This window comes from Oreochromis aureus, linkage group 1 (genome assembly GCF_013358895.1).
Source record: "Oreochromis aureus strain Israel breed Guangdong linkage group 1, ZZ_aureus, whole genome shotgun sequence".
Lineage (NCBI taxonomy): Eukaryota > Metazoa > Chordata > Actinopteri > Cichliformes > Cichlidae > Oreochromis > Oreochromis aureus.
In genome coordinates, this window is record NC_052942.1 from 37,357,502 (window position 1) to 37,501,680 (window position 144,179).

General features: G+C 39.7%; 5 protein-coding genes across 5 annotated transcripts; all 5 read right to left on the minus strand.

Annotated features, from left to right (window-relative positions):
* Positions 1 to 21,634: 21,634 nt before the first annotated feature.
* Positions 21,635 to 31,429, minus strand: LOC116325067 (adhesion G-protein coupled receptor G2-like). The gene is made up of 14 exons (XM_031745879.2): positions 31,310 to 31,429; positions 31,047 to 31,120; positions 29,652 to 29,727; positions 29,303 to 29,444; positions 28,918 to 29,034; positions 27,705 to 27,830; positions 27,362 to 27,407; positions 27,152 to 27,246; positions 24,431 to 24,561; positions 23,842 to 24,110; positions 23,663 to 23,759; positions 23,310 to 23,439; positions 22,732 to 22,888; positions 21,635 to 22,265 (listed from the first exon to the last, which is right to left on the minus strand). Exons 1-14 carry the CDS (start codon positions 31,345 to 31,347, stop codon positions 22,156 to 22,158), a joined length of 1,608 nt encoding a protein of 535 aa, XP_031601739.2. The 5' UTR covers positions 31,348 to 31,429; the 3' UTR covers positions 21,635 to 22,155.
* Positions 31,430 to 35,788: 4,359 nt separating this feature from the next.
* LOC116325068 (adhesion G-protein coupled receptor G2-like) lies at positions 35,789 to 51,990 on the minus strand. Its single transcript, XM_031745880.2, has 15 exons — positions 51,934 to 51,990; positions 48,282 to 48,321; positions 47,118 to 47,239; positions 42,051 to 42,114; positions 41,654 to 41,795; positions 41,119 to 41,235; positions 40,157 to 40,279; positions 39,935 to 39,980; positions 39,659 to 39,753; positions 38,856 to 38,977; positions 38,392 to 38,660; positions 38,213 to 38,309; positions 37,865 to 37,994; positions 37,274 to 37,430; positions 35,789 to 36,237 (listed from the first exon to the last, which is right to left on the minus strand). The coding sequence occupies exons 1-15, from the start codon at positions 51,947 to 51,949 to the stop codon at positions 36,131 to 36,133; spliced, it is 1,647 nt and encodes a 548-aa protein (XP_031601740.2). The 5' UTR covers positions 51,950 to 51,990; the 3' UTR covers positions 35,789 to 36,130.
* A 2,971-nt stretch (positions 51,991 to 54,961) lies between these two features.
* On the minus strand, positions 54,962 to 66,291 carry LOC120441031 (adhesion G-protein coupled receptor G5-like). The gene is made up of 14 exons (XM_039614661.1): positions 66,283 to 66,291; positions 65,593 to 65,735; positions 63,464 to 63,521; positions 63,096 to 63,234; positions 62,457 to 62,573; positions 60,889 to 61,014; positions 60,697 to 60,742; positions 60,427 to 60,524; positions 58,854 to 58,969; positions 58,259 to 58,527; positions 58,088 to 58,178; positions 57,697 to 57,826; positions 56,170 to 56,326; positions 54,962 to 56,045 (listed from the first exon to the last, which is right to left on the minus strand). The coding sequence occupies exons 1-14, from the start codon at positions 66,288 to 66,290 to the stop codon at positions 55,951 to 55,953; spliced, it is 1,593 nt and encodes a 530-aa protein (XP_039470595.1). The 5' UTR covers position 66,291; the 3' UTR covers positions 54,962 to 55,950.
* A 9,263-nt stretch (positions 66,292 to 75,554) lies between these two features.
* On the minus strand, positions 75,555 to 86,426 carry LOC120440636 (adhesion G-protein coupled receptor G2-like). The gene is made up of 6 exons (XM_039613495.1): positions 86,311 to 86,426; positions 86,172 to 86,208; positions 80,575 to 80,843; positions 80,431 to 80,494; positions 80,098 to 80,227; positions 75,555 to 76,017 (listed from the first exon to the last, which is right to left on the minus strand). Exons 3-6 carry the CDS (start codon positions 80,786 to 80,788, stop codon positions 75,820 to 75,822), a joined length of 606 nt encoding a protein of 201 aa, XP_039469429.1. The 5' UTR covers positions 80,789 to 80,843; positions 86,172 to 86,208; positions 86,311 to 86,426; the 3' UTR covers positions 75,555 to 75,819.
* A 12,852-nt stretch (positions 86,427 to 99,278) lies between these two features.
* On the minus strand, positions 99,279 to 123,789 carry LOC116325069 (adhesion G-protein coupled receptor G1-like). The gene is made up of 14 exons (XM_039613491.1): positions 123,755 to 123,789; positions 118,468 to 118,587; positions 114,637 to 114,712; positions 114,354 to 114,495; positions 113,986 to 114,105; positions 113,149 to 113,274; positions 112,987 to 113,032; positions 112,576 to 112,670; positions 109,036 to 109,154; positions 108,439 to 108,707; positions 108,212 to 108,308; positions 107,741 to 107,870; positions 107,420 to 107,576; positions 99,279 to 99,921 (listed from the first exon to the last, which is right to left on the minus strand). The coding sequence occupies exons 2-14, from the start codon at positions 118,541 to 118,543 to the stop codon at positions 99,827 to 99,829; spliced, it is 1,548 nt and encodes a 515-aa protein (XP_039469425.1). The 5' UTR covers positions 118,544 to 118,587; positions 123,755 to 123,789; the 3' UTR covers positions 99,279 to 99,826.
* Positions 123,790 to 144,179: the final 20,390 nt, after the last annotated feature.

A 144,179-nucleotide genomic window follows, 5' to 3' on the forward strand; every position in this document is an offset into this window, starting at 1 on the left:
GACAGGAAAATACACTCTGTGCCGAAATGAGACAGGAAGTTATAGGCTTTTGAAGTTGCAGGTTTTGCAGAAGTGAAACCGAAAGCAGAGTGAGTGCAAGCCAAAGAGTAGGGTGTTTATTATGCATTTATTGCGGATTAAGCCTTAAGTAGTTGTGGTAGATTGAAACAGTTGTTTATATATTTTACATATAAGTCAAGATCATTACACACAGGATGGCCTTAGCCTGGTTGGTTGCTTAAGTTGAGGTCAACTAAGGTTCAGAAAGCAGATGCAAACTCTGCACGTACAGACAGACAAATAGTGAGAGAGGTCATGACACGACGCAGTACACACAGCACGCGCGCCCCCGCACGTGTAACGCACACACACATACACACCATAGTAGATCTATTTTGGTAGGGCAGAAGTGAAGATGTATTTTTGCTGCAAATGCAGAATTGTGCCGAATAACGCATTACTTAGAGGAAGTGCAACAGATGTCCTAGGAGATAAGCGACAGCTAAGACGAGCTGAGGGGAAGCACCGACCAAGACAATGTTCTTTAAAACTATGTTAAAGGTTGTTGACAGAACATTTGTGGTTTTGAGTTGACGATGCTTTGTTTAAATCTGCCTAGCAACAGAAAAGGGGGCTGTACTATCTTAACCCTATAAAACTGTTGTCTGAATATGGTAAAGACAGTTCAACACTGATTGGGTTGTTGGACTCACACATGTGTTCATTAAATGTCGCTAATTGCACACTGGACCGGATCTGTGGTTATTTATGGATTCCTCTCTCAACATTGAACCCTAACAATGCCATGTACTTATATTTACATATACATGTTTACCTTGAGCAATATTATTGGAAGGCATGGCATGTGTGTCAGATGATACCGAGCTCTATCTGTCAGTGAAGCCAGACACCAGCAATGTCTTTAAGAAAGAAAGGTATGAATGACCTCCAATTTCCTGCTTTTAAATTCGGATAAAACTGTTATTGTATCTGGCCCTAAACATCTTAGAAACAAAGTGCCAGAGCAGATACTTACTCTAAAAGTTATTATATTGGCTTCCAGTAACACTGGGAGAAATCTTGGTGGTATTTTGATGAGGATGTCCTTTAATGTGCATATTAAACAAATTTTTAGGGCTCTTTCCTGTATTTGCTCAATACCTTTAACATCAGAAACATCCTGCCTGACTGATGCTGAAAAACAAGTTCATGCAGTTATTACTTTTAGGCTTGAATATTGTAATTCATTAATATCAAAACCTCCCTGAACCTTCCTGAAATACCTTCATGGCACCCTATCTGAAGTGTTAAAAACAGGTTTCAGTATTCTTGCTGAAGCTGTTTTAATGTGGTCGTGCCCCCTCAAATCACCTTGTTTTTGTTGTTGTTGTGACAATAGTTTGACATCACAGTACATGCAGCACTTTTGCCAGTAGGTGGCAGTGAGCTCAGACCAGTGAGTGGCTGACAAAGTAATCCTTTACAAAAGTAAGGCTGGCCTGTCATAGTAATGAAGCCGACAGTAACACAGAACTGCTACTTTGCTCTTTTTCAGGTAAAAGCAGTATGCAAGCACTATATACATTTATGTCGATACTTCTTTAAAGTAACATGTTTGGAGTGTAATTGCTGTTTATAAGGTGTAAATGTGAACGAGTAAGGAATATAATACAGGTTAGCTGTGATGAGTAATGTGGGTGTGCTAACTAAGTGACGTTAGTCCTACATTTGACTTTTTAACTGTGTTGTTCCATATGAAATATGTTCAAAGATATTCACTGGACTCAGTAAATGTTATAATAAATGTTTTGGTAGACACCAGGCTACACATGCTATGTACTTTTTATTGTTTTATTGTCTATTAGTTATCCTGGTTACTAAAAACTGACCCAGGCCAGTTATCGTAATGGAAGCTGAGAGTAACACAGAACTGCTATTTTGCCATTTTAGAGTGATACACCTCAATGTGCACCTGGATGAACATTGCCTTCCATCAGTATGTAACACCTTCAGTTGAGCCATAATGCTGCGTTGAGAGTACTGACAGGGACTAGAAAGAAAGACCATATTTCTCCCATATTGCCTTCTTTTTTTTGGCTCCCTGTTTAATCTACAATCCCACTCCTCACATAAAAGGAATATGATATTAACTTAAAGATTTCACTTTTCTCTCAGCCAGTTCGGTTATCTCTGTTTACTAGGGTTTTAAAAAAATGAATCAGATTGACAGAAGAACACATCAAATCCCAAAAACTACTGAGTAACGACTTGAGGAACCCAAAAAAGACCTCAAAATGTTGACCTGACACCAAACTCCTAGGACCTCGATCTGATTGAGAATCCAAATGCACTGGAGCAAGAACTGTCCACAGCTGCACCGCAGATGCCTCTACTACATCCCAGTATCGCACACCACAGAACAGCCACAGGAGTATTGTCATTTTCAGACTGTGACATCACAGCTTTTTGGAAATCCTGATGATGTGTTTACAGTCATACACTGTTTACCATACACCGTTACTGGATTCAGGGCATTTATAGCAACCTGTGTTATGATCAAAAGCTATGGCAATTTTCATAACTTGCTAATATAATTGTTAAGAAAATGTTAAAGAAAAATATTTACACACTTACTCATGCTTTCACCACACTTTCCAGCACAGGATGTACAGGCGCCATTTTCTGAAAAACAATTCTGAGAGAGCATGTCCAGAGAAAAAAAAACGCCAACCAGCAGAATACTGACCACTTCATCCTGTGAAGTTTAGAACAAAAAATTTATTTGCTTAACAGTGAAAGGCTATATTTGACAAAAACAAATAGGTGCAATAAATTGGCAGTACTGTATCTACAAATGTGTATTAGAGTTAGGGCTCTGTAGGCCCCAGGAGTACACTTATATTTCCGCTATGAGGATTAAAACAGCACTATTAATTGTCTTCTTTAAGCAATTATGACAGGAGAAAAGGAGGAAATGTTTTGTTCCACAACGTCTTTGCAAAGAGATGGTCAGGGTGGATGGATGGGTGAAAAAATAATTACTTCAAGATTAGAGATTGTGTTTCAAACTTCAGTATTTTTTTGATATATCATGACATGACTGGAATTTCATATATGCTCCAAAGATGTAACAGGCTTTAGAAAAAAACACTGGTAATAATGATAATAATAATAATAATGATAATAATAATAATAATAATGATAATAATAACGATGATACTACTACTACTACTAATAATAACAATAATAATAATAATAATAATAATAGAAGATATGACTTAAATTACCTGTCTTTAAAAGAGAGAAATGAACAAACACAATATTTACAGCTATTTATGTTTACATGTCATATTTGTATGCTTAGTTAAATATCAATATATATTTTAAGTATATCTAGAATACAGAAAGCTTAACTAGGTATCTAACACAAAAAGAAACACATAATAAAATGATTAAGAATCACAATCCTACCTCTGCATGTTACTGAGAGTGAAAAGAATCTGAAAAGAGATGAGCTGATGTAACTGCAGGAAAAAAGCAAATGAATAAACTTCCTGGCTGTGAATAGGATCCTGGAATGAGAAAACAGCATGTAAATAACATTCTGACACCCAAAGAGGAAACATAACCTGACAGAAAGCTAAATGTACTCCCACTCCTCTTTTGTCACTAACTCCGTATCACATGCAGACTAATACGATTAAAAATATTAAGTGAAATTTAAATGTATTCAGTTGGTGATGCAGAAAATGTATAGGTGTTTTTCTAGCTGTACGTCCCGCCGGAATTCCCAACACAGGGGCGGATGCAGGTTCAGTGATTTGGTTTGGAGATATTTACATGTTTCAGTTACAGCAGCTTGTCCTTACAGGCATGCCGAATGTCATTCAGTTCATTTCCCATGCAGTTTACCATACCAGTGTGCTACTGCATAAAGTATGAGTTCTGATGTGTAGTTGTCATATTGGAAATTATCACAAAATTGATTATTTTTTATATTCACCTAGAGTTCTGTATTTTAATGACATATTCTATATATATATATATATTAAACAGCTGTTCCTCTGATAATTTCTGTGATTGGAGTAGACAGCACACATTTGATCCATTTTGTGCTGGAAGAGCGAAAGGACACCTCAAATGGACAGTTTCTTGTGAAATTGTGAACTTGCTCAGAGGTCGAAACAAAAAGCCTCAGTTGGCAAAGAAAGTTGACAATCACTGTTGTAACACCCATTATTTCTGAGTGGGATTTTAGGTTTTGTCAAGATACAATAAATGTAATTGAGTCAAAGCTTATTGGCAAGACAAAAAAGATGAAACAAAAAAAAATAGTGAAGAGGAACTTACAAATCTTGGATCCAAGTCTGTAGCCTGTGTAGTTGCAGTATTTGTTAAGGAGCCCACAGCAATGGGACTTCAGCGGTTGTAAACGATTTACTTGATTTTATGAGATGCCATCAAGAACTGACATCAACTATTATTGAGAATTTTGTGTAAAGGTCAAGAATATATTATATATAATGAATAACTACATTACTGCTGTTAGCATTTACTTTGAATCTACACTGAATAAAGTAGATTATCTGTAAACCTTCCTTCTCAGCATTTAGCAAACGGTATAAAAATACAGATTGTATCTGAGTAGTGTCCATTACTTAAAGGCCCCTGTCTGAACTGACACAGTCTCAGCAGTGAAAGTATATTCACAAGTTAAAAAGTGTGAAACAATTAGGCCCTTTTACAACAGAGGAGGAAGCTACCGTTAACTATCAACTGATCAATGAGGAGAAATTATTTAGAAGAACTAATCTTGAATTACTGAGATACAGTATTTGATTAATAGACTCTTTGGCGAACAGACTCTTAGCCATCATAGCAGAATAGAAAAGAAATAAAATAATAAAAAGTAAATAAAATATATTTATTTATTCACATTGCAGTGGTTTGGGCATATGATTAGGATGCCTCCTGGACACATCTTAGCCGAGTGTTTTGGGCATGTCTTATGGGGACAGATCCAGAACTCACTGGAGAGATTATATTTCTTGGTTGGTTTGGGAATGACTCGGTATCCTCCCATATGAGCTGAATCGGGGGTCAAGTTAAGCAAAGTCTGGGCTTCTCTGCTGCCCCTGGGACCTGAAGCCGGCTAAGCAGCAGAAAATGGGTGGGTGGATTAAAATACTTTTATTTTGTTAAAAGGAAAAAAGAACACTCACTGTTTTAGTTACACTGCATTTTATCACCATCATTTACATCATGTTAATATTGTGGTTATGCCTTCCAGGTGTACCCATCTTCCTTCTAAAACGATTCCCTACATTTGGTAAATTTACATACTTTTTCCACTGGAAAGAAGGAAACACCACCCACCCCTGCACCATCTGTTTACGGAAACCTGTTCTTGTTTTGGAAATACATCCTGTTATTTGTATGAAAGTGATGGAGCAGCATGAGAAATTGCTATCTTGCTTTAATGGTACACACTTATTTCTTGCAATGTTGCAGTGGTGGCAAAAGTAAAGAAATTCTGTACTTAAGTGCAAGTAAAGATACTAGTGTTAAAAAAAATACTCCAGTAAAAGTTGAAGTACTAATTTAACTTCTCAAATAAAGGTTAAAAAGTACAGGCTCTGAAATGTACTCAAGGTAAGAAAGAAAAAGTAGCTCTTTGGAGGACATTTCTACCAGCTACTGTTAGGAATAACATGATTAAATAAAGCTGTTTTGTGATTTTTAAAAACACATTGCAATTGTTCTCATTTAGAGTTGGCACTCTGTGTAATAAGGATCAAAACCATCAATTCGGCGCTATGATTGAGCTGAATTATTGGGACTGACATGTTGAGCTGCAGATGGATTTGCAAACATAGATAATAAGATTAGATAATAGATAAATTAGATAACAAGCAGAAAACAGCAGGCTGAGAATTGCTAGATAATATTAATACATCAAGGTTAGGGAGTGAGATGTTTTTCTTTCTGTCTTTTTCCAGCAAGGAGCAGATGTGAGTCAAGGTCAGATGTGGATGAAGTGTAGAACAAGATCCAGTTGGGAGATGGCAAGACTGGCCACGTCGTTTCGCAGAAGAAGACAAAGAGATATTGGTTGAAAATATATACATTGTCTTTTACTTTCTTAAAGAAATTAAAAGATTTATTTTTTTTTCTGGTGGTTGATGATTTGCACATTATAGTGACATTTCTGTTTAACTGATGCTCCCAGACTGTTGTTGAACATCATCACCAATTGCTATTGCAGTTTTCCTGAGAGAAAAATTGATGTTAAAAGTTGTATGCCATCTAGTGGTAGCATGAAGAATGACACTTTTTATGGCTACTGTTTTTTTTGTTGTGTTTTGTTTGTTTTTTAGAGGACACATCTGCATTCATGTTGAGGGTACATATATGTTGAGGGTAACTTGAAGATGTAATGACAGTTGTACTGCACATGTACAAAGGGATGCTTCCTTAGATGATTTTGATACATAAGTTAAACATAACAGGGTGAAATAAAGTGAAAACATTAGACATTAAGTTAAACGTGAACATTAGCTTGTAAATTACATATACATCCAATAGAACAATAATTCCTGCATAAACTGGCACTGTGATTAAAAACCTTGCAATCCATCCACATCTGCTGCTTATGGTTCTTGAGATGGATCTGCCTTACATAAAACAGTGATGTCATAGTTCCTGGGTCTTGGACCCAAGATTTTGAGTTTTTCACTTTTTTCTGCTTTTTGTTTTGTTTTGTTCGAAGAAGACACAAAACCAGTCTCAGCGGCTCTTAACTATTATCTATATCTCTCACCCAAGCCAATGAGAAGTCTGCATCTGGTGTAAAATGTGTGCCAAAAGTCAAACCACACCAGAGGAAATAAGGGAACAACCAAAACCCTTTTGCCTTCATTAACTTCATACCGCATGTACATGATGGTATATTAACAGGCATATAATACAATAATATCACATTTATTTAGAATCAGTTTCCTTTGATAAATTGTTATACATGCAAGCATTATGAAATAGAAAAGAAATGTAACAGTATTACAAAAATTTCAGTTATTATACACAAGGCCATTTCTTGGAGCATAGCTAAATAGCTAAATTAAAACTAGCTGCTTTTGCTATTTGTAACTTGTAACTGCATGTGACATTTTCCAAATGCCTTGAAATTCAAGGAACAACCCCCCCCCACACACACACACACACACACAAAGCTATGTCCTGGGGAGAAAAAGCTATCAGCTGCTGTTAATAGCACGAGTAATCTACTGAAGCGCCTGACACGAGAGCATAGACGAACACTTCTGATTGATTCTTGTTCATCATCCATGATAACACCGCGGCAACTCCTGCTAAGCAGGCAAAACTTGATTTTACTTCAGCAGCACAGAAAGCGTCTGAAGGTGAGCTTAAAAAAATGATTGCAGGCTACATTGTGGAAGAGATGCTACCGCTGCGTACTGTAGAGTCTACGTCTTTTAAAAAATTATTTATTATTTAAAGAGTTTAGTTTCTATTGTTTGCCCACTCAAGGTTTATAGGGATTTTTAAGAAGTATTTAGTTAAATTACTTATTTAGTAATTAAATTACTTTTCTGACACAGTAATTAGATAAGTATTTTAAATACAATATTGACTAAGTAATTAGTAATTAGTAATTAATTCGTTTTTTAAAGTAACTTACCCAACACTGCATGTGATTATAGAAAAACTGAAATTAACAGATCTCTTGAAATGTATTTTAAGAGTGACCACAAAAAGATGCCAGACTGGCCCGAACTGGTCGTGCAGGATGCAGGACCGCAGTGATCGGCCGCTCAAGGTCAGCCCGGGAACCGCAAGGCAGACCGCCAGGGAGCGCAGCACACCGAGCTGCCAAGTAGAATCCCACTGGTCGCATAGGCCTACGACATGCTGGCAATGCCAGACAGAAAGTTGCGCTACAGGCTGGAGAACTCTCACTCGCCATAGCGAGGTCCGACTGGTGCGTAAGCCGGCGAAGCGGGCAATACGCCAGGGGAACACAGCCAGCAACCGCAGGTCAAGCTAGGGATGTGACGTGTCCATCCACAAGCCGAAACCGCGCCGAGCTGTCGACAGACAGGGAGGGGGGCTGGCAGCCTAGCCTGCTGAGGTGGAGGGCTAAAGAAGGCGATGACCCAAAGGCCCACCCCCAGCACCTTCACTACGTGCTGTCCACAGACAGAGGAGCCTCAAGAGTGGACTCACAACGAGACACTCGAGGACAGACACAAGTCCCAGCTCACTGGGCATTCCCGTGCTGGCCATGTAAGCCCGTGTCCCAAAGGCCAAGACACAAAGACGGCGCCGCGTATGGATGCCCTGGTACTTCAGTGCGTTACTTCTGTTTTGTTTTTGTACATAACTTGTGTGTCTGGGCACTCCTCTGGATATTCTTACACCAGAGAAGAGCTTCTTAACTACAGGACTACAACACCTGTGGATTTACTTCCAATATTTGTCGCATCTGCGGCAGATTTGCTGCAGACTTTGATCAGGAAAGTGAGACGCCGAAGGAGAGGAAAGCAAGCCGGCGCACTCGTGCGTCTGAGGAGACGCGGACTGCGAACTGCTCTTCCTGGGATCTTCTTTTCCAACGTACGCTCACTCAGGAATAAGATGGACGAGCTGGCCCTGATGAGAAGCATGAACAGAGACTTTGCCTCCTCCTGTGTCTTATGTTTTACGGAGTCGTGGCTCTGTGAGGACATTCCGGACTGCGCGCTGTCAGGAATAGCTGTGTAAATTGAAAGTCTACTCACTGAAATTACTGGTAGATGTCTGCTTTGATTTTGGTGAAAAGTTGAAGGTTGAAGTAATGATAATGATAAGGAAGTATAAGTGACAGTACTGAGTAATGAGAATAAAGGAATGAAAAGAGAATTAAAGCAGTTGGACTCTGAAGTGAACTTTAGAAGGATAGGGAATTTGGTCATTGTGTGGGTTCAAGTCCCATTGGTTATGCAACCCTTAAGAACTTTCTCGGAGGTGACGCTCCCTGCTGGATAGAGAAATTTATCCTTCACCTAGCGATGACTAGGGATAGTTTCGGGCAACATTCGAGGAGGACTCGGGAATCTCCAAAACTGTTGAGGGTTGTCCTTAATCTTAATCCTGTTTTGGGTGTAGATTGTTGTTTCAAATTATTCTAAAATTACTTGAGGACGAGGAGTCTGGGACCCTTAAGAAGCGCATTTTCTCCTTGGTAACGCTTGCGCTAAGACAGGACGCTGATCTTAGACCTACTAGGACAGTAGGGATAGTACCGTCGACAGCGGAGAGAACTTGGGAACCTCTGAAATTGCTAGGAGTTAGAGTCTCCTATTTGCGCTTTTTGGCTACGATAAATTTGGTTAGGGCATTAGCAATCGGGCCACCGTCAGGGACGGAATACTGGCTAAAATTGGTCGCAAAAAGTCAGGGACTTTATCGGTTGGACCGTTATGGATAAATTTGTCGAAATTTGTAGGAGCGACAAGGCCTAAAAAATCTGTGCAGTTGTAATTAATAAGACGTCTGTAATATAAAATATGAGATCTATGAGTAAGATCAGTCTCTGTGTCAGTCATGCACAGCCGGAAGTGCACTGATTGTGTGTGTAAATGCAAATGAGCAGCAGTGACGCGCAGAGAGGGTGGTTTCAGTTTTCGAGAGGACTGAGCTTTTTGCTAAATGCCTGTATATAAGAGGTTGGTTTTGCTTATTATGAGAGTGTAAATACAGTGTGAATATATTAGTGTGGATGTATAGTAAATGACTGAATTTTGATAGATGTATATTTCGTGAGCCATAAATGTTGGTGTGTTTTATTTTCAGTTATGTGTGTGTGGGGAGAAGCTGCGAGACGATGAGAGGTTTCAGTTTTCTTTTCTTTTTCTTTTGACTTGCTCTTTCTGATCATGGAAGGCATGTCCAAAATACTGTATGAAAGCGTATTTGTGTGTGATTTTAACTGTGTGAATGCTGTCAGTATTTGATTTGAGTGACTCTGCATGATTTGTCTGAGTGAGTGGAAAATGGAAGTTTGAGAGAGAGAAGGCAGTGTGTGTGAGACGAGTCATGGCGTCTGAAAGAGGTTAGAATATTTAAAAGTGTGTGTGAGAGGAAGGTGTGTGTGACTGATGATGTCAGGGGAGCACCCAGAGAAAGAGACAGAGTTAAATTCTAAGAAGATGAAGCGGATGCATGTTTTAAGAAAAAGTAATAAGGTAATAAAATTATATTAATTACAGGTTTTAGAAAAGAGACAGACTGAGAGAAATAAATACAGGAACTAACAATTACATTAATGAATTGAAAACGCACGTACACAAACTGTTACATGTGAAATTATTGTTGAAAGTTTAAGAAAGAAAGCAGTTTACACTCCTTTAATTTCCAGAACCAGTGTGTCCCTAGATCTGATAACACCCTTGCCCAGTTGGCTCCTGTAGTAGGCGGGCATGGAAGGCTGGACAGCCCATGACGGGTAAGATCCCACCTCGAAACCCTGGGACAACCTAAGGCAAGGCGCAGTCACGATTGCTCGAACCTAAGTCCCGGAGTGACCTTGGAGTCACTGGAGGAGCGGGATTTAACAGGTAAGGCCACTGGGCACAGGCGAAAGGGAAATGTCATTAACAATGACCAGTGATGAACCAGAGAGAGAAAATACACCCTGTCAAAGGAGTTTGAAACACTGCAAAAGAAACATTTACAAGATCACAAAGATCATAAAGAAACATTTATAAAACCACACATACAAACAGAAAATGCACTAACCTTACAGAGATAAGCTCATGAAGATTAATGAACAGATAATGATTTAAAACTTGGCTAAGAACACAAACATATGTAATTAAATCAGCCTGGTAATTTCATGAGGGTTAAAATGGTGTGAATGTTGAAGAAAATACACTTAAAACACACTTGGATAAAATAGAGTTGTTGTGGAATAACTCAAACGAAGCTGTATGACAAGGAGTGAGTTATGGAAAAAACAAAACAAAAGAGAAGTGATTACTTAGGAGTGCTCTTGCACTGATTTATCAAAGTAAGTGATTAGTATAGAAAGAAAATGAAAATAATTGAATAATGTGATAAGGTTTAAACATGTATTCCTCTTGTTAAGTTGGCTGTTGAGCTGTGGGTTTATGCAAATTAGCTGGAGTGAGTGAGTGACAAAGACACTTCCTGTGTGCGTGTGTGTCGGAGGCTTTCAGTTCAAGAGAGATCGGGGCTGATGAAGAGTATTGGGAGAAATATATAATGGTAAAGTATCAGGATATTTGATTACGGTGGTCAGGTCTGTTCAGAGGGGCAGATTTGGACAGGAAATTTATAATTTAAGGATGATATGTGGTTGAAATTGGTTTTTATCTTGTGCTGAATGAACACATGGTAAAGTGAGGAAGGGTGACATTGTGCAAACGGTCTTTGATCTTTTGACGAGGTTTTCGGTGTGTTGAACGGGTGAAATTTAAGATTGTTTCAGATTTTTGAGGCTGTTGTTTTATTTCCAGAGAGGGTGTTTAATTAAGACATGGATATGTCTGAGAGGGGCCCCAAAAAATTTTTTGTAGTAGTGCACTCAGGAAAAAACCTGTCAGGTGATTTTGTTTTGTACTTTGATGAGCTAATAATCAGCTCTCTTTTTCATTTTTGTTCTAAGCAGGCCTGGAAGAGAGTGAACGGACGGCGCTGACAAAATTACCAAGTACGAAAATCAGGTGGGCTTTACAGAATTATAATTGATTACAATCAGAGACTGATTGGCGGCAAGTCTCTGTCTAAAAATGGATTGTATCGATTCAATCCAGTCAAAAGTATAGAGAACTATTTTCCTAAACAGGAAAACGAAATAAAACGAATGATTGAGCTCATTTTGCTGATGTGGAGCATCTGATGACGTGCGCGGAAGGCTGCAGATCAGCAAAAAATATCATGTGTGAATGCATGGGAGTGAATGTGAGTGGTTGGACCAAGGGGGGAAATAAATAAAAGGTTGACAAACAGGAGAAGTGGAAGACTTAAATCTGGGGATGCTGATGTTCCTTTGGGTGAATTTCTGCTTTGTTGATTTGGGTTAGACCATGTTATTACATTATAGAATGCTAAATGCTAAAAGGGAAACATTGATGTAACTTGAGTTACCATTAACTGAGGTAACACATGATTAATAACTGTTCTGTTTAAGGTTATTTTTGTCATGACACAGACTGGATCATAGAGGGAGAGTATGAAATGTAAAGTACAGGTTTTGTTTTCAGGAAATTCCAAGGATCCAGACTTTGCATGGAGCAACGATTTTGAGGAGATTTGACATGATGATAAAATTGATTTTGTTCCTTAAACACAGGTTTTCAGGGCTGGAGCAAAACACCGGAGGAGAATTGCTGAGCTGTTCTGAGAAATGAAATGACTAACCTTTTTTCCTTTTGATTTGTTAAGCTTGGGTGAAGATGTTGAGTTTTTTGCCACATGAGATGTGTCAAAAAGAGAGGGATTTAAGATTTAATTTGTTTAATGTGAAAGGGTTTTACTAGGATTTTATAACGATTGGGGTTGTTTGATAATCTAGATATAGTAAAACTGAGGACTTGTTAAAAGAAAGGAGTAAAATGAACTGAATTCTGTTTAGAAGATAAATTGCTGGGGTTAATAAGAAGTTGTACACCAAACTTAAAGGGGAAATTGTGGGAATAAAGGATATGCTTTGGGAAAAATAGTGAACATTTTATGAGTAGAAAATGTGGGATTTCTTTTTATTTTTAGGGTAGAGGAGAGCTTTTATGAGGATGTTAAGAGTGGTATGGACTCGAATGAATAATATTGGAGATTATATATGTAGAAATGATTTTTATACACATTGCATTTTGTGCCTTTGACGGAGTTGTGGCTCAGAGAGTCGTCTCTTGAGGGTCATAAACTTTTGGTTAACGTTATGATTAGCCAATCTACTGTGAGAATGACCTGAGTTATTGAAGGATTGCACACGCTTACAGACATATAGAGTTCATTAAGACCTGACAGTATTGATTCCAGGCAAAAGGCCTGAAATCCATTTAGCATTTAACTGAATAGGAGTTTCGTTTGTAACTAAACTGTGTGACATGAAAAATATGGAGATAACACATGCAGTTCTAAATTAGTCCTCTTATATAAAATGCAGTTACAGGATAACAAATACTTGTTGAAGGGATCAAGTTTTTGCTTTAAACCAGGTCCAAGGGGGAAAAGCTTATGTATTTTGGTTAAAACTGATAAAATATAATGACTGATAAAATATAATTAGAATGTACCATTACAGTAAGAGTAGTAAAATGAAATAAAATGATATATTACAACAGGTTATAACACAGGAACTGTGAGTGTTAAATGAAGTTAGTGTCAACACACAGAAGTTGTTCCTAGGGAGCTTTTAGCTATGATGAAAGTTATTTAGGAGTAATTGATTATATGCTTAAACTTAGTTGATTAAAATGGTCGTTTTTCTTTGATCCTTTTAGTAGAATAAGCCCTTATAATGATTTTATGATGATTTTGCTTGTGAGAGGTGACTTTAGATGAAAGGTAGGCCCTTGCAGCAGTGGCAGTTTTGTGCACAGGATGTTGATGATCAGATAAGGAGCAAAGAGGAAGCATATGCAGAGACGTGCTTCCTTCGATTCTCTTGAAGGCAGTGCTTGAAGAGTTTTACAAATGCTGAGTACGGTTGACTAAGATTTGAAAATAAAAGTCAAAAACCAAATATGAAATTAGGTTCATGTTTTGAGAACAATCGAGGAACAGAGTAACTTAGAGCATAGTAGGGAGAAAGTGTTTTCTATCCTTTGCAGGAGGCCCAGAAGAGAGTGGGACCCAGAAGAGGAGCAGAGACCACTTAAGCATGAAGTGTTCTCAAGTGGGAGCGGGCATTTTATAACTAAGACCACCTAGATGACATGAGGTTGTCTGATTTGTTAAGTCACAGGATGCCAAGAGAGGGTCAGAGCTAAGAACAGTGATCCTAATGTCCATGATGTCTGGGATGGACAGGGAGCAGCTGAATGGGCCAAGGAGTGACCCAACACACAGTATGGTGACCTCTTGTGGTCAAGAGGTCAAGAGAGGAGTGTCAGGAATAGAAATATTGTCCTGCTATTAGTTGCTGCTATTTTTATAATCATCATTAACATTTCAGTATTAATAGTGAGGTTGCATTTAGATGCATTCAGATGTTCAAATATATGGTTATAGCCTTTATTACACAGGTCAAAGAAGAACCATTTTAAATGGTTCTGTTGAATCTATAATTTAAATGTTATTAATGCTTTTATGATCTCTGTGTAGAGGGCAGAGACAGGAAAATACTCTCTGTGCTAAAATGAGACAGGAACGAAAACGCTGTCTGCAGAGCATGTTTTGCAGAAGTTAAACCGAAAGCAGAAAGAGCCAAAGAGCCAAAGAGTTAGTATGCATTTATCTTTGATTTAAGCTTTTAGTAGAGGCTTTTGATCAAAACATTAATTCAGTAGAGTACACATATATAGTCTTGGTTCGGACAGACACGTAACCACACGCACACTTAGTTAGAGGAATCACTGATAGGGGAAAGTTCAGTTTAAGGTCAACTAAGGTTCAGAAAAGCAGATGCAAACTCTGCACGCACGCACAGACAACAAATAGTGAGAGGTCATGACACGCACGCAGTACACAACATGCACGCGCCCCGCACGCGGGACGCACAGACACACATACACACACACACTGTTAGGGTGTAGGTGAAAGTTGACTGATGAAGCAGTAGATGCACGATGCGAGAGCTGAGCTGGCTTTACGGAAACCACCGGGAGAAGATGGAAGCCAGTGTACTTTTAATTGTGCCTTAAGTTGTCAAATAGAACATTTGTGGTTTTGAAGCTGATGTATGTGATGACGCAATGAGGGGGCGTCACTAAATATACTCTGATGCATATAAAACTGTATTTTGATGTTAGGAGGATGAGATTGTGGGGCTGTCTGCTTACAGAGTCCGCTCATTCTCCCACGCGTGTCATTTCATTAAAATCATCGTCTTTACCCTTTGGACCAGTGTGGTTACTTGCATTCCTCCTGTGTTTCCTTCCCTATATTTTTGAACCTTAACAGCGCTCAAGCTGGAGGGTTTTCATCTGCTGCGCGCGGACCGGCAGGCCTCTCTCTCTGGTAAGACCACAGGTGGAGGGGTCTGCTTCTACATTAATAGTGGCTGGTGCACAGATGTAACAGTGATTGCTCAGCACTGCTTTTCCTCTCTGGAATACCTTTTCATTCACTGCAAACCGTTTTATTCTCCGCGGGAGTTTGCTTCATTCATCTTGGCCGCTGTTTACATCCCGCCAGATGTGGATGTGCAGGCAGCTCAGTGCGCCCTCGCGGAGCAGATACTGCACATGGAGCGGACATTCCCGGACTCTCTCATTATTGCTATTGGGGACTTTAACAAAGTCAGTCTGAGCCAAGAGCTTCCCAAATACAAGCAGTATATTAAATGCCCGACCAGAGAGGAGAGGATATTGGACCACTGTTACAGCATGATCAGCCGGGCCTATCGTGCGGTGCCCCGCGCTTCACTCGGACTTTCTGACCATGTCATGATCCACCTGATTCCCGCGTACAGACAGAGGCTGAAGCTCTCCAAACCTGTTATGAGGACTAAAAAACTGTGGAGCAATGAGGCTGTGGAGGAGCTTCGCACTAGTTTGGAGTCTACAGACTGGAACACAATGAAGGCTGCTTCTAACAGCTTGGACGAGTTTACGGATACTGTCACCTCCTATATCCACTTCTGTGAGGACAGCATTGTGCCATCACGCACCAGGGTGAGTTATAACAATGACAAACCCTGGTTTACTCCTAAACTCAAAAAGCTGTGGCTGGAAAAGAGAAAGGCGTTCAGAAGCGGAGACAGGGACTGCTACAGAGAGGCCAAGTACAGGTTCACTAAAGAAGCGGACATTGCTAAACATCAGCACTCTGAGAAGATGCAGCAGCAGATCTCAGAGAATGACTCGGCTTCTGTGTGGAAAAGTTTTAGGAATATCACCAACTACAAGCCTAAAACCCCCCACTCCACTGATGACTTGCTCTTGGCCAACACCCTTAACGACTTTTACTGCCGTTTTGACGAGCCATCAAGCAGCCTTCACACCTCCAACGGCCCCAACAATAGAGACACTTTGGACACTCATTCCCCCGCCTCTCCCCCCTCCATAGAGCCATCACTACCATCAAACACTTCACCTACAACACCTCCCTCCACACCCCACACCAAGGAGGATATCACACCACCTTCTCCCACTACAACCCTTCATATTCATGAAGCAGATGTGAGGAAGCAGTTTAAGAGTCTGAATGCTCGAAAAGCTCCTGGCCCAGACTCCTGCCACCCTCAGACACTGTGCAAATGAGCTGGCCCCAGTGTTTTCTGGCATTTTCAACTCCTCACTGCAGGCATGTCATGTGAGTGCCTGCTTCAAGTCCTGTACCATAATCCCTGTCCCCAAGAAACCAAGGATCACTGGACTAAATGACTACAGACCTGTGGCTCTGACATCTGTGGTCATGAAGTCATTTGAGCGCCTGGTTCTCTCCTACCGCAAGACCCTCACGGCCCCCCTCCTGGACCCCCTGCAGTTTGCATACAGAGCCAACAGGTATGTAGACGATGCTATCAACATGGCTCTACACTTCATCCTGCAGCATCTGGACTCCCCAGGAACCTACGCCAGGATCCTGTTTGTGGACTTCAGCTCTGCCTTCAACACCATGCTTCCAGACCATCTCCAAGGCAAGCTTTCCCAGATGAATGTGCCTGAAAGTAATTATTAATGTAATGTTGTTCCTGACAGGACAGAAAAAAATCTCAATTATACATGACACTGTCTTGTTGCATGTTCAATCATCCAAGTAAGGAAATTCCAAAAAGTAGATTCTGTTCATCTGGACGTAGCGTTTTCAGTGGGAGAAATGTTTCGCCACTTATCCAAGTGATTGGACGATGTCCAGATGAACACAATGGGATATACATAACAATGTTATTCAACTGAAGTTAAAAAGATCTTAATGGGATCAGATCTGACATTAATTACTTATTTTAATACATCTTTTAAAACATTTCATCATATTGCGGTGGAGCACCTTGGCAGACCTAAATTTAAACTGCTAGCTAGGTGCTTGTTTTTTTTGTTTTTTTAATTTATTTATTTTTTTTAAAGAGAGCTTTGGCAACAAACACAAAACACAAAGCGCACAAAGATTAAGAAGTCTGGTTCAATACTTCTCTGTCTACATAGATAATAAACTTTGTGAAGTACATCAGTTTCATATATTGAAACTATGTTAAATAATGTACCATCATATAAACTGAAATTTGATTATTATCATAACTGAAAAAACCCACTACACTGACACACACACACTTATGTATACACACCACACACACATTTGTGCGTGTGTGTATCATCTAGCACAGCCTACCTTTGCATGTTGCTGAGTCCCTGTAGAAATTACTTAATCTGAAAAGAATACAGAACACGGTTGATGCTACAACAGGAAAAAGGAAATTGCGTAAAGCTGTTGAAAGTTTATATTTACATATTTAATTCTAAAGCAAACAAAAACATGTAAATAACATTTGGGGGGAAAAAGAGGAAGTGTTAACTGATACAAACCTGGAGTACTTGGAGTACTGTAGTCCACCTTAGGCCTGACCATGCAATACTAGGGAACAATTCCTAAAATAGAAATGTCATCACCTATAAAAGCTGGTGCTGAAGAACTGCTTACAAGCTCTCTCTTCTCCTTGATCAGCAATATTATCTTTGTCTTTTGGTAGTTTCTGTTCAATGATTTTAATTTTCTTTGTATTTATTTATTTTTACTTTGAGCCAAAAATGAAAGTGAAAACCCTCTTTAGAGATTTAAAAAAGGAAAAAGCTGAACCATTTTATCTCAGATGGTAATTCTGTAAACAGCTTTACATCCTATGTAAAAACCTGGTTTTGTACTTTGTTTTTTTTCACCAATGGCAACAAATTGAATTTAGGGTGACCAACTGGTCGTCTTTAATTGAGACTGACTTATCCCTTAAATTAACACCGTAACATATATTTCTGAAGTCTGGCTTCTTAAATGGCTTTTTTCTAATGCAGGTTACCTTTCCAAATGTTTTTCTCCCTAATCTACCCTGACAATGCAAAATTGTGAGCCACAACAAAGTTACCATCCATGTAGATTTTCGTGTGATATGATGAAAAATACAAAACATAACAGGAAATGGAGCTGCAAAATACACTGGGAGAACTGCTAGGGACAGTGGGTCTCAGAAGGGTTATTTGTTGTTTTTGTTAGTTCCTGGAGCCAAAGAAAAATATTGTACCAGCTGATGAATGTAAAGATTTATACACAAAACAAGGAAACGAAATGCCAGTTAACGTTTTTTTTCCCCCTTTTTTGTGTAGGTTGTCTGTGCAACCAGTTAAAATTAAAAACTTAGATAATGTCTTACACTGACTATTTCATAGTGTAACCTTCAGGTGCTTTATCCAAAGTAGACTTTATCACTGTGTTAATTCAGTCGCTAATTATATTCACACTATTCACTCACTCTGTCTTTAGGGATTTGCAGCTCTGGAGGCCAGGATCACTGAGTTGGAGACCTGACTTTGCACCCTTGAAAAACCCAGCTAGCCAAGCTCTGTAGCCTGGGAACCTTTCTGGGGGAAAGCTCTTCTTGTTAGGAGAGATGGCAGCCATCCCACTTTAGATGGAGCAGCTCTCATTTCTAGAAATCTGGCCAAATTTATTAAAATTCCCAAAAAGTGACTATCCAGGCTTGGGACTAGGAGTTGCAGTCTTACTTGCCTCTCTACAGCTTGTTATCTCCTCAAACTCCCATCCCCTTAGACACTGTGTCTGCTCCCAGACAAAAAACAAACCAAAAATCTGGAAAAAAACAAAACAAAAACAAAAACTATTTAAACACAAAAAGTCAGTGGCTAGGGGGGTTGCGGCAGTCTTCCACTCAAGCTTTTTAATCAACCTTGCTTTCTGCCCAATGCTCCCTCTAAGCCAGAAGGGAAAAAGAGGGAACAGACACATGTAAAAAAAAGCTCTTAAAACATGTGGTTATACCAATTGGGCTTTCATCAAATCAGCAGAAAAGAAGATCAGACTCCAACTAGGGAAGATCAGAAGGACAAACGGAACAATATTCTCATCCCCTATGCAGCAGGTATATCAGAGAAACTCAGGAGAGTCTTCTCCAAGCACTACATCCCAGTGTACTTCAGACCCAGCCACACACTCAGACAAAAACTGGTTCATCCCAAACACAAACTCCAAAACACAAAACTTAGTAACATAGTGTATGTTGTACAGCGCAGCGTGAAATGCTCAGACCTCTACATTGGAAAAACCATACAGCCACTTTATCAACGCATGGCACAACATAGAAAAGCCACCTCAACGGGACAAGACTGTTCATCTTTATATAAAGGTCAAAGGTCACTCTTTTGAGGATGCCAATGTTCTCATTTTGGACAGAGAAGACAGATGGTTCGAAAGATGAGTGAAAGAAGCCATCTTAACGTCCACTCACGTCCTGGGCCTTCTGACCTTAGGAAATCACATGATAGAGTGGGGGTTGGTTTCACAGTGGGTTCAACTGAAACCATTGTGACCCACACAATGGCTCACACTTTGGCTTGTGTGATTAGGTAAAGGATAAATAGGGGGTCCATAACCTTATTGGGGACACTCCCACAGGGCTTAAAATCTGGGACTCTTCACAATTGCTCTCAGAACTGAAGAAGCTTCTCAGATGAGAGGTGAAACATCTTCAAGGAAACTTAAAGAAGTCCAGATGCTTTTCTTTCCAAGCTCCTACAATGACCTGGATGACTGAGAACCTTCACAGACAACAAGACACCTACTTTACCTTGTAGGCATTACTTTGGCTTCCAATAACACCCTGAAGAGTCTTGGAGTTTTCTTGACCAGGATATGTCCTTCAATGTGGATATTAAACAAATATATATGTAGCACTACTTTCTTCCATTTGAGCAATATCTGTAAAATTAGAAATATCCTATCTCAGAGTAACTCTAAACAACTAGTTCATGCATTTATTACTTCAATAAGATGGTTTCCTGAATGGTGTCAGCTTTATCTCAACACCTTAAGTTTCTGTGCTATGCTGTGCCATCACTAGTGTAGGAAGACCATTCCCCAAACACATTCCCAAGGAGGTAAGGGGGTCTTCTCTCTGTTTGTGTCTGCTAGTGTCTGTCTTTCAATACTTTATTCTAAAATACATATAAGTAAATGTCCATCCATCCATCCATTCGCTTCCGCTTATCCTTTTCAGGGTTGCGGGGGGCGCTGGAGCCTATCCCAGCTGTCATAGGGCGAGAGGCGGGGTACACCCTGGACAGGTCGCCAGTCTGTCGCAGGGCCAACACACAAGGACAGACAACCATTCACACTCACTCGCACATTCACACCTAGTGACAATTTGGATTATCCAATTAACCTATCCCCACAAGCTGCATGTCTTTGGACGGTGGGAGGAAGCCGAGTACCCGGAGGGAACCCACGCAAACACGGGAGAACATGCAAACTCCACACAGAAAGACCCCGGCCTGATGGTGGAATTGAACTCAGGACCTTCTTGCTGTGCGGCAACAGTGCTAACCACCGTGCCACCGTGCTGCCCTCTCTTTTAAGTAAATGTAAAAGAGAAAACTAACTAACTAAATTCTAACTCCACCCAATTAGAGCATTCTCAGACTGCTGGGTTAGTTTTGATTCCTAGAGTAGTTAGAAGTGGAATGGGAGACACTGACTCACTCAAACAGCACATCAGTGAGTGCTTTTTCTTCAGCCACCCTTTTCATTCACTATGTGTTTATACACCTCTCTGCATTTAATCATTAGTTATTATTCATCTCTGTCTCTCTTCCACAGCGTGTCTTTGTCCTGTCTTCTCCCCTCACCCCAACTGGTCGCCACAGATGGCTGTCTCTCCCTGAGCCTGGTTCTACAGGAGGTTTCTTCCTGTTACAAGGGAGTTTTTTCTTCCCACTGTCGCGAAAACAGTTGCTCACTGGGTGTCATATGATTGTTGGGCTTTTCTCTGTTTACTGTATTATTGTAGGAGTTTTATTTTTTGGGATCTGCTCACCATGCTGAGTTTAATGTCCGGGCAATTTTAGAGAAGGTGATTCATTTAGGGGCCTGAATGTGGTTAAACCAGCTTCCTATCACCAAATACACCAATAACCTGAGGCAGAAACACCAATGTGTACAGAAAGAGTACAGTTTAAACTTGGACTATCTTTTGATAAAGGCTATTTACATTAGCCACTTACATAACAGTCATATTCAAATTTCAGCCTGTTAAAGAAGGTTTTGTCTTTATAGCTGCAGTTGGAAATGCTATCTTTACATGTTCAGTAGTTTAAAACATCAGGCTGCAATATGACTGCATTCATAAACACAGTTTTTAGTGAAATGTAAATCATGTCTGTCAGCAGGAGAACAATCACATACAAATATATTATGATGAAAAAACAGCAAAAGACTAAAATTTCTAGATTTTATTGTTTATGTTGACATTCACACTCTGCTAAACTCACAATGTATGCAAATACATGTTCAAATATACAAGATTTTATTGAAAGGATTCATATATTTTATCTTATACATGTGACAAGAAGATATAGGTAAGAAGATAAGAAGATATTTCAAATATCATATGAAATAAGATATAAGTATACAGCAAAACACAACAGTGGTGGTGTAATCTGCATGACAATATCAAAATTACTCAGGTTACTGAAACCAGTGGCAGTTGGTTCAAGCAGAAAATGAATGAGGATGCATCAGCATTTTCTACAGGAATTATTCTCCCAACTTTCACTCCCAGAAGTGCCCTATTTTACACTGCATGTATAGTCTGTTATAATAACAAAGCATCAAACATAACATTTAAACAGTCCCTTTAAAAATTTCACAAATATTACATTCATTTAAATATTTAAAATCAGTCGCTGTGAACAACCTAAAGCAGAAATGATAATATCAGACAAAAATTCCACTAACACAGTTCTTAAGCTGTTAGTTTTTGTTAAGCTTGCTGTTGGGGGAAGTTACTTCACTGCTTATCTTAGAGGCTGAGCTTTTACCCTTTCTCAGTGACTTCACAAACCACAGGAAGATGAAGAACCCTGCACAGCATACAGGGGGAGAAACGGTGAAATAGGTTTAGGCTGTGTACAAGAAGTACAAATCATGCAAATGAAACTGATGTCCAACTCTTTCAGACAACATTACTGTTTCATACAGAGTATAAAACAGTAATGTCAAAATCTGCTCCAAGTAGCAGGATGTATATTAATATTATGCACCACTCAGTTAATCCCACCATTGTAACATTCCCAAACTGGCCTATAAAATTTTTATGTTCCTGTTATTACGTGTTTATGAGCATAAACAGGTTTAATAAACCTAAAATAAGACCCCCACATATGATTTTGCAAAAAATACCATATATTGCATTAAACACCAACCATTTCCAAAATGTATTGTTACCCTGACACTGCATATACATGTTAAAAATGCCAGCTTCAGCACTCACAGTGACCATAGTTGTTAAAGAAGTGAGATAAATGAATAGGAGCAAACTATACTGACCTTGCAGTGAGTTCAGAACACAGAAGAGGTAGAGGGCAACAGTGGTCAGGTAACCAAACGAGAAGAAAACCAGGCCCCAGGTAATCCCAAGCAGAGTGCTGACACCCAGCAGGGCGCAAATTGCTTTCCTGACTTGTTTTTGGTGAAGCTGCCCAAACTAATTTGTCAAATACACAATGAAATATGACACAGCAGGTTATAAACAATCTGAACCTTGAACTGTGTATGAACAAAAGCTGTTCTTCAGTGTCTAACCAGTATGTCACTTGTTTTTTATAGACAGTGTGTGTAAAGTTTTAAGTACTGACTTTAAAATATTACTGGAACATAAACAGTTTATATAAAAGCCAATCTGGCTTTAAATAATCTGAGATTGATGTGAACAATCCATCATGCAGTGTTTATTTCCTGTAAAAAGAGTCCTTTAAAAAATTAATGAAAATGAAATGAAAAATATCTCACTGTTCATTGTTGGTTTGGGCTTATCAAGAGATACAATGTTGTGGAAGGATTTGGAAATTATTGGAAATATCAAAGGTTAATGTTCATTTAAAAAAGATGCCAAGAATAACTCATACCTCTTTGTTATACCCAACATTCAAAACACGCTTGACTGTCACCATAAACATGGTCATGTTAAAGAGGAACACCATGGTGAACAGTCCAGTAGTAGTGACCGCCTTCACTATTTCATTAGATATATAGCATCTACAGAGAAAGGAAACAGACAGTGATTTCATCTTACAAAATAAAATAAATATATACTGTGTATGTAGATGACTCAGTGTATCAGCTTTGCTTTATATTTTTTTCCATTTGTTAATTTAAAACATTGAAATATATATTGAAACTCTAATACACATCCAAAACAGTTAATAAGTCAACATTAATTTAATTCCTAATTTTACACACTTAAAAAGGTTTTCCTTACATTTTAGTGTCATCACGGTTTGACCTGTCTAGAGGGACATGGCCATAAAAGCGTCTGTCTATGATCATCACCACTGACACAATGACTGCAGGAACACCTGAAACACAAGAATTGATTAGTCACTCACTCAAGTTTGCTGACTAATAACCACAGCTTCCTGTTTGAAGGATTCCACTCACCCCATCCCACCAGACTGAGTTTGAGAATGTATCTGCTGACAGAAATGTTGAAGATTTTGACTAAGAGAAGGTAGAGGTGGAACCCCTCCAAGGCCATCCAGGTGAAAGTGGCCAACAGGGAGTAGTGAAGGGCAAGAGCCATGTAGAAACAGAGCCATGTGGAGGGGTGTTCTGCCACTGCCTGACTGGGCAGGAAGTGCAGGTTGAGGAGTATCAGGGCAATGACGAGACTGATGTGGATGTTCATAGAAAGATCTTCTCTGAGTGTCCTGTTAGTCAGAGAAGGAGGGATCTGTTGTAAATGAGAACTTTCTATCGGTCATATCTTTATCTTTGAATTCAAATTTTACAAAAGAATTAAAAATAGATGACCGTTGCAAAACACAGATGGTGGGAGGAAAATTGACAAAAAAGGAAAAAAAATGGGAAGAAGCAAAAATAACCCAAACAAAACACATTGGTGCACAAATGTGCTGGAAAATGGAAGTAAATACAACAGGAATACGAGGTGGAATTTACTAATTTCAGATCCTGAAAAGGCGAAGAATAATTAAAGTCTGGAAAATACAACCAGAGAAGAATAAATTACCTGTTTGTGATGAAAAGTAAAACGGTGATGACCAGGGCAACAAGAGAAAAGCTACAGCCAATCATTGTAATGTATGATAGTATTTCCATGTCTTTTTTTGAAAGAACAGCACCGCCCCCAGAAGTAGAAGCCTGTAGAGAAATATGTATTCATGTTATCTTGTCATATTATTAGCCATTTGTCATTCAACAGTTTTTAATTCACCAGATGTTTACCTTTACTATTTCTCACTTTGTGCTTTTGCTATTTTTTATACATTAGTATTTTTTAATGTAGTTAATAAGTGCTGTTGTAACAATAGGCATTTAAAATTGAATACATACTGGCACATTAAATCGGTTCCACCTCTGCTAGTTTTAACACCACACTGCTAATTTTACGTTAATGTATCAGTAATAATAACCTCACAGTAAGTATACTAACAATAATTTAGCTTGTAATTCTTTAAAATTGAACTTTTTGGGGGGTAAATAAAGACTTTGCATGGAACTTTACAATTACTCTGTTTTTTCTGTCTTTGTTTTTTTTTGTGTCATTTGTGCCATCTAGTGGTAGAAGTATGCTGTGGACGTTAATTACACAAGAAAGGATTTGAATACTATATAATGGCGTATTTCTATACATATGTACATACATACATGTAATATACAAGTGCAGTGAAATATACCAGGATGCAATAAAATAAAATTCTGCCGTGTAAGCTACATACATACACAAAAGAAAGTCAACTCTATTTAGAGAAACAAATTAATCCCAGAAAACTTTAAAAACACAAAGCTCTTTTATGGAATATGTAAGAAATTAAATATTCAATGTTATTTCAGGGTCATCAATTAAAATAGCAAAAACACAAGAACAGGTTTGTTTTAGTTTACAAATGTTTGGGAAAAGGTCCAGGCATTCAATATCATGGCTCGCTCAAGGAACTCAACCTGCTGGTGCTGTTTAAGTTTTAGAAATACATCTGTGGCTTCCAGCAGACAAACTTCTTATTAGGCTGGATTGTCATGGTGGAAAATATGGCATTGCAAAAAAAGTAAAAGTGAAATAAGTCAAATAGTGTCTGACTAAGCAGTTAAAATTAAATCAATAAAAAATACATGGGAGTCGTGTCGGTTTGTCGAAGTTGATGTGTTGCCAGGCCTTTTTGAATACAGTAACTGTGATCAACATTTTTGTTCCAACTATAGTACTTTATGCATGTGGCTAGACACAGGTCACCTATGAAATGCACCAGAGGTGGAGGAGAAGAGAACTTGCAGGCTTTCATGTGCCATGGAGGCAAACTTTAATTCAAGTCTGCACCTTCGGACTCAAGATATGAAAGACTATACATATGTTTTATCATCTAAGGTGTCCATTTCACCAAGGAAGCAAAAATGTGAAGGAAAGAGACAACATAAATGACTCTTTTCATCACATTTTAAATTCTCCTCCACAGTAAATAGTTGTTAAATAGATGTGGACACCAGCTGAGGTAAACAGCAGACCTACACTCACTACAAATTACTGGTAGCCAGAATTGTTTGTCCTACAGCAGCCACTACAGTTAACTGAGAAGGGTAAAAAACCCCAGTGTGGAGTCTACTGTCATCTACTTGTGAGATTTTACACACTATAACTTTAAGTTTCTAAGAGGTCTGCTTTCAGTGTCTGAGCAGATTCTGGGCTGTTTCAATTGTTATCATTTTTCCCCTCCATTCTTTCTCTTTGTTCTCAGAGAGGTGGACTGCCACAGTCAGGCTCTTCCCTGTACAAACCTATTTTTTAACCCTGAGTTTTGTCAGAATTAATTAAAAAACAAAAATCCCTGTCCACATGAAAACACAAAACAATGATCTTAGTTTAGGGCCATGCCTCAAAATATAATTTGGACTGAGTTCTGGACTTTGGCTGGAGTCTTTTCTTTTTCAGTCATTCTGTTATAGATTTGATGTTGTATTTGGGATCATTAGCCTGCTGCATGACCCAATTTGGCCAGGCTTTTGCTAAATGGCTTTGACTCAGACAGGTGTGCTTTTTTATTGTAGGGTCTTTACCTTACAAGATAACCTTGAGGTGCTGTTTTTGTCATTTGACAAGCCTATTTGGTTTGAATTGAATTGAACTGAGTTGAACTGAATTGAACTGAACTGAACTGAACTGAACTGAACTGAATTGAATTGAATTGAATTGAAAGGTCTGACATTCATCTCTCTAATATTTTTGCTATACAGAGGAATTCACGGTCATCTGAGTGACTTCAAAGCGCCCAGGTCTTGTTACTCCTAAACAAGCCCAGATGATCACCACTGTGTTTGTGCTGAAATGCTATGTTTGGTTTTCTTGTGCATTAACAGCTCCACCTGGCTTCTACTTACCCTCTTAATTCCTATGGAAACAGTAAAAGTTTCCTTAGTTACAAGACTGCCCAGAGTCATGTCAAGACTTTTTTTTAAATGTGATTTATAAAGAACACAGGGCTGAATTTAGCAATAGACCTCAAACATGACACTATACACATACTTCCAGCAACAGATCTGCTACCTTTAGAGCAAATTGGATGTAACATTTTATAGATAACTCAAGATGCAGATGGCCGATGGAGACATTTCTTAAAGTATTTGTGCAATTGTATGACTGTATTTTGTTGAGGAAAGGCTCCTTGGGTCTCAAGATATTGCACTGCATTTTGTATACTGAAACACAAACAAACAAAAACAAAAAAACAAACAATCCTACCATGAGCACACCGAAGTATGTGAAATGGTTACAAGAACATGTGATATTATCCTGATCATGTGTCCAAATGGTGTAGCAGCCATCTGTACTAAAATCTGGCAAGTCAAACAAAGAGATGTATGAGATGCTGTCACATTTCAATAACATCAACTCATTCAGAAATATATAATGCTGAGTGAAACCAGACAAATGACATGCTCGGTTACTCACTGTTTGTTGAAAAATTTAAGAAATGACAGGAGGGTCTCTGGGTTTGCTAAGACACAAAAAGAAAGAAAGAAAGAAAGAAACAAAACATATGTTTATATCTGGTTAATAGTATACATCTATATATTTCTACTAATGTTTACTGATAAAAATCTACACTTCTACTTTTACATGTAACTATATATGAACTATATTAAATATTATAACTCAATATATATAATAAATACTACATTTTTACAGTAATTTTTCATAGATCAAAATACACAATTCTTTTGTGTTGTGTTTAATAATAATGATATAAAACTATTGAGCGAAATAGTGGAATAAACAATTAAATTGTAATTACATTTATGTCCTTGTTAAATTTCATGGTGATGTTGACAGGTTGCTGAAGTCCCGATATTTCCTGGCCCTTCACACTCAGGATTACCATTCTTCTATCATAAACTTCAAATAAGGCTCCGGCATCACTCTACAATGCAACACTTTGATCAGTTGGTTTGACATTTTCTCCAATACAATTTATGTAATATTTTCTCATTATTCTGACTGTCTGAAAGGAAAAAAGCAACTCAGTGAGCCAGTTAATGTGTAGTGAAAGTCATTTACATCTTAGTAAAAACATTCCTTCCTGATGTACCTACCTGGTTATCTCTAAATCTGTATTATTTACATTTTGATTTACATTTTGCAAAGGGCTAACTATTTATACAACACTGTGGTTGAGTACCCCTTCCTCTTTTTAAAACATTTTGGTCTGCATAACATATGAACATGGTGACCAACTTTTACTGTTCTGAACATATTATATTATCATATTTTGTTATGAATCAATATGAGCACTTTTATCTTTCAGTGAGAGCTATGGCATATTAGCTCATTGGAACATTTGTAACCAATTATTTATTTAAAATAATAACATAATAATAATAATTTAAACACATCCTCTTGATTTACTCATACATAGCATACTGGAAATAAAATGAAGCTGACATTGGTGGAGTTCTCCTTTAATCATAGAAAATAGTGTACACAATGTTACAGTAGGCAGAGGGAGGAACTATGCTTTTTACTTGAAACTAAAAGTGTCACAATATACAAGTGCTAATGAAAATCAAGATATTTAAAATTGAAAGAGTGATATGGCTTAATAATACCCTATACACATAATAACTTCATGAATATTTCTGTTGATCTTGCTCTTTTTGTAAACTTTATATAATTCTGGTTATACAAAGTCTCACCACCTCCGTAGACTCACACTGTTATTGTAATTAACGTTCATTAAAAAAAAAGACAAAACACGCAATTAAAAAATACAAAATTTGCTAGCATTAAAAGCTTTATTAGCAATAATCGTATTTTCTATGGACAGTGTGAAATTATTGTTATTTTGATACAATACAATACAATTGTAATTACTGTGTTACTCTGTGGACTTGACATAACAGCTGAAACAAGCAAAACATGACAAGTTTGGTATACATTCACCAGTTTTGGACTACAGCTGATTGCTGCTATTTAAGAGCTTTAATAAATGTATAAATGAAATGCCTGACCTTGTTTGTTTCAGGGAGCTTAACGTTGGCGAACACAATCTTGTTCGTTGGTCCAATATTCAGTTTTTCCGGGAGTTCAACACTGACTGTCGTATTGGGGACATCCTTCAAGCCTGCCTATAATATTGTAAGAAACAGAAAGAGAAGCTTTATTTCTGTTTTCGATATCTTGTAAAAATATTTGTGAACAATACGAGGGAATAATATTACTTGTTTGTGGTGCTTAAGGAAAAGCTGAAAGCTAAGGCATAGCTGTACATAATTTAGAGCTATTTTATTTAGATGTTGCTGAGATATTTCTGTATAGACCACAGTAGTGATGTTGATATTATTGGAAATCTGGAAGTAAGTATAAAAGCCACTGAGATTTTGACTTTTTCTTTACCTGTCTGTCACTGGCATAAAGTGTAAGGCTTTTGAAGGGAGCAGTCGGTATAAACAGGAGAGCCACAATATTTCCAAATGATATTGATATAGTCGAATTTACGTCTATGTTCTCAAGAGTCTTTTCTATGTTCTCCAAGGCTCTTTTGGAAAAAGACAAAAAACATTATCATGTGCCATTTTGATTTAAAAACACATTTTAAAAACATTTACTCTTTCATTAATTCCATAACATAGAGTAACTTAGCTTTAAATCAGATTTTAATCACAGTTCTATGCAGCTTTTTTCAAATTACTTAAGAATTATTAAGAAAAGAAATCTATTCTGTAATAAGACTGAAAATATTTACTTGATAGTCTGTTCATAGCCTCCAGTTCCTGAGAGGTTGAATGTATAATTCATACATTTCTCAGCATCAGGGCTCGCTGTAGAGTAAAATAAAATAAAAATATTAAGACCCCTTTAACAAGTTAAGAACCACACAAGTCCCCAGAATATTCCAAAGTTCAGCTCAATGTGCTCCTTACAAGCATTTTATTTTACACTTTTTAACATTTCACATGCTTTAATACTCCACTGAACAACTTGGGGTTCAGTATCATTCCCAACAATGCTTAGGTTTGCAGATCGAGTGCCACCAAACAATCACTATCCTGGGATATCTGTCAGCGGAACCAGACAGATCCCTAACTCCAGCCGCTAGAGCTGGCAAAATCAATCTTGCAAAGACTCCAATAAAGCCCACTGGATGGCTTTGGAAAATGTTAAGTAGAAGATATTTAATTGTATTTTCATTATTTTTACATCTTTTCCTACTGATTAAGACCTCTCCCATAGCCATTAATGCTACAGTTTCACTGGTCCAGCCCACATAAGATCAAAGCAGCTCTTTTGCGCTGGCTATATATTTGAGCCCTGGAGATGCGCTCTTTCAGTATCTGTAGCTTTAAATGCAAGTGAGCTGGAGCAACCCACTGCCACTTACCATGAGAAGGACAGTCATGAACAATAAAGTCTCTTAAATTTCTTGCTAAATTATCACAGGTGAGAAATATATGAATCTGTTAAAGTGGCTCCAAGGATTAGGGTCTCCTATAGGAGAGTATAGCTGAGGTTGGGGAGTCTTGTAATGTTATGGAACATATTCCGTAGACTATTTTGATGCCTTTACAGTATTTGATCTGTTTAACATTTTTTTTTAACAAACATAAAATTTCTACCCTGTGGAAACTCTTTCATTGTTCATATTCAAAACCAACCCCGTATATATGGGTAATAAACATGCTGGTGGACAGTGTGGATGGCCTACTTTGTTTATCATAAGCAAGAAATAGACAGGCATGCTTAAGTACTAGCAGGAGGAGATACTATATTTAAAGGTATCAAGTCACTAGTGAACAAGAAAGGCATGAGGCTCATTCTTTGCTCCTTCTATACCAGAATTTTTTATGCTAGATGGCTTAGATGCATTTACATGTAAATGTGTTAGCAATGTCTCTTTGTTCCCATGACTACTTTCATGTTGGCTTGAAATAAAATATCACCTTCTTAAACATATATGTTTAAGAGGGTGATATTGGGGTGATATATAGGAGAGGCAAAGCATGACATCAAACGGTGGACCAGTGGACGGTGGACTATTACATGTTTTGCTGTGATATAAACAAAGTTAAAAATGTATATTATCTCACTTACCACTTACAGTTTGTAAGTGGTTTGGTGTAGTAGCATTGTTAATACTTACCTGACACAAAGTTGTGAGAGAACATGTCATGATACACAAAAGACACCAGACAAAATAAGATCCACCACTTCATCCTGTAAGGTTAAGAGGATTTATTTAGATTAAAAAACAAACGAGCAAACAAAAACTGCTTTACATTCAAATTATATTTGTCTTTAAAACATTTCATGAGGCATAATAATGAAATTGGTTAAATTATTTACATTGACATTATTCGTGCATGTGTGTGTGTTTGTGTGTATCATTAAAAAAGCATAGCCTACCTTTGCCTGTTGCTGAGTTGCTGTACAAATAATTTCATCTGAAAAGAATACAGGACACGGTTGAAGCCACAACTGCAAAAAAAGCAAATGAGTAAGCTTACTCAGCTATAATGTTTGCATTTACAGTTTATTTCGAAGTTGGCATGACAATATGTAAATGACACTGTGAAAAAAGTAGAGGCAGTGTCAACTGTCAAAAGGCTACAGTATCTGTATTTACACTCTTCTGTGCCATTAAGTCTATAGTAAAAATATGCGGACATTGAAATTGTTGAACTAAACACAGGAAACTGCACATAGATTGTATCCACATATTCAGCACAAAGTTATGCTTTTAGAAGTCGGTTTATCCTGAATCTGAATTTTTAATTTTCCTTTTCAATATCATAGGTCATTGGAGACTGCACATCAGTTTGTCACCAACAGAGATGAATTGTGGTTCATGTGTGGAACAAAACAGCTGAAAACTACATAGCTCTGACTTCCACAATAAAGTAAATTATGTGCTTTACAGCTGGACAAATCTCCTTGGCCTCCTTGGTCAGACCCCAATTACAATGTCATGTACACAGACCCTTGCAGTTAAACCTCAGTCAACTGGACACACATTACAGTATTACCTTCAAACACAATGTAACTAGCTAGATGTCTTATTGTAACCATGGTTTTAGGGTGGACACTTTTATCAAACAACTACTGGTAGTTTAACTTACTGTAGTTGCAAAAAAAGAAGATAAAAAGAGAGTTTATTAAATAGACTCTCTTTAAAAAGAGAGTCTATTTAAAAGTAGAATGGGAGGCAGAGCCTTCAGTTTTCAGGCCCCTCTTCTGTGGAACCAGCTTCCAGTTTGGATTCAGGAGACAGACACTATCTCTACTTTCAAGATTAGGCTTAAAACTTTCCTTTTTGCTAAAGCATATAGTTAGGGCTGGACCAGGTGACCCTGAATCCTCCCTTAGTTATGCTGCAATAGACATAGGCTGCCAGGGATTCCCATGATGCATTGAGTTTTCCCTTTCCAGTCACCTTTCTCACTCACTATGTGTTAATAGACCTCTCTGCATTCAATCATACTTGTTATTAATCTCTGTCTCTCTTCCACAGCATGTCTTTATCCTGTTTTCCTTCTCTCACCCCAACCGGTCGCAGCAGATGGCCGCCCCTCCCTGAGCCTGGTTCTGCCAGAGGTTTCTTCCTGTTAAAAGGGAGTTTTTCCTTCCCACTGTCGCCAAAGTGCTTGCTCATAGGGGGTCATATGATTGTTGGGTTTTTCTCTGTATTTATTATTGTGCGATCTACTGTACAATATAAAGCGCCTTGAGGCGACTTTTATTGTGATTTGGCGCTGTATAAATAAAATTGAATTGAATTGAATTGAATTGAATTGAAGAATAATTTACAGTGCTGTTTCAGTATGGAATTATTTCATTATAAAAGTCTAGCGTGAGAAAAAACATTGTGAAAAATGTAAATTCAGCAAGCAGCCCTCATAAAATGCACTAAGAAAACATCACGCAAATGTGAGTGCTGCTTTGCATATGCTGCTGCAGCTTTATGTGTGTGGGTACTTGAATGCGCTCAGAGTTGAACCTACAAATATGAATCAACTCACTTTTGTCAGAAGTGGAGAATGAAGGCAACAGCGGTCCCCGTGGTAATTGGAGGACTTGGGGCAGTGACCCCAATCTTGGTGACTGTCTCCAGCACATCGCAGGAACAACATCCGAGATCAATATGCAAAAGAGCGCAGTCCAGCAAAGATACTGTGCGGGACCCTCAAGCTCCCAGGCCTCTGGTAGAGGACCTAAGCTAATTACTGCCTCATATATCCATGATACACACACACGACAATACAGGTTACAGTTCACAACCCAATAATGCTGTAAAATAATATTCTAATTGAATATAGGCTGTATGGTGGAGAGTCCCAAGTATTTAAACCGTAGTGGGTGATGTCCTTGAGGGTCATTGACCCACAATTAATCATGTGTGTGTGAAACTTAAAGAAGCCCAGTCACTTTCTTTCCAAGCTCCTTAGATAAGCATTTCACAGATGTTTCACTACATACAGCTACTTTCAGTACTAGTAGTAGTATTAATAGTTCCCTTGAGCAGTCACTTCCTTCCTTCCTATTAGACCCGATTCTTTTAAAACTCCCCCAAAATGTCCTTCTATAATCAGTCTGTTTTAAGGCCTATGCATTATAGTCCTTCAAGCAGGCAGTAATTAAACCATTACTTAAAAGTCATCACTTTACCCAGCTTCTGTGGAACAGAAGTCCCAGTTTTGATCTGGGAAAAAGACGCCCAACCTTTAAGATTAGGTTTAAAACTTTCCTTTTGGATAAAGCATATACAGCAGCATGTGTGTGTTTGCCCTTTCCTGAGTTCCTTTTTTTTTTTTTTTTGCATGTTTGTCAAATGTTTCAGATCATTAAACAAAATTTAAATATTAGACAAAGATAATACAAGTTAAATACATAATGCAGTTTCTACATGATGGTGTTTACTATCAAAGAAATCCAAACCTTCATGCTAAATGGCCCTGTGTAAAAAAAGTGATTTCCCCTTAAACTGACTAACTGGTTGGGCCACCTTTAGCAGTAAAAACTGTAATCAAGTATTTGCAATAACTGGCAAGGAGTCTTTTGCAGTGCTGTTGAGGAATTATGGTCGACGGATTTTTGTAGAATTGTTGTGATTTAGCCACAGTGGTAGCTTAACCTCCACAAGGTCTCTGGATATGAAAATCATCAGTTTCACCAGCAAAGTGACACAGAAGCACAGAAGTATAGAAAAGTAAAGTTTGACTTGGAGGTAGGGATAGGAATTGAGAACTTGTAGAGAACTGGTTCCCAGTAGTTCAGTTCCTTGCTTGCCTATCGATTCTGCTTATTGATTCCACTTTCACTTGCACAACTATCAACTGATTTCAGCTGAGTTCGTGTACTGGAGGAGGAAAATGCTGGCTCAGTTTGCAGCGTAATATACGATAACAGAACTTCAGCTCTTTGCAAGCACCTGCTCAGCCAGCGTGCTAACTCTAAGCTAGCCAAGAACACAGAGTTATGTTAAAGCTGAGTGAGCACTGATCCCAGCTCAGCAGCCAGACTCTGAACTTCCAACAGCTAACAAAAACAACGATGAGCAGTCAGGCAGCACCCTCCATTTCTACCTGTTTATATTTCTAATAACTGTGGCAATGACTTTGAAGTCTCTGCGCTGGTCATCTTTTGCTGTGTACTGTTGGATTTGTGTTCATACCTAAATAGTAAGAGAAAGATTATATGTGACTTCATTAAGATGGGATTTGTGTTAGTGTGTGGCACTGTGGCCTGTAGGTTTATACTGTTAACTGGTAATTATGAGACAGTGTGTTTCAGATCATTTTATGGTGAAAAGAAAAAAACTCTAATGACTTGTGTAACAAACCAATCTCTCCCAGGAATAATTACGTAAGATAAAATAAGATGAACCTTTATTAATCCTACAAGTGGGAAATTTGCTTGGTAACAGACTGCATTACTTTTCCGAAATGTTTTCTGTGTTATATGTGTAATACATAATACAAGAATCAAATCGATAGCGATAATGGAATTGCTAAAATCTTACTACTACTTGAAAATCTTTTTTTTTAAAGTCAGGCTATTTTCATTTACCACTTGTAACGGCAGTATTCATATGCCAGTTTTGTTGTTATAGTTGCAGCTGGAAATATTATCTTTACATGTAAAACAGTTTAAAACATCAGTGAGCAATATAATGACTGCAATCAAAAATTTCAGTGATATGTTGTAAAACAGGCATGTCAACACAAATATAATCACACACAGATGCCATGATGCAGAAATAGAAGCTGAAGCTGTACAATTTCCAGCTTTTATTTTTTTACATCAACATGATAGCCTCTGGAAAACTCACAATGTATGCAGATACATGCTTCGATATGCAAAATGGTACTGAAAGTATTCACAAATGCATTTTATATATGTAAGAAGATATACCTAATGATATTTTTAAAAACCTCACATAAAATATGATCAAAATGTGCAGTAAAGATGTAGATAACAGTAGCAGAGTATCAGAATTACTAATGTCAGAACCTTACAAAACTAAAACTAAGATCAGATCCTTATGCAATGTAGAAACGCAGATGAGATGAAATGACAGACAATGAACCAGGACCATCAGCATAGAAAGATCAGGTCAGATCAGAATTTTCTGCTGATATTATTCTCTATTATTAATTATTCACTATTTCACAACTGTACACAGACTTACCCTAAATAAAGAAAAAGTTAAATAAACATCTTATCTAAACATTCTATCTTGGAGAGATTAATCCCTCATCCCATTTCATTTAGTGTCAAACTCCAGTCCTTGAGGGCTGGTGTCCTGAAACTTGTCCATGTGTCCCTGCTGCAACACATCTGAATACAATTAGTAGGTCATTAGCAAGACTCTATAGAACATGACTGCATGCTGAGGTGTCAATTCAGCCATTTGATTCATGTTACAGCAGCTCACGAGTGAATGAACATGGTGCAATAAAAGTACTATTAGAAGTACATTATTCCAAACACTTGCATGTATTTCAGTTTACTTGAGCAGGGTTAGGGGTTGCCACCTCAACATGCAGTCAAGTTCTATAGAGTCTTGCGAATGACCTACTAATTTTATTCAGATGTGTTGCAGCAGGGACACATGGAAAGGTTTCAGGAGTTTGACACCCCTGATTTAGAATCAGTTGTTATACATGCAGACAATCTAAAGCCGAAATAATAACGTGAAATTCCATGGACACACTTCTGGAACTCTTGTTATTTGCTGTTGATCATGCTATTAGGGGTTGTTGCTTCAGTTGTCTTAGGAGCTGATTTTTTAAACTTTCTCAGTGAATATACAAACCAGACGAAGATGAAGAAACCTGCAAGGAAAACAGAAGAAAGAGAGTAAAATAAAGGTTTAGACAGTGAACAAGAAATACAAATCATGCAATAAACTTGATAATTCAACTACACAGGAGACGCTAAAGACACAACAGGGATGAAACTGGGATGAAGAGGGAACTAACAGAATCTAACAGAATCAAGAACAGTAAATATAAATAACACTCAGAGGCACTAAAGAATACTAACATCATGACTAACAAGTGTGTGTTTTCTTTAGTGTCTGTAAAGTAATTTTTAAACACATTTTCTGGTTTCAAATTTTATTTAAGCCATCCATTTTCTCAACCTCATATCTAATTTAGAGTCACTGGAGGACTGGATTTTATCCAAGCTTTCACAGGTAGGGTGTGCCTTGAACGGGTTGCCAGTCCATCACAGGACTAATATAAAAGTCAAAGTCTTTTTATAACTTCATACAATATTCTTGTAAATGACCCCTCATACCAAACTTCAGTACTTAATCACTACAGGGGACCCTGACCCACATTTTGGGAGTCAATAGTAGTTATTTCATATTCCATCCATCCATCCATTCGCTTCCGCTTATCCTTTTCAGGGTCGCGGGGGGCGCTGGAGCCTATCCCAGCTGTCATAGGGCGAGAGGCGGGGTACACCCTGGACAGGTCGCCAGTCTGTCGCAGGGCCAACACACAGGGACAGACAACCATTCACACTCACATTCACACCTAGTGACAATTTCGATTTCATATTAAAGCCACCAAATCTTTAAAAAGTTTAGATCTGACCCCTTAAATCAGCTGACTTAAACAATTTCATGCCTAAATGTATCTAGGCCTTTTAAAAACTGCAATGAAATTAAGTTTATATTGATTTCAGTTGTTTAAAACCATGTTAGATTTAGTGCTTTTTGATTGAGCGAACACACACACACACACACACACACACACACACACACACACACACACACACACACACACACACACACACACACACACACACACACACACACACACACAGAAGAACTGAATGAATGAAACATATTATACAGACCTTGCAGTGAGTTCAGGAGACAGAAGAGGTAGAGGGCAAAGTTGGTCAGGTTACCGAATGAGAAGAAGATCAGGCCCCAGGTAATGCCGAGCAGAGCGCTGACACCCAGCAGGGGACAAGCTATTTGCCTGACGTTTTTAGCGTGAAGCTGCCCAAACTGATTTGGCAAAAACAAAATGACATGTGATATGTTATAGACAAAATCTGAAACTAACAGAGGCCTTGAAATGTGTTTTAAAAGTAACAACAATGACGCTTCAGTTTTTAAAAAATTTATATTTATTTTTTTATTCCCTTATTGACACTTTAATGTAAACTAAGTTTTAAGTACTAAACTATTACTGGAGTGCAAACAGTTTATTTAAAAAAACAGAATGACCAACTCATCATGCAATATTTATATCCTGTAAAAAGAGTCATTTAAATATCTCACTGTCAATTAATTTTGAAAACCAGTAGTCCTTCTTGGTATGACCAGTTCATTGTTGGTTTGGGCTTATCAAGGGATACAATGTTGTGGAACGATTTGGAAATTACTATAAATTCAAAGGTTAACGTTCATTTTAAAAAGATTACAAGAATAACTCATACCTGTTTGCTATACCCAACATTCAAAACACGCTTGAGTGTCACCATAAACATGGTCATGTTAAAGAGGAACACCATGGTGAACAGTCCAGTAGTAGTGACCGCCTTCACTATTTCATTAGATATATAGCATCTACAGAGAAAGGAAACAGACAGTGATTTCATCTTACACAATAAAATAAATATATACTGTGTATGTAGATGACTCAGTGTATCAGCTTTGCTTTATATTTTTTTCCACTTGTTAATTTTAAACACTTCCATATAAATTCAAACTCTAATACACATCCAAAACAGTTATAACATTAATTATAATTCCTACTTTTACACACTTAAAAAGGTTTTCCTTACATTTTAGTGTGATTATGGTTTGACCTGTCTAGAAGGACATGGCCATAAAAGCGTCTGTCTATGATCATCACCATTGACACAATGACTGCAGGAACACCTGAAACACAAGAATTGATTAGTCACTCACTCAAGTTTGCTGACTAATAACCACAGCTTCCTGTTTGAAGGATTCCACTCACCCCATCCCACCAGACTGAGTTTGAGAATGTATCTGCTGACAGAAATGTTGAAGATTTTGACTAAGAGAAGGTAGAGGTGGAACCCCTCCAAGGCCATCCAGGTGAAAGTGGCCAACAGGGAGTAGTGAAGGGCAAGAGCCATGTAGAAACAGAGCCAAGTGGAGGGGTGTTCTGCCACTACCTGACTGGGCAGGAAGTGCAGGTTGAGGAGTATCAGGGCAATGACAAGACTGATGTGGATGTTCATAGAAAGATCTTCTCTGAGTGTCCTGTTAGACAGAGAAGAAAATATCTGTTGTGAATGGCAACTTTCCTTGTCATATCTTGGTTGGAAGAAGGTTAGGTCATATCAAGTGTAGGAATAAAGTATCGATGGGAGAATTAAAATAACGAAGGAGGGACAGTATTTATCTTAAAAGAAGAGTGATTAAGAAGAATAATTAAAGTGAAAAAGAAAATATTACCTGTTTGTGATGAAAAGTAAAACGGTGATGACCAGGGTAAAAAGAGAAAAGCTACAGCCAATCAGAGAAATGTATGCTAATATCTCAAGGTCTTTTTTTGAGACGTGAGCAGAAGGAGACGTCTGTGGAGAAAATACACTTTCACGTTATCTGTTGACATTATTAGTGACACAAAAATGAGGTTTTTAGATATTTTAAGTTTAGTGATTCTATATTTACTAGGTGGACAAAACCTAAAAGTGGGGGGTTATTTATTTAAGATGATGTTTTAAAAAAAATCTGTTCATCTTACGAAGTATTTAAGTTGACGTTCACACGCATTTGTTTATGTAAACTCTCCTCCCAGAGAGATTAAGGTCCTGGCTAAAGTCTGGACGTTGATTGGATTTTTTTACTTTTTTCCCCAAGAACTGGTGTGTTAGGCTTCATTAGCTTGTTGCCTGACCCAGTTTAGCCAGTCCTTAGCTGTCAGACAGATTGCCTCACATTTGACACTGGAATACAAAGGTATACAGTGAATGCAGTCAGCTCAATGACTGCAAGGTACCACAGTCACTGCAAAACAAGCATATTCTTCATCATTCCACTACCGTGCTTGACCAGTAGTTTGAGCTGTTTGTGGCCCTTTTCCATGTTTGGCAACCCTTCATAGCAAGCAATACTTGTTCAGTGTTTTCCTGAACTTTAAGCTTTAACAAGCTAACTGCTAACTAAGAACTAAGATTTCTTAAATTATTCATGCAATATTATGCCTGTATTTTGGTGTTCATTATACTTTGTATAATAAAAAAGACTGAATCTACCATGAGTACACCGAAGTATGTGAAATGGTTACAGGAACAGGTGACGTTACTCTGACCATCAGTCCACCGAGTGAGGCAGCCATCCGTACTGAAATCTGGCAAGTCAAACAAAAACAAGTATTATCCATGAGATGCTGACACCTCTTAATTATATCAGTTCACTCAGAAATCTGTAATGCTGAGTGAAACTAGAAACCCTGATGACTACAAATTAAAAAAAGACATAGTTATAGTACATATTAGTTTTTATGAGGGTCATCATGCTTGGTTACTCACTGTTTGTTGAAAAATTAAAGAACTGACAGGAGGGTTCCTGGGTTTTCTATGACAAAAATAAACGGACATGTAATAAAATAACTATTTTATATCTGTTTAGTGTTATGTGTCTGTATTTTTTACTAACTTTTATTGAAATAATTTACACAGACTTCCATAATATTCAGGATTATATATCTATATGCAAGAGTGGGATAAATGATGAAATGAAATTGTAATTACATTTATATCCTTAAAGTTTATGGTGATGTTGACAGGATCCTGAAGACCTGATATTGTCTTGCCCTGCACACTCAGGATAACCAGTCTTTGATCATATACTTCATATAACACTCCCGCATCAGTCTAGAATGCAACACATACCGGTACAACAGTTCATTTGAAAGTTTGTTCAAAATGATTTTATGTAAGACTTTTATAAAATTCTAACTGTGCAAAAAGGGGAAAGCAACTCAGAGATAATGTCACACTGTTTTGAATCTGTCATTTACATCTTGGTAAAAACAAGAGGTTTTTCTTTTCCCATGTACAACTACTCTACTCCCTAAATTCAAATTTGTCTAAATTTGTATTGCTTTACATTTTGATTTACATAATAGCAAAAGACCAACTTCTTGTGCACCACTGTGTTTGAGTAACCCTTCTTGTTTTCAAAACATATTTCAGCCTGCATGATGTATAACTAAGCCCTTAACCTGTTTTCATTTACTTATTTTCCTGTAATACTGTAATGAATTCTAAATGACTGTGAACTTTCATTCATTTAAGTCGATGAAGTTTGTCCTGCAACAGCTAAAAAGACAGTAAAGGTGATACAAGATTTCTCATCAACCACAAAAACAATGTATGTGAATTTACAGTTGAAGTTACATAGTAGAACTGCAGATATAAACTATAAACAGCAGGACAGTAAAAGAAAAATCTGGTTTAAAAATGGTACCTGGTCACAAATCAAATAACAAGATACCAAAGACTCAAATTAATACTAACATTTGAATGGCCCAGGAATGTTTCAAGAAACAAAATAAAGAGCCCAAGGTGTTTATCCAGTCTGATCAAGCATCTATGGGATTCATATGTGAATCCCACGGATGCTTGTGATACAGACTGTGAGAAAATTGCGGAGGATTTTATACACAACAGAAGAAGCACAAAATTTTACAGAAGCTCATATAATCCCCTACCCTGTTTGTTTCCGGCAACTTAAACAAGGAGAACACAAGCTTGTTGTCTGGTCCAATATCCAGTCCGCTTGGTAGTTGAACATGCACTCTGCTCTTGGGGACCTGACTCAATCCTGCCTATATCATTCCCAGAAACAGAGGGAGAAACATTGCATGTGAATATATGAAATAGTATGATAAAACTGTCATAGCAACTGCACAGCTGATGGTATTTAAAAGGCTATTTGAAGTATTAATAGCAAGGAAATTTAGAAATGGAAATTTGTTCAGTGATGTAATAATTGATAGGACAATAATATGACCTGCAAATTGTGCTCAAGGTAATGTCATAGATCACATGTCAATCAAAGCAGTAATCAGTAAAAGTCATCATCTGAGATCAAAGTGTGTGTACACATTGTTTAAATGTCTTCTAGCAGTTGTTGAGATATTTCAGCTCAAGCCAAAGAAATGGTTGGATGTGGTTAGTATTGCTGCAAATCTTCCAAAAAGAGAAAACAGCAGTGTCAATCCTTTCTGTCTTTTGGGTTTTTACCTCATTGTCACTGGCATAAATTTCAAGGCCTCTGAAGGTACCATTGGGTTTGAAGAGGAGAGCCACAAAATTGCCGGAAGATATATTTACGACTCCTTTTACTGGAGTTTCTTCTAGAATTTGTTCTAGGCTCTTCAAGGCGCTGGTGGAAAAGGATAAGTATTATATTGGTTTACACCCTGTCATCGATTCCATAACACAAAATATTTTTAATATTACCTTAATCTCAACCTTCTACAAATTCTTCATGTTTAATGTACAAGTGTTTTACAAATTGCCCTTAGACACAAGTGTTCAAACAGCAAATTCTGACAAACTGAAAAAACAAAATCTAACAAAACAAACAAACAAACAAAAATCATGTATTTAGGGTGAATAAAATGAATAAAATGCTTACTCAGCAGGGTTTGTTTGGGTTGAATCTTCCAAAATGTTTGTTGTATACTTCATACAGCAGCTAGCTGTAAAGTAATTAAAGGAAACAATATAAATTAACTTTTTTATAGCTGTATTATCTAAGTTTCAGCTCAAAACACACATTGTTCATTCTATTGTGCATTTTTAGCCATGGACTACTTTGTGCAAAGGAAGTAAATGGACTGGTTTTTATACAGAGCTTTTCAAAGCACTTTACACAACTTGTGCATTCATTCATTCACACAAGCACTTTTTTCTACTGTTTCTGAGTGCTTCATAACTAACATCCACTCCAATGGATGCAGCAACATGGGGTTAGTATCTTGCCCAAGGATACTCGGCATGCAGACTGGAGCAGACTAGGATTGAACCACTTACCCTGTGGTGAGTAGAGCACCTGCTTTACCACCTGAGCTAAAGTCTCCTCTACAAAAGCTTACAGCACCTGGTATTCCCAGCCAGTCTCCCATCCAAGTACTAACCAACTCCAACCCTGCTTAACTTCAGAACTCAGACAACATTGGGTGTGCTCAGGGTGGTATGGCCGAAAAAAAAAATACATTGAATAAGTTTTCAAAACATTTATCTTTCTACAAAAATATTACAGAAATCATAGTGGGCCTCTAGACAACAGCCTAATAGTATTGTAGCGGGTCAGGGCTGTTTTGGGGTTTTGTTATTATAGTTCTGTTTGCTGTTGTCATGGCGATGAGTGACGCGCTCTCTTGGCCACTGTTTCCGGTGAGAGAGCGCCTTTTTTTTGTTGTTTATGTTTTTTTTGGTTGCCGCGCTGAGGAGGGGGATAGCGGCAGTGTTCTGGGCCGGGTAAATAAACGGGTGCTCCCAAAGAAACCTTTGTCTCCTCTGTGACTGAGCTCGCCACATTGGTGTCAGAAGTGGGATAGCTAACCCTCACCGGAATGGAGAGAGACACTCAGAGGCTGGAGCAAGCGAGCGGCCATGTAAGTCCCCCGACGGGTCCCGACGGCGCGAGCGCACCGCGGCAGCGGCCCGTGGCGACCGACACTAGGACAACGCTTCATGGGCTGCCTCTGTCGACCGACACGCCGGGCCCCCGACAGCGAGCAGTGATGCCTGCAACGGCGGCTGAGGTACCGAAATACAACGGGCTAACCCCGCTAGAGCCCTACCTCTCACAAGTACGGCTAGCCGCGAGGCATAATGGCTGGAGCGACGAAGAGGCTGCTACACACCTAGCGCTAGCATTGGAAGGAGATGCACTGCAGGTACTCCTTGACCTAGCCCCGTCAGAGCAGCATGAGCTCCAGGCCCTCACCATAGCACTCGAGAGGCGATTTGGGCAGCGGCACTCCACTGATCAGAGCAGGGGCAGCTGACCAACCGGAGCCAGAGGCCGGGGAGAGCCTGGGCACCTTTGCAGCGGATGTGTTGCTGTATGCTCGTCGTGGCTACCCAGAGTTCCCAGCAGCAGCCCGTGAGGAGCTTAGCCTGCATGCTTTCCTGCGAGGACTTTTCCCAGAGCGACTCACGCCAACACGCCCCGCCTGGCCATGCCTCAGACTCTCCGTGAGGCGCTCCTTGAGGCTGAAAGGGCCGAGCTTGTGCTCACATCGCGACCTGACCAGCAGTTGCGCCCCCAAACTACTCTCAAATCAGAGCCGCAGACTGCGACAGTGAGAGGGAGGTCGCGGGATATGCCAGCCGCAGCCCTCGGTGCCCTGAGGCGCCCCGTCGACCGACGGACCGCTGCTACGTGTGCGGTGAGCCTGGCCACGTGGCGCGCGACTGCTTGGCGCCCGCCCCAAAGGCCAGAACTATGTGGCCTCAGGGGATGAGAGGGGGAGCGGTACAGCGAGGGGACCACCGCCCAGCTTCCTGCCCCTCCAAGAACGATGCACGGTGGCGGGCCTAGTCGGGCACCTCAAGGGACTCTACCTGAGCTGCTGTGTTGAGGACCAGCCCTGCCAGGCCCTAGTGGACACGGGGTCCACCATTTCCCTAATACGACCTGGTGTGTTTCCTGGAACATCCGGGCCGCTTGTGATGGGTTGGTCGCCCACCGACACCCAGCTGATGACAGTGACGGGGGAGAGAACTGACATGCAGGGTAAGAAACCGTTGCGGATCCGAGTGAAGGATCTGGAGCTGGTGCATGACTTCTGGCTTGCTGACATCCAAGAACAGTGCATCATCGGCCTTGATCTGCTGACCCGCTGGGGGGCCTGTGTTGACACCGCGAAGCTGGCTGTCACTCTTGGTACAGAGACTCCGGTTCCCTGCTTTTGACCGCACTGGAGAGCCAGAGACTGCAGGCAGACACGGCTGGTTCAGCACGCCATCGACACCGACTCTGCTCAACCCATCTGTCTGCGCCCACGCCAGCTGCCCCTCTCGAAACGGCAGGGAGAGCGGGCCCAGGAGGCACAGGGCATGGCTACTGCTCGGGCCACAGCCGACGGAGGGGGATGGCTCTCGTTGACCATGCAGCGGCTGAAGCAGGAGCAGGAGGCTGATGCAACGTTGGTTCAGGTGGGGGCCTGGCTGGAGGCAGCACGACGCCCAGGCTGGACAGGGGTGTCAGGACAGGGGCCCGAAGTGAAGGCCTACTACTCCCAGTACGACAACCTGGAGACCCACGACGGCTTCCTGTACCGGAGATGGCAGGCCCCCGGGCAGGGCAGAGATCTCCTGCAGCTGTTGGTGCCTCGGACGCTGCGGTCGCAGGTGCTCGAGCTCGTCCACGGCTCGGTGGGGGCCGGCCACTATGGGAATGCCAAAACTCTCCGCCGTCTCAGGGGACAGTTCTACTGGCCTGGTTGTCGACGGGAAGTGGAACTTAATGTGCACTGCTGTGACACCTGTACGGCACGGAAGGGCCCCACTCAACGCTTCACTGCCCCCCTACAGCAGCATTGGGTGGGGGCCCCGATGGAGAGAGTGGGAGGAGACGTCCTAGGGCCTTTCCCTGTCCCTGAGGCAGAGAACCGGCGCGTGTTGGTGGCCAGGGACTGCTACAGGAGGCTGAGGGAGCGGCGCCATGCCCAGGTCAGTGCCGGAGTACGACAGAAAAGAGCCTGCGACACCAGGTGCCGAGGGGAGCTCGTGCCTGGCGACAAGGTTTGGGGCGCACTGCCCGGTTCGCAAGAGAGGGTGTCCCCAGGCTGTGCGGTCACTGGCAAGGGCCGGCGGAAGTCGTGGGGCGGCTAACAGAAGTGGTGTACCGGATCCGCATGCCGGGCCCAGGGCGCGTGGCGGTGTTGCACCAGGAGAGGCTCTCACCCTACCGCCCGCCTGCTCCAGCAGCCGCTGGGGCAGGGGATGCTGGTGGCACCCCAGGTTCTCATCAAGTGACTCTTCCCTGTTGGTCGAGATCGGCCTGCGCTACCAAGGAAGACACATGGACATTTGCAGGACTTTGTGTTGGGTAATGGGGTTGTCGGGGATGACTGACCCCTTAGGTGGGGGCTATGTAGCGGGTCAGGGCTGTTTTGGGGTTTTGTTATTATAGTTCTGTTTGCTGTTGTCATGGCGATGAGTGACGCGCTCTCTTGGCCACTGTTTCCGGTGAGAGAGCGCCTTTTTTTTGTTGTTTATGTTTTTTTTGGTTGCCGCGCTGAGGAGGGGGATAGCGGCAGTGTTCTGGGCCGGGTAAATAAACGGGTGCTCCCAAAGAAACCTTTGTCTCCTCCGTGACTGAGCTCGCCACAGTATATTTACTGCTTTTTTCATTAGCATGTATGTGAAATCCATCCATTTTCTTCTGCTCATCCAGGGCTGGGTTGCAGTAGCAACAGCCTAAGTAGAACAACCCAGACCTCCCTCTCCTTACCCACTGCCTCTAGCTTCTCTATGGGAACACCAAGGCATTACCAGGCCAGCCGAGAGATATAGGCTGTATCCCAATTTAGAGCCAGCAATATAACATAGCTAACATTAACAGTGCAGTGAATCCTGCTTGTGCCGTGATATTCAGGACTGCAAACCGAGCAGCATTCACTGACTTTCAGCTTGTTGTGTGTGTGGATATATGACTGACTTTAATTATCCATAAAATCAACACAACATCTGTAAGATTAAGGTCAACTACTGAATGGCGTATATTTTACAGTAAAGGCTTTTAAACCAAGTTAGTACTAACATCGCTAATGTCACATAACTTTGCCGACATGTGGCCAACAGTAATGTTTTAATGATCTTCGTTATTAAACCTTTGCACATAAGTGACATAATATTCAGTACTTACTTTTAAAAGTTTACTCTTCCGCCATTTTTTTCGGCAAAATTATCCACACCCACCGCCGCGCTATGAAGTCTGGGATATGTTGGGCCATGAAGGCTACACCGACCCATCCTTAAAATTCAGGGAAATGAAGGACGCATTTAAGGGCTGCATTTCAAGCAGCCGTTGAATTGGGACAGCCTTCGTCACGTCGCTGTGACGTAATCGGCCTTAAAATGCGGCCTTTAAGGCTGCAGACCCTGAATTGGGATACAGCTGTCTCCAGCTTGTCTTGGGTCTGCCCCGGGGCGCCACCTTGTGGGACATGCCCACCTCACCCAGGAGGTGCCCAGGATGGATACTTTTCAGATGCCCGAATCACCTTAACTGGTTCTTTTTGATATATAAAGACCCTTTGATATATAAAGGGTCTCTAACGTGAGAGACAGAATGCAACCTCAACAGTTCGTCACTCTATACCAGGGCTAACACGGAGAGATAGACAACCTTTCACGCTCACGTTCATACCTATGGCCAAGTTAGACTCACCAATTAACCTAGGCCCATGCATATATTTGGACCGTGGATGAAAACCAGAGTACCTAGAAAGAACCCACCAAAGCATGGAAGAACATGCAAATGCCACACAGAAAGGTCCCAGAGTGAATTCAAAACCTGGGGTTTCTGCTGTGAGGTGACAATGCTAACCATTGCACCACCCTGCCACCCTGACCGAGCTATGAGCCTGTTAAATAAAGATTATTTATGAAATTCATCTAAAACCTGTCCCAGTCTTTTCTCAGTTTACTTCAGATAAAGTTAAGAGAAATGCATTAAACCACTTACAGAATGTTTCATTACAAACTGAACTGCAATAATTGCCACAGGAAGCTCCTGATACACAGCTCCAGGAGAAACTTCCATGAGATACAAAAGACAACAGCCACCAAAGCATGCAACACGTTATCCTGGGGGAATGGAGAGAATCAGTTTAGAACAACAACAACAACAACACAGCTTATTCATTTTTAGTTACATTTTTCTTTCAAGGTGAATAGGCCTTGTGATAAACTTCATCATCATCAGTCCAATGTGAAGAGCATCTGTTTATATAACTATCACCCCAATTTCAATAAAGCTGGGAGGTGTTAAATGCAAATGTAAACAAAATGCAATGATTTGTATTATAAATATACATTTGATTAAAAATATGAACCCACAATAGAACACAGAAAACATCTAACATTTTTAAACTGAGAGAAGTTTAAAAAAAAAAAAAAAAGGTAATTTTGAGTTTGACGGCAGAAACCCTTCTCAAAATAGTTGGGACAGGCTCGGGTGCAAGGTGCAAGATGCTAGAATGCCATAACCAAGTGGCATGCATAGCATACAGGAACATCTGTGTCGAGTATGACCTGAAGGTCCCGGGGTCAAAATGGGACACGCTTCCCTAGGGTGGTTGAGAATGACCAAGCTATGATCCTATATATAAGATGTTATTGTTTATATTTTATTGAAAATTTGATGCAGTGGCCTTCTGACATCAAACAGGCAAAGAACTGGCATGTTAATTAAAAAAAAGAAACCATTAGGAATAGTGAGGCAGGGTACTTTTGCGTTTGTGTTTCAATAAGTTTCCTCTTACTGCACATCTCAGTAAGAGAATTAGCAAAATATTTATCTGAATGTACCTTTATTTAAATGAAAAATGTTTTGGATGTGGAATACTCATCCAGTGGAGTGGAAAATATGAAAATAACAATAGCAACAACTACAATAATCATAATGATAATGATTATTATATTCATAGAAAAATATGTTTAGAAAAAACATGCATGTAGAAAGCCCTACAATTTTACTGCCATGTACCTTTGCACAAATCATCAGTAGGTAACTTTTAGTCCTGATATTCATATTTATTTTGTGTTCAATCGTAAACCAGCATGAAACAGATTAAATACACAATAAAGAAAGCATCTCTAACATAAAGAGAATAAAAATGAAGCATACCCTTGAATGATGCTAGATGCCCTTGTAGAATTCATTTCCCCTGGAAAGGTTATGGAACACAAATTATGTAACAATTGGAAAAAAAGACAATCAGTAAACCTGCTGTCTTTGACAATGTTTGTGGTAAATTTATAAACACGACACGTAAATGACCCGAGACAGGAGGAGGAGGAAGCATCAACTGAAATATAAACACCGCTATCTGCCATTGACTCTCCAGCAAAAAAGCCAACTGAATTCAACAAGATGTCAGCAGATGTTTCATGAATTGCCCTGTTCCTAATTAATGTCTACGCCATCATAATGTCTGTTTTCAGCAGCACAAAAACTTGCCTCCTATTAATGTCAGAAAGGTTTCCAAGAACACGTGGTAAAGGTAAATGTCTTATGCCTTCGTTTAGATTGCGTATATATCTTATTTTATGTCACTTTGACCTTTGATTGTACTTCAGATTATTTAGATATTTTTGCATTGAAGAAATGCTTTCTTTCAATTCAATTCAATTTTATTTATACAGCACCAAATCACAATAACAGTCGCCTCAAGGGACTTTATATTGTAAGGTAGACAATAATACATATGATGCTGGAGACAGAGACAGATTCTTTTAAAAATTTAATTTCAATATGGCATATACATGAAATCATATTATTCAGTTGTTGTTTTTCAACAGATATTGTATGCAGTTAAACTTTTAAAAAAAATGCAGTTTCTAAAATGGAAACCAACCAGCAGTTCAGTCTGAAAGACCGGTGTTTCTTCTCATTTGAATATTTATTATTGGTCATTGATAAGCCAAAAGCATTTCTTATCTAATTTCTCGATGAATCAATGGAATAATTGATAGATTACTAAAATAATCAAGCTGCAGCCCTACTCAGAATACTAAACATCAAGAGGACTCATCTCCTGCACCACCATCTACCGATAAAGTTAGCTGAACAAACTTGTCCAACACTAAACACACTTTGTTTGATTTTGCTCCCTCCTTATTCAGAACAAGCTAATGGCTTAATCTCACAAGTACAAATAGGATTGCAGCCTCTTTGCATTAACAACAACAAAAAGAAAAATCAGTGGTTGCCCGGTGATTCTTTTTAATGTTTTCACATTCTCCAACAGATTATAACTGGTGGATGCCCAGAACTTGAGGGTGTTGAACACTCATGACCACTTTTGATCGCATTGCAATTGCACAGGTTGCCTGATAGCCACCATTCTGAAAACAGTGACAGTCTGACTTGGACTGATTGCGGTCCCTCTCAGAGAGATTACTAGAAGTTTGCCAGTAACTTCTTTGTAATTTAGAGAGAATCTCCAGACAGATTTCAATCTGTATTCCTGCAGCCAGGTGTATTTGTATGGCATTTGTGTTATGGTTATATTCCTTTAGAACAGGAAGGATGTTGAATGTAGGGTTAGGGTTAGCATGTAATAATTAAATGTTACATGGATATAAGTTACGTTAAATGAGAATTTCGGCTGTAGTTAATTGCAAGCTTGACTCCATTTGGTTGCTGACTGATAGCAGGTAAGCTGCTTCTGGCATATTTTAGTGACAGTGTTGGGATCTCACTTTGCATCAAAAACATAACTGAAGTGACATACTTCAAGTATCTGGCATAATTTGCCTTTGCAAATTATACCAGAGCTCACTGTCTTATTAACAGCTCCGTCTCTTTGGTCTTCGTGGTGTGTAAACAGGCTCCTGCTCCATGTTAAACTGTGCCTGTGTCATTATCACTGCTGCCATTATTAGTTTTGATTAAAACTGTTAAATTTACATTATGGACCCCTGCTCGCTAAAACTGACATAGATGTTACCAGTGATGGGAATAACGGCGTTACAAGTAACAGTGTTACTAACAGCGTTACTTTTTTCAGTAACGAGTAATCTAACTAATTACTATTTCTATCGTTACAACGCCATTACCGTTACTAAGAAGAAAATGCGGTGCGGTCGCGTTACTATTTTTCAACAAACAGACGGTTGAAGCTGTGTTCAGTTTACCGCACCTTATATCAGTTGCACGTAGCTGTCTACCTAAGTAATCTGGCCGCTACAGCTTGTAGCAGCTGTGCGCTCCGGCGGAAGGCAATCACTTTCTGGCAGACGATCACTTTTTGGCACAACACCTGGAGCTAAGGGGGCAAAACAATCGCATGAGTGCTGCTGTTTGACTGAGGAAGAATAAAGTAGTCGTGGTAAGCCAATCACATGACCACTTCAAGATGACAAAGCAACAAGGTGACATATACCAGCTTTTAAATTGTGTTGATAGGCCACGTAAAACCAGAGTCATGATAAACAATATATACACAGTGTTTTTTCCTCAATAGTTTGGTCACGTTTACTGTCTAAGGACAGCGCTAGCAAGCACTCTCTGCTTATGACCAAAAAATAAAAAAAACAAAACAAAACAACAGCGCTTTCGTGTGGGTGGAAAAATGTACCATGTCGACCAATCAAAAATGATATGGCAACATGATATTTGGTTGTTTAGGAAGAGGAGGAAGTTTTAGGAGTGACGACGAGTGAGAGAGCGAGAAAAAGAAAGACAGCAGAGAGAGCGAGTTTTGAGATGTGAGAGAGTTGTGACATTTAGCATGTTTGGAGTGTCTAGTTAATGTGTTGTCTTGTGTAGTTAGTGTGTAGTGTTGTGGATAGTTTTGTGTTGTGTGTCAGAACAATGAGGGAACTGCTGAATCAAAACAGGAGCAGTGATACACCTACTGCTGTCAGGGCTGCAGGTATCAGGCTGTGATGTTCTCCTTTATAGTGGACAGAAATTTTTGGAGTGGCACAAATAATTTTTGTGGTATCTTACTGAATGCAGAACACCTGATTGTTATGTAAATAGTTTGAAATGGTTATAAAAAAAGGGTAAAAGGTAAATGGCTGCAAATAACTTTGTTGATTTTAGATCAACTGTGTTAATACAGTATGTCAAAATGAAAACATAACTGTAAATTCAGACATGTGAGGTTGTGCTGATGATACCAAACAAGGCAAAGTAAATAGTTTTTAAAGGTGAAATGTAGAGGTCAAATCAAAAGTAGTTAAAAATGGCCAATTAAACATTTTTTTAAAGTAATGCAATAGTTACTTTTCAAATAATTAATTACTTTTAGAATCTTGTAACTCAGTTACTAACTCAGTTACTTTTTTGAAGAAGTAACTATAATTAATTACTTTTTGGATGTTACACTGTCTGTGAAGCTGGATATCAGAAGTAAGTGCTAAAAGTTTACGTTTTAAGGAATATGTGTAGCGCCATTGTCTTTCAGTATGGCGCATGACGTCTTGTGGTTTGTTGGTTGGTTGGCTGTGGCTAACAAACTTCCATTAGATTATGTTAGATCTAGAACCTAGGCACAGAAGCGACAAGTCAGAGGAAAATAAGGACACTAAAACTAAAAATTAGTCTAAGGAGATCACATTTGGGATGCAACAATAAGTTTTATGTTAAGAAACCGAGGATACACTGTCCACTTCCTTCCTGGCATCCATAAGTAAACAGCAGTTATATATAAACTAGTATTGAACACATAAAAACACACACGGCAAAATACACAAATTCAATACACTAAAGGACAATGCACAAAGCTAAAAGAGCTCTCTAATATAAGGAGAACAACATGATAGCTTACCCTTTTTGGATCTCATTGTAGAAATTATTTCACCTGAGAAGAATCCAGAACACAGCTGACGCGACAGCAGGGAAAAGGCAAATGAGTAAACCTGCTGCGCTCGGAAAGATTCCTGCGAAGTTCATAAAATGACATGTAAACTACCTGAAACAGGAGGCGGAACTATCAAAAGGTCTCTATCTCTACTACTCTATATTTTCCGTTGGCAAAGCCATTTTTGGTTTGTCCCTTGTTATTCACCAGCTCTGTTTGAGCTGTTAGAGTTTTTTTAAACACCAGATAACCTTCCTGATGAAACCCCAAAGAGAATCCATGTCTCAAAACAGAAAGAAATATGAGTTGAAACCAATGACTGTAAAAAATATGGACACCTAACAGCTCCCCCGAACAAAGCCAAAACATCTCTATCACCTGCTGCCATCTCGCTGGCAGTGACGTGCAATACTACTGATTTCTATTCCGAGCTGATAACAAGTAAAATTCAGGATGGCATCGACGAAACAGTATACTATAGAGTATACCTTTTATAATGAATAAAAGACATCAGACTTCTTGTTCTTATTAATTAGAAAGAATTATCATACAAGAAATAAAAAAAACACGAAAAGTCAGTACCTACATTTTCAAATCAATCATTCATTTAACAGTGAAAAACGAGTGTGACTGATTGAAAATAATATAACAACTGAGAAACATTTTATTGATACATGTTATATTGATCTATCTTATGTATGAAATATTATGAGTCGTAGCTTACAGCTACTGCATATATTTTAATGATACCCAGCCTACATAATGCTCTTTAAATACCCTACGCCTCATCTTTACCTGACTTAATCTAGTCCAACTGAATCCATGTGATCTCCAGGGGCATACATATGACCCCAAGCTAAACTAATACAGCATGTAGTATAGCATGTATTTATTTCATTACTAATTTCATAACCATATTTGTGAATGTAAATTTGAGCAAATGGGATTCGGTAGTTTTTACCATATGAGGAAGTCCCCATTGTTTAAATGTCAACAGTACATCAACACTTTCTGAAATTCAGCAACACGTTGTCAACAGCTCCACATTTTCTCCCTCTGCACCTGGAAGCACACGAAGCATACTGAACTTGTCTCACTGTTGCTTCTCACCAGAAGCAACAGTGAGAATAAAAAAGGGAAAAGGAAACAACTAATCTGTTAAAATGTTCTAAGACCTAGACTACATGCAATTAATGAAGGTGTTTCTCTAGCTTTTATTTTTTACAGTGTAAATATATTTTTACAGCGGTGCGGTATGTGAATAACAGGTTATAGTGAGGATGATGTCACCTGATACAGCAAATAACATCTGAGCTGAAAACGTCCCGTTTTATGTTTTTCCCTAAAAGTAGAGTCGGTGTTGATTTAGATATTTTAATGTGTTTACAGCTCAGTGTGTTGCTCTCTCTTTTGTTGTGGAAGTTTCGATTTAATAAAGCTGCAGACAAACGGTGAGCGTAGCTAACATCCTTTAATAAAAAAGAACAAAAACCCAAGCTTGGTGAGAGCAGCCATCACGGGACAAACGACAGTTTTCACACCTTCTCAAGGTCCATTCATTCACAGTGAAGTTGCAGCTTGTTGGAAACGCATCTCCTTCCATCCAGTCATGAGGATGGTGTTTTCTCCTTGCTGATGCCATTTGCATGTACTGCTGCTGCTGGTGGACCTCTCACTGCTCAGGATACTACTGTCTCTTGACCTGCCCTGTTGTTGCTTTTAGAATTGCATTTCTTGTCTTCAAGGAGAAGTTAGCGTCCTTGGAGCTTGCTTTTCAGGATGAGGAACACATGGAAGTGAAGCTGTAAAAACTCAGTGAAGCCAAAACTCAGCCTAGGTGTTTCTAATGATGTTAACCTATAATTTTCCTCCCACCTGCAACTGACACACTGAGACATTTTGATCATTCTTGTCACTGCTTAACCAACTCATATCCCCTCTTTGGTTTTAAATTCTCCTTTCTTAAAACCCAGAAAGTGAGATTGTAGTTGTTGTAGACTAAGAACCACAAAATCCTCTTCATAATATTATTGCTTATTTTCATCAACAACACTCCTATTTTGTTTCTTTTGTGTCCACCAAGGGCAGCTGGTGACCTGCAGTATCACCTTCTCCCAATAGTTGGAGACAATTCCCCTCTCACACACTTCCACACTGTCTCTCCTTTTTTTTCTTTTTCCTTTGTTTTCATTGTTTTATTTCCCATTTTTCATTGTTTTTACCCCATTGTTTTTTATAGTTTTTCACCCACACATCAACCTATTAACTCACTTCTCAAACATCTCTTTTCCTTTCTCTCCAACTGCTCTTCTAACTTTCAACTGGTTCATGCTGAGTGAACCTTTTCCCACAAAACCCTTCTCTGCCATCTAACACAACATACTTTTAACCATATTTCTTACCATAAATATTATTAACATATCTATATCATATTTACTTGATTACATTTTTGATTCCAGTGTTGTATTGGTCTTCACAATCTGCAGCAAAAATAATAATGAGAGATAGGGTACTGTTTTCTTTTACACATGGGGGCGTAATTACAATCTGTATGTCTGAAACAGAGCTCTCTTGTAAATCGTGAATCTCAGTGGGACAACCTGTATAATTAAAGGTTAAATAAATAGAAGCGGTAATGTCAATAAAACATTAATTCAGTTATTACAATTTACTCTGGTTAACAAAAATGGTGTCCTGACACCTCAGAGTGCAGGAGAAGCAGCAGGTACGCCACCTGTTGAAATTGGAATGAAATGCACCAAAACTTTAGATTTTGTAGTGTACACATGACCTGGGTGTTTTGAACCTTGAAGATCCTTATTGTTTCAGTTCAGCTTATAGTGAGTGAGTTTATTTCATGTCTGGTACTGTTTAGTTGTTGTTCTGTGTTGCTGAGTCCTGTGTTTTGGGTCCACAACTCTGCCTGCCAAACACCTACATCCTTGACAAACATGTTACAGAAACAATTTTCATTTTCTTTTATTGTTGATATTAATATCACAGCATTTAGTGAATTAACAATGCATGTTCAGATGTACACAATATAACTACAAAGGACTAAACCAGTACCAGGTGAGGTACTTTCCTAAGCCAAATCACATCAGCAATGCAGAAAGTGTATTTTCCTTTACCTTAAAGGAAAATGTCATTAGATCAAGGAAAGGTTTATAATAATAATAATGAGGATAAGAAAATTGATAATGACTTAACAAATAGGAGGCGCACTGCAGAGGAAATCTGCTCACACTTATTCTAGACTCCTTCACAACGTTGCAGAGGGTGTCTGATATGTTCACACTACAGTTTAAGATGGACTGCAAAATGTGCATAGTGGTTTACTTCAGAATGCTATTATTGATGTAATTTGTGCAAGTCGTATGAATGAGAACGACCAGTAAAAATCATCACTTCATTACTAAGGAACATATGGAATCAGTTAGTGTAAAATAAATACCTGAATCTTCTAACAGCTGAGAAAAGAAACCCTACACTGACGGATATATATACACATGTAGCCTATAAACAGTATTACTAATGTAAATCGCATTATACAGAACCTTGATTAATATAACTTATATAAGCTTATATTCTTCGTGCAAGGCAACAACTTTACAACTTTCTTACAACAGCATGATGTTCATTGTTGACCTGAGTGTTTAACAGGCTGTTGTTACAAGTTCAAAACATATCAGAAGGTTATGGCATTCGGGGGTACGTCATATGATTAACATTTACATGATCAGCATCAGTTATATAAATTATTTTATTTGTTGGGATTCACTCTTTTAGCTTTAAATCAGCCACATAAGGCTTGTTTTTTGTTTCATTAAGTCTGCTTCTGGAGTCTGCATTTAGATTTGCTGCACTTCTTTTCATGACATATTATTAATAATGAAAACATATGTTAGTAGGAACATCTTACAATATTACATATAAACTACACAAACATGGGAGCATCTTGATGAGTTGGTAGTTGTGTTCAAACTATTTGCTTGTGGTAGCCGTTTCACTGGTTGCCATAGCACGGGGATCTTTAGTCTTTCTCAGTGACATCGCAAACCACAGGAATATGAAGAATCCTGCATGACACAAGGGAGAGAAAGTAGTAAAGACTGTGCCTGGTTACAGTTCGTGCATACAGATTACAAACATCCATGGTAAAATTGAAAGCAAGTATTTCATCATTCAGCAGGTTGTGCAGACCTTGCAATGAGTTCAGGATGCAGAAGAGGTAGAGGCCAGGAGTGGTCAGATAGCCAAAAGAGAAGAAGATCAGGCCCCAGGTAATGCCGAGCAGAGTGATGACTCCCAGCAGGGTACAAATGTCTTTCTTGGCTCTGTCACGGTTGTGCTGTCCAAACTGATTTACCAAACATAAAATGACACATGACATTATAGAACATCTGACAAGCAGTAAGAGAACTTGAAATCTGTTTTAAAACTCATTGTCAGTATTCTTATCTAATCAGGGAAATCACGGTTCTTATCCAGTTTATGTAAAATTCTGCTCTTTAAACTAACATGACTTTTAAATGTCTTTGAACAGTGACCACTAAAACGCTTCCTGTCTACTGACTGAGATAGCATCCTTTTTTCAGTTTGTGTATTATCTTTAGACTCTTTTATTCACTTATACTGCATGCTAAATGGAAATTGATAACATACAAGCAAGCACTTTGACACAAGGAAGAGGTATCTCACTTACAACTTGAGTAAAATTCTAAAAATAATGCACGTTGCCAGTGCTACCCCTCAGCCTCCTCGTAGATAACCCTATGCTATAAAGCTGCAAATCCTTGTGTCCTTGGGCAAGACACTTCACCCGTTGCCTACTGGTGGTGGTCAGAGGGCCCGGTGGCGCCAGTGTCCGGCAGCCTCGCCTCTGTCAGTGCGCCCCAGGGTGGCTGTGGCTACAATGTAGCTTGCCATCACCAGTGTGTGAATGTGTGTGTGAATGGGTGGATGACTGGTTGTGTAAAGCGCTTTGGGGTCCTTAGGGACTAGTAAAGCGCTATACAAATACAGGCCATTAACCATTTTACCATTTACCATTTTGGCATTGACAAACTTAGATGTGCATGGCTGTGTGCCCAACAGGGTGATGTTAGTACCCCATCAGCCTTTTATGGCTGAGGGGTAAAAAACAAATCTAGGGACAGATAGGCAGTGGCATTACATTGGAAGGTATTCATTAAGACAAATATTCTCAGTGAGAAGCAGGCAAAACACAAATTCCATACTGTTCTAAAAAAGTCAAACATGGGAAGATCAAAACTACACACTAGGAAAACAACAAAAATATAAGACGCACTAGAAAATCTAAATGAACAAGGATGCAAGAAAATGGGGAGCCTATATTTGCACAAGTGAGTGATTAGCTGATAGCTAACAGGTGAGGCACACAGGTTACACTAATCAGGCAATTACTAAGGACAGAAAATTGATAGGAATACACAAGGGTGAGCATTTACACTCAGGAATAGTTCATACCTTAAACCCATTACACAGTTTAGAAATGTACAAGAAGATGGATAAGTGTTTATCAGAAAAACTAAATGACTGGTAAACCACTGTCACTTTGTTTATCCTCTGAAATAAAGATGCTACTGAATATTTAACACATGTTCATTGCGGCCTTTTCAAGGGATTGCCAAAGGAGAAAAATGTAGACATTAATAAACTTTTCAAGATTTAAAGATGCATTATAAAGATTTAAAGATTAGCCCATACCTCTTTGACACGGCGGAGCATCAAAATATGCCAGAGTGTTATCACAAATAGGATCACGTTAAAGAGGAACACCAAGCCGAACAGCACAATTGTAGTCACCACCTTCACCGTCTCATTAGTTATATAACATCTACAAAGGAAGTGATTACAGATCATATTTTAATCTCTCACCTGCCCAGGTGATTTAGAGTCACATAGTAAGAGTGCATGTAGGTGGAACTACTGACATTCAGAGCCAAACAATTGTGAGATTACATGTTAGGTTAAATAGGATTTTATGCCTTTCCCTTTTTGAGCTTTTATTGTTTAAATAAATCACTCCAATGTGCATACAAAACAGTTTGAGTACAATTATGTTGAGGTGTTACATGCATTCACATTTGTTCCTTACATTACAGAGCTGGTGGAGTTGTCCACAGCAACAGGACCATAAAAACTTCTGTCTATGATCACCACCACTGACACAATGATCGCAGGAACTCCTGAAACACAAGAACTGAGCAGTCATTTCAAAGTTAGCAGACTGATAATAACAGCTTCCTGCTTAAATGGCTCCACTCACCCCATCCCACCACACTGAGTTTGAGCAGATATCTCTTGATGTAGATGTTGAAGACTTTGACTAAGAGAAGGTAGAGGTGGAATCCTTCCAAGGCCATCCAGCTGAAAGTGGCCAGCAGGGAATAGTGAAGGACAAGAGCCATGTATAAACAGACCCCAGTGGAGGACACTGCAGCCACTGTGGAACTTAGCAGGAAGTGCAGGTTGAGGATGATGAGAGAAATTGCAAGATTGATGTGGACCTTCATAGAAACATCTAGTCTGAGTGTTCTGTTAGACATTGGAGACAGAGTAAGTGGCAAATTTAGTGGTCATGTCATGGAAGAAAGCCATATCAAGTGAAGAAAAGGATGGGATGGTTGACAGAATTACTAACATAATAAAACAGAACGAATTGTGTTTGCTGTGAAAAGAATGTATTTCCTTTTTTTAAGTAATGAATAAAGATGGAAATTCACAAAGACTAACAAACAAACAAAAACAACAAACAAGACAGAAAGAAATGAGCAGAGGCTTAGTAACAAGAGCCTGATACTAATAATGTGAGAGAGTAGACGACTGATAAATGCTGAAAGAATGTCATCAAAGAAAGTTACCTATTTGAGATGAAGAGCAAAACCGTGATGGCAAGGGCGAAAAGAGAGACACTACAACCAATTATGGAAATATATTTCAATATTATAGCGTCTTTTTGTGAGACATTTATAGAAACCTGTGGAGAAAACACATATTTACATTAGCTTATCAATGTTTTTGCTGATTTGCTGAAAAATAGTAGTGTTTTTTAGCCAGTGGAGAAAGGCACCTAATAGTACTGTGTGATACTGCAAATTTTGGCCTTGATGCAATATCGATACCAATACCAATACTTTTAAACTATAAAGTCAGCTTATTTATGAGTTGAATCATCAATAATTGCAGATTAATGATCACTGAATCAATCAATCAAGTAATTTTTACTTTCCACAACAATCAACAAAGCATACATTTCAGCCTTTCGTGTATTGTGAAACTGGATTTTTTGGAGTCCTGGACTGCACATGTGCTTGTTTCTAAAACACTTTTGAGACAACTACGGTTGCTTCAATGTGCCAGAGGCAAAAAAACAAAAACAAGTAGACATGACAGTCAACACAACAAGGTTCAGACATTTTTCATAATGCGTGTTTGAGGTATATTTTTAATTTCCTAAAAACAAATAAATGATTTAACATATTTCGTATATACTGAACTTAGAGTATAATACGGTGGCCCTGACAGCTCAAATGCACTGCAATGTAAGAAAAATACCAACGATTAAGAAAACGCTGCAAAATCACACAAAATAAAATGGAAGTTGAATAAATCCAGTGGAAATAGAAAACCCCCCAAAAATCTATATGGGGACACAGTAACATGACAAACCAGCTGGAGAAGCAACAGAAGCCAAAACTTGGAGATACAGAGCTGGGACATACTTAAAATAAGCAGAGGGTTCAGTGTTGGGAGGGAGAAAAATGTAGACACATGTATTTACGGTTAACTTGTTACATCTGCAGCAGTTCTGTCATGTTATTATCTTCTCAAAAACACTTTCATTTTGTTTCATGATTTTTTCTCTTTTAGCCTTGGTGAAATTATTTTTTTTTATTTCTGTTGTGTTTTATTCAGCTATCATGAATAAATGAGCCTTTATTTGTCCATTGTAGTTGCCTGCAACTGAGATTACTGACCTTACCTACCGTACATACAACACACAAACATCACATTGAGGAGACAGGTCATTGTGTTTTGTGGGCTTTTGAAGCATTTTTCTATCTGGTGGTGTTTTTGTATGTTGCGATGCATTTGACCTCTCAGGGTCTCTCAGGACCTGCTATCGTGGCAGTATCAATCCACCCACCTCTCAGCAACACACTTACTCAAATCTCCAGTACCACAGCTGCAAATGCTTGTTGAACAACCAACCAAAAGGATTTCTTTTTCAAAAGAAATTATGTTGCACATTCGTTATGTTTAAAAATGTGCTATAATGTTAATAAATAAATACATAGATAGTAGATTTCTTTGAAATTATTGTTTGTTTTGCTATGATCAGACAAAAATAAAATAAATGAATGGATCCTGTATTAATATTTGGTTTTGTATATCCTGAATTCCTCTTTATATAATCAATGAGTCCAGTCTTACTGTGAGGAGTACACCAAAGTACGTGAGGTGGTCACAGGAACAGGTGACATTACTCTGGTTACGTGTCCAAAGTGTTTCACAGCCATCCTCAATATAATCTGGTAAGCAAAACAAAGAGATCCATTATAGATAAGATGCCACCAATGAATTACATAAGTTCAATTTTTAGGTCCCTATTGAAACCATAAACCTCAATTATTCCTATTCATAAAATAACATATTTGGGTCACATGTTACTATTCATGACAGATGTGATTACTGGTTACTCACTTCCTGTTGACAAATTTAAGAACCGACAGGAGAGATTCTGGTTTTCCTGTAACACAATTATACTGCATGTTATGTTATGCATATTATATCATATTTAGTCACATACACAATGCATTCCATATATTATTTAATACTATAATTATAATATGTAAAGTATGAATGGAATAAATGATGAAAAGAAGTTGCTCTTACATATATATATTCGGTAACCGGCATGGTTATGTTGACACGTTCACGTAGTCCTGATATCTTCTTCTTTTGTACAATCAGGCCAACTAGTTTTCGATTATAGAGTTTACGTGCCACTTCAGACACATTCTAAAATACAAGACACATTGATATTAATGGGAAAGTTTGTCTAAAACATTTATCAGGTAAGATTTTCTTTTAAAGTGCTTTTAAAGTATCCAAAGGAAAAAGACCACCAGTAATGGTTATTCCTTACCGGTGTACTTAAATTCCTACAATTTTCTCAGTTTTTTTTATTGATTGACATTTGGTGTATTGATGAAAGAGCAACAGCAGAAGAGCATCCACTTTGGCACAACTGGCATATTTCTGGTTTGTGAAATATTTTCGCATGAATGAATAAAGAGCATAGTAACAGTTGTTCACAGTAATCCACTGTCAATTAAATAGCTGTTTAACCTAATTTATTGAAGTGGTGTTAATGGGGACATGAAAAAAAATGAATACAATTCCTGAAATGTCTGTCATAAAGTTCAATATTACTGCCCAATTACAAACACAAGTACAGCCATAAATGTTACAAATAAATGAGACTGTGGAATTAAAGAACTTATTTTACTGCTGCAATATAATCTACAGCATTAACATTGGATTAACAATATCACATATAGCTTTAAGACGGTATTAAGACGTTTAAACATACTGACACCATATTAACCTTTATTACAGATGCAGTTATAACCATTTTATACACACATTGCAGTTCTGTGCTTATAAAAAGAGTTGAAGCTCAGCCAATTAATTAAAGGTCAGAAGCTTTTTTGGCGCGAGGTCCAGGCAATCTGTTGTGTAAGGGCTTGGAGCTGGAGAAGGTAAAATTGCAATACACGCTTACAAAACACATGTAGTACAGATAATCCAGAAACAGGCCGGAGCAGAGGCCAGAATGTATTCAGCAACATGTTGTACTTGACTTCGTTTAGCAACAGGTGACAGAAGAAGAGGACAAGTCCATGGGAATCTCAAAGGCCTGAGACCATCGCCTTATTTGGAAGAGGATGCCAGACAGGGGAACTTCTGCATCTGTATTTATCTCTTAAAATTGCTCATTGTCTGTAAAAGAGGCAAATAATGTTCCTAAAATGCAAACTATGTACTTGTAAATGCAAGAGGGGGCCTAGTAATACCCTCATGTTATAAAAGCGATCTGAAGTGTATTTTGGGTGGAGATCTACATTCATTCACAGGTGAAATTACTAACAATGATGATGTAGCCACAATGCAACATTCTGCAGTAAAAACTGAGGCCTGGTATTCATGTGAATGTCGCTTCCACACATTGTACAAAACATAATGAAAGGCTAGTGACAAAGTTATTTCAAAATAGTGTGGACATTACACACAATTTCCTAAGGAGTGAGGAAAAAGAAAACAAAGTGTTATCTAAAGACAAAACTAACCAACCATGATAGTTAAATATTACAGTGTAAATATTGGGCAGAATTAGTATAGATGCTTTTGGACTACAGCTATTCGCATCCTTTTCATTTCATCCAAGTGTAATGTCTTACCCCGTTAGTTTCAGGAAATGTAAACACGGAAAACACAATGTTGTTGTTTGGTCCAGCACCCAGTTCCTCCGGTAGTTGAACTTTCACTGTGGGGTTGGGGATAGAAGCCATGTCTGCCTATATCATCAAAAATATAGAGAAAAAATGCATAATGAATAATGAATAATGTAACAATGTAATGTACACATACTAATGATGGAGGTGGCCTTCGAAGGTATTTCAATGACAAATCACAGATGAACAAAGTCTGTATTTATTATCAAACTTCGTCGTTAGCTGTATTAAAACAGAGTGGTTGCATATAGGAATGACTGTAGCTCACCATGAATTGGTAGACTATGTAAAATCACAGAGACAATTGTTACACACAGCCAAATGTCAGATTAGCTCGAGAGCAGTGAATACAGAGCATGATGGAATGGTTAGAAAGCACGCTACCACTGGAGTGTAAAGTACTGGAGACATGCTCTGGAATGATCAGCTGCGCTTTTCCATCTGGTAATGCAAATACTTTTGGTAATATAATGAATTTCAGTCAAGACTGAAATGATGGCTAATGTTGATACTGCACAAAAATTGCCAGCAAGTTATATAGTTTGACTTCATGTTTGCCCTTAAGACATTTTTCTTTTTTCATACCTTGATGTCATTCGCATACATTTCAATGTGTTTGCTGCAGTTGGGCTTGTAGACGAAGATGACTAAATTGCAGAAAGGCATCTCCATGCTTCCATTAATTTCTGTGTTCTCAAGAATTGTTTCAATGTTCTTTAAGGCTCTTAGGAGAAAATAACAAGAAGACATTAACAAGAATCTTTTTGATTTACACCTACTCAGTAATTCCATATCATCGAATGTGTTAGTGTTAAATATGATTTGAATCTCAACCCTCTGCTAATTCATTATACTTTACTCTCATATTCATGTTAGATCTAAGGCTTTTGACATTTTCCTCATAAACAGAGAAACAAAGACAAAAATAAATTAAAAAACAATCAAATGTTTACTTGATGGTGTCCCCAGGGGCATTTAAAGAGCTGCATGCACTCTTCAAACAGCAGTAAGCTGTTGAGGGAAAAAAAAGACACATATAATATTCTTTTCAACACTATCCCCACCAACTATGAAATTAAAATATTCCAGCAAAAAAAAGAAAATATGTAAAATGCATGTACATTATAATTTATACATACCACCTGTCAAAAGTTTGGACACACCTTCTCATTTAATGGTTTTTCTTTATTTTCATGACTATTTACATTGTAGATTCTCACTGAGGGCATCAGAACTATTAATGAACACATATGGATTTATTTAGTAAACATAAAAGTGTGAAATAACTCAAAACATGTTTTATGTTTTAGATTCTTCAAAATATCCACCCTTTGCTTTGATTACTGCTTTACACACTCTTGGCATTCTCTCAATGAACTCCATGAGGTAGTCACCTGAAATGGTTTTCCAACAGTCTTGAAGGGGTTCTCAGAGATGCTGAGCACTTGTTGGCCCTTTAGCCATGCTCGTTCTGCCACCAGGAAAGCACCCCTACACCCCCACACCTCCTCCTCTATGCTTCACGGTGGAAACTATGCATGCAGAGACCATCCGTTCACCTTTTCTTTGTCATACAAAGACAGGGCGGGTTGGACCAAAGATCTCAATTTTGGACTCATCAGACCAAAGCACAGATTTCCACTTGTCTAATGTCCATTCCTTGTGTTTCTTGGTCCAAACAAATCTTTACTCTTGATTTGTGCAGTCTCCTCTGAACAGTTGATGTAGAGTTCCTACTAGAACTCTGCGTGTCATTTGTCTGGGCTTTAATCTGAGGTGCTGTTAACTTGTGATTTCTAAGGCTGGTGACTCAGATGAATTTATCCTCAGCAGCAGAGTTGACACTTGGTCTTCCTTTTCTTGGGCGGTCTTCATGTGAGCCAGTTTCATGGTAGGTGGTACTTGATGGTTCTTACGACAGGACTTGGACACCCGTTCAAAGTTTTAGCAATTTTCCGGACTCAGTGCTCAAATTAATGATGGGCTGTCGTTTTTCTTTGCTTAGCTGATTGGTTCTTGGCATAATGTGAATTCTCACATTGTCAGGTCTGTCAGCTGTTCACCAACTTCAAGAAAAAATATTCACAAATGAACCCTGACAAGGCACACCTGTGAAGTGAAAACCATTTCAGGTGACTACATCAAGAAGCACACTGAGAGAAAGCCAAGGGTTTGCAGCACTGTGAACCAAGCAAAGGGTGGCTGCTTTAAAATACAAGACATATTCAGAGTTGTTTATGAATTTGTTCTTTGCTATATTCCATATATCTTGCTTCATCTTTTTGATGTCTTCAGTATGTATCTAAAATGTAGAAAGTAGTAAAAATAAAGAAAAACCATTCATTGACAAAAACTTGTGTGTAAAAACTTGAAAATGTTATATAGCACTTTTCTACTTTCCCAGAGCACTTAAAGCACTTCATACAACATTCTTTATTCACACAAGCACCTTTTCAATGCTTAATTATTTTTTATCTAACATTCACACACTTAGATTTAGGGATCAAACCTCAACTTCACCCCCCCACAAGGGTACTTCAGTTTTGTTTTTTCAAGTTTTAACTTACTAATGTATATTCCATGCTGTTTTCAGTACTACTCTATACTATATAAGCATATGTAGGTTTATAACAAATTGAGCTGCTATTGTTTACGTCCTTTTAGAAAGAGTTGAGACATTTTGCTTGGATGTGAAACTGTTAATTGATTTGAGGTTTAGAATTTTGCAATTAGTTTTTTTGTTACTTATTTTATACCCCTTCCTTATTTCTCATTATTTGTTGATTGGGTATTCCTTTCTGTTTAGCTCCAGTATTATTCTAGTTAGAATTTATAGACTGTGATTCATTGTGTTTTGACTATTTATTCTTGTCATCACAACTGTCTGTATTTTGCTTTGCCTTAACTTTCTGCTCTTCTTTGAGGAGGAGACACATGTATTGCAGCAGTTTGACAGCTTCAGAGTATTTATAGGCTAGCATTTAGTCCTTCTTTATGACAAAGAAAACAACAGTACTAAAGTAAGGGAATGTCCCCATACTTTTAATGATAGGAATTTCAATAAATACATGGAAATACTTACTCATGCTAGTATTTTGATATGTATTATTTTGTGGACAAAAAGAACTACAGTTTCCACAGATACCCTGTTGTGATGGACAGCTTCCAGAGACCATATCATGAGACACACACGACACCAGCCACCAGAGTATCCCCCACTTAATCCTGTGAAATTGAGAAGATGAGATTGTGTTGTCTCTCATTTCAAGCTAACAGCTTTCATATAAGGTGACCCCATAACCTTAAGTGGAAGTTTATTATTGTAATTATGATAACAAATGATAACTGTGGGTTTCCTTTTCCCAACCAAAAGTCAGTGGCTGCACATGAAGTCTTATTACATAGCAGTGCATAAAACGACTTGACAAAACCACATTGTGTTATTAATCCATATCATTATATTTCATGCGGAACATTAGTGATAGACAGATAGATTCACCATTGGTCAAATATATATATATATATATATGTATATATATGTCTTTAAAAGAGACACTAGAAAGAGCAAACATCCATTTACAGCTTTATGTATATCACATATATAAAATAATTACATGTGCCTAGTTAAATAGCCAATACATCCATTTACAGCTTTATGTATTAGAAAAAGCAGACATCCATTTGTTAAATAGCCAATATATATTTTGCAGTCCCAGTATTGATAATGAAGCTAAATAGCTTTTTATGCAAAAAGAACCAAACCATATCCTACCTTTGCATGTTGCTGGGTCTCTTAAATAATATTATTTGTACTTCTGAAATGAATAGAGAACACAGGTGATATGATGGTAGGAAAAAAGCAAATGAGTAAACATGCTGAAAGTGAGCAGGGTAATGGGAAATGAAATAAGATGTAAATGACTGTCTGAGAGAGAAAGAGGAAGTATTAACAAACAGGAGAGTAAAATATTCCCTCTGTTGCCACTGATCCTAAACCAAATACAGGCTGACATCAAATAACTGAAGCAAACTGGAAACTGCATGTGCTGTAAATTCTGTTCCCATACATTCAGCAACAGGTTATGTTTTTTAGAAGTTAGTTTATCTCAAATTTGAAAGGAATTCACTGGTCATATGTTAGATCGACACTGTGTAGCACTTGTTTTTGTACAGTTGTTGAAATAAGCCAATAAGAGAACAAGTTAAATAAAGATATATTCAATCTGGAAGAAAAAAAAGAAGCTGAAACAAGTTCTCTGCAAAACATTAGTATCTTAATTAAGCTTGATTGAGGAAGCTTCAGGCCCTGGGTTTGGAGCTGAACCAGTCAACATCGAGCTTGCAGCAAAGCTGTTACCAGCCTTCATTGGAAATAGCGGGTGATCAGAGGAGCTGAATCCAGTCAACAGTACAAAATGCCAAGATCAACCCAACAGAGATGATATCAAAGATCTTGTAGAAATGCATCAAGGTCAACAATAACATTCTTTTGTGAAACCCAGGCTCCTAAGGTCAGGAAAGCATTCACACTCATTCAAGGATGAGTTTACATTAGTATTTGGCACAAAGCGATAGTAAGTATGTTGAATCATACCAAAAGCAGATGATTTAAACCAGATCGTCCCAGTTCTGAGGTCCTTCATCCACTAATCAGAGACTCTAACAGCCTTGTCAAGCTTGACAAGCCTGTAAATTTTAACCCAAAGAGGTCCTCATTAATTAAAATCAACTTTGAATTAGGATCAACCAGTACTTAAGTAAAGTTCTTTTTTAAGCACTTTTCACACACACAAAAAAAAAAACACAAAAATGAGTAAAATAAATGAACAAATCAAGTGCCATGATAAAAATAAAAAGGTAATTTAAAGACAAATAAATAATAATAATTCAATAAAGTTTTCAACAGAAAGCCTGTTTAAACAACAGCGAAAAAAGGTTTTGACTGATTTTTAATAGACAGCTAAACGTAATTATGGTGGTAGACTGCCACAGACTGAAAGACTCTGTCTCCAGTAGTCTTCATGTGTGTAAGGGGCACAACTAACCAGCTCTTAGGCTGTGAATGCAGTTCTGTAATCAGTATTACTATGAGCTGAGCTATACTGTAAATGTACAATGATTTTGACATTCCATCTCTTTTAATGTCAAAATCTGTGACAGGAGAGACACATTTAAAACAAAGACTGAGGACAGATTGAAACATAACACAAAGTGATTAAAATTAAATTTATTTCAATTTTATTGCTACATTGTGGTTTGTATTGTAAGGGAAAAAACCCTATAGAGAAAATTCCAACAATCAGATAACCCCTTATGAGAAACTCCTTCATGGGACTGAAAAGGAAAAACTCCCTTTTAACAGGAAGAAATCTGCAGCAGAACCAGGCTGGCTCAGAGAAGAGAGAATGAAAGTTTAGTCCGTGTAGAGGAAATACAGTGAGCATGCAAATCATGCAAATGAAATTACATGACAGTGGATTGTTGTTTCTAGCTCAGCTGTTAATAGCAGAGGTGGGCCACACTGATTCAGGGGACAGTGGTCCAGCCTGGTGTCCAGCTACCAGATAACCTCTCATTTAATATAGCTGGTGCAAGGCCTGAACACCATGAGCTACAGATCTTGTTTTGGGTTGCTTCTTTGACAGTAACATTACACAGATTTAGATGAGAAGATCGTTTTAAATCTATGTGTAGAGGCCTACAAAACAAAGCAGGATTTGGGATTCTCCCTGTAACATCAGGGTTAACCCTGGTGTTAGATTTGTATTGTTTATTGTCATTTATGCTCAGAAATATTTACTCATATATGCTTAGAAGTATATAATCATTTGTAGATTGAAAGAATGTCTCATCCTAGGAGGTCTGTAACAACTCTGTGTAGCATGAAGAGGGGAGTGCGTTCACTCCTCTTCAGAGTGTTCTTGCATAGATCACACACCTCTCCAGGAGAGGTCGTATCTTCTCTTGCTGATATATGGTATAGCAAACACACGTATATCTGTTTGAGTGTAAGAGCCTTTTGTTTAGATGGACCGCTAGACTCCTGGCACCAGCTTTGGGGAGTCTTCGCTGGGTCACATCTTGACCCCCCCACACACATACATGCTTACACAACGCACAGGCAAGGTACTCTTTGTGTGTATGTATACGTCATATGTTAATGAACCTATGTATATTTATGTAACCTCAATAAAAGAGCAGTGTTACGGGAGAGCGGACGAGAGCAACTGGGGTCAAGTGAAGGGACGGCGTTTGTCCAGTTCTCTCCCGTGCACGAGAAACATAAAGAACTTTGCCTACTTGTGTCTCGCTTTGCTGTGTAATTACATTGTCTTCAACGTTCCAGCAAATAGGGTTAAGCTACAAACCTATCACCTGGGTTCTTAGTATGATGAAGGTGATTCGCTTATGGTTTGGAAAAAGACACCAGGACTTCTTACCAGGGTACATTGCCATGATAACTTAACCTGCCTTATGCAGGTTAAGTTACCATGTCTGCAAGTCCACTAGGGTCCACCAGGGTATGTTTCGGTGCAAGGGATGTGAATTTGGTCATCAGATGGAGACTGAGAGCATATGTGTGAAATCTGGCTGCCTGCCTGTTTTTTGTGCCTCTTGTGAGGAGAATTAACATTAGAATGCACCAACTACAAACACGCCCTAAGAATGACAGGAATGACTACTCATAGGCTCTGAGTCTCCAGCTGTCTCTGTGCGTCCTTTGGCTTCATGCATGAAAACAGGTTAACTGGCAGTTTTAGTTTGAACATAGATGTGAGTGTGGGCATGAATGGTTTTCTACCTATATGTTATCCCTATAGCAGACCCATCCCTGCCTCTCATTGTATGACAGCTGGGAGGATGGATGGATAAATATTTGGTCATTATTTAAATTTAGTTTTATTTATATGTATATATCCCAAAAGATTGATTCTGTTCATCTGGATGCAGTGTTTTCAGTGGGAGAAATGTTTCGTCACTCAGGTTTCCTTATATGTATGTGTTATGTTTAGACATCATTTATATTGTAAGGTTAAGAATCTACAATAATACGGAGAAAACACAGAGAATCAAACAGCCCCCTATCAGTGTTGCCAACTCCTCAGTAAGGAAAATCGCTATTGGTTGTCCTAAAAGTCGCTAGAAGTCGCTAAATGACGTCATCACCTAATTTGCATAATTGGTCATGCTAATATAATTGTAACCTATGTTGTTGGAGAGAGAAATAACATCGTGGAAGAGACATAAAGTGAGTAAAAACGTCCTAAATGCATTTAGAGTTTATTTAGAACTACAAATTAAATTTCTTTTAGCAATTATTGTTTTTTTTAATGTCACAATTCAACCCTGCTCCTTTACCCGGGCTTGGACCAGCACAAAAGTGATCTGAAATAGGCACTCTGGTGGAGTTACTTTTGTGTGTGTGTGTTTATAAGTAGTTTTAAACCTTGTGATCCACAAAACAGCATAAGAGTAAAAGAGTAAAAGAAGAACTGACTGTGTTACAGCACCCGCTGCTTGTTGAGGAGTAAAAAAGCGTCATTATTTAAATTTTCACGTTTTTAGCGACTTTATCCAAAAAAAAAAAAGTCGCTAGTGGTCTGAAATGTTTCGTCACTCGCTAAATATAGCGACATCATTTATAAAGTAAGCTAAGTTGAAAACACTCAAACAGCCCCTATAAGCAAGCACTTGACGACAGTGGGAAGGAAAAACTGGAAAGCTGAAAAAGATTCATTGCATCATGTTGAAGCCCCCAGCGGCCGTGGCCTATTGCAGTGTAACTAAAGGAGGATTCAGAATCACCTGATCCCTAACTATATGCTTTAGCAAAAAGGAAAGTTCTAAGGCTAATCTTAAAAGTAGAGGAGGTGTCTGTCTCCTGAATCCAAACTCGAGGCTCGTTCCACAGAAGGGGGACCTGAAAGCTGAAGACTTCACATTCTACATTTAAAGCAACCACAAGTAACCACAAGCCTGCAGTCTGTTGGGGTGATACTGTATTATGAGGTCTTTAACATAAGATGGGGTCTGATTATTCAAGACTGTGAGGAGAAGAATTCAATTCAATTCTGGATTTAACAGGGAGCCAATTTTTCAGTCCCTGTCAGTATTCTTGGTGTAGCATGTCAATATTTACTGATTTGAAAATTAAAAATTGAAAATCCATGATTTTTTCCATATCACCCAGCACTGGTTACAGATTATAATCCTTATACAGCTGAGCGAGCATTCTCAGTTGCAGCTCCAAAACTCTGGAATTGTCTCTCTCTTCAGATTCATCTTCATCTATCTCACAGTAATCAAATCAACTTAAACTGACTGAAATACCTCATGCTTCTTCAGCTCCAGATTAGCTTAACTTACTGTGTCATTTTCCTCTTCTTCTTCTTGTGATAAGATTCAAAAGGAAATTTATATTATATTGAATTTACAAAAATGTCTCTGCAGTGTTTACAGAGCTAACTTTTTGCACATTTGCATTTACATTTAGTGTTTGCATGTTTTCATATTTCCATATTTGCCTGTTTGAATAAAGTTTTTCTACTCTCTGATTGGTTAATTCAGTCACATGAGGGTATCATAGAGCGCAAAGTGTTGTAAGTGGAGGTGCTGAGTGTGGTAAGAGTAAAGCTGCTGCCACATATCAGTATAGTTTTCTGTCTCCATCTTGCTATTTTATTTTTAAGAGAAAACCATTATTATTAGAAGAAGTTGCTACAAACTGATACGACAACAGTAACAGTTTTCTGTTTATCCACAAACAAAACAAAATCTGCATGTGGAAACATCCATTGTAATATTGTGCATTACCCTGCTGAAGATTTATAGGTCAGGAGCTGTCAGGTAGCCAAAAGTGAAGACGATCAGACCCCAGGTAATGCCAAGCAGAGTGATGACCTTGAGTGGGGTAAAAATGTCTTTCTTGGCTCCGTACACAAACTGATTTGTCAAACAGAAAATGCCACAGCAGATTATAACGCGAAGCTAACAGAATTCAAATTGTGTTTCAAGAGTGACTGCTAAAACTGCCATTCAAGAAAAATACTGTTGTCTGCACATTACAGTACATCAATAGTGCCACATTTTTTAATCGGTTCTTTTTAACTTGCTGCTTGATGCTCTTCGTACGTTTTGTTTTGACAGATTCGACGACCTATCATCAAGTGTGTGTATCCTAGAAGATATTATCAATAATAAAAATGAACAAAAAGGGGTATACTTATGGAGAAAATGTGACATATTACTATACTTTTCAATACATAAGGATGACAAGATTAGCATGTACTATGTAAGTGTCATCTCAAAGATGATCACAAAACAGAGAACAACCTAGCTGAACAGCCCTACCTTGGTCACCATCTGTGCCTCGTGACAGGCATCTAGCATCTACAAAGAAATAGAGGGAATGATGACTGATGATATAATCTCTCACACTGAAACAATGAAAAATGAATTCTTAATAGAAATGTTAATTATGCATGTGACTAATGCATGCTTGCATGTACCTTCCTTATTTAAACATGCAAAGATCCAGAAACTCTGATGTAAATGCAAAACAGTAAATAGGTATAAGATTTTACATGCTTGCAAATTTATTCCTTGCATTGCTTTGTTGTTATAGTTAGACGTGTACAGAGCCATAAAAACCTCTCTCTGTCAGTCACTGAAACTGACTGCAGGGACAGCTGAAACACAAGAACTGCGCAGTCATTCAGAGGTTTACAGATACCGTCCTGCCTAAATTGTTCCACTCACCTCATACCACCACTCTAAGTTTGAGCCAGAATCGTTTGACAAACTTGTTGAACACTTTACAGTTTTTTCTGATGGCTTGAGCACATTTTTTGTAACTATTGGCTATTTTTGCAAAACTCTACACACAAATAAGAAAACTCTTCACCCAATCAGCAAAACATTGTAGTTTTCTTGTAAAAGCGAATAACCTTTGCTTAACTCACCACACCTTTGTAAAAATGGTATTTTTGTATCAGACAGTTCACACAAGCCATCAAATTAATAAGCACACAATGCACCAACTACACACTGATGGTATGAATGAAAAACACATCTGGCTTTTGCTTTCTCTGTGCACAAGGTAGGCTATGTCAGTTTGAGCTCATACTTTTGTCATAGATCCGTAAGCACAGAGGGATCCAAACTTCAAGTACTGGTGTTTATTCACACACATCAAAACAAACACAAGTGTTTATTTCCAAGTCAAAACGAAATAGTAATTTCACTGAGGAAAAAAAAGAAATCAGTCTACATCGTGTCATCTCTGTGGATCTGGCCACAAAATTTCGTCTACATCACATGAAATGTCCTCTAGTCCAGCGGTCCCCAACCTTTTTTGTGCCACGGACCGGTTTATGCCAGACAATATTTTCACGGACCGGCCTTTAAGGTGTCGCGGATAAACACAACAAAATAAAACTAGTACCGGTACCAAAAAAAAAAAGAAGATTTATTCATAACACACGTGAAAAGACCCAGGAAAAGCGAGTTAATGATAAAAACGATAACAAAACAACGCTGAAAACCGATAAAAACCCTGAAAACACACATTTCACACCTGAGCCTCAACTCTCGCGACCCGGTACCAAAGCGACTCACGGGCGGTACCAGTCGAGGCCGGGGTTGGGGAGCGCTGCTCTAGTCCAAGGCACAGGGGAAAATATCTTCTGGAATTTTACATCTATGGTATTGTTGTGTTTCTCATTAGCATGGCAGTGCTACAAATCTTAGTGCAAAGTGACTGTACTAACCGACTCTCATTTCAAAATGTCCTTATGATGCTTGCTACAGTGTAGCGGCTCAAGTTAGGCTGAACCCGTTGGCCAGCTTCCCTCAGGGTCACTCCACGGTTGATTACATGGTCCACTATTGTAGCTCTGATGTCATCAGCAATTCTATTTCTTACTCTTCTTACCCTTCCCTCTCCTCCTCGTCCTCCTCTTGCTCCTCCTTGTCCTTGTTGTCCTCTTCGTCCTACTTCTTCACCTCCACGTCCTCTTCCTCGGCCTCCTCTACTTCTCACTCTTCCTGCTCCCTCCACTGTACTCCACACACACAGCTTACCTGTATTATAGTGCTTAGATGATTGCAAAGTGAACTAATTATCTAAAGAAGTTTTCACACGTGACAGTGTGCCAGACAGTTGGCAAAATAGTGTAAATAATGGCCATAAATGTGTATAGTTTTGCTAGGAGTGTGTTGATCCTTTGCAAATTGAGTGTAAAGCCGTGAGTTGTGTTTACAGTTCTGCAAAAAGAATGCTGTGCAGTGGATTGTAGCTACAGGTTTGCAAAGTGTGTGTTACAAAATGGCAAACTGAGTGCAAAGCAGTGTTTGTGCTTTTAGTTTTGCAAACTCAGTGAGTGGTTTTGCTATAAGTATTAATAGTTTTAGAAATTGTGCTATAAGAATCACAGTTAGGGTTTAAGCATTCAGAAAAAACTGTAATAAAGAGAAGGGAGAGGTGGAACCCCTACAAGGCCATCCAACTGAAATTGGCCAGCAGGGAGCAGCGACACCCAAGAGAGAAAAAAAAAAAGCGCCCAATTGGAGGACAGTGCTGCTACTGTGTGCCTGGACAGGAGATGCCGGTTAAGCAAGGTCAGGGTGATTACAAAATTGATGTTCATCTTCACAGGGATATCTTCTCTGCGTGTCCTCTCAGAATGGGCAGAAGCTGTCTTTGGCAAGTGACAAGTACTGGGTTGTTGTTAAGGGTCATATCGTTCTTGGGAAGAACTTTTACAGTTTTGATAAGAAGTAAAAATAGGAAAATGAAGAAAGAGTTAAAGCATTGAAATAAAATAAAAAAATAAATAAATGCATAAATCCACAAATGCATCAGGAATGTGCAGCGAAAAAATTCAAGCAAGAAAGGAAGATAAGAGTGGAGCCATGAGTGGAGATAAGAGTTGATATATTAGGAGCAAGTACAAAACAATGCTAATGAAAATGAAAAAAGGGATTTTAGAAGCACAGCTGACTAGATATGAGGTTTATAAAACGGTCTAGAAAAGTAGGAACTCTCCACTGTGTGTCAAAGAGAACATTTTGAATTGGGCGTATATTTTGACAAGGTAAGTTTAATTGAAATAAAGACTGAACAGTGGAAAAAAATAAATGATTTTTCTAACTTTAATACGCTACAGTTAAGGTTATATACCTAATTTCTAGTATAGAAATCCTAGTATAGGATCCTATATTTTTATGTATGTGGCCCTCAGTGAGTTTGGACATCCCTGCTCTAAACTGAGTGCTTCCTAACTACATTCACACTCCTTGCATGCAGACGGGAGGAACAAGGGATCGAACCACTAACCTTCCGATCAGCAGGTGACCTGCTCTAGCCTCCCGAGCTACAGCCACTTGCTGGCAAAGATGAGTAAACTGTCACTAGGTTCTGGATAAAGTGTACACTCACAAACCTGTCAAACCTGCATTTGAAATGCTGGCTACCATAGCAGTATAGTATTGCAAAAAGGCATTTGGGTCTTCTAACTAAAATAGGAAAATAGGAACATAAATAGTGCCATCATTGCCAGAACTGGCCCACATCTGGTTGCCATGACACCTGTCAGTCAGAAGTGCCAGCTTGATGCCAGACCGGGCCAGACCTGTTTTCTATGGGCCTAGGCCACATAAACCAAACCACAATCGAGCCAGATATGGCATGCTATCACATAGACAGTCCCATCTATGCCAGGCCTGGCCCATATCTGGATGACATACGTCTTATCATGCCAGAAGTCAACCAGCAGTGTCGGCTTGATACCAGATCTGGGCCAGACCTGCTTGCTATGTGGGTAAGGACAAAGGACAATAGTACCCCAACTGCCTTCTACACACAACATACAATTCGGATAAATTTCACTGTGACAAGGAAAGGATTCATTTCCCACCTAGGAAGGTAGGTTGTCAATTTACAAGCAACACTCATGAACTTTATTCATTAATGTCACTATACACAACAGGTGAAGTGCAGACATTAGTATACCTCAGTAATTACAACTTTTAAATGCTCTGGCAGAAACAGTTATTTTATTTTTATTTTTTATTTACACCAAAACCTTGTATCTCTGATCAACAGATTGGAGTGAAATAGATTTTTGGTTTTGTAGTTGTTGTTCTTTTTTTTATGGCAAATGCAAGTTTTAAAATTTTCCCTTTTTAAAATGAGTAAAAATGTAAAGACAAAATGTTTTTTGATTAATTGTGAATAAGCATTCATTATGCATCTGCAGTACCCTCATGTCCCATTAGATGGACTCATCATCAGTCATTTCAGTTATTATCAGAACACTAACTGAACAAAGAAGCAGGTTATGCAGACCTTGCAGAGGGAGTTCAGGATGCAGAAGAGGTAGAGGCCAGGAGTAGTCAGATAGCCAAAATAGAAGAAGACCAGGCCCCAGGTAAGGCAGAGCAGAGTGATGACTCCAAGCAGGGTAAACAGGTCTTTTCTGGCTCTGTCACGGTCGACCTGTCCAAACTGATTTATCAAATATACAGTGACACAGGAGATTACAGAACATCTGAAACTGGTAGAAGGAGATTTTGAAAAGTGAATTTACATTCAGAGACAACATTCTTGCCAAATGAGGGAATTCACATTTCTTATTTGGTCTCTTTAACAGTGTTTAACATATTCAGACCACCACTATAGTGCAAGGTTTATGCTACAGCTGCTCTAAATTAACAGAACTGGTAATTACCAAAATCTTTTTCTTTTTTTTTCTTTTTTTTTTTAATACACATTTCTGTAGTGTTTAATCCACTATTAAGCCAGGTGGATGCAAGCTTTTTGATTGAAGTTGTATTTTTAATGCTATGATATAATTATTGTTGTTAAATCTTAAATTAACTGTTTCTTATACAGTGCTTTTCTACTCTATCCGAGTACTCAAAGTGCTTTATACAACATTCCCCGTTCACCCATTCACACTCATTCATGCAAGCACTTTTTTTGTATGCTAAGTGCTTTCTACCCAACATCCACACACATTCACACTCTGATGGATGCATTGCAAAGCAACTTGGGATTCAGTATCTTGCCCAAGGATTTTTGACATCCAGACTTGAGCAGCCACCAACTACCAATTTTCTGATTTGAAGATTGACCTGTTTTAGAATAGAATAGAATAGAATAGAATAGAATAGAATAGAATAATCCTTTAATTGTCCCACAAGGAAATTTGGTTGTATGCAGCATATACAAACAGAACAGGACACACAGAACGAAGCACAATTTTTACATATTTACATCATGGACAATAGTTACCAGAGCAGAGTACAGTACAGTTGTTTAAATTAGTGTACACATAGTGTGCAAACATAGCAGGATACTGAAAGATGTTTAAATAGTTAAGAATATTTAGAATAATTAGAAAAGTGCAGATTGTTTATTGTACCCGTGCATTAAAAAGTAAACATGTAACTTTCAATAAGTTAGTGTATATATAAGCTGAGAAAAGTAATGTGCAGTTATAACAGTAAAAGTTGTTACAGCGCTGATGTAAACATCTGTGTTTGTTGGGAGCAGTTCTGATTGTACAGTCTGACAGCTGCAGGGGAGGAAGGACCTCTTGAAGCGCTCCTTCATGCATCGAGGATGCATGAAGGAGCGTTCACAGGTTTACCTCCTGAGCTACAGCCACCACTATTTCTTTAATCAAAATATTATTTTTAATGTTAAAATTAAATTACTGTTCTAATGTTCTAATTTACCATTTTTACAAAAATTCCGGAAAAAATAGTAAAACTTATAATTATAATTATTATCCATTAATTTTCTTACTGTTTCACAAAAAAGCTGTAAAACAAATTGATTATTATTTTTTGACTAAGATGCCAAATCACTCATATTTACCTACATTCTTGAACAGAAACCTTAGTTTTAGTGGTTGAGTAACTTCTCTTAGAAGTTCAGTGTGTGGTCTAAATGTGGGTATAAAACGTGAATTTGGTTCAGTGAATTAAGTAATTTTTAGTTTCTAAATTAGTTGTGTTTTCTTGTTTTTATGACAAGTGTTAATCAGTTATTAAAACAAGAAAACATAAACGTATACAAACAGTGTGTTTAATAAAAGCAGCTAAGTATGAATTAGACAAAAGCCGGAACATCAATTAAAGGTGTCACGGCAAGTGGAGTGAGCCGTGTGGAAAAATAAAGGAAGATCCAATAGCAGGCAGTTGTGAAGGTGTGAAGGTGATTTATGGCAAACGAAGATAAACTAAACAATACTGGAACAACTAAACTGCTGAACATGAACATGAACATGAACGAGAGCGAGCAGAGGCAGACGACGGTTGACAGCAGGGAGAACACACGAGTGAAACATGGTGGATACACAGACGGACCAGCGACTACTATGACAGAAGACACGACTTAAATACACTCAGAGAAACACAGGGAGATTACACACAGGTGGGGGACACAGCTGGGGGTAATTAACGAGACGAGACAAGGGAGGTAAACTGAACACACTGGCCCTTTCTCAATTCTCAAGTACGCAAGTACGTACTCGTGTTCTCGGCGAGTACGTACTGGCCGAGAACGCACGGGAGTACGGACTCGCCGAGAACGCGAGCACGGACTCGCGATTTGTACAATTGGAACACTAGCATACTTGATGATGTCACAGGGCCGGAGTTTTTACTGCCGTCCCCTCTTAATTTAACTGTCAGTAATATGTTATGAAGCTTAACTTTAATCACAGCCAATCCGGTTTACTCAGGAACAAATAAAACACTGAAATAAACCAAACATTAACATTTAGAAGTGATCTAAGTGACTTATATATCATTTTTAACCTCAGTAGTGAAACCTCTATTAATAAAAATAGTGTACATGTACATACGTGTACAGACCTTAATAAAAACAAGCAGGTGAGATGTTACAACGCTTTTATTTTTATTTTAGTGGACACTCAATACAATAGACAGCTGGTGGGGTTTGTTTAACCTGAGTAGCGAAAAGACCGCGGGGGGGGGGTTGAAAAACGATGTGCCGGGAGTCCGCTGTTCTCGCCGGCTCTAATAATCCTCGACCTCGCTGTCTGCTATGGAGCTGGCGGGTCACAGACGTCTCCGAAAACGTCGGAGCGCGTTTGGAAATATATGATATCTTGATAAATCGAGCAGATATTTGAAGTTTACACAGCTACATTCTCGCTTGAAAATAACTTAAGTTTATTTTGTGACCCAGAAAGAGTAATATTTAAAAGTTTTTAGTCCCGCTCGTCCGCCATTGCCGCGTTTGAGTTTTGGACAAAATGCATTCTGGGATATTTAGCTGTACCAAGTCCACACGAGTCACCACCGATGCATGCTCGATAAAACGGGCGGAGCGAGAACACATCCGGGACTTTTTCGCGTTCTCGGCTTGATACGTACTTCGAATTGGAACAGTACTTAGTCTCCGACTGATGACGTATCACGCGTACACGAGAACGCAAGTACGCACAAGTACGCATATTGAGAAAGGCCCACTCACATGAGACGCAGACCTTCACAATAAAACAGGAAACAAGAAAACACTTGTGGAATAAGGAATATTTTACTGCTACTTATACTTATTATTGGCATTACCATTGTATTAATTAACATCGCATTAAACCACATAACAAGCATTTGTAATAATACATATAATCAAGAAGCAGGCTTGAGTGAAGGCCTGAATGTATTCAGCTTCTTGTTGCATTTGAGTTTGCCTAGCAACAGGTGACGCAAAGAGGAGGACAAGTCCATGGGGACCTCAAAGGCCTGAGATCATCACCATATTTGAAAGAGGATGCCAGAAAGGGAACTTCTGTGTCTGCATTTATTTCTTAGAATAGATCATTGTCTGTACAAGGGGCAAAGAATGTTCTTAAGATGCAAATTATGTGCTTGTAAGCGCATGAGGGGCGCCATAATACCCTGATGTTATAAAAGCAATCTGAAGTGTATTTTTGGGTGGGGATTTACAACTGATGGTTTCCAGTGTACGTCTCCCCACGCTGCGTGTATTCATTAAAATCAATTGTTTGACTGACCTCTTTTGGACCATCATTGTTTTACTCTCGTCCTCAATTTCGGACCCGTAACACACTACACAAAGACGCGGACCCGACACTGAGAGAGACAGAAAATGACACATGGACCTCAAACTATACCTGAGACAACAACTCCTAAAACACGAGTAAACAGAAACATAGAATTCTAATAATAATCAACGAAGGACAAGAGTAACAAAACAATCACTCAAAACTAAACCAAAACAAGAGAAGTCAAAATGCTGGGTCGAACCGACCCAGAACCGTGACAAAAGGTCACTATAAAAGAGATTCAGCAGTATATCATTAGGTGTGCGTATTAATTGAAAGGAAGATAAAACCCAAAAGATTGAAGCAATAATTATAATATAATTATATAAATAACAATATATATTTCTTATTGCCTATAAATTCAGTATGAATGCCATCACTCTATTCATTTGTGATTTTGTTGCTTTTAATGGATATGCTAATGGTGAAGATTATGATATATTACTTTACTTTTCAACACTAAAGATGAAAAAATTAGCATGTACCTCTTGGGAACATCGAAGAATCCAAACACGTCTGACTGTCACCCCAAACATGATCACGTTAAAGAGGAACACCAAACTGAACAATCCCACTGTAGTCACCATCTTCACTTCATAAGTGGTGATGTAACATCTACAACGACAGTGCAGGTGTTCTTTTCAGTCACATTCACTCACATTGTAAAAGCAAAAAGGAATTCTGCAGAAATATTAATGCGGATGCAATTTTACTCTGCCTATTCCTTTTTTTCCATTCAAACATTCAAGTATCCATGCACGTGCAAAACAATATAAGTTATTATTGAGATTTTAAATGTCTGTAAATTTGCTTCTTACATTGCAGTATTGTTGGAGTTGCTCGGTGTGTCCAGAGAGACAGGACCATAAAAGTCAGGAACACCTGAAATGCAAGAACTGAGCAATCATTCAAAGGCTTACAGACTGCTAATGACAGCTCCCTGCCTAAACGAGTCCACTCACCCCATCCCGGTATGCTGAGTTTGAGTAGGTATCTCTTCACATAGATGTTGAAGACTTTGACCAAGAGAAGATATAGGTGGAACCCTTCCAAGCCCATCCAGCTGAAAGTGGCCAGCAGGGAGTAATGAAGTAAAAGAGCCATGTATAAGCAAAGTCCAGAGGAGGACCCTGCTGCCACTGCCTGATTGGGCAGGAAGTGCAGGTTGAGGAGCATCAGAGCAATTACGAGGTTGATGTGGACTTTCACAGAAACATCTTGTCTGAGTTTCCTGTCAGGTGATGTCATTGTTTGAAGAACATTAGGCCAATCATCAAGTAAGGAAAGAAAGCGTAGATGACAGCATTAAAGACGAAGGCATTATATTTTCTGCAAAAAGAAGAGGAAAATAGCAGAAGAGTAGTCCTGCATTGCCTTTTGAAGTAATGAATTGAAGGAGAGAAAGACAAAGGCATTAGAAAAGAGCAGTAAAAAAGTCTGAAGAGTTGTTGGGAGCAAGGACAACATGGTAATAAAGTGGACAGTACTTATCTTGGAAATAAATCATTGAAAGATGAGTAAATTACCTATTTGTGATGAAGAGCAAAAGGGTGACAGCCAGAGCAAAAAGCGAAAGACTACAGCCAATCAGAGTAATGTCTGTTAATATCTTCAGGTCGTTTTCTGAGAGGGAAGCACTCACCTGTAGAGAAAATACACATTCAAAATGACTTGTAGCCCTTATATTGTCATGTCATACTTATCTGAGATGTTTATACAGGGAGTGCAGAATTATTAGGCAAGTTGTAGTTTTGAGGAATAATTTTACTATTGAACAACAACCATGTTCTCAATGAACCCAAAAAACTCATTAATATCAAAGCTGAATGTTTTTGGAAGTAGTTTTAGTTTGTTTTAGTTTTAGCTATTTTAGGGGATATCTGTGTGTGCAGGTGACTATTACTGTGCATAATTATTAGGCAACTTAACAAAAACAAATATATACCATTTCAATTATTTATTTTACCAGTGAAACCAATATAACATCTCCACATTCACAAATATACATTTCTGACATTCAAAAACAAAACAAAAACAAATCAGCGACCAATATAGCCACCTTTCTTTGCAAGGACACTCAAAAGCCTGCCATCCATGGATTCTGTCAGTGTTTTGATCTGTTCACCATCAACATTGCGTGCAGCAGCAACCACAGCCTCCCAGACACTGTTCAGAGAGGTGGACTGTTTTCCTCCTTGTAAATCTCACATTTGATGATGGACCACAGGTTCTCAATGGGGTTCAGATCAGGTGAACAAGGAGGCCATGTCATTAGTTTTTCTTCTTTTATACCCTTTCTTGCCAGCCACGCGGTGGAGTACTTGGACGCGTGTGATGGAGCATTGTCCTGCATGAAAATCATGTTTTCTTGAAGGATGCAGACTTCTTCCTGCACCACTGCTTGAAGAAGGTGTCTTCCAGAAACTGGCAGTAGGACTGGGAGTTGAGCTTGACTCCATCCTCAACCCGAAAAGGCCCCACAAGCTCATCTTTGATGATACCAGCCCAAACCAGTACTCCACCTCCACCTTGCTGGCGTCTGAGTCGGACTGGAGCTCTCTGCCCTTTACCAATCCAGCCACGGGCCCATCCATCTGGCCCATCAAGACTCACTCTCATTTCATCAGTCCATAAAACCTTAGAAAAATCAGTCTTGAGATATTTCTTGGCCCAGTCTTGACGTTTCAGCTTGTGTGTCTTGTTCAGTGGTGGTCGTCTTTCAGCCTTTTTACCTTGGCCATGTCTCTGAGTATTGCACACCTTGTGCTTTTGGGCACTCAGTGATGTTGCAGCTCTGAAATATGGCCAAACTGGTGGCAAGTGGCATCTTGGCAGCTGCACGCTTGACTTTTCTCAGTTCATGGGCAGTTATTTTGCGCCTTGGTTTTCCACACGCTTCTTGCGACCCTGTTGACTATTTTGAATGAAACGCTTGATTGTTCGATGATCACGCTTCAGAAGCTTTGCAATTTTAAGACTGCTGCATCCCTCTGCAAGATATCTCACTATTTTTGAATCAAGTCCTTCTTTTGACCCATTTTGCCAAAGGAAAGGAAGTTGCCTAATAATTATGCACACCTGATATAGGGTGTTGATGTCATTAGACCACACCCCTTCTCATTACAGGGATGCACATCACCTAATATGCTTAATTGGTAGTAGGCTTTCGAGCCTATACAGCTTGGAGTAAGACAACATGCAGGAAGAGGATGATGTGGACAAAATACTCATTTGCCTAATAATTCTGCACTCCCTGTAGATCTTGAATTGAAATTGTGTCCTATATAAAGGGTGAATAAATCCTCACAATGATGTTACATTAGTTTAAAACCCACAGGTTCTAATTTATGTTTTTTTTCGTTACTAACTGTAATCTTTAAAAACTACAAATACAAATGTTCTATACCCTTTATTTAGTCATCAGTATATTTTATTCATTTAACCAGACATTGAGGATATAGTTTTATTTACAGTGGTGACCTTTGATAAAGGTGCAAAGGTTAGTGATGAGGAGAAGGACGAATGATTATCTAGTCAAATCCCAAAATATTTATATTCAGTGATCTTGACTATTGAATTTTTAAACAGATTTGCTACTTAAGTTCCAATATAATAATAATAACGGTGCAGTATAATAATTAATCTTTCTTCTACTGATATTCCTCTTCCCACCTCTGAGCATACCTCCTGTCTCCAGAGAATAATTCCACCTCTTTGGGCTCTCATCCACATTTCCACTTCTTTCAATTCATTAAAATATTTCCATCTCTATCCTTAACGACCTTAATCTGCTGTACATCTTCTCCAGCTTAATCACTCTGTCTGTGACCAGTGTCCAGCCTCACACACAACCCACTATAAGCCTCCTCTGTCTACCATTCACAGATAGTTGACAGGACTGTAAGAAGCAAAATGTAGGCACCCTCCTCAATTCAGAGATGGCCTTATGGCCTCCTTGACTCCCCGCCCAAACCAGCGTTTCTCCCTGTCCAGGATGTGTACATTGTTAGGAACAAAATGATTAAATAAAACTGTTTTTTTTTTGTTGTTTTTTATGTACACTTTTCAATTGTGCTCATTAAAGAGTCGCACTTTATGTAACAAGGGTCAAAAGCATCAATTCAGCACTATGATTGAATTGAATTATTGAGACTGACCTGTTGGGGGCAGAGGGATTTGAAAACATGCTTACACATCATAATTGGTTAAAGTCAGGGGGGCATTTTTTCTGGGCCGAGTCTGAACAGAATGTCTCAGATGTGGATAATAAGTAGAATCAATACACTGTGAATTGTTAGCTAATAATACAGAAAGGTTAGGGAGTGAGGTGTTTTTCTTTCTCTATCTTTTTCCAGGAAAGGAGCAGATGTGAGACGAGGTCAGACGTGTATGGAGTGTGGGAGAAGAACCAGTTGGGAGACGGCAGGACTGGCCACATCATTTCCCAAAAAAAGATAGTCATAATAATATTTGTTTTTGTTGTGGTCTATAACTGTATTGATGACTTACAGGGTCATCCTTTTTGTGAAGCAGACCACTGTAAATTGTCATTTCAACTGCTGAAAGGTTTTAAAAGGTAGTTCTTCTTCTGTACTTTCTTAAAGAAAGGAAAAAAACCCACTAACAACATCCTCATCATTGAAAGAGTGTCCACTGGCCTGTGGGTGTAAATAGACTACGGAGTCCTGGCCTGACCAGTTAGCGCTTCTCTGTTGTGCCATCCTCTTCACCAGAGGTTGTTTGGTTTCCTCGATGTATAAATTATGGCAATCCTGAGTTGGCAGTTCGTCTTGTAATCAGAAGGTTGCTGGTTCGAGCCCTGGCTTTGACAGTCTCGGTCGCTGTGTCCTTGGGCAAGACATTTCACCCGTTGCCTACTGGTGGTGGCCAGAGGGCCTGGTGGCACCAGTGTCCGGCAGCCTCGCCTCTGTCAGTACGCCCCAGGGCTGCTGTGGCTACCACCAGCCATCACCAGTGTGTGAATGGGTGGATGACAGAATGTAGTGTAAAGCGCTTTTGGGTCCATAGGGACTAAGTAGCAGTGTTCCAACATTCGAAAGAAGGGACTGCTCTCACAGCTAGAGATTGACGAGGTACAACATAAATGCTACGGCAAGGGGGACCCCAACTGACAGCGTGCTCAGTGAATACTTCAGGCAGCAGAAACCCAAGAAAGAGGAGGGAGTCGAGGAACCATCATGGAAGGACAGGCCCCCGCACGGTATGTACCACCGGCAGATAGCGGAGGTGGCTGATATCCAGAAATCCTACCAGTGGCTGGACAAAGCTGGACTGAAAGACAGCACAGAGGCACTAATCATGGCAGCACAGGAACAAGCTCTGAGCACAAGATCCATAGAGGCTGGGGTCTATCACACCAGGCAAGACCCCAGGTGCAGGCTGTGTAAAGATGCCCCTGAGACAATCCAGCACATAACAGCAGGGTGCAAGATGCTAGCAGGCAAGGCATACATGGAACGCCATAACCAAGTGGCCGGCATAGTGTACAGGAACATCTGTGCCGAGTATAACCTGGAAGTCCCGAGGTCAAAATGGGAGATGCCCCCAAGGGTGATGGAGAATGACCGGGCTAAGATCCTGTGGGACTTCCAGATGCAGACGGACAAAATGGTGGTGGCTAACCAACCGGACATAGTGGTGGTAGACAAACAGAAGAAGACGGCCGTAGTGATCGATGTAGCGGTTCCGAATGACAGCAACATCAGAAAGAAGGAACACGAGAAGCTGGAGAAATACCAAGGGCTCAGAGAAGAGCTCGAGAGGATGTGGAGGGTGAAGTTAACGGTGGTCCCCGTGGTAATCGGAGCACTAGGTGCGGTGACTCCCAAGCTAGGCGAGTGGCTCCAGCAGATGCCGGGAACAACATCGGAGATCTCTGTCCAGAAGAGCGCAGTCCTGGGAACAGCTAAGATACTGCGCAGGACCCTCAAGCTCCCAGGTTAAAACCGCCCGCAGGGGCGAGATGGGTGTTTGACATTTTTCCTATCTGGCACCTTTCATCCATCAACTGTGATGGTTCTCTGTTGTTGTTTCTGTCAGTAAAAAAACACTTTATTATTAGATATTTGTGCTAGCAGCATATTACAGGCTAGAGTTAACATCGTTTGTGACACTAACTTTAAGAGGCTCAAGTGCCATGCCTAAATTACCCTTTGGGAGGGAATACCATAGCGTTATCCTTTTGTGTCTTACTTATTTTATGATTACTAAAAAAAAGGTGAATGCAGCAAATAAGATAGCATAGTTTGGAAGCCAAAAAGTCTGTTTGATGGAGTTACGGGTTCCTGTATATCCCAACACAAATTGGAAGTTGGAGAGCGCTGTCTCCTATTTCAGACTGACAGTCAGTGTCCCTTAAATTGATTTTTTATACTGAGTTCTAATGCACCTCATGTGATCAACAACATTAACATTACTGAACACTTGAACACACTCAAATATCAAATATGCCCAGTAGCGTAATAATAACAATAATAATAATAATAATAATTATAATGATAATGATAAAGCTATGTCATTAAGAGAAAGCAGAGCCTACCTTTGCACGTTCCAAGTACCTGTAGAAGTTCTTTCATCTGAAAAGAACCAATAACACAGCTGATGTAACAGGAACAAAAAGGCAAATGAATAAACTTGCTGTATGTAAACAAGTTACAAACAACATGTAAATGAGTTACCCAGTCTGAAGGCTACTGGTGATAGTTCCTAAGCATGACTTTTCCAACAGTATTTTGTGTCCCTAAACACTCCTGAAGACCTTCTATGACTCTGTGGTGACCTCAGCCATTTTTTATGGTGTGGTCTGCTGGGGCAGCAGCATCTCTGCTGGGGAGAGGAAGAGAATGAACAGGCTGATCCAGAGGGCCAACTCTGTTCTAGGATGCCCTCTGGACCCAGTGGTGGTGGTGAGTGACAGGAGAATGGTGGCTAAGCTGTCATCTCCCACCCCATGTTGGAGACTCTGACTGTCATGGGCTTGGTCTATGACCAAGCATTTTAAGTTCGTTTTGTATTGTTGACTTATCTTTTTTAAGATATGTTAAGTTGTTGTTGTTGCTATTATTAGTTAGGATTTGAGTTTCCTTGTATTTTGTCATTCATTGTTTATGTTAAGTTCATTTAGATATTAGCTCCTAGATTGCTCAGTTTTACTTCTTTGCTTGTTCGATCCATTTGTGTCTTCACCCTGTGTAGTTAGGTCTCTCTTGTTGGTTCATGTCTTAAGCTGTCACGTTTCACGTCTGCATGGTTCATGTGGTGAAGTTTGTGTCATGTCTGCGTCTCGTCATGTTACCTGTTTATTTTGAAAGTCTTGTTTCTTTGTTCTATGTGCTTAGTTTATACTTCCCCTGTGATGTCATTATGTGGCAGCTGTTTCCTCATGTGTTTCCACTTGCTATGATTACCCCTTGTGTGTATTTAGTCTGTCTGTTTCCGCTCTGTCATCGTCAGGTCGTCTGTACACACCATAGTTGTCTCAGTCTTTGTCATAGTTATCACAGCATTTCATAGTTGTCATAGTTTTCATAATCATCTCTTTTTCATATTTTTCATAATTATCTCTGTTTTTCATAGTTTTCTTAGTTTTCATGTTTATCTCCTGGCAGCAGCCAAATAAAGGCTCGCCTTCTGTTTTGCAATCCAGCTCCGTCTCCTGCAGTGTCTGCTTTTTGGGTCCTTTCAAAAACACACCGGCGCACCCCACCATGACACTGACAGCACTGACTAACTCCTTCAGTGTCAGGCTGCAGCACCCACGATGTGGGATGGAGCGATTTGCAGGTCTTTCCTTCCAACTGCTGTCAGACTCTGCAACATGGTCTCTGCAGATGACTACGCATGTGCAGACAGACAGACACACACATCCCATACACAATTGTAACTGTCTCCCTGATGTGCAATTTATCAAGTGTAATTTTTCCTGTTATAACAAAGCTTTTTTTTTCTATTTTGTACAGTATTTTATTCTATTTTCTATAGTACTTTATTGTATTTTATCTTATCCTATTCTATTGTGTTTTTCTTAGCTTTTACTGCTCTTAGACTAGTACTTTCTGCCTTGACCAAAAAATTTCCCACCTGTGGGACTAATAAAGGTTTATCTTATCTTATCTTATCTTATCTTATCTTATCTTATCTCAGTGGTTCCCAAACGTTTTTTGCTAGGCCCCCCTTTGTTTTACAAGAAAAATATACCCCCCCCGCATGCACACGCACAAACACATCCTCCAACCACACACACCCATATTTTGCTCAATTGCGGTTTCTTTCACACCTCAAACATTTAGTAAACAATTAAGCAAATACAAGTAATCTGCAATAAATGACAGGTAGTAATAAAATAAACTACTAACTTTTTATGCTACGTCCCCACCTACACGGTTATTTTTGAAAACGCAGCTGTTTCATCCACACGTAAACGGCGTTTCGAATCACCGAAAACTGAAATTTTTAAAATTCCTTTTTTTCCGTTTACGTGTGGACGAGGAATACAGAGTTCGTCACACAATGTCAAAGGTATGTGCCTTTTTTCACGTCATGCTGTGCGCACGTTATTGTTTACATGAGATGAATTGCAGAATGGGAGATAGAGACAAAATACTGTTACTGTTAATTTTACTATTGTGGTGGACCACTGGAGGGCTCCACTCACACCCAGTTCTCAGGAAGTGTTGTTGCTGTGTTTTGGAAGGAAAAGAGTTCAGTTGTGTGGTGATGAGTAATAAACGAGGAGTGTTAATCGAGAGCTCTCGTGTCTTCTGTGTTTACCTCCACATTGGTGACCCCTGACTCGAACATGCTGCAGTCCGATGGTGGCACCGACTCCGCTCTGGATGCATCAGCAGCCGCCAGCTCTCTGCCTCCGGCAGCAGCTGCAATCCCCCGTCGTGGTTCGTGCACGTGGAGGCTCAGTTCGCCCTTCGTGGCATCTCGGCTGACGACACGAAATATCACCATGTGGTGGCCTCTCTCGACCCGTGCGTTGACTCTCCTCCGGGACCCACCCGCCCAAGGGAAGTATGCTGCCCTTAAGGAGCTGCTTCTTCGGCGCTATGCCCTCTCCGACGCAGAGCGAGCCGAGAAGCTCCTCTCCCTCTCAGGCCTGGGTGGCGGTACGGCTCTTGAACTGATGGAGCACATGCTATCCTTTCTCGGACCGGACGATGGGGGATTCCTCTTCGCCCTTATCTTCCTCCGACAGCTGCCGGCGGCCGTGAGAGCCGGCCTCACCAACTCTCCGCTTCTGGGCACGAAGGATTATCGCTCCCTGGCTGAGGACGCGGATCGTATTCTCTTGGCTACCCGCGCTTTCCACGATCGCGACCTAGTTCCAGCCTCGCCGGCGGCGCCTTCCACTTCCCCGCTGACCTGCCCCGACGTATCCGATCCTTCGCTGACGGGAAAGATCGCGGCACAGCGACACCACGGACTGGACCTCTGTTTCTACCATCAGCGTTTTGGCCCCGGAGTGTGCCGCTGCCTGCTGCCTTGCGCTTTTCCGACCCTGGGACATGGCCCTGCCAGCGCGCTGTAGCAGCCGCGACCGCTGGCGACAAAGAAAAACTGGTCTTCATAGAAGACTCGCGCTCCGGGAGACGTTTCCTGGTCGACTCCGGCTCCCAGAAGAGCCTCCTTCCCCCGTCCGGCGCTGACAGTTTAGCAGCGGGCTGCGGACCACAGCTTATTGCAGCTAATGGCTCTCCCATCGCAACGTTCGGGGAAAGGTTCGTGACTGTCTGTTTACATGGTCGGGATTTCCAGTGGACCTTTGTTGTTGCCGATAGCTCTGTACCTATTTTGGGCGCCGATTTTCTTTGTGCCCACGGACTGCTGGTCGATGCCGCTAACAGATGCTTAATCGATGCCCTGTCTTTTTCTTCAATACCCTGTTTCACTTGCGCCATCAAGCCCCTGAATCGGGCTAATTTGGTGACTTCAGGGAATGTTTTTCAGCGTTTGCTCTTGGAGTTCCCTTTACTGACTGTTCCTAATTTCTCGAACACGGCAACAAAGCACGGTGTTGGCACGCGCGCGCCGCCTCGACCCCGCGAAACTCTCCGTCGCTCGGGAAGAGTTTGCCGCTATGGAGCGCCTCGGCATTGTGCAGCGCTCGAATAGTGCCTGGGCCCCTCCACTACACATGGTGCCCAAGTCAGACGGTCAGTGGCGGCCGTGTGGGGATTTTCGCCGTTTGAATAATGTCACCCCATTCCGTTACCCCATTCCCCACATCCAAGATTTTTCCACCCACCTCGCCGGCATCTCGATTTTTTCTAAAATTGACTTGGTGCGGGGGTATCACCAGGTTCCTGTGCGTGCCGAAGACGTCCCCAAAACTGCCGTTATTACCCCTTTCGGCCTGTTTGAATCTTTGCGCATGCCGTTCGGCCTGAAAGGCGCCGCCCAGGCTTTTCAGCAGTTGATGGACTCTGTCTTACGCGGGCTGCCTTTCGTCTTCGTGTACCTTGACGATATATTGGTGGCCAGCTGCTCTGAGAGTCAGCATGCGTCCCATCTTTTTTTTTTTTTTTTTTTTTTATAACCTGTCCCGTTTGGTTCTTTTGCCATCAGAATTATTGTCTAAAGGCGAAGAAAGATGCCCAACGGATTTACTTTACCAAATTGACCATCCCAGCCTTGCCGTAATGGTCCATTTGATTCACCTTTTATTGTTTATTTTATTTTCACTTGCTGAATACGGGACAGACTTAACTGGGGAAAGAAAGGGAGAAAGAAAGAGGGAAAGAAAAACAGCGGGAAGAGGGACGGGGAAAAGGGCAAAAACCAAAACCAACAGAATAAGCAGACAAAAAAATACATATATCGATCATCTGGATCACCTGTTGAGAAAGAAAGAGAAAGCAAGCAGAAGAAAACGAGAGTAATAAACAACATCACAATGATCTATGGGAATATGACAGTAAATACTAAATGTTAGACATTATTGTGCAGCACGTAAGATCGACAGCGCACAGTGTGCTTTGAGGTAAGAGCCAAAAAGGGTGTAGTTTGTGTGTGATCACCTGTGTGTACACCTGTGAGCATGGACGCGCTTTTTTTTTTTTGTTTTGTTTGTTTGTTTGTTTGTTTGTTTTTTTAAAGGTTCCTTCATGTAATGATCTGCTAGAGGGTGTGGGGGGCCACTGCCCCGTCCTCCAGGGCATGACGCAGGTATGGAGGAGATCAAAACTCTAGACATCCAGAGGCCCCCAGAACACAAGAGACCAAGGAAGACCAACAGAGGGGCAGCTGCGTCACTATCCCAGAAAGAGCTGAGGAGAGTCCCAGATGAGGGGTCACTCAGCAGCCGTGGAGCAGAAGCCAGGGGGGGTTGCAGTGATGTGCCCGTGAGCTCCGCCGGCAGCCAGCTGTGCCTGAGTGACCGAGCCCCGGGCCGAGGCCGAGGGCACCCGCCTCCCAGTGGGCCCGAGCGAGCCCCAGGCTCCAGGCCCCGATAAGCAGCCGCCAAGGAGTGAGCGGTGTGTACCTGGCGCCCACCCCGGACACAGAGAACCACCAACACACCGATGTCTGAGGGCGTCCACCACCGGCAGGGGAAGTGGTGGGGGGAGATAGGCCTTCAAACCTTGGAGGGCCTGCATGCGTCCCATCTGCATCAGGTTTTCCAGTGCTTGGCGGCACACGGCCTGATCGTCAACCCCTCCAAGTGCCAGTTCGGCTTGCCGGTTCTGGATTTCTTGGGCCACCGCATTTCCGCTGACGGTGTGGTTCCGTTGCCGGACAAGGTCCGGGCCGTTTCGGCTTTCCCGCGTCCGTTAAAGCGCTGCAGGAGTTCTTGGGGATTTCTACAACCGCTTTCTCCCCAGAGCTGCGCACCTGCTGCAGCCTCTCTATGCTGCCTTGAAGGGTAAAACAGCTAAGGACCTGATTGATTGGCTCCCTGAACACATCCAGGGATTTTCTGAGGCCAAGGCCGCGCTGGCAAATGCCGCCCTGCTGGCCCACCCGTTTCCGTCGGCAGAGATTGCGTTGACCACCGACGCGTCGGACGTGGCGGTGGGCGCAGTGTTAGAACAGCGGGTCTCCGGTGTCTGGCAACCGCTCGCTTTTTTCAGTCGCACGCTTAGGGACAGTGAGCGCAAATATAGCGTTTTTGACAGGGAGTTGCTGGCCCTGCACCTCGCTACGCACCATTTTCATTTTTTTCTCGAGGGTCGGAGCTTCACCACGTACGTCGATCATAAACCCTTGACATTCGCGATGTCCAAGGTCTCTGACCCGTGGAGAGGGCGCCAGCAGCGCATAGACTTTGACGCCATGGCCGCTGACCAACGGGCCGACCCAGACGTCCTTGCCCTTCGGTCTGCGCAAACGGGCCTTGTACTGGAGGACAGACCCGTGTGGAACGGCGGGCCTAGCCTGCTTTGTGATGTTTCCACCGGGCGTCCACGCCCTGTAGTTCCCCTTTCGTGGCGTCGTCGCGTTTTCGACTCCGTACACGCCCTCTCTCATCCAGGCGTCCGGGCCTCGGTAAGCTGGTCAGCTCTAGGTTTGTTTGGCCGGGCCTTCGTAAATCGGTGAAAGACTGGGCAGCGGCGTGTATCCCATGCCAACGCGCTAAGATCCATAGGCACACACAGGCGCCCCTCGAATCCTTCCGTGTTCCAGGGAGGCGTTTTGATCATGTGCATGTGGATCTGGTTGGTCCTCTGCCGCAGTCACAAGGTTTCACGCACCTTTTGACTGTAGTGGATCGCACAACCCGCTGGCCCGAGGCAGTGCTTCTGGCGTCCACTACAGCAGCAGCAGTGGCCAGGGCATTTTTGTCAACGTGGGTTTCGCGTTTTGGTCCCCCCACCGACATCACCTCAGACAGGGGCCCCCAGTTCGTTTCCGAGCTTTGGTCTGCCATGGCTGACGGCCTGGGGGTCAAGGTCCACCGAACCACTGCGTACCACCCGCAGGCCAACGGGATGTGCGAGCGTTTCCACCGGTCGCTTAAGGCCGCGTTCTGTGCTTCTCTCACAGATGGCAACTGGGTTGACCGCTCTCCGTGGGATTTACTGGGGTTGCGCTGCGCGGTTAAAGAAGACCTCGGGGTTTCCCCGGCTGAACTTGTCCTCGGTCAGCCCCTACGGGTCCCCGGGGAATTCTTGCCCGAGAGCCCACTCCCGTGCTTCGCTCCCTCTGCGCTGTCTCTCTGTCCCCCAAGAGACTCGTTTTCTCTTCCTGGCCCAGTGCACCATTGTCTGCCCGACACCTTTGTTCCGAGGTCGTTGGACTCTTCACAGTTTGTTTTCGTCAGGCATGACGCTCATAGGCCTCCGCTGCGTCCACTGTATGACGGCCCCTTTAGGGTTATTCAACCGGGCCGGAAGCATTTCCTTTTGGACTTTGGGGGTCGGCAGGAGGCTGTTTCTATTGACAGACTTAAACCGGCACATGTGCTTCTGGATGATCAGGTGGTGCCGGCTCAGGCCCCCCACCGTGGCCGCCCGCCTTCCACTGGACTGGACAACCCTGCTTCTTCCTCTGGGAGCGCCCCCCACCTGGCGGGGCCCGAGCTATCTTCAGCTTTTCCTGACCGCCCATGCCAGCCTGGTCCTCAGGCTCGTTTCCCCTCAGCCAGCTGTCCACCTCCCCGGTTCAGCCGTTCTGGACATTTGATCAAAGTGAGGGTTCTGGACTAGGGGATGACCCTACTGGGTGTTCGGGGGGGGGGCATGTGTGGTGGACCACTGGAGGGCTCCACTCACACCCAGTTCTCAGGAAGTGTTGTTGCTGTGTTTTGGAGGGAAAAGAGTTCAGTTGTGTGGTGATGAGTAATAAACGAGGAGTGTTAATCGAGAGGTCTCGTGTCGTTTGTGTTTACCTCCACACTATCTTCAGGTTTTACACGCTTACATATACACACGCATTTACTGTCCCTCCATTTAGAAAGGCAGAGGCATCACGCTGTGATTATTTTACTGTAGTTGTTTCTTTCATGTGTAATAATATTCAACATTGCTATCAATGCATCTTTCAAAAAATGCCTCTCTGTGCAAAATGGGTTTAAAAACATAAACAACTGTGGGATACTGTTAGTCCGTGATTTGAACAGCCCAGCGCGTGCTCCCGACACAGGGAAAACCAATTATTAGTGATGTGTCGGTCACGAACGAAATGGCTCTTAGAGCCGATCTTTTACGTGAACGACGCGAGCCGGCTCCTTATCGTGAGCCGTGTTTTTTTTTTTTCTTTCTCTCACCCTCTCTCTCGCACTTTTTTCCGCTTCACTCCGCACGCGAGCCTTGTGCTTTGCGCTGGGAAGAGGGGGGAGGGGCGGTAGCTACACTCGCAGTAGCACAGGAAGAGAGCGGGAGGGAGAGAGAGAGAAAGAGAGCCGGGGACAACAACGTCACATTAGAAAGGTATAGTAATCATCCACAACTATTTTCAGTTGCAGATGATAAAGGATTCAGAAAGTTTATTCATGCAGGCCCATATGACAGAGAATGTGCATCTTCTTCTTGTTTTCATATTTTAATTTATATTTAATTGTGTTGTGGTTTGCAGTGTTTTGTGTTGTTTCACTTTAAATTTGTTTAAAAGGAAAAAGCTGAAAATTTAAATAGTTAAAAGTTGAACTGTGACTAGTTGGTTTTTGTATTATATGATTTATTTATTACATTTTATGTGGAGTGAATAAATAAAAGTATATTACGGTGGCCCCCAGAGACAAAGCACGTAAAAACTCCAAAACACGTAAAAACTCAGAAGCATGTAAAAATTCCAAAACACGTACAAAACACAACAGAAGTGCTCCAGAATGCTAGGCGCAGTGTTGAGCTTTTGTTGCCTAGTGGCTACACAAGCCAGCAAGTACCAACGACCAGATTTGGTGTGTGTAACAGGTAAATTAACATTTTTTTTAATTATTTGAATAAATATGAGTGCTTGTGTATAAATACACAAACAATACACATATGCTTTGAATCGTGTAATTTAAGTGATCTAGGTAGCTCTGTTTTGGAAGTTCAGTTAACGCTAGAAATGTGTTTTGGAGTTTGTACGTGTTTTGTCTCTACGGGCCACTGTATATATTTATATATAAACATATATAAATAAAACCACTTTTTTTTTTACATTAGTAATTCCTTTTGTGCATAATTTTATATTATTGTTAATAATAAATTAATTAAAGCAACAAAACAACCTGAAGAGTCAGTTTGGAGCCGAAAGAGCCGGCTCTTTTTAGTGAGCTGAGCCGAAAGAGCCGGTTCTCTAAAAAGAGCTGGAAATCCCATCACTACCAATTATGCAGGGGAGACCTACCTTGGCACTTGTGCAGGTGAAACCAAAGGGAAGATATGCTTCACCAGATTTTCTAGTCTTTGGCTTAGAATGAAGTTGGTTTGGAAACATATTCAGCTATGCTTCATCTCCTGCTTTGCGTTTCTGGGGCGCCCCATGCTAGCAATGTCCAAGCGTTTTGTTCCGACCCCCCCTTTTCATACCGCCCCCCCCCCGAGGGGCGGGCCCCACACTTTGGGAAGGTCTGTCTTATCTTATCTTATATGTACTGATTAAAAGTAGAAGTCAGCATGTGGTTTTGAAGGGGGTTGTAAAGGTTCTGGTTGTGCACGTAACATGTTCATGTTTTGTCTCACATTTCAATAACTGCCATGAGGCTGGTGTGCTGAAATGACATGCTGAGACATAAGTGCTAATTTTGAAAGAGGATTTTAATTTAGGTGTAGTCTTAGTATTTTAACTAAAATGTCATTTGTTTTTATTATAATTTAGGGATCAAAATTCTATTAGTTTTAGTCGACTAAATATCAAAAAATTATCATACACAAAGTTGATTCAGATTATTAAAATATTAAATGTAAAACTTTATTGTGTTTTTATCAGTAAGAGTTGCTCCACACTGTTAACAAAGCATCTTATTTTACTTGAAATCGAATGTGAAATGTATCCATATTTATACTTATCTTCTTCCCAAGCATTCACAGTTTGTCGCGTTGAAACACATAGCAGGGGTGCACCCCCTCCATGCCTGTTGATTTGTCAGTACATTTCATCAAGGGTGTGTGTTGCCCTTGATATTTTATCCATCTGGTTTACTGGCTGACCATGGAGGTGGCCTTTCTGTCAGGTGTCCTATACAACATATAGGAATCTATTGAAGCGTAAACATCACTTAATTGTTATGATAGCAATGCACTGATATGGCTCATGATGTAAAAAGTCAGCAATTTGATCTAATGATGGCGAAAACTGAAACTAACACTGTAACTAACTCATCTGTGAAAGGTGCCAGATTGAGTCTGAAATCTCCCTCAATGTCACATGAAGGACTCCTCCCAGGTCTAGGTGTAAACTATCACTAAACTTGAGTTTAATGTAAAAGCAGAACAGGGGACATGAATATGCACCCCAGAGTGATGGAAAGTGCTCGATTCTGTCTTAATAAAAATACACAAGACCAGGAAGCATGGGAGGCAAGAGCCAGCAGAGTGAAACTTCACTCCCAGGAGAGAGTTCCCACAGCACCTCCACTGGACCAATGGGTTTGCTTGAAGCATCGAGACTTGATCGTATATAAAATGCCCTGTACCAATAGACAAGAAATACTGTGGTTCAAACCAAAGCCTGTGCAGTTTCATGTCTACAGAGAGCCAAGACAACGGGCCAAGACAAACACACATCCACAATTTTTGAAATTCTGCCATTTGTTTAAAATTCATCAAGAAATGGCAGTATCAGAAGGCTGGAGGGGCCACAACGGATTCACTTATAAAAGTATATTAGAAAACTGTTTAGATACAGAAGGCATGAAAATATTGGCATGATATCAAAAGTAGGTAAAAAAGAAAAAATTTACCCTTTGAAAGGTTCTCCAATAAATTATCTTAAGTTCAAATAGCTAGCGTACCGATTTTTTTGTTTATATGAACTAATGTTATCAAAGGCATTAAAATGGTGCAGTTTTGATACTGAAACTGTAATACATCCCATGTTGATGGTCAAAGCTGTTTAGACAAAAAATGGGAAGGAACAAATGTGAGGAAATAAAACAAGATTTTGGCTTTAGATGGCTATAACTCTAAATTTTATTAGTTTATGAAAGGAAAATTCTGTCTGGCTACATTACATTACAAAGGTTTTATACAAATAAATAAAAATCTGCTGATTTTGATGTTTTTAGATCTGATTGATTTAACATGGAATGACACCTACTGTTTTAGTAATAAACTCAGTAAAACAGAATTGTTTTCCTAACAGCAAAACAAGCATGCACTAACACCGTTATGCTTTTAATATTGACAACACAGGTATACAAGAATATATGTTCGGATACAAACTTGCACAAAAATATAACATATATATATATATATATATATATATAGGATAAGACTGTATCGATCCCACGGCAGGGAAATTTTTGTGTTACCTCAGCTAAGGTACAAATAACAGAAGGAAAATACAAAAATTACAAATAACATAGAAACAAATATAAAATAAGTAAGATAATAGAGTAATACATACGTAGCATACACAGAATATGACTATGGATATGGTTTTGGAAATATGCAAGGCATAAACTATAAACTATATAGTTATAACATAACTATTCTACCACTACAATTCCTATGTAAGTAACAGATATCTATAAGTATAGACGTACACGCACACACACACCTGTACACACTAAATATACATATGTATACATATACCTGCACACGTCCATACACATAGAAGGTGCATTAAAAGCGCTATACAAATACAGGCCATTTACCATTTACCATTATGCATGAAGTGGTGACTGTGGATATATATATATATATATATACATATATATGTGTGTATGTATATATATATATATGTACATACAGTATATGTATATATATATATATATATATACAGTATATATATGTAGATATATATATTAGGGGTGCAACAATACTCGTATCGATATTGAACCGTTCGATACAGTGCTTTCGGTTCGGTACGCATATGTATCGAACAATAACAATTTGTTATTTACTTTATCAACTTTTCTTCTGACGATGCAGTCTGTGTTGAATAGGGATGGGTATCGTTTAGGTTTTATCCGATACCAAACCGGTACTTTTGAAACGGTGCCGGTGCTTAAACGGTGCTCGAACTGGGCTTAAAGAATGAAGAACACACACTTTGTCCAAAAACCTCTCATGTTTAGCTGTTTTTTTGTAAAAAAATAACAATGTTAGCCTTTTCTGCAGCTATATGGCATATATGGTATCACTCTTGGCTGGAAGCAGTGCTTAAACAATGGGAAAACACAAACTTTGTCCAAAAACCTCTCATGTTTAACTGTTTCCCACTTTTTCTTTGGTCATTTTAGCCTTTTTAGCCAGGGTGACGGGAGTATCTGCCATCAAACAAGAAGACAGCCGCATGTAACTACGACGGTGTTTGCTAGTTCACCTTACATGCATTAATTTAATAACGTGGTTAGCCTACTCTATCAAATACGGTGCATTTCTCGGCTTTTAAAAAAACGCTATGCGTCGCCAGGTGTTTCATCAGATTCGAGGATTTACCTCCTTTGCACAGTATCAGCTTAAAGCACTTGTTGCAGGCTGCTGAATTTGCATCTTTTGCTGTGAAGTACAGCCAGACTTTGACCGCTTCGCGTACGTACGTACCTGGGCCCACCTACTACGCTTGCAAAGGTAAAATGATTGGCTAGAATCCAAAGTGTATGACATCTCAGTAAAAAAAGCACCAAAATAAAGCACCTAAATGTGCGCTGCTTTTTGGTGTGGTTACTACCGTTTATGTCAGAACCGGTGCCGTATTTGCACCGGATACCGGTACCCATCCCTAGTGTTGAGCACTCAGTGGATCTGCGTTCGACTACTCCGCCTAGGCTGCACTGTCGAGTTCAGATCCACTGAGTGCAGCGCAAGCTAGCAAGACAGAAGCTAAGCTCGTTGCAACATGGCAACTGCCTCAAAGCTAACCAAAATTGAACCTCCCCCACCCTCATTCAGATCTGGCATTTGGAACTATCTTGGTTTTCATGTGAAGCATGACCCTGATGGTAAGTGCATCATGGACAAAAGTAAAACAGTATGTTGGATGTGCCACGCAATGCTCAATTGGTGGGAACTAGTGCGTTAGCGCAGTTGGCTTGTTAACGTGTTGATGCCGTCCAGCCCCACGCACGGGGCGATCCACGGTAACTCGTTAATGGAGATTTGCCGCGTTATGGCATTAATGTCATTTAAACGAGATCAATGCTGACAGCACTAGTGGGAACACAACGAATATGACTGCACATTTACGCCGACATCATCCTAGTGCAAAGACAATTGGAAGCAGACAAAAACAACAAGCACGCATGCTACAAACTTTACCCGAGTCATTTAGACAGCCGTCAGCACATGATTCTCCTTTTGGGGACCTGATATGTTTAATACCAGAAGAAGGGTATAGTATAGCTTTTATTTTGGAAAGAGCCATTTCTCTGTAATAAACTCTCTTTTCCAAAGATGAGTGATTTCTCGATAAGATAGATTTTTTTTTTATTATTTTGTTGTTTCAGCAACATTAAATTTAAAAATTGTACTTTTGAGTTAAAATATATATTATATATTATATATATATAATTTTAATAAATGACAAATTAAAAAGGCATGAACATTTTTCTGTATCGAAAAAATATGGAACCGTGACACCAAAGTATCGAACCGAACCGTGAATTTTGTGTATCGTTGCACCCCTAATATATATTTTAGTTGTTATTTCCTATGATTTTTAGTATGTATGTATGTAAAAAATAATAGGAAATTATGACTGAGATAAAAATTGAATAAGTATTAAAATATAAAACATTCATGCATGAATGTAAATGATTGACTTTAGGCAGAAAACCAATAAAAACAGTATTCTGTAGTTATCCCTCTACTTTTACTTTCTGAAGTGCTCAAATATGGAAAAGTTTACAATGCATAGGGAACCCATCCTCTAAGTTGCTCTTAGGAGAGATTAATTCCTTACCACAAATGTTTTATGCCATGTATTTCATCGATAAAACTTCAAACATAACATTAATGTTCACACTCACTCAGCTGCCTTCTCTGCTGTGCTGTTCTATAAATAAACATCATGATTTAAAGAAGAAATAATCATGTTGTCACTGTATTACAATATGAATTATACCAACACACACAGATCTTTATGGAGGTGTTGCTACTAGCTGTTAGTGCTGCGTGTTTCACTGCTCATCTTAGTAGCCGAGGTTTTAGCCTTTCTCAGTGACATCACAAACCAAAGGAAGATGAAGAAACCTGCAGTCACAAAGGAGAGAGACAGAGAGATGTACAGGTTTAGAAACGAAACGGATGAGTTCATGAAAATGGTGCTCATAATGCATCTGTGTCAAATCTCTGTCCAGTAACTGTGTATCCATATCCAACACAAAATCTTAGCTCTACATAAACAGATTTTTAACAAAAATCTTAAATAGTTCTAATGCAATTTTCATCATTAGGCAGAAGAGACGGTTCATGTGTCCCCTATAATGGAAAGTAACATCACTTTTACAATCTATTATTACACAGCATCTGTTTAAACTTATGAATGCTGTGGCTTATCTTTTATATATTTCAAATCTTTTATTGCTCACTTAAACTTAAACACTTTTAACTCTAATCAACGAGATTTTCTTTTAAATGTTACGTAAAATGTAATTAAAATTGTAATTAAAAATTGTAATTAAATTAAAATAAATTAAAAATTAAAATTGTAATTAAAATTGTAATTAAAATTATAAATAAACAAATCTTATACTATTATTTCCCCTTAAATGGTATCTATAAGGACAATGCATATGTGCATTAAGCAGAAGAGCTGAGTATGTGTGTTCACCCATAAAAAAACTTGACAAATTTCTCTGTTAACACGGAATAAAGTGGGCGTCCAAAGAAGACGACACCACAAGAAGACTGTTTCCTCCCCTTGGCAGCACTTGGGACCTGCAGGCAGTCTTCCACACATTTGCAGTCAAGGTTTGCAGGACAATATGGCTGACAATACTCTACCCAAGCAATCCTGAATAGGCTGCAAACAGCCAATCTCACAGGGCTTACCATGAATTAACTTCACAGTCAGGCCTGTTAAAGCTGGTGTCAGCAACATGTGCACTGGAACCTGAACATGTAGAGCACAAGTGTCGAACTCCAATCCTCGAGGGAGGTTTTAGATGTGTCCTTGATCCAACACAGCTGATTTAAATGGCTAAATTACCTCCCCAACATATCTTGAAAGTCGTGTCCAAATTGATGGCCTGCGCTCTCCTGAGGACCCAGCCTTCGCGGTCCACGTGGGCCGGGTCCTCAGAAGATCGGGTAGGCCGGAAGTAAACTGCTTTGAAATTGGACGGTCTAGCCTTCAGATTTGCATCACCGCTGTCTCGGTGGAGTTTAATAAACTCAGCTGTCTGCTTCTTGCTATCTAAAATATAACAGGACACTGATGTAAATTCTCGACCATCTCACACTGTTTAATCAGTTTTCTGTTTCAGCTGTGTGAAAACCACCCGGGGCATTAAAAAAGTTTTTTTTTAATCTAATCTAATCTAATGACTTTAATCTCAGCCAAACCGATTTACTCATGAACAAATAAAACACTGAAAAAAGCCAAACAATAACATTTTTAGGTTATCTAAGTGACTTATATATTACGTTTAACCTAAGTAGCGAAAGTCCGCGGTGATCTGAAAATGATGTGTCGGGAGTTGTGCCGTTCTCGGCGGCTTCAGTGGCCCTCGAACTCCCAGCTAGCTATCGAGCTGGTGGGTAACAGACATCTCCGAAAACGTCGGAGCACTTTTGCAAATATGTGATATCTCGATAAACCGAGCAGATATTTGAAGTTTACACAGCTACATTCTCGCCTGAAAATATGTTAAAAGTTTATTTTGTCACCCAGAAAGGGTAATAAGAGTAATATTAAAACCTTAGTAGGGGCTGCCATTGTTGAAAACTGGAATTGGTTGAGCCGCGCTATGAATTCTGGGACATGGTGGGCCACAAAGGACACACCCGACCCATCCTTCAAATTCGGGGAAAAGGAGGAGGCATTTGTTGGCTGCATTCAGAGGAGTCTACGAATTTGAACAGCCTTCGTCGTGTCGCTGTGACGTAATTGGCCTACAAATGCGGCCTCAGGAGGATGCAGCCCATGAATTTGGTCACCCCCAATATGCGTACCTGTGTGTACTTGCATTCTCGTGCTCCCGAAGTTGTCCAGAAACCTAGTAATGAACTAATCATTTGATTCAGGTGTATGGAAAAGACACAAGAACGATATACAGGCTGTGTCCCAATCCAGCGACCGCACGCTTCATAGTATGCACACTTTGCGGACTGCTCAGGTTGCCTAGCAACCATGATACTAACTGCGAGAAACGTTTCATACAGCATTGTTTGACAGAAATGAAGAACAAAAAATGTTTTTTTGTTCGTTAATTTTTTTATGACATCACTTTGATTAGTTGAGTATCTGAGGCTGAGACCACGGGACTGTCAAAAAACATAATCGTTGGACTTCATTTCTGTACTGAACAGTCATTTCAAGATTAGTTAGTAAATAACAATTAGCTAATGTTGTTCATGAGACTAAAGTCATCTCACTTTGGTAATGTAAATATAATATGGCCAATATTATATTTATTGTCAGATTTTTATGATATATTACAGCAGTGAGCTTGAACTGTCATTCACTGGGCTTCAGTAAAGATTCAAGTTGCATTTATTAAAATTTCCTATCACCTTAAATCTTCACTCAAAGACAAGTATCTTTGACAGTGTATATATAGATGTATTATATAAGAGACAAATATTGTTCATTTAATATGGTGGCATTATTAAATTTAGCTCAATGCTTACATATATGTGTAAAACAAAAAAAGCTGTGATAACTGTTTCTGATAGAATGAAGATCAGACTGATACATGAAATATTCCTTTATTGGGTGAAAAAATCAGACCATGTCATAACTGCTTTAAGTCATACAGAATAGATATCAGAGCCTTAAACAGGCCGACTTCTACTAAATGGCTCAAACTGGGCACAAAGTCTACAAACACATAACATCCTTATAGAATATGATGTAACACTATAGATCAACTTACCTCAGAATATATAAGCATATAAATAATTACAGCAATATGACACAACAAACACAGCAGCACTAATCCAAAATTCATTGAACTGAAACAAACATGGACATTTATTTTTAGGTCTATTCTGCTGCTGATACATATTTTAGGTTTCTGAATATTAAACTTGTTTCTGCCTTTAATTGTGTTTAACTTGAAGGCCCTGAGTACTTTCTCCCACACTGATAGAATTATTTGAATATTGCCTAATAAGACTGATTCAGAACAGACAATTAGTTATTTTAAACTTTTCTAGCAGTCCTTCACAAACAGGGAACAGTCTGTCTAATCTCTTTATCTGTCAGCTGCTGGTGGCTCTTCCTCCTTCCTCTTCCTCACACACTGCTGAGTTTGTCCCGGTGGATCATCGGGGATGCAAAGCCTCACAGATGATGTGCAGTAGTGATGTGCGAATCATGAACGAATCGTTCAATAGTTGAGAATCACTTTATTGACTCGTAAATCATGATTCACAAGCTATACTGACTCACTGACTCATCCCTGTTGCTGTTAGCAAACTCATTTTCATTAGTAGAAATATATCTAGCTTAAAATTAAAATTGTGGGGAAAATAAACAGCAGCCAGTTTCTTAACAAAAACATTTCTGCTCTGAACTGGAAGAAAAAACCCTGAGTAGAAGCTCACATCAAGATAATAGCTCCTCGGTTCACAGTAGCATCGCTCTGCTAACATGCTAACAGCACATTTGAGTTACTCACCCCCTCCCTTCCTGTGCTGAATCGTAGCGTAAGCGAATTGTCACTACCCAATCTGTACCGGAAACCAGATCGGTACCACGCATGTGCGAACGGTGTCTACTTCCGGTCGAAGCATTTTACGATAGTTACAGGTCAGAGTATCTGTTAAGATGTTAAGAATAATAAGTATCTCTTAAAATGTTTGCAATAATGAAGCATTTCAATATGATGTAGACAAAAACGAACTATAAAAAGATAGGTATGGATCAGGACTCCCCGATCCTTACTGTGGATGTGCAAAGTCGGACCGTACAAATCCGTACTGCGCATGTGCAGAGGTTTTTCTTCTTCTTCTCTTTCATTTAATGGCAGTTTACTCCCCAGTGTACGAGGATACCGCCACCTGCTGACCAAGCGAATGAACCGTATTGTAAACTGAAGTAGCGTCATTACAAATGAATGTTTAATTTGATTTAGTGATAGTCAAGTGTGTTTATGCTTGTCTGTGTGGAGAGGATTGTTGGAATAGTGATGATGATGTCCGCTATCACTGTCAATTGTCAGTAAACACTTAATCTGGCTGATGAATCTTCATGTGACACATTACTAAGTCAGTATTATTAAGTCTGTAATTCGGCATCATTCTTCTTATTTTACAGCGCTGTTGTTCAATCGGGGGACGCTCTCTGTTGAGGAGAAAAGCATGAATTTGTTTGTAAAAGGATTATCCATTGTTTAAATGTCCCGGGCAGTTGAAAAGGAGGCAGAGCTGTTGAGGAATGCTAGGAGCTAACTGGGCGCTAACCGTGTCAGTCAAATACATTAACTGTCGCAATGTTGCCAAATAGAGGAAGTGACGTAAGATTTGCGCATGCGTGGTACCGATCGGGTTTCCGGTACGGTAGTGACACGAATCACTCACTCACCCCCTCCCTTGCTGTGCTGAATCGTAGCATAAACGAATCACTCAGGACTCCCTCACCCCCTCCCTCCTGGCTCACAGCTTCTTCTTCTTGGTTGGCCACCAATGTTAAGGCGCATTACCGCCCCCTGGCTCACAGCTCAGTGGACATTTAGATGAGAAAATATATATTTGACACATTTGAGGAAAATACTAATAAAATAAAATAAAAATAAAAATAATAAATGTTTCCTTTAGAAATCTTTTTTTCTTGCACTTTTTTGCTCTATAAAAATAGTTGTTTTTCTTTTTCAATCACTCATCTTAGCAGTAGGATATACATGAAAAGAGAAACAAATTAAGTTTGAGTGAAAATGTACATTTTTTTGCACTCTCTGGTCAACTGACTCAGTGACTCAAATGACTCAAAAAACCCGATTCACTTTGGTGAGTGACTCATTCAAACTCGATTCAGTAAAAAGAATCGAATTTACCATCACTAATGTGCAGCAGTGGGTCCCTCAGTCTGTCCTCACTCTGGACACTTGCAGTTGTCACACATGGAAATCAAATGTGTGATAAGCTGCAGGATTCAAACACAAGTGTAACTTATAAATACATGTTCATACTTTTATTACACAATCAGAGAGAAAGAAAGAGAGAGAGAGTGCAGGACAGACAGACAGGTGACAGTCTCAGGTGTATACACTGTTTGTGTTATTACGAGTGCTAAACAAGAAGAGTTCCCAGATGGTACAGTGGATACGTGTGTGACTCCTGTGATTAAAGCATCTTTCTTTCAGCTCAACGAGTGAACCGTCAGCTCGTTCAAACACACGTTAAAGTCTGTTTTGTAGCAGTGCAGAGTGAGGACAGACTGAGGGACCCAGTGCTGCACATCATTTGTGAGGCTTTGCATCCCTGATGATCCACCAGGACAAACTCAGCAGTGTGTGAGGAAGAGGAGGAGGAAGAGCCAGCAGCAGCTGACAGATGGAGAGAATAGACAGACTGTTCCCTGTTTGTGAAGGACTGCTAGAAAAGTTTAAAATAACTAATTGTCTGTCCTGAATCAGTCTTATTAGGTAATGTTCAAATAATTTTATCATTCCAGTGTTTTCAGTGTGGGAGAAAGTACTCAGGGCCTTCAAGTTAAACACTATGAAATGGTAAATGGGCTGTATTTGTATAGCGCTTTGCTTAGTCCCTAAGGACCCCAAAGCGCTTTACACATTCAGTCACATTGTAGCCACAGCTGCCCTGGGCACACTGACAGAGGCGAGGCTGCCAAACACTGGCGCCACCGGGCCCTCTGATCACCACCAGTAGGCAACGGGTGAAGCGTCTTGCCCAAGGACACAAAGACTGAGACTGTCCGAACTGGGGCTTGAACCGGCAACCTTCCGATTACAAGACGAATTGCCAACTCTTGAGCCACGATCACCCACATGAAAGGCAGAAACAAGTTTAATATTCAGAAACCTAAAGTATGTATCAGCAGCAGAATGCACCTAAAATTAAATGTCTATGTTTGTTTCAGTTCTATGAAGCTTTGAGTATTTTGGATTAGTAGCACTGCTGTGTTTGTTGCATCATATTGCTGTAATTGTTTATATGCTTTATATATTCTGAGGTAAGTTGATCTATAGTGTTACATCATATTCTATAAGGATGTTATGTGTTTGTATACTTTGTGCCCAGTTTGACCCATTTAGCAGAAGTCAGCCTGTTTAAGGCTCTGATATCTATTCTGTATGACTTAAAGCAGTTATGACATGGTATGATTTTCTCACCCAATAAAGGAATATTTCATATATCAGTCTGATCTTCATTTTATCAGAAACAGTTATCACAGCTCGTACATATCCTTTTTATACATATATGTAAGCATAGAGCCAAATTTAGTAATGCCAACATATTAAAATAACATTTATCTCTTATATATAATACATCTATATATACACTGTCAAAGATACTTGTCTTTGAGTGACAATAGGAAATATAAATACATGCAACTTGAATCTTTACTGAAGCTCAGTATTTTACAGTCGCGAGTTCACTCGCATGAATTTTACTCGCATGTGCTGTACCAGTGTACCTGCACATATGATGTGACAATAGAAGTGATTTGATTTGCTTTGGTTTGAGAGAGGTACTACCTTTAATATCGGCCATGCTATATTTACATTACCACAGTGAGATGACTTTAGTCTCATGAACAACATTAGCTAATTGTTATTTACTAGCTAATCTTAAATTGACTGTCCAGTACAGAAATGACGCCTGACAATCATCTTTTTACAGTCCCGTGGTCTCAGCCTCAGATGCTTATTAAAATCAAACAAAGCTCATATAAAAACAAACAGATGAACAAAAACATTTTCTCCTTCATTTCTCTCAAACAATCCTGTATGGAACGTTTCCAGTGGTTAGTGTCATGGTTGCTAGGCAACCTGAGCAGCAAGAAGGAGGCTAGACCGTTCCATTTCACAAGCCTCGCACTTCCGGTCTTCGAGGACGCAGCCCACTCAGACCGCGAAGGCTGTGGCCTTGAAGGACGCAGACCCTGAATTGGGACACACCCACTGTTTGCTGCACCATGGGTGACAGCTTTTGGTGGAATCAGTGTGATGGTGTGAGGCAGCAACTCCCTCACTGAAAACCAAGCCTTGTCATCAGTTTCATCAGTGTCAACGAACAGAGATGTTGAGATGAGATTCTGTAACCAGTGGCAGTCCCATATCTCCTCAGTCTGGGCCAGAACTCTATCCTCCAAGATAGCAACATACACTTCCACAAAGCGAGATTTAGCAGATACAACTGAGATCCCTGTTCGGTGAATTGATAAACTGTCAAATTGGCAGTATGTCTTGTTTCTACGGACTTAATTCACCCAATGCAATGAATGACACCAAAGAGTAAATAACAGAATACTGGGAAGTTTTTCTATAGGCGTAACCCACATACCAAACTCTGCCACTGTGTGTGAGTGCATGTGTGTGTGTGTTTGTGTGAGTTTATAGACCTTGCAGGGAGTTCAAGATGCAGAAGAGGTAGAGGACAGAAGTGATCAGGGGGCCGAATGAAAAAAATACCAGGCCCCAGGTAATGCCGAGCAGAGTCATGACTCCAGCCAGGGTAGAAATGTCTTTCTTGACTTTGTCAAGGTTATTCTGCCCAAACTGATTTGCCAAATGTAAAATGAAAAAGAAGGTTACAGACTATTTAAAATTTGACTTGAGACCTTAAATTGTCATTAAAAGAAGAATCATTGCTAGTTTAGGGGTTCCAATGGATACACTGATGGATTACTACTTAAATATTTCTTTTAAGACTACAGAATTACCTCTCTGGTGTGGTGGAGAATCAAAACTTGTCTGACTGTCACCCCAAACATGATTACATTAAAGAGACACACCAAGCTGAGCAGTCCCGCTGTAGTCCACATTTTCACATAGTAATTGGTTATATAGCATCTAAAAAGAAAGAGCAGATAATGTTTTAACCTCTAAAACTGAAAAATCAACAATATATTTAGTAAAAGAAACATTAATGCAGATCTATGTAGTAAAAGCATCCCCAGAGTTACAAAGGAATTAATGTTTCAATTTTAGCAAGTTAGATGCTTGGTGAAATGGCACATTTCTGCTTCTCCCTTTAAAAAAAACCCAAACATGTATGTTTACATAAACTCTGACAGGCAAAACAGTTAATAAGTAAATGTGAATTATTATTCTTGATACATAATCTTACATTCATATTCATTACATTCATCACATTCATTACAATCTTACATACATAATCTGGCAAATCTTACATTTCAGTATTGCAGGAGTTAGACGTGTCCAGAGGGGTAAGGCCATAAAACTGTCTGTCTATGATGACCACCACTGACACAATCATGGCAGGGACACCTAGAGCAAAAAAATATATATAAATGTATACATGTATATATATATATATAGACATATATAGACATATATATATTAGTAAAACATTTCCAGATTGACAATGACAGCTCCCTGACTAATCGATTCCACTTACCCCATCCCACCATGCTGAGTTTGAGCAGGTATTTCTTCACATAGATGTTGAAGACTTTGACTAAGAGAAGATATAAGTGGAAACCTTCCAAGGCCATCCAGCTGAAAGTGGCCAGCAGGGAATAATGAAGTAAAAGAGCCATGTATAAGCAAAGTCCAGAGGAGGACCCTGCTGCCACTGCCTGATTGGGCAGGAAGTGCAGGTTCAGGAGGATCAGGGCAATTACAAGGTTGATGTGGACCTTCATAGAGACATCCTGTTTGAGTTTTCTGTCACACAGAGAAGTGATGTGTTATAAGCAACATATTGTATCACAACGGGAGGAATGGTAGACCATAACAAGAGAAGAAAAAAAAGATGAAGAGATAACAATAGCATTTGCTGAAAGATGATCAGTGAATGCCAGTGAATGGAAGATTTCAGTATCCTTTAAGGCAACTGAAAGATAAAAAAACAGGCTAGCCATATGACAAAGGTATGAGGAAGTTCCAGAAAAGGGGACAAGAGCAGAGGCAAATTAGATTACAGGAGGTACTAAAAACGTGAAAGAGGAAGGACTGATGAAGATGGGAAGAATATGAAAAATGAATTTATTACCTGTTTGTAATAAAGAGCAAAATGGCTATGACCAAAGTAAAAAGGGAAATACTACAGCCAATCACAGTAATGTGTGTTAAAATCTCTTGGTCTTTCTTTGTGATGGAATGATCAGGTATCTGTGGAGAAAACACATGTTTATATAATCTTTCACTTTTTGTATTATAACAATTAGTCAGCAAACCTTTCATCTTCTAGTCAATGACAGGTCAACAGGCCAATAGATACCACATGTCAGAAGTCAATACTTTTCTTAATTTTTTTTTTTTTTTTTACACAGTAAATGTAACTTTATTTAACCCACTAGGTTATTAAGTATACTTTCTTATTTCTGGTGGTACAAGTCCCTTGAAGAAAATGGGGGCAGGACTAAAAAGAAAGTTAAATGAACAGCTTAATACATGTGAAAAAAATAAAATAAAACAACTACTACTATGCTACGTGCAGTCAAGACAAGCATAACATAACAACACAATAACAATAACATGCAATGAATACACAAAATTCAGGTAGGCAAAGGGTAGGTAATCAAGCACGAGCACCACACACAAACAGTTAGCATGAAAACCAATACAACATAGCAGCAATACAGGACTGGCATACAATAACAGACAGCACTGTACTCACACACACACACACAAGAAGTGTGTGTGTGTGTGTGTGTGTGTGTGTGTGTGTGTGTGTGTGTGTGTGAGAGAGAGTACAGTTTTGGTTGCAGTGTTTTATGAATAAAGCAATAGACTGCAGTGATGAGTTATGATGCAAACCAGACAGATGGCTCTTAACTGGGCCCTTAGCAGTTGATCTGCATGTAACATCCCCATCTTCTGACCAGGGAAGGATAGTAATTTGAATGAAAACAAGTTGAGCAGAGCAAGTAAAAGAAGAACTGATTATGTAGACGAAATCATTTTTCTTTGGTGCCATCTAGAATGACACCAAACAAAAAAGAAGGAAACGCACAACTAACGTATCTGCATTCATAACAAATCATATTTGTTATTATATTTGCATGCATATTATTGACATTCAATGAATGTGTAGGTTAAACTGTGCATTTATTATATAGAAGAGCTGTAACATGGCAAAAATGTTTCTTTTCTTTGCACACAGAGAGCAAAGTGAACCGTCCTTGTTTGTGTGCACAAACTTGGCTAAATAAAGATGATTCTGATTCTGATTGTGCAACAAAATTATAACAACATGTTTTCATTACCACATGAACTACTCCTTCCAGAAAAATTATAAATACATTAAACTGCAGTTTACTGATGAATCCCATGTGATTTTATGAAAGAAGAAAGAAATAGAGAATCTAAAGGCTGTATACCAAACCCACATGCATGTGACATCCGAGTGCTTCAAACACTTACAAAACAAAACAAAGAACAGAAACACTATGGAAGCATTTACTATTATTTTTACTGTTATTTATTATTTGATACTAGCTGAAAATGAGGAGTGGTGGAGGATTTTTTAAATCCCTCCTTTTTGTAAAAGAAGCAATAAAATGGCATGAAAACACTTGACTATTCATAAAACTGTATCAGATAAATTATCAAAAAAAACCCAAAAAAAAAACCAAGATTATGCAGACAAATGTCCCCCATCAGTGTTATATGGATTAACATCATTGCTTAAGATGTGATTGAGCTCATCTAATGCTTTGTATTCATTAACATTATATTCCCATTTTTGCCCTCACTGTTTACTTTCACTCACTGCTTAGGTTTATGGATTTATACAAAGGGCATTCTTTTTGTAAATCAAAAACTGTAGAGATTCTCTGAATTACAGAAAATTTCAAAGTTAATAGCAAAAAACCCATTTGGATAAAGAACTATTGATAAAGCACATGGTTGATTTCACGCGGGATTGACCTGAAAACCTGCAAAAGGTCCTTACCCCTAGAACACTATCGCCGGGGGATTTTCGCCCGAGCAAATATATTTACATGATTTTCAATTTGTTGCGTTTGTCTGAATGTCATGGGTCCTTGTGTAGCTTCAGCATGGTCTCTGATGTCTTTGAAGGCGTGGGTGTTTCCCTACCCCAAAGCCCACTTTTTCCTACAGGCATGTGTTTGGGTGATTTTCACCCAGCAATAGTGATAGAGGGTAAAGTAGGTTTTGGGTGGATTTCACCTGGTGATAGTGTTAGTGTATAAAATCAGGCAATCTTGCTGCATCCTGATCTGTAGTGTGCTCGACATCCCTACCCCTGGCACTCTTGCAGGTGAGGCAGGACCAGTGGGAGCAGAAAGCAGTACTCCCTTAGTGAGGTGTGCTGACTGCCCCGCAGCCTTGGACAGGAAGTGTGTCCACACCATTACTACCCTGCGTCTATTTACTGCATATAAGGAATAGGTAAGTAGGAGTGGTCCTGGAATTTGCATGTTATCCTTATTTAGTGCAGTTGTTATGAATAGTGCAGTTGTTATGAATAAATATCGCAAAATGAATTCCAAGGGAATTCATATGATGAAAAAAATCTTTTAGTCACCTGGTCATTTTTACCCACCAAAAAGTGCAATTTTTTTGTTTCTCTCTCCTGCAGCTGTTTGTGTGTCGAGGAGACTGTGCCTTCACCAGGGAAGTCTCAAATGTCCCAGGAATGGGTGGACCAAAGACCAACTTTCCAGTGTCATTGTTTTTTTGTTTAAGAATTCTTTATTTTCGAATTCCTAATTTTTGGGTAATTTAGGAGCACTTTTTTAGTGTCCCCCCATGACTCTTCTTTTTCATTTTGTTAGATAAGGCACAGTTGAAAATCAAAGAAGACCACGGTAATTTGTCATGTGTTGTCATATTTTGATATATTTTGATGCCGAGTACCTTTCGTTGGGTATATTATATCGGGTAAAAATCACCTGGCGTAAGTGATGGTGTTACTATTTATAGCGATAGTGTTCTAGGGTTAAAGAACCTTGTAGACAAGATTCAGTATTGTGGGGATAAAGAGATTTGCTAACATATAAAAGAAGCTTTTGTTTTTTACTTCTTTAATTGTACTAATACAATGAGTGCAAAGTTACCCATGTATTAGTTACTATAACTATTCCTTCTAAAGATCTCACATGCAAGCAGTCAGTTTCTTTGTGTGTGTGTGTGTGTGTGTGTGTGTGTGTGTGCGCGCATGTGTGTGTTCCAAATCTAGCTGTGCAACTTTGTGGTTTGTGGTCTTAACCTTTCATCACCATTTCTGATAAAGTAAACTGAAGATCTTAAAAAGAAATCTAAAAAAGATCTTTCTGAGAAGCTGTGTGACTTTAAAACCATCAGTATGACAAAATTTTGCAGTGTTTTTTAGCTTGCCATGTCTTTCCCGACACCACTTTGAAAAGCCTGTTTGAAGGTTTAAGGCAGAATTAAGGTAAAGTGAGTAATGGTCTGGCATGTCATTGTGAAGCTGCAAAGTTTGAGGCAGTTCAGATAAGTGTGTGTTGATAGAAGTGAAGAGGAGATGGACAGACAGAAGGAGATCTCTCAAATTCTTCATTCTTTGAATTCCTCTTTACATAATAAATGAGTCCAGTCTTACTATGAGGATACCAAAGTATGTGAGGTGGTTACAGGAACAGGTGATGTTAGTCTGACCATGTGTCCAGTGTGTGACGCAGCCATCCTCACTAAAATCTGGTAAGCAAAACAAACAGATCCATTATGCAAAAGATCACATTTCTGAACATCAGCTCAGTTTGGTGGCCCTGAGTGAAAACACAAACCCCAATGAGTCTAACTTCTGAAAATATTGGTGCGTTATACTGCTCAAAAAAGATTAAAGGAACACTTTGGAAACACATCAGATTTTGAGGGGAGAATAAATCGTGATGGATATCTATAATGAAATGGAGTGGGTAATGTGTCCCATAAGTTTAAATTATTATTAATTATTTATTTTTTTGAGCAGTGTACACTACTGTTCATGACAGATGTGATGTTTGTTACTTACTGTATGTTGAATAATTAAAGAACTGACACGAGGGTTTCTGAGTTTCCTACACAAAAATATGTCATGTTTGTACAACATTTACAGCATATTATATGTGTCAAATAATTATGCAATAAAATTACAGGAGGTAAGACTGAAATAAATGTTCAAAAAAACAGTCACCTTTATACACTTGGTAAACTCCATTGTGATGTTGATTCTCTCCTGCAGTCCTGATATCTTCTTGCCCTGCACACTCAGACCAACCAGTCTTTGATCATATACTTCATGTGGGCTTTCAAAAACTCTCTACAATAAAATGCAGATTTGTCAGCTGGTTTAACAGTTTTGCAAAGACAGTTTTAATATTATTTTCTGACTCTTCTGTGTTAAATGGAAAAACACTACTCAGTGATCTAGTTGCATGGTTTGATATTCAAGTAATTTACATTTTGTTAAAAAAATGTGATGATTCTGTCCTGATGTACCCACCTTCCTTCAAAAATATGTGTACTAATTTTAAATTTTATGTGTTAATAAAATAATGTCACTGTGCTAAAGAGTACAAATTCCCCACTGGACAAATTATTCAAGCATCCAGCAAATTCAGAAGCTAAGTGGGTTTAATTTTGTGGCTGTTTGGTGTAGCTGGTGTAAGGAAGCTTGATAGGGTTGTTAAGATGGGATTTTAAATCTGATTGTTTTTACAGTATGCCATGTGTATACACCACTCCTTTGATAAGGACATATAAATTTGATTTTCATTATTAAGATGCCTTTATAATGATGTGAAAATAAACAAGAGTACATTTCCTAACAAGTGGTAAACAAAAAAAATATAACCTCACAAAGAAAAACAAAAAAAAAACAAATGTTATTTTATTAGACTAAAACAAGCAAGACCCACGCGCTCCATGAGCAGTAGTTTAAATTTAATGTGTAAATACAAAGATCGTATTATTCTATAGCTCACAACATCCTTTTTCTACATGTTTTTATATAAGAAGTGTAGTTTATGACCTGTCTTGTTCCAGGCCATTTAAACATGCAGAACACAATCGTGTTATTCGGTCCAGCACCCAGTTCTCTTGGCAGCTGGACACTCACTTTACTGTTGAGAAGAGGCACATATGGTGTTACCTGTATCAGCATCAACATGCCAAGAATAGAAAGAGATTTAGTTTAGATTACGTTAACTAAAATTACCTTGAACAGAACAACATTAGATATCAGCTGAGTACATCACTACTTGGCAGGTATTTCTGACTAACAAATTAACAAATTTCCCACGTGTGGGACTAATAAAGTTGATCTTATCTTACTACACGTGGAGTCTAACTACAAACTACTGTTCAATAAAATTGTGTGAATAGTTTGTTTTTTTTAACCTGTGTGTCATTGGCATAAATTTCAAGGCCTCCGGAGGTATCATTAGGTTTGTGCAGAAGAGCGACAAAAGTCTTGACATACAATTGCATACTCCCATTCACCTCTGTTCCCTCTAGAACCCTCTGTAGAGTCCAAATGGCTCTTGGGGAGAAGAATGCAAAAATATTAACAATATTAACAATTTACATCCTTTTATTAATGTAGAAAAGAGTCAAGTCTTTAATTTTTTTCAAAATAATTCATACCCCCCCCCCAAAAAAAAGTATTATAAATACTTCAAACCTCAAAGTCTCATTGAGGCTTCCGGTATTCAAAACATTGTCTGTGAAATTCATACAACACTCGGTCTGATTACGACCTGTAGAGAAAATGTAACAACACGCATTGAACCCTTGTACAATTTAATTAAAACACCCCACATGTCCCCATCCCCGGAATGTGTTAAAGTTTAATCTCAAAACACCTATTATACAATTTCATACTTCTTTATGAAGTCATGTATAGGAAAATGAAGATGTAAGAGGCAGGCATGAGAAGTATATTTTTAAATGCCATATCGCCATGTTGGAAAAATGACTGTTCAAAATAAGTTATAGTATATAAAACCTGAATTCCAGAAGAGTTGGAATGTTTGTTAAATTTGGAAAAACATGAAAACCAAAAGACTTTCAAATGAAATCAAACCTGATGCTTGCTACAGCTCACCAAAAAATTGTCATGATGCAGCAAATGGCTGAAAAAGCAAGAAAGATCAAAAGGTTTCAGCTGAGAGAACATTTAGCAAGTAATTTAGCCAACTGATATCAGGTCTTTAATATAATTAGCTATAAAAGGCATGTCTTAGAGAGGCAGTCTCTCAGACGCAAAAATGGGCTTAGGCTCTCCAATCTGTGGAAGAGTGTGTAAAAATATTGTACAATACTTCAAACGTTCCTCAACATCAAATTGCACAGGGTTTGCAACTCTCATCATTTTCAGTGCATAACATAATCAAAAGATTCAGAGAAACTGAAGATGTCTCTGTGCATAAAGGACGAGGCTGAAAATGTTCATTAATCACTCACACAGCATAATTGTGTCACTGACATTACTTAATGGGCCAAGGAATATTTCCAGGAACCACTCTCAATTAATACAGTCCAATCTGCCATCTGTAGATGCCAACTAAACCTCTATCATGCAATAAGGAAGCCAAATTTAAACATGGTTGAGAAACGACGTCATGTACTGTGGGCCAAAACTCTTTTGAAATTGATTGTCTCAAAGTGGGAAAGTGTTCAGTTCAATAAATTTTATTTATACAGCGCCAAAGTACAAAGAGAGTTGCCTCAAGGCACTTTATATTGTAGGTAGACCCTACAATAATACAAATAGAGGAAAACCCAACTGTCATATCACCCCTATTAGCAAGCAACAGTCAGAAGGAAAATCTCCCTTGTAACAGAAAGAAACCTCCGGCAGAACCAAGGTCAGGGAGGGGCGACCATCGGCTGTGACCGGTTGGGGTGAGAGAAGGAAGACAAGATAAAAGACATGCTGTGGAAGAGAGACAGAGATTAACAACACGTATGATTCAACACAGAGAGGTCTATTAACACATAGTGAGTGAGAAAGGTGACTGAAGAAGAAATTCTCAGTGCATCAGTGTGATCCCCCAGCAGCTACACCTATTACAGCATAACTAAGGGAAGATTCAGGGTCACCTGATCCAGCCCTAACTATATGCTTGAGCAAAAAGGAAAGTTTTAAGGCAAATCTTAAAAGTAGAGATAGTGTCTGTCTCCCGAATCCAAACTGGAAGCTGGTTCCATAGAAGAGGGGCCTGAAAACTGAAGGCTCTCCCTCCCATTCTACTTTTAAATACTCTAGGAACAACAAGTAAGCCTGCAGTCTGAGAGCAAAGTGCTCTAAGATGGGGACTGATTGTTCAAGACCTTGTATGTGAGGAGCAGGATTTTGAATTCAATTCTGGATTTAATTCAAAATTAATTCCCTGGATTTCACAGGGAGCCAAAGAAGGGAACCCAATATATGAGAAATATGAACTCTCTATCTAGTCTTTGTCAGTATTCTTGCTGCAGCATTTTGGATTAATTTGCTTTTCAGGGGGGGTGTAGGACATCCTCATAACAAAGAAGTACAGTAGTCCAGCCTAGAAGTAATAAATTCATTAACTACCCCAAAAGGTTGGTTGTGTTTATCTGGACGTTTTCCGTGGGAGAAACGTTTCATCACTCATCCAAGTGACTTCTTCAGTCTTAGCTGACTGCATTCAGTCTTACCATGCTACACCATGGTAAACATGCACCTGTAGCAAGCATCAAATTTGAAATGAGCTCATTTTACGCTTAAAATGTACAATTTCTCAGCTTAAGCAGCTTGTATTTTATTGATGTTCTGTGGTAAATAAAATATTTGCTCATATGACTTGAAAATCTTTTAGTATTTATGTTTTTCAAATTTAAAGAATGTCGTTGTGTCTACCAAGGGCGTAGATTTGGTTTTGGCATTGGTGGGGACGGATGATTCAGCCACCGAACCCTGCCCTGTTTCTTTTTTTTTCCTTTTTGTCTTTGCTTCTTAATAAAAAAAAAGGGAGAAATATACTTGTCTACATATGCTATTCTACATGCTTTAAAACCATTTAAAATTACAATTCATAGTTTTATATGTGAATTATATAATGTTAAATTACTATTAAACAAATGTATTTTAGAATTTAGATTACTTCAGCCATATTCCATATAACTCAGGTATCATACAAAAATAAAAATAGCTTCAAATACAGTCATGACAATAAAAGAATATGACTTTAAGGACTTAACAACATTACTTCAGTTATAGTACACCAACATCTCTGATACATTAGCACTAAGGGAACACTGAATGACCTGGTGGGTTTTGTCCATACAACTACTCATATAAGATTACCACACAGTAAAAGATCTCTCAGCAAAATTATGCAACATTTTAGGCACACTATACAAACATTACTGATGAGTCACTCATCAGTAATGTTTGTAGAGTGAGTGCATTTTTAAAACAATTTGTGCAAACTGCACTACAAGGTGGAATATTTGCAAAATCATGGCTACCTCATGATATATTGTCTCAAAAATTAACCCTATGAATATGTCAGTACCATTAGGATGAAATTTTAACGTTAGACGTATAATTTTAACAGCCTCTGTAAACTAATATCCTGGCTTGCTCGAGGCTGCCGTTTTCTCTGACAGTTTCAATCAAAATTAGAAATGCTACTCTGAGACTGAGATAACTAATAGTGCTGCCTGTTGTGCAGTTAGCTTCCAAAACACTTTTTTCGTGGTTACATACAATTTTAGACTGATGTGGGCCAAAGCCTAGCATAGCCTGTAACGTTATTATGACGGACACATTTTATGAGTGAACTTGAATTTAAGTGACTTACAGGTTTCTTTGAAAAATACTTTCTTATATCCAGGTTCTTCCTTTTTGCTGCCATCCTCTCCTCCTTGCAGGTCCTGGCAGCGCAGGCTTGCAGCTGCTAAAACTAAACAGAGCTCCCTGAAAGGCACAGCCAATCACATTGGCCATATTTGTCACATGAGGTAGGACTCTGGTAGAGAAGTAATTTAACTCTTTCTGCACCGCTAGGTGAATGAGCTGTTGATAGATCGTTATTTCTTTCTATCGGGTTTGTTTTCCTTTACTCGAAGAGATGAAATTATTGGTGGGGAAAATTCAATAATCGCTGGATATTGGTGGGGACATGTCCCTTCCGTCCATGCCAAATCTACGCCCTTGGTGTCTACAATAGTTGCAGACAGTACACTGAGGGTAGGATGCTTTCTTCTAAAGTGTAGTAATGTAATTTAAAGGGACATGACATTTTAGGGCTGTGGTAGAATATAGTGTGTACAGACTCTTTATACAGTATGAGAGAAATAAACAAATGTAGCTAAAAATTGACAGAAAGCAAGCTGAGTTTACTTTATTCGAACTCATAAAAGGTTAAAAAAAGAAAAAGTGAATAAGCCTTGTTTCTAAGGTTAGAATCTAAATTGTCTGGCTGTCTGTCATTTCTAGTAAAAAGATAATTATTTTGTCACAGCAGTTAATATAACAACTTACTTATTGTAAATGATATATTGCATTTAGTCCAACAGGAATCCTGTCCCAAACACGCAATTTTGATAAAGCATGTCATAAGACACAAAAGGCATCAACCACCAGAATATCCAGCTCTTCTTCCTGTGAAGAGATTCTTACATTTAGAATGGAAAAAAAAAGTCTATGCTTTTCAGTCAAAGTTCTTTTCTGATTAAAATGTCTTAATTTTTTAGATTAGCACAAAATTGACTTTGTTGCCATTATCCTGAAGGTAGATAGAAAGGCATCCCCACCACATTTAACAATGTTTCTAATTGACTAAAAAGGAAATTTGAGTTCACAGTATAGAGAAGGAATAATTGTTACATTTTACTCTAACAGATTGTATGATTGGAGAAAAGTAGGAATTAACATAACTGTTCAGGTTGGAATGCATTATTACAATACAATACAATTTTATTTATATAGCACATTTAAAAAGCAAACATATGCCAAAGTGCTTCACAGAAACCAAATAAGAGCAATAATAAATACAAGTAAATAAAATAATAAAATAAAATAAGTACAAATAAAATATACTAACAGGTGGGAGACATAATTAACCAATGATACACCAGGCATAGTAGGCACGAGCCGAAAGGCTGAAGGTTAAATCATAAAAACATTAATAAAAGCAAAAAAGATAAGTTACGGTACACTTACAAATGCAGGGTCTAGGAGGCAGGGTAGGCAAGGCTAAATAAATATGTTTTTAATTGACATTTAAAAGATTGAATTGAATCAGACGCGCGGATAGCTTGAGGGAGATTATTCCAGAGGTAGGGTGCAACAGAGGCGAATGCGCGGTCACCTCTGGTCTTAAGCCAAGATCTAGGTCACACCAGGAGCATTTGGCCTGCTGATCTAAGTGCTCTCCTAGGGGTATAAAAGCTGAGGAGATCCGTAAGATAGCTGGGCGTGGTGTTATTTATGATTTTAAAAGTGAGCAATAAGATTTTAAAATCAATGCGATGTTTAATGTGGAGCCAGTGCAGGTCGGAAAGAACTGGAGTAATAGACTCAAACCTACCAGTTCCCTTTAAGAGACGCGCAGCAGCATTTTGAACGAGCTGCAGTCTGTGAACAAGAGCAGAATGGAGACCAGTATAAAGGGAATTACAGTAATCTAATCTTGATGTAAAAAAGGCATGGATAAGTTTTTCCAGGTCCTTACGTGGTATGTAGGGCTTGGCCTTAGAGATTAGACGTAATTGATAGAAACCAGATTTAACTACAGAGGACACATGTTTGTCCTGCTTGAAGGAACGGTCCAAGACAACACCCAAGTTCCTCGCAGTATCAGAAAGGGAGTTAGCAAAGGGCCCAAATATACCAGTTACTTCAGCCCGAGGGATGGGAGTATCAAAGATTACAATTTCTGTCTTCTTGTCATTTAGAATGAGGGAATTGCTCAGTAGCCAGTTTTTAACTCATACAATCAAAGAAGTGTTGCAACGAAGACGTAACATCCTCAGCCAGTTAAAAATAGATTTGAATGTCATCTGCATAAAAATGAAAAGAAATATTGTATTTATCAAAGATTTGGCCCAAGGGTAACAAGTATAAAGAGAACAGCAAAGGACCCAGCACAGACCCCTGGGGGACACCAGAGGTGGCAGGGGCAGTGGAGGAGGAGTAGGTACCCATCACGACAGAAAAAGACCTTTCTGATAGATAGGATTTAAACCAGCTAAGGGGACTGCCCGTGATGGTTTAAATCTTATCTATCATTTATTATTAGTAATAAATGCGCTGGTAATGTTACAGACCAGCACTTATTACATGGTATCAGTATCAACACAGTTTCAATTTGCTGAATGGTTTCTAACTTCATTGTGAGTTATAAAGAATTACCATTATCATTATGGTCTGTTTGATCAAGTAAGACTTTCAGTCAATGTGGACAGCCACCAAAACTCTTACATCATCACCCAGAAGACTCATCATCAGGATAATCCAGAATATGCTTTCTACATAAAGATTTTTAGTTTTATAGACTGTACCAACTTGTAAAAACACAGGTATAGAAATAAAATGAATTCAACTTCTACTCCTCCTATTTCTAATATTACTACTACTACCAATAATCCTAATAGGGCTTTGGAGTTGACGTCACGCCGCAGTGCATTGTGGGATTGCGGCGCCATGTTAGAAGGCCACGAATCAAAACAAACACACTGTGTTGGAAGCAGGACTGCCAGAATCATGCTTGAAATCACCACAAAAGACAAAGGGCTGTATCGCGACCGACTGCGCCCAGACGCCAAGAGACGGTACTTGGAAAAAATAGCGTGCATCAGTAATGTCGACCCGTATGAAATAAGGCAGTGGAGTGGAAACCCAGACGACCTACCGCCGTTGTCCTATCCCGATATCTTCGCGTACCTTGTCTGTATAGTCAGCACATACACGGCGAATCATTTTCGGAATTATAAATCCCTGGAGGCGCACATCTAATTCACAAACGGTTGGGTACAAGATTTGACCATTTTTAAGCCTCCACGTTGTGAGTACATTGACTATATGACCAAGATACAGCCAGAGGTTGCACATAACATTGACTTCTCCTCAGCAGCTGCCCCAAAAATTGCTCTAGATGAAAACATAAACACACCATCTGCAGTGAAAGACAAAAGGAGCCGTCTGCAAAAAAGGCAAATTCCACTTGCTACTCTAGAGGAGTTGTCACCGATAAGCTACTCCATAAACAGAACATAGTTCTGCTGCATCACACGTTAGGATGTTTGTTCTAACTTTCTATGGCCTCAGCGCATTGAAAATAAAACTAAAAGCCTATAAAGAGCAATATGAATTTCTTTAGAACTTAGCGGGGTTGTGCCAAAAAGTGATTGTCTGCCAAAAACTGATTTCCGGTATTTGCCAAAAACTGATTGCTTGTATTTAAACTGCTATAAATAACTTGTTGGTCTATAATATGTGAAACATATGTCAAATGTATCCCTCATGAATGATATCACATCATCTTGAGCAACAAACAACATTCCTGTAACAAGGTAGAATCCGCAATCAGTTTTTGGCAGTGACTTTTATGTATCCTTTATGTATGCAGTTAAAAAAAAAATTATTGTTAACTTTAAAAATGTCGCTTTAAAGAGTAACCTGGCCAAGAGGACAGCTGAAATTGCAACAAATGCAAAACTAGTTCTGTAAATATATTTTAAGTGGACATATATATAACCCCTTTGTAATACCTGTTCACCAAGGTGTATTTACCAACATACGTAACAATATTACACATAAAAAACACATGGAAACATTGGAAATCAGTTTTTGGCAGGCAATCACTTTTTGGCACAACACCGGAATGAAAATGTCGGGAGCACACCAACAAAAAATGACGGCAGAGATCCCTCACGTTGCTTCCAGGAGGGGAAACGATAAAAAGAGAGACCATTTTCCAGCTTCCCAATCATGTGATCTAATGTTGCAACCAACAACACAGCATGTACGAACCATAGCTGATGCTTCCATGTGCTTTGTTTGGCCTACTAACATGGCGGCTTGACCAAAAAAACTGGTCACGCCCCCTCTCGTGACATAACGCTCCAAAGCCCTATAAGTACACAGAGTCGAGTTATTCGTTATTAGAGTTATTCGAATAAAGTTGAACAACTCTAATAACACTAACAACCAATGTTCCCTCGAATTTTTCATGTGTCTGAGCGAACACACAAACTCCCTGAGCGGTCCCTTGGACCAGTGTGAGCGACATCAGACATGTGCACTGTGGTCACGTCAGTATCAAATCCATCCAAGTTACATGGTTTATTAAAATAATCAAATTACAGCATTTACATTTATGTCAGATTACTTTTAATTAACTGCTTTCGCCCACTTACAATGAAAATTTAAAAAAATCTTGTTCATGACCTGTGTAGTATGTTAACACTATTGGAAGTAAAAATAACTTGAACTCCAATTTTGAAAACACAACTTTCTTTTTTTTTCTTCTTTTTTTTAAAATAAAGCTCTGACTAGTATTATGAGTCTGTGGTCTGGGAGAGAGTCCTGTAACTCTCTGTCTGCAAAACACAGTATACAATGACCAATGTTGGGCAATTAATTATATATAGTTACTTCTTCAATAAAGTAACTGAGTTATGCAAACAACAAAGTTTTTTGCAGCTGTTTACCTAAAAATGCAGCCAAGGCATTTTTTTTCAAATAAACATTTCAAACTATTTACAGAGCAATCAGGTGTTCTGCATCAAATTTGATGCCACACAAATTATTTGTGCCACTCCAAAAAATAATTTCTGTCCACTATGAGATAAAGGAGAACATCACAAGCCTGATACCTGCAGGCCGGACAACAGGAGATGTATCACTCCTGTAACACCTCTAACATTCAGTAGTCGCCTCATTGTTCTGACACACACAATAAAACTATTGACTACACTACACACTAACTACACACTAACTACAAAAGATTTGCACTAAACGTTGCAAATCTCTCACATCTCAAAACACCGCCGACACTCCTTAAACCTCCTCCCATTCCTAAATCACTAAATGCCACGTTGCCATATCATTTTTTGATTGGTCGACATAGTACATTTTTCCACCAAAGGGTGGGGTTTTTTTGGTTTTGTTTTTGCTCACAGGCAGAGAGTGCTTTCGAGCGTTTTCCTTATAAAATGCGGTTTTTACCGTTTCTTCCCGCAGTAAATATAAACAACGATAGTATTCAGGAAGAAAACCAAACATTGCAGATATTTTTATCATAACTCTGGTTTTACGTGGCCTATCAACACAATTTAAAAACTGGTATAAAGTCCACACTTTTTCCGTCAATTGTTCCGTCTGTCCTGCTCACATCTCCAATGGTTGTACATGTTGTCATTAACGTGGCTTCACTCCACATCAGCCACGCCGCTTTGCTAGCTAAAACACCGGTGTCGGCACATAAGGACGCTGTCATAACCTGTCAACGACGTTGATTAGCTGCGTATATACGAATGTGAATCGTATTATTGGCTGGACTATGGGATAAGGTGGCATCGTTCTAATCCCATACAGGAGCAGCCAGTCACTGAGTAACACTGCAAAACAGAATTGTTAAAGTCTTCATTTTAATTTCAATTCAGGTTAGATTTTTTTTTTTTTGTGCGCAACACAGATTTTCTGTGTGCATAGACCGTGCCAGCAGTGCGCGCACAGCTTAGAGGGACCATTGCTAACAACCCTTGTTATCAGCATCAACAGAAAAAGTAAAATGTATTTTAAAGTGAGCAAAAGCATAGCCTACCTTTCCATGTTGCTGTGGAACTAAGTTAATAGAGGACACAGAGCAAAGCAGAAGTGACAGCAGGGGGGAAAAACTGTTGAATTTGAAGAGCTGCAAAGGAAGTTGATGAAACAAATGTAAATGCTATTCTAAGTAAAAAAGAGGAAGTATCAACTGGCAAAAAATACATTTCTCATCTTCCTTGTCACTACTCAGTATGCAGCAAATACAGGATGACATCATTGAAATATTATACTTTACCCTGTTTATATGTTCAGCACTAAAACTACAACTAAAGCTACTTTTTTTTAAAACTGATTCTGATTTTGAAAAAGAAATTAAGCTAAACACAAATTTCCAATTTATGCACAGTGTGATTTTCCTCCAGTTGTTACAAGTCAAAGTTAAAGCCTGTAGGAAAACAGCTATATCTAATGTTACAGCTTGGTGTTAAAGTTTTGCATTTGCATAAAAACCTTGATTTGCATTGCAAATCATGAACAACAAAGTGATGCTGTAAGGCGATGGAACCTGATACTATCTGAGGTGTATCTAATATGCATGCATTTAATGAGTGTGTGTTTTTGTCATTTCATCTATTTTGAGTTAAAACAGGATGACATGTCCATGTAACTAGGAAAAATAAATGGTTTCCTGGTAATTGTATCAAATTATTTTGGTGTTGGAGACTGATTAAAAGCAGATGCAGCAACAAGGTGGTTGCAGTTAGGTGACCATTTCCTATTTAATAAATATGTTTTATCAAAAATGGCTGCGCAGGCCCAAAGTGGGTGGGATGAGATGAACTCTAAAACTGTATGGGCAGGGCAAACCCAGACTTATCCCACATTAGTCTCAAATGGATGTGCCCAAAGAGTTACAGTAAAGCTTAATGGAATACTGTAGGCAAGTCTTCTTTCTTTCAGTTGACGTGGCTCTCAAAAATTAAGCCCATCTTGTCTAGATGCCACCCAAAGACTATGATCCATACATTTATCACCTCTTGTCTGGATTATTGTAATTCTCGGTTGATTGGAATTAGCCAGGCATCCCTATAACTTCTACAGCTGATACAAAATGCTGCTGCACGATTTTTAACTGGTACAAGCAAACCTCGGCGTCATTGGCTTCCCATTAAGTTTTGAATCCATTTTAAAATTTTTATTTGTTTTTAAGTCTCTTTATTGTCTTGCTCCTTCTTATTTGTTATAGCTGCTTCACCCTTACATGCTGTGGATCGTTGTGAGAGAATCGTCAGTTTGCTTTGTAGCTAGTCTGTGAAAGTGTTAGGTCGTCATTGAAAAGTAGGATGCATTTGTTGCCACATTCTGAGTACTCTTTGAATTCGGACAGCCTTCATCGCGTCGCGGTGAGGTCATTGCCTCAAAATACCTCCTTCGGAGCATCCTTCCCCTGAATTCGGACACACCCTCTGTCCTCACACACTTAGGAACTGAAGTTCTTCTCTTACATTTTTCAGTCCTACAGCTCTGCTGACAGCTGACATATGAGCTGTTTATTTTTTTAAAAAGAGCCTTATATACTAATAGATTTTCCAATATAATGTTTACCTTTGAGTTGTTGGTAAATGGAGTTCTGCAAAAATGGGGGCGACCATGGTTCAGGTGGTTGGGAAGCTCATCTGTAACCGGAAGGTTGCCGGTTCGATCCCCCAGCTCTCTCTGATTGTTGTGTCCTTGGGCAAGACACTTGGCCCGTGTTGGCCAGATGGCGCGATATGGCAGCCTCGCTTCTGTCAGTCTGCCCCAGGGCAGCTGTGGCTACAACTGTGGTTTGCCTGCATCAGTGAGTGAATGAATAGTGGAATTGTAAAGCGCTATATAAATGCAATCCATTACTATGAGATGATGGAGCAGGTTTCAGTCCTGGTACAGTCTGCTGCTGCATTCTGGTCACCAACATACCGAGGTATTATCAGCAGTGTGGAAGCTGCTGCGTGGGTAAATATTAATGAATCAAATTATTTCTCTTAAAGAATGTAAGCTGTACAGAGTACTGCACAGGTGAATTTGTGAACATATCTCATTAACAATAATTCACAGTTTTTTTTAACCTGAATATTTGTATATTTTTTACTTAGTTTGTTGCAGAGTCAGTGATAAAAAAATTAATCAGTGGAAAGATTAAACATACATTTTAACTTAAGCTGTAAGCGGAAGTAGTTGGTTTCAGTACATAAATATTGGGCTTTGCTATTTAATCTATAGTTACTAATTAATGAGGGGTTACTGAAGTACAAGTTGTTGTTTTTTTAAATTTGGTGTTACTGTCTTTACAGATGTGGCAAGAGACAGAAAACATGCTGCTGTTTGAAGATATTTAATAATAAGCTCTGCAAAGGAGCTGAAGCAGAGTGCAGCCTGTTGTTTCTACAGTATGATACTTATAATAAAAGTACAGTAACGGTAATTAGTGACTGAGCAGCCCGGGGCATTTCTCTTGATTTCATTAAATTCATTCACCTGCACGAATTAGCTAAACGAGCCTTACAAACAAGTTTCCCCGACAGCCCAGTGCTCATCTTAGCTAGCTAGGTCTCAGGACCTTGCTAAGGACGTTAGTTACGGATTAGGTTACAAACATGTTTAACTTACTGAAAAAGGAGGAGGAGGTGGGGTTTATGAGCTATACTGCAGCCAGACACCAGGGGGCGATAGAGACGTTTTGGCTTCATTTTTGGGGAGCTGTCGTGTCGTCCATGCTTTCTACAGTCATTGGGCTGAACAAAGAGCAGGACTGTCAAAATAAGACAGGAAACACACCAACTACCCTTACAGACAGACTCATACATACAGCTTCACACAGAGACATGACTGGCAAGGAAAAAGAGGGAACAAAGATTAAAAACCTAAAGGCTAGAAATTACAGAACCATGAACCAAAAGACTAGTAATGATAATGTTAAGTCAGATTGTTGAATATTGTCATTGTGTTTCTTAAATTTGTGAAGTCTTAGTTCAAGCAGTAGGATCAAAGCCATTTCTTTGATCCTGACCACCTCTCCAGCCACTCTGTGCTGGGGGAGATTTTATTGTAGATACATTGCATCTGAAAGATCTGTTTCTTGTGTTGTAAGCTTCATGCTTTTATGACCCTTTTGGTGAGCAGGAGGACACACACACACATTCTCACATGCATACACACACACACACACACACATTCTTGCACATGCATACACGTGCACACACATACACACACATAGTGCCTTGTCTTTGTAACCAAGGGGGTTTATGGAGGGAGGTGCTGTGATGTGTATTGTGTGAACTGTAACAGTTTGTCAATAAAAAGGCTACGAGAACAGCTGCTCTTTGAAGGATTTGGGCTAGAGACAGGTGAGGAGCGTGAGCTCCAAGAGCTGGTTCTGACCAGAACTTCCCTCGTTAGCGAGTAAAAGACCGGTTGAAGATGTTCTGTCTTGTTTTCCGTTCTTCATGAGGAATAAGACTCTCAACTAGCGGGGCCTGTGGAAACACAGACTCAACAGATAACCTATTAAGTAATCAAAGCTTAATAATAATACAAAAAAATCAAAACACTGGTTCATCGACCCAGAACCGTGACACTCCTGGACAGTTGCACTGTAAAATTGGCAGCATCGGGGGAACCAAAACCTAATATCCCACAGGTGCATATTGAATTTAGATGAGAGGAGCCCACTGACCAAGTTTAAGGTCTGACAGTGAAGGCAAGGATTTCTTCCTGATACCTAAAGGCAATCATGGCTCCTATTTTAATATTATTAACATCAATGAAATTGTGTTTCATCTCTGTGTTAAAGCATCACTTCCCATTTCTGTTCCAACACACATTGGTGTTTTTGTGTAGCTTATCTGTCTAGCAATTTAATGAAAACTTATAGATAACTTCTTATTTCATATTGTAATCCTCACATGCTTCATCCGAAACACACAAAAAGAAAACAGTGAAATGTGGATTATTAAATGTTAGGTCTTTCTCTTCCAAATCTTCTCTCAAAATGTAAAAGAACCCACCCATATCTTTAATCACACTCTAGATCTTGTTTTAAAATATGGAAGAGAGACTGAACATTTAACAGTGTTTCCCGAAAACCCTCTTTTGTCTGATCATTTCCTGATAACATTTAAATTTACAATAATTGATTACACAGCAGTGGGGAGTAGACTTTATCGCACTTGATGTCTTTCTGAAAGTGCCTTCACTAAGTTTAAGAATATAATCCACCCACTCTTATCATCTTCAATGCCCTGTACCAACACAAAGCAGAGCAGCTACCTGAACACTACTTCAACAGAGGTCAATTATCTTGTTAATAATTTTACCTCTTCACTTCATCAGACGTGGTATAATTCTCAAACACGTAGCCTAAAGTAGATAACTCATAAGCTGGGGAGGAAATGGTGTGTCACAAATTTAGAAGATAATCATTTAGCATGGAGAAATAGTTTGTTGCTTTATAAGAACGCCATCTGTAAAGCTACAGCATCTTATTATTCATCACTGATTGAAGAAAATAAGAACAACCCTAGGTTTCTCTTCAGCACTGTAGCCAGGCTGACAAAAACGTTAACGTTAACTAGTAATGACTTTATGAACATCGTCACACATAAAATTTTAACCACTAAAGAAAAAATTACTCATAACCATCTCACAGACGAAACATTATCTACAGCTATTTTAAGTACCATTAATATGCATTTAGTCTTTCTGTCCAATTGATCTGATAACTTCATCAATTACTTCCTCCAAACCATCAACATATCTTTTAGATATTGGCCACAGTGGCACAAAAAAGGCATAAGATTAATAAGTGATTTATATGAAGATAACATGTTTATGTCTTTCAATGATTTGACAGTAAAGTTTAATTTGGAAGTACCCGGCCATTTTTGGCAATATTTACAAATGAGAGACTGTCTGAAAGATAAAATAAAATTGTCTCAGGAGAAAAATGTCATAGAGAATTTCTTTGCACTTCACCCTTAACTGCAAAGGCATCAAAATGGTATCATTTATGTCACTGAGTTAAAAACAACATATGTAAAAGTCTTAAAAGGGCTTGGGAAAAAGATCTGGATTGTTCCTTCGATGAGGGAACATGGGATTCAATTATTTCTGAAAATGGGTTCTACATTAGGGAAGCTAGAGGCAAATGTATTCAATATAAAATTCTCAATAGGTACTATTATACACCAACGAGACTTTATAAAGTGGGAATCAGTAAAGACAACCTGTGCTGGAAGTGCCAAGAAGGAAAAGGTACGTTAGCCTATTGGGGGACAGAGGCGAGGTGCCAAAGTTAGACTAAGCAGGCTTTAGAATGTTAAACACTGGGATTGTGACGTGCGTTCGTCTCATTTTAACACTTTGGAAAGACCCTCGGACTCCAACCCTAAAAAAGTGGAAGGAGAAAATGACTGAAAATGCCGCATGTGAGAAAATGCTGGGAAGACTGAGCAGCAAGACAGAGACTCTAACAGAACAATGGGACAGTTTTTTTGTTTATATGGGCCTACAACATGAAGACAATGTGAGATACAGTATGAATTAAGAATTAACTGTGTGTGCAACAGTTTATCTATTTATTTATTTTATTTATTTATGTATTCATTTTTCTTCACTGAGTGTGGTTTTTGTTGTTTTGGGTTGTTATGTTATGGTTTTCTTAATTGTTCAAAATAACAAAAACTTTAATTACTAACATGTCTTTTAGACCCCATTCCTACAAGACTCCTCAAAGAAGTCCCACCATTAATTAATGCTTCAATCTTAAATTTGATCAACCTATCTCTAATAATCGGCTATGTACCACAGGCCTTCAAGCTGGCAGCATTTAAACCGTTACTTAAAAAGCATCTCTAGACCCAGCAGTCTTAGCTAATTATCGGCCACTATCTAACCTTCCTTTCATCTCATAAATTCTTGAAAGAGTAGTTGTCAGACAGCTAACTGAGCATCTGCAGAGGAATGGCTTTGAAGTTTCAGCCAGGTTTCAGAGCTGTTTTCAGCTTTAGTGAAGATTACGAATGATCTTTTTAAGGCCTCTGACAGTGGACTTATTTCTGTGCTTGTCCTTCTAGACCTACTGTTGACCATAATATTCTATTAGAATGATTAGAGCATGTATTATATCTATCTAATCCAAGACTCCAAGGAAGTGGACTCGGACTGGAGGATGTTTGTAGCTTTCACCAGTGCCTTCATGGTGGTACAGTACTTCCTTAAGCTGGGCATACACTGTGCGATTTCTGGCCCATTTTGAGCCGATTTTTGAGTCGTGCGACCGTTTTGGTGATCGGCCCGAGTTTCGCCTTCATCGTGTGTCGTATATCGTGTAGTATACGTGGGGTAACGAGAAGCGATTAATACCTCACGACCAGCTCCCGATCATCAATCGCTTGGTCGGGACCGTTGTGAGGGTGTCACCGCAGCTTCACACACTGCGCACGCGCAAACACATAAACGTCGGCGAAAAAGATGAAGTAGCATGGCAGTGCAGCGTATTGTCTGGACACAAGCGATGGAGGCACAACTGGTTGAACTTTGGCAAGCTCATCCAAGCCTTTTTGATGTGGCTTCAAAAAATTACCATGACCGCAACAAACGTGACAGGAGTTGGATGGAGATTGCTGCCCAATTGCAGCTTCCTGGTAATTTTTGTCACTAGCAATTTAGCAAAGTTGATGGTGGTAGTGGTGTTTGTGACTGAGTGAAAGAGAGGGAGAGAAAGAGACAGATGTAAAACCCTATAAATCGACTTTCAGAAATATTTATTTTATAATTAATTTCCAAGTAAACACTCTCTCAAACTGCAGTTTTAACTTTAGTATGGGGAGAGTTTTGAATCTGAACTATTTAAATAAAAAGTACATGTTAATGTAAATTTTTCAGTGAATGAGGTGAAAACCCAGGTTGCATCACTTCGGACGCAGTATGGCAAACTGCTCAAACCGAAACCTAGTGGCAGTGGCCAGAAACCACCAACTCCCAAACAGACCTGGATCTTAAAACATTTGGATTTCTTGAAGGCACATGTTGTCCATAGACAGACTGAGTCCACTCTGAGAGTAAGTTCATAACCAAGTAGTTTAAAAGCATACACAGATACACACACCTTATGAAGGGATATTTGTGGTGAATGATGTCAAAGGTAATTCTCAGTTGAAATGTTTTTAGTAAAATAAATGCCACAAAATATACAGTGTAAAATTAGTGTCTGATGTTACTAATACTGTTTAGATCTTTATTACTTTCCCTTTGTCTGCTTTTGGTACGGTTTCCTACAGCTTGGAACAGAGTCAGAGGACATAGGCGCAACAGAGGAGGGGGATGAGGATCAGTCCACTATGGGAATTGAAGCAGATGTCCTTATGTCTTCAAACACCACTAGCCCAGTTTCAGTAAGCCAGGAAGAGGAAAACACCTCAAACAGTCCACCAATCTCAGAGTCCACAGGTCGGCTTGTTAAAAGACCTAGAGTGCAAAAACATGCACCAAAATCAGCAGAGCACAGCATTGAGATGACCAAACTTTCCCTGCTTCAGCAGGTCCAGCAAACGCTATCGGCATCTAATGCAGATTCTGAGGAGCTGTTTGGCCAACAAGTAGCCTCAGAGTTGAGAAACATAAAGGACAGAGCTCTACAGCTGCGGCTCAAAAGAAACATCATGAACATGATTTATGACACGCAGGAGGCTGAGCAGGGAGGCCACCACTCTCAATTTGTCACAGCGAGTGAGAAGAGCCGTGTCGAAAAGGTAAGGAAGGATCCAAACGCAGGCAGGCGTGAAGGTGTGAAGGAGATTTATTGAATACGAAATAAAGATAGGCAAACGGCAAAACGGAGAACTAAACTATACTGGGACAACTAAACTACTGCGCATGAACAAGAACACGGACCTGGACATGAAAGAAGGAAGACGATAATGATGCCAGCAGGGGACACACGGATGAAACGTGGTGGATACACAGACGGACCAGCAACTACAATGACTAAAGACGTGACTTAAATACACACAGAGAAACAACAGGGAGATTACACACAGGTGGTGGACACAGCTGGGAGTAATTAATGAGACGAGACAAGAGGTAAAACTGAACACACTCACATGAGACGCAGACCTTCACAATAAAACAGGAAACAAGAACACTACACCAAGACGCAGACCTGACACTGAGAGACAGACAGAGAATGACACATGGAACCTGAACTAAACTAAACGTGAGATACAACCAAGAACAATTCCTTAAACACAAATAAACAGAAACATGAAACTCTAATAATAGACATCATCATAATCATCACCACAACAAGAGAACAAGAAAACAATCCCAGATGCAAAATAAACCAAAGCATAATAAACTCAAAATACTGGGTCCAACGAACCCAGAACCGTGACACAATTTGCAGGTTCGCAGGTTAGGCCACCTTGGTATCCCACCCAACCTCATCAGGTCCAGCCCCCCCCAGACTGCCAGGCCCCACCAACCCAGCCAATGTGCTTTCTGAAAATGCTCAACTCTGAGTAACTTAAATAATAAATTTCAAACAGTTATATCTAAGAATATTTTCGAGTTTACTAGTTCAACTTTACTAGTTCCTGCTGTAAACACAGTCCATTCAAATTACAGCTTCATTCAGATGTTTTAAATGTTCCAACAGTTAATTAAAATTGTACATTAGAATTTTCTTTGCGACACTATTACTATGTGTCTTTCCTACCTCAATTTTGTGGAGTGTTGCAGAACTATTTGCACAATTTGATGGAAGATATTTTTGTATTTATGTAATAATAGTAATAGTATGAGCATGGGTAATGTATTTCCTGTCAAAATTACCTTCAAGTAATCTTCATACAGTGCACAGGTAAGAGCTGTGAATGTTTCCATGACAATCCTGCTCAGTGTGGTGCTTCCAATCCTATACTGGAAACTTAATGAGTTGAAGTGTCTTAAATAGTGTCAGGTGGATAGTGGACATGGATGGAGCTTTGTAGAGTGACAGATTTTAGGTGACAGATGTAGAATATAATGCAGTAGTAGCAGCTTATGTAGTATGAACGTATTCCTAGTGTGTAGGTGGATAGATGGACTTGCAGTTACAGGGCCAGTGTAACTGGTATAGAAGAGCAAAAATATGTATGTACTTGCATGGGTGAACTGATTTCTTCATGTGATATAGATAGATGACCTTGCCTCATGCCCAGCATTCTATAGTTTAAGGGAGTTTATAGGGAGCATTACAGAATTTTCATGTCCACACACTTGTCTGTTGCCAAAAATCGTAGGGTAACTGAAAGCCTTTCCCTGGGGCTGATGGCCTTCCTGAGGTGTGTATCCTTCTTGATGATAGCAGGACTAACCCTCTCCAGGAGATAGTTAAAGTCCTCCACAGACATTCTCAGAAGGTCCCGAAAACCCCTCATATCATCTACCTGTTTACACAGAACAAAGTCAAAGTCAAGAACACACCAATAACAAAGCGACATAATAGTGGTTGAATGTTATTGATAATTAAAGAGTCGGACTGATATTTAACCAATGTTGTATAAAGCAGAAAGATGTCCCAAAAATCACTTTGGTAGATGTTCAAGTCATTCACTAGAATGCTACTCAAGTAAAATGTAAAAGTACTGTAGTTAATGGCCAGTAATCCAATTAAATAAAATACTAATAGGCTAAAATTAAAGGTTGCCTACTGAAAGTAGAAGCGTCAGATGTCTTGAAACATTTACCCATCATCATGCAGATAAAGTCCTGTAGGTAAGTGCAATTTAGCTGTTGCTGCTTACCTCCAGTTCTCGTTGTAGAATTGACAGACCGTACTGCCCACGTTTGCCCAGCCATTTCCTTGTCCATACACGCAGTCGCTTTTTCTTTTTAGATCTTTCTGCACACAGAATGGCACACATTCCTAAGGCAGCGTGTTTCTCTTTGGTGAGCATTTTCAAATTTCCCGGATTACAGTCTCCCCAGTTCCGGATTCTTCTTCTTAATATTGTTTATTGGCGGTTGACTTCTGGGTTCTTCTTCCGGAAACAGCAACACGACGTGTTGTGCATGTACGCACAGTGTGAGCACTCAGGTCGCATCAGAGCATCGGGCCGTATAGTGTGAGACCCTGCATCGTGACCTATGAACTTCTAACCCCTGCAAGTCAATCGTACAGTTTGAGCAGGAGCTGAATTGCACGACTGAAAAAAATCGCACAGTGTCTGCCCAGCATTAGGAATGCAGCTTCTACAGGACTCAACCTGTCAGATACAACAACAAAACCCACTATGACTATAATAATTCAATTCAATTCAATTCAATATTATTTATATAGCGCCAAATCACAACAGAAGTCCCCTAGGGATCTCCTTATTAAATATTTGTTAAGGAAAATTCACAAAATTTGCAACCATGTTGGTAGGTCTCTAATTTTACTCACATTTTCACCTTGAACTCCTCAGAAATGCTCCTGATGGCATCTTCCCCATTCTCATTAATGATGTGTATTATCATTTCAATGGCAAGTTAGGCTGAATTCCACCGTGTTGCATTGGGATTAATGATCTGTAACTCACACCTGTCCTCTACCACTTCATTTGCCAAATGAGACCGGCCAGTTTTGTTCCAAATGGCCTGGCACCAACAATCACTACGGGTGGGGAAAACATCTATACTGTGTAGTATTGCAATATTTTGTTTGTTAATAATGTATCGATACAGGGACAGCAAAACTTCCAGTCCACCAGATGGTGCGGTTGAACTCTAGTGAGGTCAGCAGAGGTTAGGTCAGCACATGGGAAAGTTGATCAAACAAAGATGGAGGCAGAGAAACAAACCAGGAAAGCGTCATCTGCATTTAAATCAAACGTTTGGACTTATTTTGGGTTTTTTAACAAGGATGAGAAAAATGAGATGGATATAACACACAGAATTTGCAAGGTGTGTCATATGAAAATAAAGTACTCTGGGAATACTACAAACATGAGGGTCCATCTTACATGGCACCATCCAAAAATAGCATTAACCAAGGACGGCAAAGCTAGCTCTAAATCAGCTCAACTGAAAAATCAACCAACACTCTTGGCTTAACAAAGCTATCTCCCAATTCAGAGCAAGCTAAGAAAAAAACACAATCTATCACGTACTTCATCTGCAAAGACCTGCGTCCATACAACATTGTGGAAAACAAGGGCTTTTCATATATGCTCAAGATGCTGGATCCCAGGTATGCGATACAATCACGATGTTTTTTCACGGACACAGCCGTACCCAATCTCTACATAGACTTTAAGCGTGAAGTTGAGGAAAGTTTGAGCACAGCAGAAAGGGTTGCATTTGCTTGCAACCCATGGACGTCATAGGCTGTAGATTTATATGTGACTATAAAAGCTCATTATCTCACAGCAGACTGGCGACTGCTGTCTTATGTTCCATTACATGAAAGTCACAGCGGAGCGAACAATCTCCAATCTCCTGCAAAATGCAGCACAGGAATGGGGGATTGCCAACAAAAATCTGGTGGTTGTCACCAACAATGTTTCTAATATGGCGATTGCCACTCAACTAGCGGGATACCTGCATGGTAAGTGTTCGAGCCTTAACTCTTAACGAGCCTTAAACCTGCTTGCAGTAGCCAGGGTCATGGGGAGAGTGCGACGCATACCTGTGTTTTTCAATAGAAGCACAGTGGCAAACCACGCTCTGGAGCAAAACCAGAAAATGTTGCAGCTCCCAACTTACAAGTACAAGACCGACGTCTGCACGAGATCAAACAGTGCTTATGACAAGCTCCAGCATTTCCTTGAACAACAACCTGCCATTTGTGCCACGCTGCTGTCTCCTGAAGTCAGAAAGAGTAGCACAGATATCTTTACTCTAAATGAGACAGATATTGGGAAAACTGAATAAATTGTTCGGGTTTTGAAGTTAATGCAAGTTACGACTACTGTGTTGTCTGAGGAAAAGAATCCTACTCCATCTCTCGTAGCACCGCTGCTAGCACAGCTGTTGCATGACACCCAAGACAACATTGGTGACACAGCACTGGTCAGAAACATCAAGCAAAGTATCAGTCAAGACCTTAAAAAGAGATATACCTGCACAGTCGAGAGGAACACCCTCTACACAGCATCAGCTCTCAACCCACGTTTTAAAACCCTGCCGTTCCTGTCACCAGAGGAAAGAAAGGAAACCTATGCCAGAGTGGTTGCTGAGGCTATAACCCTTCAGGTAAGCAAACATTCTGGTGTTATATTTTAAATAACTTACTTACAATATTAGTAGGTCATTAATATTTTGTCATATTAGTAAGGTTCAAGTTAACATTTAAATACAATAATTATAATTTACTAAACGACAAACAACATATTACTGCATACTAAAAGATATAACATATTTATTCAGTTAAAAGGACTAGGTGTTACAGTCCCTGATGTATTGCTTTAGATGGAGAGACTGTTGAGGGATGGCTGTTATGAGGAAAGGCAGCCCAGAAACTTTGCCAGCAGCACACATCGTTGTGTGCCTCAACTTTAGGTCTTTTACCCAGGCTAATCTGCCCTTTTCCTTCCTTGGTTAGGTTTAGGGATTAGAGATCGATCTAGATTATCATTTTAAATTTGGGACACATCATCAGTAGTGGACCTTGGATTTATCAGGTGTTTATTTTGGCCATTATCACTAGACTCATCCAAGGAGGCCCTGCCAGGGTTGATCAGGCCCTGGAGTGTGTCACTGGTTTATGTTAAATTGTTATTTCTCTTCTTCTTTCTTCTGTTTAGTTTCCTACAGTTTATTTTCTATCTATTCACTGCAACTGAGAAATAATACTTACCTCTTCAGCATTTATGGAGCCTAACTTCTTCAAAGGGATAGAAAAGGTGATAGAGAGAAGTAAGACAAAAGGGACAAGATAGGAGAGAGCAGAGGGAGAGCTGGAAGGGGGGCACCCGATCTGGCTTCCCACACCTCCCCGCCGGATCGGGCTGTACGCTTTACCTCCCCACTGCCTCCCAGAAAAGGGAAGAAGAGCAGAGGGGAGAAGAGCGGAATATTTCTTTTCTCTCGTGGTTAGCTGACTGCCTTAGCTGCCCAAGTGATGTCAGCCCTTTTTAACCATAGCCAGTGACTGGTCCTCTCAGCAGTGTTAGCTAGTTCTCTCATAGCCTGCCGTTGCGCCTGTCCTCTGATCCCAATCTCAATCCCAAGCAAGTTTTCGGGAGTTAGACCAAAGGACGAGGTCTGGTCGCAGAGTAGTTGTTATGATCTTTGTGGGAAAAATTAGTCTCTAATCCAAGTCCACTTGCATCTGCCAATCCCTAGCAGCCTTTAGCAGGCCCAGGTCTGGGTTTGAGGGGCTTGTCCTCGGCTTGTCTCCTTCCTGGACAAATGTTGATGAAAACTGACGCTCCTCTTGGTTCGTGAAAGGTTGAGCATTAATGGATTTCCTTTTGCACTCAACTTTCTCGGCTAGACACCTGAGAACCTGGTTGTGTCTCCATGTGTATCTGCCCTGAGTAAGGCTAGTCCTACAACCAACCAAGATGTGCTTGAGTGTTGCTGGGACTGTATACAGGGTGCAGGATGGGTCCTTTCCAAACCACACCTGCAGATTTATTGGGCTGCAGATTTATAGCACATCATATGTCGCTCGGATGATGAAACTTGCCCCAGATTTCACTCAATGAGAGTTTCCTCTTTTCCACACTCTCCCAATTCATCCAGCGACCCTGTTTGGCCAGTGCCACGGCTCTGGCATATTTCCTCCTGTTGTCGCACCTCCTCCACTACCATTTTGTGATGTTCAGTTACAGATGCCTGTTGCCACCAAGGTATTACTGCGCCAAGACCAAATACTCCTCTACCCTGTTGCACGTGACCCACCACGTCACGATGCTGAAGAGCGGATTTCGCCTGTAGCACAGATGTGGCTGGGGTCCACTTCCTTCCCCATTGCTAGGGTGGGGGCAGTGCCTCTTACTATGGGGTCCCAGGAGTCCATGAGTGACATCTCAAGCCTCACTTTTGCACATTTGAACTCCTCAACCAGGCTAGGGATGGGCAATGACAGCATTGGGACACTTGGGAAGTCCGAGCCACTTCTTAACGTAGGAGCTCACTAGCCTCTCTAGTCGATTGGCATGATTGCGTGAGACCTGGGTAATAACCCAAACTGGAAGCACCAGAGCTTCAGTTTGTCATGGTCTGGGTGGGTGCCAGTGTTTCTCCCTCCGAGCCAGCATCTCCACCCGTGGGAGGAGCCTCTGTGTTCTGCTTATTGCTCGCACCTGTGGGTAATTAAGCCGGGGACTCATAAGGCCAGCGCACTCGACCTCTCTTCGCCAGATTCTCAGCTAACCCTAGTTAGTGCAGGCCACCGCTGTGATTTTGTACACGACTTGCGAACTACCTTATCTCATTCTGTATCTCTCTTTCATAGCCACGCACCAAGTTGCCAGACACGAATCTCCACTGAAGAACAACCATCTGGACGCTGGACCTCCTGACAGTCTCACGGGTTTCTCGCCCCATGCAACTGCCTGCCTCCCTGCCTCAATGCCAGGGATTTCGGATTTCAGACCACTCACCCAGACCACTCCACGCCACTACTGACCGCAAGTAAGCAGTGTGAGGGAAAATTCAGAACAAACAGCTTGCCCATATTCCTCCCGAACCATACCTGAATGTCTGTACTCTATTTCCAGTGACTCTGGCCCTTTCCCCAGACCCAGCCAACCAGTTTGACTCTCCCTTCAGCCCAATCCTTGGAACAGCTGTTTCCACTGACGAGCGATCAGATTGCTTACCTAGCTCAGGCTGCATAAACCCCTTAGGTTTAGTTGTTGCATCTAGTTCTTGTTAAACTCACATTTCAGTTTTCTGATTGTGTACACCTGTTGAGAAAATAAACGTTGTCACTGAAACTTCCTACGTGCTGTTCTGCGCCCAGCATTTAAGTCCTTTCTCTTTGGAGGCGGCCGTGACACAGTTTCCCTGGGAGTGTAGTGTTGTTGATCCGCTGGAGGTCATCAGCCAAGTTCTGCCTTAATTGTTCTAGTTTCCACGTATCATTGAGGTCTGCATTATACCACCGTCCCAGGCTCTTTATGGGCTTCTCTAAGACTGTTGGAATTGGTTCTCCACTGATATAGAATTGCTCGGCTGTCAGTTTTCTTTTTATAATGGAGATGCTACGAGATTTACTTGGCTTAAACTCCATTCTTGCCCATTCTATGTTTTCCTGGAGCTTCTGTAGCAATTGCCTAGTACATGGTTTTGTTGTTGTACTGATGGTCATGTCATCCATGAAGGCCCTAATGGGAGGAAGACAAAGGCCACTCTTGAGCCTCTCACCTCCCACTACCCACCGGGATGCCCGCATGACCAACTCCATTGCCATGATAAATGCCAGAGGGGAAATCGTGCAGCCTGCCATTACTCCAATTTCCAGATGCTGCCAGGCTGTGGTAGTGTTCTCAGCTGTCACACAAAACTGTAAATCCTGAAAGTAGGTATTGACCACTCCTGTGATGTGGTTTGGTACGCTGAAATAGTTGAAGGCCATCCACAAGATCTCGTGCGGAACTGACCCAAAGGTGAATGGCAAGGTCTAAAAAGACCACATGATGGTCTCTTCGTTCTTTCTTGGGAGTTTGAATCTGGTGCCAGACGACGCTGGCATGCTCCAGACATGCCGAGAAGCCCCAGATGCCATCCTTCTGCACTGATGTGTCAATATAGTTGTTTCTTTGCAGGAAGGTAGATAGCCTTTGGGCCAAGACACTGAAGAAGATCTTTCCTTCTACGTTCAGCAGGCTGATCTGGCGGTACTGGCTGATGGATGAGGAGTTCTTCTCCTTAGGGATCAGAATACCTCCTGCTCTTCGCCAAGCCTTTGGAATCACTCCTTTCTGCCATGCTACCTTCATCAGCTTCCACAGGTATTTGAGGACTCGTGGGGTGTTTTTATAGAGCCTATATGAGCCTATTTATTTTCTCTCTCTCTCTCTGTATGTGTGTAGGTTTTCTACAGGAAGAAAAGAGGCAGCAGCCCATCTCTGAGCCAGAAGCCCACGAACATCATGAGGAACCTGACGACACTGAACAAAATCCCAGACCCCCTCTCATACCAGCCAAGATGAGGAAGTCGTGTGGGCTAACAGACTTGCTTGGTCAGACTTATAGTGATGTTGGAGCCCCACCAAAATCATTATCTGCCACAGCTGAGGAGGAGGTGAAAAGATACCAGGAGGTCACGCCACTGGCACTCACAGAAGACCCACTAAGCTGGTGGAAATACCATGAACAAGTCTATGCTTTCCTGGCCACGCTGGCAAAAAGATACCTTTGCATCCCAGGTACTAGTGTCTCGGCTGAAAGAGTCTTCTCGAAGGCTGGAGACATCGTCACAGCAAAACAGAGCACTCTACCCATTTGGAAAAGAAATAGAAAAAACTTATAAAAGACTTGCATCAGATGTGGCCTACTTCATATAGTGAATCATATAAGGCTTATATAATTTACTCATGAAAGTGGCCACTTTCATGTATTGTTTTAGTAAGTATCAAAACATACAAGTTTCATTTATTTAATTTTTCTAGGGTTCTAGCATTCTGGGGCTAGAATGCTGACATTACTTCACTGCCCAAATGTGTTTAACTTTTTTTAGGGAAGCAACAAACAGGACAATTTACTTTTTTTAATTTAAGACAGCATGCTTTAATTTATTCAAATTTAAAAAATTTTTTATTTAATGTAAAGTTATATTTTGTTTTAATTTACTTCTAAATTCTTCAGTTGCTGAAGGGGCTGCATAGTTTTTACAAATTGCATAGTTCAGAATAGCTATAATTGTACCAGATGGTTGCATTCGGTTAAGTTGGACTAGACTGTAATACAAACCGTTCAGTTTGTCCTCAAAAAAACTGACTGAAATGAGAGAAAGACTGAGTGTGAGACTTTGTTATTAGATAAAATGAATATTTATAAAGTTTACCTTTATGGACAGAATCTGCAGTAGAAAAAAATGTGATAAATCACAAAATATCGTACTGCAATACTCAGAATATCGCAAAATAAAAAAATCAATAATATCTTATTGTGGGGTGTATGGTGAGTCCCACCTCTAACAATCAGTAGTGGTAGCAACACATTTGACTATATCCAATGCTGCAACCAAAGTCGTCTTCATTAGTCGTCTTCTTAATTCAGATAAAACTGAGGTTATTGTACTCGGCCCTGAAAATCTTAGAAATATGGTATCTAACCAGATTCTTACTCTGGATGGCATTACCTTGGCCTCCAGTAACACTGTGAGAAACCTTGGAGTCATTTTTGACCAGGACATGTCCTTTAATGCACATATTAAACAAATATGTAAGACTGCTTTCTTCCATTTTGCAACATCTCTAAAATTAGAAATATCCTGTCTCAGAGTGACGCTGAAAAACTAGTTCATGCCTTCATTACTTCCAGGCTGGACTACTGTAATTCTTTATTATCAGGATGTCCTAAAACTCCCTGAAAAGTCTTCAGCTAATCCAAAATGCTGCAGCAAGAGTACTGACAGGGACTAGGAAGAGAGAACATATTTCTCCTGTTTTGGCTTCCTTCATTGGCTTCCTGTTAAATCCAGAATTGAATTCAAAATCCTGCTCCTCACATACAAGGTCTTAAATAATCAGGCCCCATCTTATCTTAATGACCTTGTAGTACCATATCACCCTATTAGAGCACTTCGCTCTCGCTCTGCAGGCTTACTTGTTGTTCCTAGAGTATTTAAAAGTAGAATGGGAGGCAGAGCCTTCAGTTTTCAGGCCCCTCTTCTTTGGAACCAGCTTCCAGTTTGGATTCGGGAGACAGACACTATCTCTACTTTCAAGATTAGGCTTAAAACTTTCCTTTTGCTAAAGCATATAGTTAGGGCTGGACCAGGTGACCCTGAATCCTCCCTTAGTTATGCTGCAATAGACGAGGCTGCCGGGGATTCCCATGATGCATTGAGTTTTTCCTTTCCAGCCACTCACTATGTGTTAATAGACCTCTCTGCATCGAATCATATCTGTTATTAATCTCTGTCTCTCTTCCACAGCATGTCTTTCATCCTGTTTTCCTTCTCTCACCCCAACCGGTCGCAGCAGATGGCCCCGCCCCTCCCTGAGCCTGGTTCTGCCGGAGGTTTCTTCCTGTTAAAAGGGAGTTTTTCCTTCCCACTGTCGCCAAAGTGCTTGCTCATAGGGGGTCATATGATATGATTGTTGGGGTTTTCTCTGTATTTATTATTGTGCGATCTATTGTACAATATAAAGCGCCTTGAGGCGACTTTTGTTGTGATTTGGCGCTATATAAATAAAATTGAATTGAATTCATATGATCAGCAGCTTCACAGATTCTGGCACAGACAGTGGGTCTGGAGATGACTTTGGCTTGAGGTTGTAATATGGTAACCAATTCTTTGTAATGTTAACTCCTTTTTATCAGAATCACGCCAAAATTTTCGGTATCATTCAAGTCCTAAAAATACTAAGAGAACAAATTATATGTGTATATACCAAAACTAAATTAAGGAAAGCGCAAAAACGAAGACCTATATCAGGCAAATGATACTGTCAGTCAGTCGGGCTCTGCTATATGTCAACTGAGAGCTGGAAGATTAATTTAAGATGCAGCTCAGCACTGTGTGCCAGTTTTTTTTTTTTAAATATAGGCCAGCTGATTGTAGGGCCTGTGAGTTTTAAATGACTAAAGATTTAATTTATTATAATGATGGCGGTTGTCCAAATAATAAGCTAAAACATTTCTAAGAATTGTCAATTATGCATGCATGCACGAACACGTTATTATTTGTCTTATTTTAGTATCAGGCTAACCAATGGGAGTGACAATATCTAGCCAAACTAATAACCTTAACACACATGAAAAATAAGAAAGCAATATGTACACGTATAATTGTAAAAGCTCTTACCTCAGCGTGTGTTTTTTAGATTAGACACTGAAATCTTGTAAGCTGATATCACTGTAGAGGTCAAACAAAGTTTGCACTGCATCTGGACGCTGTCTCCTTTTATCCATCTGTACATGGCAAATTCCTCCAGGTACGGCCACGGGCACTCGTCCTCCGTCTTTTCTATATCGTTTTCACGGTTGACAGTGCTGTCTCTTATGTCTCCATTTTGGCTTCTTTGTCTCCGAATATTGAGTCAATAAATTAGTTTATACTCCACTGTGCAGTACCTCTAGACACCTGTGCCTGCTGTTGCAGCAGAGTTTGTTCTTTGCTTACATCTTAAATTGGCACAGTCGCGATTGCATCAAGAGTAGCTTACATGATGTAAATTATGGGTATGAGTAAAATTACACATAAAAGTACAAGTACCCAAAAAAATCGACTTAATCACAGTAACGTGAATATCTGTAATGCGTTACTTCAACCCTTGCTGCTTTCTTCCATTAGCGCAATATCTCTAAATTTAGAAATATCCACTTATGACTGAGAGAAGAATAATTCATTGTTTTTTTAACTTTCAAGTGACACGCTGAAAGAAAAACGTTAACATTTTAATAGCAACACAAAACTGGTTTTGCGTAGAGTCCAAACTCGTCTGATTGTCACCGCAAACATGATCAATTTAAAAAGGAGGACCAAGCTGAATAGTCCCACTGTAGTCCCCATCTTTACCTTGTCATTGGTTATATAGCATCTAAAAGAAAGGGCCTCTAGATGATACAAGTTTCAGTCTCTCACACTGTGAAATAAAAAAATTCTGTAATAGAAATGCTATTGCAGATGTTGCGGGACCAACCTGTCCCTCCCCAATTCTTGGATTCGGATCTGGTAAGTAAGTAAGACACGACTCGAGACAGAACATTTCAATTCAACAACTTCTTTATTTACCGTGCACACAGCACAGCGCAAAAGCCTCCTGCAGATCAGAGGGGTGCTCCCTCAGTCTGCTACATTTATACCTTTTGTTTCAGTTCCTCATTCAGCATCTGCCTTTCCTGTTTTCTTAGGGGTGTCAAACTCAATTGCACAGGGGGCCAAAACTCAAGGCACACTTTAGGTCGCGGGCCAAACAAGATAAACATTTTTTGAACACACTAAATCAACGTTTTTCAACATAAATATGAATAAAAACAGACAGAAATATTATTCCAGATTAAATAAACTTAAAAAAAATAAACTTTAACTTTAAATATTTTGCTCTTCATAAAAATATATCCTGTCAAAATTATGCAAGTTAGAAATATGAACATGCAGCCAAAAACCCCAGAAAAAATAAATGACAGCATACACAAGGTTCGAGTCGCATGTAGGCGAACCTGGGGCATTGCTTCAGGAATGGAACTACTAAACTGTGCGGGCCATTCAGTGTCGTACTTTCCCTTGAGTGAATCATTACACTGCAGCTCCATCTGAATCTGCACAGGTACAGTTCAGCAAAGTCCGCTGACTT

What these genes read in the sequence shown, in the direction of transcription:
- LOC116325067 (XM_031745879.2), bottom strand. Translation starts at nt 31,347, where the DNA reads ATGAAATTATTTGTACAGCAACTCAGCAACAGGCAAAG. An exon ending in ACTCAGTCTGGTGGGATGGG is followed by an intron (nt 23,760 to 23,841) that starts GTGAGTGGAATC and finishes CTTGTGTTTCAG; the next exon opens with GTGTTCCTGCAGTCATTGTG. An exon ending in TGTTCTGAACTCACTGCAAG is followed by an intron (nt 22,266 to 22,731) that starts GTCAGTATAGTT and finishes TATGCTGTGCAG; the next exon opens with GGTTCTTCATCTTCCTGTGG.
- LOC116325068 (XM_031745880.2), bottom strand. An exon ending in CTTTAATTTTTCAACAAACA is followed by an intron (nt 39,754 to 39,934) that starts GTGAGTAACCAA and finishes TTGACTTGCCAG; the next exon opens with ATTTCAGTACGGATGGCTGC. An exon ending in TTACTTTTCATCACAAACAG is followed by an intron (nt 38,661 to 38,855) that starts GTAATATTTTCT and finishes TCTGTCTAACAG; the next exon opens with GACACTCAGAGAAGATCTTT.
- LOC120441031 (XM_039614661.1), bottom strand. An exon ending in GCCCCTGGGGACACCATCAA is followed by an intron (nt 63,235 to 63,463) that starts GTAAACATTTGA and finishes TTTTCTCCTAAG; the next exon opens with AGCCTTAAAGAACATTGAAA. An exon ending in ACTCAGTGTGGTGGGATGGG is followed by an intron (nt 58,179 to 58,258) that starts GTGAGTGGAGCC and finishes CTTGTGTTTCAG; the next exon opens with GAGTTCCTGCGATCATTGTG.
- LOC120440636 (XM_039613495.1), bottom strand. Translation starts at nt 80,788, where the DNA reads ATGCTCCTCAACCTGCACTTCCTGCCCAATCAGGCAGTGGCAGCAGGG. An exon ending in ACTCAGCATACCGGGATGGG is followed by an intron (nt 80,495 to 80,574) that starts GTGAGTGGACTC and finishes CTTGCATTTCAG; the next exon opens with GTGTTCCTGACTTTTATGGT. An exon ending in TTCTTCGATGTTCCCAAGAG is followed by an intron (nt 76,018 to 80,097) that starts GTACATGCTAAT and finishes TTGATAAATCAG; the next exon opens with TTTGGACAGGTCGACCGTGA.
- LOC116325069 (XM_039613491.1), bottom strand. Translation starts at nt 118,543, where the DNA reads ATGACATGCTTTATCAAAATTGCGTGTTTGGGACAGGATTCCTGTTGG. An exon ending in TTTATGCCAATGACACACAG is followed by an intron (nt 114,106 to 114,353) that starts GTTAAAAAAAAC and finishes ATGCTGATACAG; the next exon opens with GTAACACCATATGTGCCTCT. An exon ending in CTTTAATTATTCAACATACA is followed by an intron (nt 112,671 to 112,986) that starts GTAAGTAACAAA and finishes TTTGCTTACCAG; the next exon opens with ATTTTAGTGAGGATGGCTGC.